This window comes from Notolabrus celidotus, chromosome 7 (genome assembly GCF_009762535.1).
Source record: "Notolabrus celidotus isolate fNotCel1 chromosome 7, fNotCel1.pri, whole genome shotgun sequence".
Taxonomy (NCBI): domain Eukaryota; kingdom Metazoa; phylum Chordata; class Actinopteri; order Labriformes; family Labridae; genus Notolabrus; species Notolabrus celidotus.
The window spans coordinates 1,140,446-1,260,788 of NC_048278.1; the positions used below are offsets into that span (position 1 = coordinate 1,140,446).

The 120,343-nt window shown below is 40.2% G+C and overlaps 3 protein-coding genes and 1 long non-coding RNA gene across 4 annotated transcripts; 3 read left to right on the top strand and 1 right to left on the bottom strand.

The window, feature by feature from the left end:
* Positions 1-9,574: 9,574 nt before the first annotated feature.
* On the bottom strand, positions 9,575-15,245 carry LOC117816655. Its single transcript, XR_004631986.1, has 2 exons — positions 14,262-15,245; positions 9,575-10,355 (listed from the first exon to the last, which is right to left on the bottom strand). It is a non-coding gene; the product is annotated as an uncharacterized LOC117816655 (long non-coding RNA).
* Positions 9,959-15,053, top strand: dusp5 (dual specificity phosphatase 5). The gene is made up of 4 exons (XM_034689022.1): positions 9,959-10,437; positions 11,258-11,397; positions 12,024-12,243; positions 14,305-15,053. The coding sequence occupies exons 1-4, from the start codon at positions 10,074-10,076 to the stop codon at positions 14,712-14,714; spliced, it is 1,134 nt and encodes a 377-aa protein (XP_034544913.1). The 5' UTR covers positions 9,959-10,073; the 3' UTR covers positions 14,715-15,053.
* A 1,495-nt stretch (positions 15,246-16,740) lies between the features above and the next one.
* smc3 (structural maintenance of chromosomes 3) lies at positions 16,741-49,267 on the top strand. Its single transcript, XM_034687040.1, has 29 exons — positions 16,741-16,926; positions 18,600-18,675; positions 20,848-20,886; positions 20,985-21,052; positions 21,221-21,292; positions 22,394-22,473; positions 22,557-22,635; positions 22,829-22,946; positions 24,913-25,088; positions 25,223-25,303; positions 25,609-25,773; positions 28,747-28,868; positions 29,248-29,461; positions 29,550-29,653; positions 31,558-31,657; positions 32,404-32,564; positions 34,358-34,499; positions 34,641-34,791; positions 34,885-35,037; positions 37,098-37,249; positions 37,390-37,548; positions 39,224-39,331; positions 39,496-39,604; positions 40,404-40,651; positions 43,250-43,462; positions 44,083-44,274; positions 45,382-45,559; positions 45,711-45,817; positions 48,129-49,267. The coding sequence occupies exons 1-29, from the start codon at positions 16,912-16,914 to the stop codon at positions 48,198-48,200; spliced, it is 3,654 nt and encodes a 1,217-aa protein (XP_034542931.1). The 5' UTR covers positions 16,741-16,911; the 3' UTR covers positions 48,201-49,267.
* On the top strand, positions 48,860-118,852 carry rbm20 (RNA binding motif protein 20). The gene is made up of 15 exons (XM_034687244.1): positions 48,860-48,898; positions 49,599-49,690; positions 98,237-99,275; positions 99,687-99,751; positions 100,062-100,171; positions 101,175-101,272; positions 110,177-110,323; positions 110,922-111,053; positions 111,134-111,213; positions 112,386-113,082; positions 113,164-113,250; positions 113,380-113,941; positions 114,069-114,134; positions 115,939-116,060; positions 117,942-118,852. Exons 1-15 carry the CDS (start codon positions 48,860-48,862, stop codon positions 118,008-118,010), a joined length of 3,405 nt encoding a protein of 1,134 aa, XP_034543135.1. The 3' UTR covers positions 118,011-118,852.
* The last annotated feature ends 1,491 nt before the right edge of the window (positions 118,853-120,343 follow it).

Here is a 120,343-nt window from a genome sequence, read left to right on the forward strand (position 1 = left end):
TGTCTTCAGATCCTCCACTTCCTGTTCTTCTGTGTTTTCCCATCCCTCCCTCATCAATCCATCAATCAATCTTAATTTATGTAGCATCAAATCACAACAAACATTATCTCACAACGCTTTTACAAACAAAACAGGTGTAGACTGTACTCCATATTAAAATGTTAAAGACCCAACATCAAGACAGGATCAGATCCAGTCCCATCTTCCAGACAGGACTCAGTCTCACCTTAATCCACCATGAACAGAGCACTTTGCAGCATTTAGCAAGTTACAGTGGCAAGGACAAACTTCCTTTAACAGGCAGAAACCTCCAGCAGGACCAGACTCATGTTAGACACACATCTGCTGAGACCGAGTTGGAGAGAGGGATAGAGGGAGATGAAGAGAGAGAGAGAGAAAGAGAGAGATGATAGTGATGAGACGGATACCTCATGTGTTTCACTTGTGTCTGATTATCTCCGCTCACCTGGAGGCCTCATTCTAATGTCGTGTTCACATCAGACTCAAATGAAGTCATTTGCTCACTTTATTTGCTTGTATTTGAACACCAGTTTTGTGTGTACTCACTTAAATTTGTGTGACTAACTCACTCCATTTGCGTGTAGTGAGTGCCGAAAGACGAGAGGCCGGTGTTGCTAATTGAGGCAGTGATAACTTGCTCGTACAACCGATAGCTGGAATCAAGTGACAGACAGTTCACATCTTACCAGATAATCCGACCTTCTCACACACTTTCCTCCAAGTGAGCTCTTTTTTATTCCTGTTTCGAATAAAAATAAAAACGTGGTGTCGTAAAGTTCAGAGGAGCCGTGCTCAGACACTATCAATTTATCATCCATTTCTTGATGAATGAACCTCCACTGGTCTGTTCTTCACGTCATATGTCACTGGAGGATCTTCATGCTGCTTGTCCATGTGGAGCGAATGATTTGCTGGAAACTCGATTTCTTAACTCTCGTGAAGAAGATCATTTTCAAGTATAACTAGCTCCATTCATGCCAGGAAATTTGTGTTATTTGAATCTTGTGACAAGAACTTGCATCCTTACATTTAATCTACATCTAATTGACTCGCAGGAATGATTTTATTCACGTTTGGTGTGAACGCAACTTTTGGTTTGGAAGGTTCCTGACTGGGTGAAGTGTTGTAAAGTCAGCCATGATAAGAGCTGTTTGAATCCTCCACCTGGTGAGGAAAGGAGCTTCATTGCTTTCTTTATTCTCTCGTCTAGCATAGGATACTCTGGATGATCCTTTATGAAAGGAGAGAAGAAATGACGGCTCATAATTCTTTGCGCCAAAGCAGCACCAAGAAAGTACTGAGTGTATAAATGAAAATACTCTTTGACGTGTTTGTGTTCTTTGGGTTGTAAATCCTCTTGGGATTAATCTTTGGAAATACTTAAATAATATTAGACACTGAAGTTCTGACTTTCATGAAAAGGCTTGAACTATTTCACTTCACATATAAGGACTGTAGACTTTCTGAAAGTGTATCTTTTAAGTTATGTTTTGGGGCATTTTGACTTTATTGGATAGAACAGCTGGAGAGAGACAGGAAATGTAGGGAGTAGAGAGCGAGGGAAGACACGCAGAGAAAAGTCAAGTCCGCAATGGGGACTATAGGCCAGCAGCACCCCTAGAATTTAATTTCAAGAAATAACCTTTTTAGGATAGTCTACTTTGTAAAGATGCTGCTGTATTTTTCCAAAGACGTTTATTGACAGTAGACATAAACTTTAGTTATTTTATTTTATTCATATCTTTTTATTTAAATACTCTAATAACAGACTATGGTATCTGTAAACCTACATGTTCCCTATAAGGCCGACCAGACAGTTTTAAATGGAGCGTTTGCCAAACTGGACAGACATTCTTTCTTTGGTCACATTACTGTAAGTGATGCAAAGCTGGTTTCTGTGTTAACACAGTTCACACACTGTTTATCGTGGCTTTATTTTTAACTCTCTGTGTGGGACATTACCAGAAATGACTGCAGCTTTTACAACAAATGTGCTACAAACTGTACTTCTACCCTTATTTGAGTCACTTTTGGTACCAAGTGAAATTCCAGCCCCCTGTACTCAGTGGTCAGCTGGGGGAGATGAGTAATGTGGGCTTTCGTAGGAAACAGCTTCATCATCTGCAGCAGGCTCTGTCAGCGAACCAGGAAGCACCTGCGCTGCTGGAGGAGGGGGGTAACGTGCCTGTGAGGGCAAGCTATTGTGTTTTGGTGCTTTTTATAAGTTGCATGGAAAAAGGGAGATTTTGGACAGGAAGTGACCTGACGCACTTGCACACTGCAGCGGTTCAGTCTGAACAGTGACTGTCAGGTGTTAATGGAAGGTGTTGTGACGGGAGTTCAAAAACAGACACATACAGACAACTACAGTCTGATTTCTATCATTTAATACATGAAACAAAAAATTGTGTTCCTACTTTTTTGAGTGATTTAATAACAAACACAAACTGACATTTGAATCTCACATCTTTTCATCATTCCTCATTTTTACAATCAGCCTGTGTGGCCTGATATCAAAACAGAATAAAGTTTGATTGCATGAAATGTTTAGAGTCTGTGAAAAGTAGAAAATTAAAATAGGCCCTACAGCTAGATGAATCCCCAAGAGAAAGAAAAGTGTTCCTCAGAGGGTTAGGTCTGCCATTTTGGATCTGTTTTTCAGCAGTGAAACAGCAGGAAATCAATAAAGACGAGGCAGTGAGAGATTCTGTTATTTTCACCATGAGAAGTCTAAATATAACAGAAAGCAGTGCCACTGTAAGGTTCTGTTTTGTGGTGAAAAACGGGCAGAAGAGCTCACGAGCGGCTCTTTTAGATTTTAAGTAAACTGAAAGCTGGTAATGAACAAATTAAGATGCCACATAAAGCTCTCTGGCAGCAGTGAGCAGCATATATTGTTGAAGTAATGCAGAAGAATTAGCTCTTTATCCCCCTGAGTGGAAATTCCCAGCCTGCTGACACTGTTTTCCCCTCGGCGAGTAAAAACACTCATACCATGTTACGTTGCTGAGGACTGAGGCTGTGTAGGAAAAACTGTACAGTAGATCAAACATTCAAGAAAAAATCCTACAAATGAGGTTGGGTTCAAATACGTAACACATTAGCTCTGGATGTAAACTTCATCTTGATTTTTAGATACTACATTTGACGCATGATGCACAGATGTACCAGCCAACAATGTTCCATACACAGATGTCTGCAGCCGATGTTTATCTGTATCACGTCAATTTGGCAATAAACCAAACTGCTGACTGAGAGAGGAAGTTTTTTTATTGAGCAGAATAAGTCACTCTGATTCATTGTCAAGGTCAAACATGAAAGAAAAAGTTGACAGTCTGGGAGCATTATATCTTCTCTGAGACAGATATGAGTCGTTCAGTTTGTAAGACAGAGAAAAGAGAGGGGATTACAAGTAACAATTTGAATGCAAATAGTTTATACCAGCCTTGATTATCACAAATGGTACATCCCTAATGTGTACTTATATTTAAAAATTCTTTAAATACTAACAAGAGAAATGTTTTAATTCAAGGATTAACAATCCAAAAACAAAAACTACAATAAAAGGATGTAAACGATTCTGGAAGTACTGTTTTAGAATTTAATAAGCAACATTGTGAACTTTAAGCTGTCTGTGCATCACTGTTTTTTATTTATTTATTTTTTTTATTATTGTTATTGTTGTTGTTATTGTTGTTGTTGTTGTTGTTGTTATTATTATTATTATCGTAACTAGTTTTTAAATTTTTTTTTTATTCTTAATATCATTATTACGTATTATTGTTATTATTGCTGTAGTTTTTTTTTATTCCTATTATTCTTATTATTATTCTGTTTTTTAATTTTTATTATTATTATCATTATAATATATTTGTTTTATTATTATTATTATTATTATTATTATTATTATTATTATTATTATTATTATTATTATTATTTTCATTATTATGTATACATTTATTTTTATATATATATTTTTTCTTATTGTAACATGTTAACTGTAGTTTTGATGTGGTCTTTGCTGTCCGGGGTGCCACTGCTTGTCTTTGCTTTTCACTGTGAAAATAACAATAAACTATTAATCATAAAAAAAAAGAAAAACAACAACGAACATGGCATTCTGTAAAATTTGCTGAACAAAATTTTTTCCCAGGGTCAGTACTGTTTCCTAAAACATCCACCGCTGCTTTGGTAAAGTATTTTTCATGTGCTGTGTTTGATGATAAAGGAACAGACACATGACATTACAAATCCTTTACGGATTAATCAGTTGAACCTTGCACTCGTGACCCCGCGACACAAACACACACACGCCACACACAGTGAAAACACCATGTTAGACACAGTCACGGTCAACGCAGCAGAACCATAATAACCCACCAGCTGCATGACAGCAGGATTCTGAGCAGACTCTTTGTGTGATCATGGCTGGCTTAAAAAAATTACCCGCCTTCGCTCTGCATTAATTAGCTCCATTACAAAGCTACTGATATGCTGTGGCAAGCCTGTAAGAGAGATATGCATGAAGATGAAGGAGGAGGAGGAGAGGGAGGGGAGAGACCTGTGGAGAGATAGGAGAGGAAGAATAGGATGAAAACCAAAATAAGAGACCACAGTGTAAGGCGGTGGAAAGCACATCTTGTTTGTCTGGCTTGTTTGAGTCCTTTGTTGTTATTTACAGCTGACACTAGCAGACTCTATCTTGAAATGAGGGCTCGGGAGCGGATGGCGGGCCTCCCCCTCACCAGTCATGATGTCACAAGCCCGGATTAGACTGGACCATATGGCATGCTGCCTGCTGTCCCTCTAATCCCCAGCCACCATGCAGCATGTCTCCACCCAGCCCCGACCGAAACCCATTCATCTTTACTGTCTCTCTTTATCTCCGTCTCTCTCCCTCACTCCGCCTCTTTATCTATTTATCCATCCATCTTCCTACCACTCATTCATCTCTCCATTCAGCTGCACCTTTCTATCCAGCCAATCAGAGACAGGCTTCATGCAGAGTCCTTTCTCCACTAGTGAATGAATGAGACTGTTTTCTATCATTTTATTTTCATCCACTGTGTGTTTGACTGTCGACAGAGCTGTTGCTGCATCTGTCTCACTGTCTAGCCATTTGTCACATTTCTGTTCTCTCTCTCTCTCTCTCTCTCTCTCTCTCTCTCTCTCTCTCTCTCTCTCTCTCTCTCTCTCTCTCTCTCTCTCTGTTTTCCTCCGGTTATCATTCCCACGCATTCAAGCAGCAGACACAACATGATGTAACACATGTTTGTTGGATTCATTTCATGAAAGAGGCTTTCAGGGCCTCTTGTTTACACTCTGTAGCGGCTGCATATTTCACGTTGCTTTGACTTTAAACCTCAAACTCTTAGACCTTCTGGACGAACAACTCCGAAAGGAGTATTATAAATGTTTAGCCAAAGACAGAGATGATCCAGGAAAACCTGTATCAGCTGCTTGACCTGAGTGCGAGAGGTCACTCCGTAGTCATTATTTACACTTCAACATTTTGGCTACTATACCTACTTGCTGAGAGTTATCTAAAATTTCGACAGGAACTATAACCTTGAACTGAAAACAGCTAGAGTAGTTTAACTGATTCTGCTTCCCTGCACCTTTAAAGCTCTGTAGTCTTATCATTTTGAATACAAGAACAGTAAAAGCAGAGAGCTCTGTGTTTATCTAAATTGCACCAGTTCTTGACTGGTAGTCTGTCAACTGCTACAAACCAAAACCTACTTTAATACCAAATCCTGTAGAATTGCCAACAGATGTTATGCCTCATTAAACTAGCAAGATATGAAGTGTTGGTATGGGATGTTGTTATGTTTGTATCAAGCAGCAACCTCCAGTCTGAAAATATGAAGCCTATGTGGAAGTGTTATAAACTGCAGTTCATCTAGTGTCCACTTGAGGCTGGCTGCAGAAACACCAGAAACCACATACACACCCATTCAAAGAAGACGATCTTCACAGCAGAAATAAACATGTTTACAGCCTGGTACAAAAAAATGTTAAGGTCTACATAGCTCATTTCTCTATCGGCACACACTGTACGGGGTGTGAATTTTTTTTATAACAAGATGGTTCAGAAGATATTAAGGTTACGAGTTTTGCCGAAATAAGGACATGACTGACTTGACTGACAGGCAGGAACACATAGCTGTTGGCTAGGAGGCTCAAACCCCGCCTCTTTACCTCACACTTTGACTTGTTGAGTTCCGTATTTCCAATATGGCTGCCTCTGACGATTGGCTTCAAAACAGCGCTCAGGAACAGATGGGGGGGCGTCACGGATACTATTTCCATTAGTATGGTTTATATATAGCCAGGCGAGCTGTTACCCCCTTTTCTTGTCCTCCTAAGTTTCATTATTATCCTTAACTTAAATTCAAGGCTGTAAGCATCTGAAGGGAATATGTTGCTTTGCTAAATTGCATGCAATTTTGTCCTTTTTGGCACGCCGTAGTCAAGCCACCACAGTGGAAAATACAGACCTCATTGCGCTTTTCAAAAACTCCCAGGTAGCTAAGTTGCACATTGAGTCAGACTGAATTAAAATATCACCAAAGTACTTTGAGTTTGAGCTTCCACATATGAGCTAAGCATGCAGGTGCAACCAGTCAGACTAATGTCAGCGAGCCGAGCATCATATACGTAAGCTGGCAGTTTTATTTCCGAACTGTCATTGACCTTTAGATGAACCACTTTAAAGCTGTCTCCTACCTTTTGAGTCATGGTTTCAGATCACAATGAAGCAACAGTGTAGTATTTATTTGAATATTAAATCTAAAAGTCAAGATGTAAAGTACGTTTCGCTTCATTCATTTGATTCCCAAATCAAGACACTGATAAGAAAAGCTTTACTTTGTTATTATGGACTTAAGAACCGGCTTCGAATGCAAAATACTGGAAGTTTTAACATGGGGTTCAAATTGCAACTCTTGTTTTAACTCAAAACAAACTGTTCTAATTGTAGAACAGGTACAATCAAAGATAGGTGCGTCCAGGAATTGATCGGTTGAATGATTTGACCTAGAAAACTGCTTTTTGTTGCCGTCCATTTCCCAGTTTCAGCTGAATTATGAGCTCAAGGTACATGAATGAATCCAAACTGGCACAAACAAAAACCCAAACACAGTCCATGCAGTGTGAGGTTTAACTCTGTTAATTCATCGGAGGGATTAGGCTTATGTGCTGGAGGATATGAGGCAGGTTCCGCGGGCTATACATGGGACAGAGCGGAAGTCAGAGGTGGCTTTGGTCAAGCTACTTGTTGTTGTTCAGCCTCAGAGCTCTCTCTGAAATTCTTGACATTACTTGGATAGGAGATTATTCATAAGTAACTTCAGCTTAAAAATCAACAACAGTAGATGTGGTACTCATTAAGAAGAGAATAAGATATCAAATCAGTCACTTTAATTCTCTGATATTCTAAATGTTTTTTTAATCTAATAAGGAGACAAAATTGCCAAGCATTCTCTAGTTAACGTTGTCCTAAATTGAAGAGTTTACTGCTTTTGTTTCTCTTTTAAAACCATTAAAGTTTGTAGTCCAATAAAATAAACCCATCTTCATATCCCAATTATTCAGGAAGTAGACAGGCTGTGTCCTTTTGGACTACTTTGTGGATTCATGACGACTGTATGTGGGTTGAATTTTGATAAACACGTACAAGTTTAAATCGCCTTAAGGTTTAAAGTTACGATAATCAAGGGCATGGACACATGGAAGGACAGGTGAGTCCAGGTAGCTGTCCTGCTAAATGTCTCCTCGACTGATTCGCTCACCTAACGTTACCTGGTCGTGTCAGTGACGCTGCTGCTTTTGAAGAATTTGCTTGTATTGGACATACACGACCTCTCCAGGAAGTCCATGTTAAAGCCTTTTTGGTGGATGAAGTGTTAATATTTTAGAATAACAAGCAAGTAGTGTTGTCTGAACTCACCTTACCTGGCTTGTTAGCGTTTTCAGTGTTTCCCATCTTCTTTTGCAGACGACCTTTGAAATGGAGTCGTAGCTGTGGTTTGCTTTTTCACCAGAGATGTGGACAAGCTCCCCATGACCCACAAGTACCTCTTAGCTTTTTCAGTCTAATAAACAAAACACAAGTGAGGTCAGACACCAAACAGAACCCTGAGATCTCACTCTGTAGGAAACATAGATCTGACTGTCTAATTGGCCAGCTAAGGACTTAAATGTACAGTGAGTGAGATTTAGCTGCATTTAGCTTAACAGACTGGGCAGAAGTGGAACATTATATAAATACGTTTTTACATTAGTGCACGATCACCTAAATATATATATTTTTGTTTTGTTTGTGAATTCAGCATGAGCCCTCCATGAAGGCCGCCATCTTGCATCACCATGTTTCTTCAGTGGCACAGAACAAACAAACTGGTATCTTACAGTATGTGTTTTTGTAATTAGCGAGTTGCCATGTTAAATTCACTGATGGGAAGAGAAAGAAGAGAATTGTTGTGTGCAAAATAATTTGTACTTACAGATATTCTTCATGGTAAAAACTTGAGGAATAGAGGATCATATTTATCCCGAATCACAGGAGCTTAATGTCCTTACAGGCCACTGTCGTTTTACTGACAGGAGTGGGCAGGGGAGCATTTCAATCTAGAATCTGACTGCTTTTTATTGCTAAATATTCAGATGTCTACACACTGTACCTTTAACTTTAAACATGGTCTGTTTGTTCAAAACGCTGCTGCCAGAGTTTTAACACTGAAAGAGAAATCAGATCACATCACCCCTCTTTTAAAAACTCAGCACTGACTCCCTGTTTCTTTTAGAATTGATTTTATAGTCCTTTAACTTGTTTTTAAAGCTCTTAACAGCCTTGCTCCTCCATACATCACTGATCTCCTGTCTTTTTATGTTCCAACTCTATCACTTAGGTTCTCCATTCTTCCTTTTTAAATGTTCCTCATGTGTCTCACACACAGAGAGAGAGCTTTCTGTTTATATGCCCCTAAGCTGTGGAACTCTCTGCCTCTGGACATCGAAACAGCAAGCTCTCTGAGTGTTTTTAAAATTAAACTTAAGACTTACCTTTTTAATCTAGCTTTTAATTTGGAGTCATTTATTTTTAGCCCTGAAATGTATTATTATTATTCTAATCATTGCTTTAACATTTATTTATGTTATTTAATTATTTATTTATCCATGTATTTCTTATATTCATCTGATCTTGTTAACTCTACCTTATTTTTAGCTTCTCTTTCCACTCTTACTTATGTTATTACTTCTGTTGATTTTATTTTATTTTATCTTTAAGTATTTTATTTATAATAATGCCTTTTTTAATTTTAACATTGCTGTTGTATTCTGTCTCTCTGTTATTCTGTGAAGCACTTTGGGCTGCATGTTTATATATATATGATAGATGCTATACAAATAAAGTTGAGTTTGACTGTATAGCTCGTAAAATAAGTGCCACCTTAGCAGCATTGTCTCATCAGATTATGGTACATTTATGGCTCCAAAAAACCAAGATGGTGACGACCATAATGCCAAATTGAAGGCTTCAAAACACCAGTCTAGTCATGTCCATTTATTTTATACAGACATATTATTATTCCGACATTACTAAATGTTGTTATTAAAAAGATTATAGTTTTGTTGGGATAAATCAAAATCAATGCCTCTGATGACTCATCATAATCAATAGACTTTGCTTCTCCCTGATCAAATCGACCTGGTTTAAAGTCCACACATATTCATCCTGCTGTAACGTGACACACACAGTGAGTAATTCTTGAATCAAACACTGCAGCACTGGAGCTTCTTATTTACCAGAGCCGAGGGTGGAGTCTCAACTCAGTCACAGAAGTGGGAGGGTGTTCTTGCGACGTTTACACATCGCCGGTGTCCATATATGGTCCGTGACGTCATGCGCCGGAGGTTCCATTCACATAAAACTCATCAGCCGGAATCCCCTTGGAGGACATGTAGACACAGACGCGTGCGGGACCCCTTCATTCAGGAGTTATCCTTCAATTCTTCAGGCAATAATCAAAAACTACAGGACTGTCACCATGAAAGTTTCCAGCATCGACTGCCGGCGTCTGAGGAAGATCATCAGAAAGGAGAGTGGGAGCTGCCTTATTGTGGATTGTCGACCTTACTTCTCATTCACGAACTCAAACATCAGAGGCTCTGTCAATGTGAACCTCAACTCAGTGGTGGTCCGGAGGTCCCGAGGAGGGCCGGTGCCTCTGCAGTTTGTCATCCCGGATGAGAGATCCCTGTTACGGCTCCGGGAGGGAAGCATATCGGCCATCGTGGCTCTGGATGACCGGACGTCCCATTGGCAAAAGCTGAAGAAGGACAGTGTAGCACAAATAGTAATAAACACCCTCTCACATCTAACGAGCGGGGCGAACATCTGTTTCCTTAAAGGTGAGATCTTTGTGATATTAACCTGTTTTAATGCAGAAGGTCAAAGTAAAGATAGTGCGCGTCAGTGTGCCTGATGGACCAGAAATAGACCGTCTAGTCTTGAAAACTGGCATTAACTTAGACTATCTGTTTCACATTTATCAACAACTCTTTATTTAACCTTTAATAACACATTCCTGGTGTGGGATCAAACTTCAGCTGCGTCTTTGTCTCGTGCGTAATTTCACAATATGGGCTATTTTACGGGAAGTGTTGTTCTCCTTGGCCCCAATTTCAGAGTACTGAAAAAAAATGTTCTTAACATTTTATTAATAGCCTTTTAAATGAATCCGGATGAAGAATTTAGACCAAGTCTTCCTCAAAAGCTTCCCAAATTGGTTCTCACTTCTTGAGGAGATAAATGTCCTTTGTGCGTCAACGGAGCAGATGAGTCAGTGTTCAGGCGCACATATTAGTGTTGCAATGATTTTTATTGATAAAACAAAAACAGGGAAATGGATTCCCCTCGGACTGATTCTGTAAACTAATGAATACACCAGGGTTGTGATGTGTTAAAACGAATCCATTTCCGTCTGTCACCTCAGCGTCCTCAGGATGTAGCCCTAAAGGGATTACCGGTCCTTCATGCGCCAGCTCCTGTAATTAATTACAGGCTCATAATCAGGTTATAAAGGTCATAATCCTGAGTTAAGACTGTTTCATAAACGAGGCGATTTCTCAAGAAAATTGTCGTGCGTGTCAGGGGGGAAGAGGGAGAAATATTCTAAGCTTATTCATGTGTTCATGCCTCCCCCTCCCCTTCTCTCTCTCTCTCTCTCAGGAGGATACGAGAACTTCCACTCTCAATACCCTGAACTTTGTACTGAGGAGAAAACCATCGACCAGAGCGGAACTGAAACTGAGAAACGAGTCAGCAGTCACAGCGAGAAGCTTTGTCACCCCAAACCAGATTATGATCAGGTATGGAAACACCCTTCTCAAAGCATCACTTCCCTCTCTCACACACACACAGGGCCCTCAGGGGTTTTATTTTTAACCTTATCCTTAAACAGGGAAGAAGAAAACACACCCCAAGCCTTTGAGATTTATATTTGGCATCAAAACATTTTCTCATCATTCATATGATATTCTCTGACCTTCACCGCCCCTCAGTCCTTTCATATGTGGTTAAAACAGGCAGAGTGACACCCAGCTGACATCAGGACCCCTCATAGACTAAACACTTTGATCTCTGACCTTACTTCACGGCAAAAACCCAAAGCACGAGGCTGGTTCAAGTCTTAAACAACCCTCAATTGTGTCTTTGTGGAAATGTTATGGCTAAAATGACACAAAGCTTTATAAAATACAGGGAATCCGTTCCTCCAGCTGCATCTGTCAAGGTTTTCTCTGTGAATGAACATAATGTTCAGCCTGAAGCCCTTTGGTCTGACAGGTGTTGGATGTTGAGGCTTAAGAGGGTTGAAATGCATCAAAGCATGGAGTCCATTTTGTTTTTTATCCATTCACACGGCTGTGAAATCAAACTGTGTGTTTCAGTCTGTATCGTGATTAACCTTGCTTCTCTTTTTCTCTCTCCCTCTCAGGGTAAACCCGTCGAGATCCTGCCTTTCCTCTACCTCGGTAGTGCCTACCATGCCTCCAGACAGGACTATCTCAGCGACCTTCACATCACGGCCTTGCTCAACGTGTCTCGCAGAGACATGCGGCCGGCAAAGGGCCACTTTGAGTACAAGTGGATCCCAGTGGAGGACAGCCACATGGCTGACATCAGCTCCCACTTCCAGGAGGCAATAGATTTTATTGGTGAGTCAAAAAGGAAACTTTACTTATGGTTGACAGGGTTTGTTTCTAATCCTGCATTTTAAAATGTCACAGTAGGATTTACTTGTTATTTAGAGAGGAGCCAACTCATGCCAACTAGGAAGGGAAATCATGTTTGTCCCAATCAAGCCAGAGTCTTTTCCTGAGAGGGCATCATCTTCAGTGTCTGTATATATCTGGTGCAACATCATCCCAAGCTTCTTAAATTGACCCAAGCTGAGGTAGCAGGTTATCTATCAATAGATTGGTTTATTTTTACGGCTTCAAAATAAGCCCCTTATTCACTGCCTCTCACCGGCTACCATTCATAAATAGAGGGCTAAAGAAACCTCACAGTAATCAGTTTAACTTGATCGCCTGCTTTAAATCCCCTACAAACATATCCAGTCAGTCTGCTTTCATTCAGGATTTGCTCACTTCCCCCGTTCCCTTCCGACCTCGCTCCATCCCTCCTCCTCGTCCCCCACAACATCTTAACTTGAAAAAGACGCTCCCATGCCGTCATCGGCTCCCAGGCCTAATCTCTGTGGCTTACTGTGCCGGGTGTGGCCAGTCAGTGTGACAACTGGGTGAGCTGTCCGTGTTTAGCAATGGCCGGGGGCGGAGGAAAAAGAGGAGGATGATGGGGGCTGACTGACAAATTCAAAAACACTCAATCATAGCTGTTTAAGGCCGAGGATGAAAGAGAGACATAATGTTGTTGGTAGCTGGCAGGTGAGAATCATTGAGGTCAGCGGGTGAGTGGATGAAACACAGAGGAGCGTGTGGGAGAGGAGAGAGGTGCAGGATAACAGCAGCAGCAGCAGAAGATGTACACAATGTGCTGGTGGCTATTTTTAGCCAGGCATAACCAAGGACAAAGCTCACCCACCAGCAGCCGGCCTGACCGGTGTGTGGTGGCTTTTTTGTTGGTACTGTAAACAGTTTAGGGATGCAGCCTACTTTTTAAGGGGGTCTTTGTATAAGCCTGTTTAATATTACATAAGGCCAGAAACTGTTCCAGGGGGCAGGTTTAGCCTACATCTAATGAAGGCCTAAATTTCAACCACCATGCCAAGTGATTAGAAATATGGGGCACATAAATCCTCTGAGCTGCAGCTGGTCCCCCAACAAAAATCAATCCCCAATCAGTTAGCATCCTGAACCCGGTGAGTGATGTCCGCCAGGGGAGGAGATGATAAATATTATTGACTTCCTTGATGAAAACAGCTGCCGAAACGTGTCATGGTATCCCCAGCCAATGAGGGCGCATCACCAGAGGATGGTCATTAAAACACCCACTGCTGCTGTCACTCCTTCCTCCTTTTTTGCCCCTCTTCTCTCTCTTGTGCATCCTTCACTCCAGATGGGGAGTCCATGAATCATTTATGCCCTTTATGGTTGATCAGAGCTGTCAGAAATCAACCTCCTGCACCGACTGTCGTGCCCGAGTGGCTTTCAGTTATTAGCAGAAACAAAGACATATGTGAAGGTGGTGAGAAGAAGCTTTAAGTCAAACTTAAAGGTAACAGAATTTTTAAGTTCAGCAAAATGTCTCATGAGCGACGCATATACAGATAACAGAAGTAGATTTTGTGTAGGCATGAGAAAATACAGATAAGTGTGTAGGAGTGCTCTGAATTAGAACACACATCTCTGTGCCACAGTGAACTGTGCAGCAGCACCCACTGCAGCGTAGGAGAAATCAAGTCTTGAGTACAGCTGCACTTGATGACTCAGACAAGCTTCACAAGTCTGTGTGCACACTGAAACTGGTACAGAAAGTGTGTACATTTCTGTGTCCCTGCAAACGCAGTGTGCTGCAGAGGTTGATGTTCCTGTTTGTCCACAATAATCTGCTACTGCTGCTGCTGTGTTTGAGTGTGAGGGAGACAGAAACTATAGCAGAGCTGTTTGCATAGATAAGTGAGTGGGAGTGAGATGTAGGCAATGATTAGACTGTTAAAAGGTGATTTTTCATATATCATGTCCTGTTTTATAACAATGTGCTTAAAACTCACCACAGATGATTAATGTCTGCTTGTCCCCTTCTTGTCCTTCCAGATCAAGTGAAACAATCAGGTGGAAAGGTCCTGGTCCACTGCGAGGCAGGCATCTCACGCTCACCCACCATCTGCATGGCCTACATCATGAAGACGCAGCAGCTGCGGCTAGATGCGACCTTTGACATCATAAAGCAGCGCAGAGCAGTCATCTCACCCAACTTCAGTTTCATGGGTCAGCTGCTGCAGTTTGAGTCAGAGGTCCTGTCCATGGCCCCCGCTCACGCCACCACACCTGAACCGTCCACACCCTGCTGCGCCCCAGAGTCCGCCTCTTTTTTTGCCAATGACTTCTCCGCCACCTTCAGCACCAAAAACTATGAGCCACCTGTGTTCACCCTCCCTACCTCTTGCCTGCAGTCCCCGGTCCACCACCAGTTCAACCTGAGCCCAATAACTGCACTGCCTTAAAATGAACTGACTGCTTGTAGTCTTACTTGAAAAGAATAACATAAATAAAAGCTCTCTGTTTGCCTGTTGTTGAAACCAGCAGAGCAGAAAGACTGGCAGACAGACATGCTGTTTCCTGTCTTCTAAACTTCTGTGATAAAAACAGCACAGCACAGCACATTGGTAAACTGCAATATACATGCCTTAGGTTGATATTGTGATTTTTTGCCTATTCACAAATACAGTCAGGCATTCAAACCTAATTTATTTGAAAAGTACAGTATGTCAGATTTTTTCAATAATGTGGATGTTGTGTTTAATAAATGTTTTCACCACAAAAATAAAGTGGCTGCCATGTGATCATTGTTGCATTTTGGTTGTAGTTGTTGTTCATAAGCCTAATGTGATTTCAAGTGGACAAGTACTGCATGCGAATCAGCAAGACAGAGGAATCATCATAAGCTACTTTTAGATCTTGAATTTACGGATTAGTCTGACAGGGACAGGATATACTCAAGCAGCAGGAGGGACAACAGTGACACCTGCAGTGACTGAGTTGGCCTTTCTATAAAGACTTAGTCAAAAGTATTGCATACAACTAGCTTTCTTGAGATGGCTGTTTAGAGTTCATAAAGTTAGTGCAACCCACTTAAGCATGCTGTTAAATAAAACGACTATGCTGCATTCAAAATATAAGTTGTAGGCTACAAAATTAAGCCAAATTCCTATGAGAAAAATAATGAATCTGTGTTGTCTAGCTGAGAATACAGCTCACAGTGTATATTACAGAATTTCGTGAGGTAGAATAGAATAGAATAGAATAGAATAGAATAGAATGTACTTTACTAATCCCTGAAGGGAAGTTCAGGTGTCTGGCAGATAAAATTATCACATAAAACAAGTAGTGCAGGTGTCTGTCAGCTCATCTCCGATTGGCTAGAGAGTTCTGAAGCCTAATGGCAGCAGGGATTAATGATTTTCTATATCTCTCAGTCCTGCAGCGCAGAGAGATGAGCCATCCACTGCCGCTGTTTCTCTGGTCCACAAAGAAGTTGTGAAGTGGATGATCTATTTAATTTAGAATGGCCTCTAGCTTCTTCTGTGTGCATTTCTCCACCACAGACCCCAGTGAGTCCAACTTGGTTCCAATCACAGTGCCAGTATATTTCAGAATTCCGTAAGGTATTTAAAAAAAAATTACAATAAATATAAATTTAAATATACATATTACGGAAGCAGAATAAGGGGCCACTGAAAAAAAACGTGGAGAAAAAAGAAGCTAGAATTCTGAGATTAAAGTCATTAATCAGTGGAAACAGTGATTCTTTTAAAAGAATTTCACTTTGAAAATATCCAAAATCATCAATAATATGCTTCATTTCCAATGGCTTTTATTTTGAAATTCCAAATCAGGTGTTGCTGTAATTGGCAGTAACACATTTGGAGGTTTTCTCCTTTCAGTCTGTATCAAAACATATGAGTGAAACCTGAGATTAATTCTAATGCCAAATATATGTTTACCAGGCACATTTTTATTTTTCAGACGGCTTTTATTTTGAAAGTCCACCAGAATTCTAACTTTAATATGAAAATTCTGACTATAATATCAGAATTCTGACTTGAATTTCTCAGAATAATAATAATAAATAATACTTTTGATCTTAATGTATTTATATTTTTCAGTGGCCATAATCCTCCTATAAATATGTATAAAAATATACATTTAAATATAAAAGTCGTCATGGGTTCAATAGATTTCTGCTTCACACACCAAGACGCATGCACTGTTATCAACCCTTTTCGGTCTTTGGCGCCTAGAAAGAGGGCCGTCGGACTGTACCAACTGTGTAAATAGGGACGTAAATAAAGAGTAAACGGGTCAAAAGATATATTTACGCATAAACACATGAGATAAAAGATGCTATAGACTCTAGATATACTATCTTATTTTGTGTTGTTTTCATATTCCAGCTGCTTTAGTCACTTTCAAACAGAATTGTGTTTCTGTGTTTTGTAAACCCCTGTTTTCACATAATGGTATGATTCAATGTATCCCGCCCCCGCCGCCATCTTCCATGTTTTCCTCCTGTACCAAATAGAGTAATTCCAATATTGAATGCATCATTTTCTAACACTTTAATACATTAAATCACTGGCTTCTCCAGCTGAGTGGAGGGAGGGAGCTCACCTGAAGTTTCTGCGACCTGTTTAGCCCACCATGTACATCAAACAGGTAAGCGAGCGGCTCCAGGACTGTTCATGCCGCCGAGCATCAATGGCCTGACGTTTGCACCGCTCTCCTAACGTTACTATACTGAGAGATGTGTTCTTAATATCATTACTTTCTCACGATGTAATTCAAATTAGACATCATAGCTAATCAAAAATCACTTATAAGGGTTTAAATAGTCACCATGTGACTCATAGTGACGGCTAACTGTAATAGTATGAAAGCTCATCCTCCTCCTCAGGAAGCTAAGCTAATGCTACAATGCTAACGCTAGCTTTGTCCTTTGGTAGATTTTACACACGTTGCAAAAGTTTCATCAAATGAAAAGGCGAGATTTATATTATGTGCCGTCTCTACCCTTTTTAAAACGTGTTAGCACGATCATAATGAATGAAACCGCTCCATGAAGCAGCCGGTGTGAAAGGCCTGTTAGCATCAGTGCTCGGCTTCTTATACAGTAGATGCTGCGGTAAGCTAGCAGGTATTCAGTTTTAACCAACTTTATTATACAGGGCATTGAGGAGTGATACATGTGCATGTAAAATAGTCCCTGTCTTGTTATTAAAGCAGCTTTAAAATACATACACAAAGTACAAAATGCGGTTATTTTGTTCTCTAGGGAGGAAGTTATAATAATAACATTAACCCTCCTGTTACCCTCAAATTTCTTAACATCTTTTATCCTTGGGGTCAATTTGACCCCAGCAATTTAAACCTCCAGAAACTGATTGTTACCCAGGCTTATGTGTCAAGTACTTTATGTTTCTTTGTTGACTACCTAAATAGCCATTAAATAAAATATGTTTCAAGCAGAAACACAATTTAAAGCATCTAGAACAGGAGCGTCAAACTCATTTCAGTTCAGGGGCTACATACAGCCTAAGTTGATCTGAAGTGGACCGGACCAGTAAAATCAGAACATAATAACAACAACTCTAAATGTCTCCCTTTGTTTTAGTGCAAAAATGTTCACATTTAATGAACTATCTTTGAACAAATACAGCTGTTGTATTTTTTGCCATGATGAGTCTCACAGTGGGCAGAATATTTTACTCTTTAAGGACTGAAACCTGCTGTGAACACACCAAACACACAGGTTACCCATTCACCTGACACAGAGTGTGTAATGTTAACAGCAAAAGAACAGATTATAATAATGAAATAGCAGTTACTTTTATTGAAAAAATGCAGTTAATGTCTTCTCTGTAATTTTTCCACTTTGCAAAGTCGTTCAGCGGGCCGGATTGGAACCTCTGGTGGGCTGGTATTGGCCGCATGTTTGACTCCCTTTTTTGAAGGACTTTATTTGTACAACAGTGGTGGCTGGACAGATTATACAGTTTGACAGTGACCTCAATATCATCAAAAACAACCAAAACAAACGTGTGTAAAATGTTGATAGTTCTTATGTTAAAATACAGCTAAAACAGCTGGGGGTCAAATTGACCCCAAGGAACATCAATGCATACATTGTTTTTTTCTTTTACAGGAAATTGGAACGTTTCAATATTTTGATTTTACGTTTTCACAGTTGTCCCCAATAAATTAGGAAAAGTCATGAAATATGATGTTAGTCATTAGTTTAGAGATGTTAAACATTGAATGGGGTCCAAATGACCCCAAGGATAATAGGAGGGTAAATGTGTGTTCATGGTGGTCTCGGTGCTCTTGTGCAGGTCATCATCCAGGGGTTCCGGAGTTACAGGGACCAGACTGTGGTAGACCCTTTCAGTCCAAAGCACAATGTCATCGGTAAGTATCTTCTCCTGAAGGTGAAAGTAGCTTTGAAATGGTCACAGGTCATGTTGTTATTGTCATTGACTTTTCATGGCCAGTTTAATCAGTAGAAGAAATAACTCACAATTTCAACCGTCACCCATGACGTTCTTCTGTCTTAGGCATCTACATTCAACTTAAACCCTCAAAACCTTGTTGATTGGCTTAAGTCATTTCTCTAGAGTAGAAAGCAGTGTTTTGAAGTTGACTGGGAAAATTCAGGATTCAAGGTTTTTTATTGTCACACCAGCACAAGCTGTCGCGAGAGGTGGAGTGAAATTTTGTTTCTCAAGTCCTGTTTAAAAGCCACAATAACAAGACACTCACAAAGAAGTAAGCAAGAGCATTTACAGGGTTCCCACGCGTCCTGGAAAACCTGGAAAACAGTTGACCAGTTTTCCAGTACTGGAAAACACCTGGAAAATGGGAGAAAAAGTCAAATGTCCTGGAAAATTATTCCAACATGACTGCGTGCGACCTGACAAGGTTAAAAAAACACATCCCCATTCAACATTTGTGGCCATTTTTGTCATTCGGTTCTATTTAGGTCAATTTATGCACTGATCCTCTGATTATTATTAGTATTTATTTATTTCAGTAAGGCAGCTTCTAGAGTCCTTTGATGGCTCTTTTGTTTTTTACGTAGCTAATTTTATATTTTTTGAGAAAAGAGAAAGCTGAGATGAGAGTTGCCCATCATTAAAGTGCTGTACATCTGTGGTTGCATTGTTCTATTATTAATTTGCCATACTTTTTAAGCATGTAGGAGATGATTTCATGGATAGCCATAGACTGCACATCTTTCAATGTAGACTTCCACTGAGAGGAACATATAGACTATTTAGGAACTAAATTAGGAACTCAATTTAGACGGTCATACCAGCTTGATCACTGAAAATGTCCTTAAAATGTCCTGGAAAATGATCTCTGGAAAAGAGTGGGAAACCTTATTTAGACTGCAAGGAGCAGCATAAATAAACAATAATAAATAAATAAAAATATAGATACTGTGTGTGTTTTATTTATATATATATATACATATATATATATATATATATATATATATATATATATATATATATATATATATATATATATATATATATGAGGCATATAAAAAGACTGATTTATCCCTTTAAACAACAGAAAGATATTCCCCAGGGGTCGGTACCTGGCCTTCTTATTTTTAGTCCGATCATTAGTGACTTGCCTCCAACTTGCCCTGAGGCAGGTTCCCAGATTTATGCAGGTGATGCAGTCACAGAGTCACCAAACAAGGCCGCTGAGATCCGAACTGCATACCTCAGTGAAGTATATCAGCGGCTCAAACACAATTATCTTGTTCTGAACTTGGAGAAGTAGATTTTAGTTTAAATTATAGACTCTAAATAAAGAATGAAGAGAGAGCGGGTGAATGAGTTGACGTTCTTGGGAGTAGTTTTAGATCTACAGCTCAAATTTTATAAACCTGTCATTCAAATTTCAAAAACGTTTTATATTTTGAATTATTTAGGCCTTATATGCTAACTCAAGCAGCACATGTTTACACACATGCTGATTATCTCCCATCTCTCATATTGCGCTGTGGGCTCCAGTTCAGCCTTTACATTTAGAAATCAGTCATCATTATATAACTGGACGATGTTCTTTTAATGCCGTACCAGTGTTATGTTTATGTATTGATTTGTTTGTATAATGGGGTACTTATCAAAGGCGAGACTAAAAGGGTCAATGTGTTTGATGCAATAAACGAAACATCATACTGTATTATTTATTATTTAATAATGTATTCAGTTACAAAAGATGAACAGCCACATTCATCCACAAAAGACTGACCATAAAAGACGTGTGTCAGCCTTTGTGCTGGTGTCATATGTGTGATATGAATCCACAGAGATGGAAACTGAACACGTGTACCTTTTAATTTAGTTCGTTTTGTAAACACACAACTCAGCTTCAGTTATCATCTTTCAGTAGAGCCTCACTTTCTTCTCATCTCAACTTTTTATGCTCTTTTGAACTCTGAAAACAATTTGAATATGAGTGTAAGAGAAGCGCCTGAAAGATTCAGAAGTTTTCATAACAAAGGTAATTCTTCTTTCGGGTTGATATAAAACCATGCCTCTCTTGTGTTTCTTTCTCTTACAGTTGGCAGAAATGGGTCGGGGAAAAGTAACTTTTTCTACGGTAAGGGAGCCTCAATTAATGTCTCCAAACATCGCTCAAGCTCTTCCTCATCTGTGTTGTTTGTTGATTTAACACTCTGACTCCTCTCTGTTTTATAGCCATCCAGTTTGTGCTCAGTGATGAGTTCAGTCACTTGCGACCTGAGCAGCGTCTGGCCCTGCTTCATGTATGTACAGACAGATATTAGTAGTTGTGTATAAAGTCCTTTTTAAACATGTTGACGCTGAAGTGATTGTGTAACTTCTTAATGCCTGACATGTTGTTAAAGTCTTCAGAGGATAAATGCAAACAAGTCATTGTTGTGTTTCATGTTGTTCCTCTCTGGTCTCTGTAGGAGGGAACCGGTCCCCGTGTCATCTCAGCTTTCGTTGAGATTATATTTGACAACTCTGACAACCGACTGCCGGTAGGAACAACAAACATTTAGTATTGATCCTATTACTGCAATCACATGCAGGCTGATTCATTCATGACCACTCGTTACCTTCAAAGCTCACATCATACCTCTTAAGGAATACTTACACCTCTTCATGTTTCTGACGGCCAAATTCCACCAGATCCGTGTCCGGTCCGTCTCCGATCTGTCACAGCACCAGATCTGATAGGTTTCTATTCTAGTCAGTGTGTTAACTTCCACTGGATCCGCTCCATTGCGTTCCGGCTGCGTCTCTGATCCGGCAGGTTGGAGCTCTCCGGTTAATATTCAGAATAAAACACTCTGTGTTATCACCAGATCGTATTTCACTGAACTACAACAACAAACCGTCATGATGAGTGGAGCCAGGCCTGGAGTCAACAGGTCAGAGGTTTTCAGAGGACCAGAAAGACAACATGGGTGAGGAGAGGAGGAGGAGAATCCTTGATTCAGTGATTACCGCAGGAAAACCTCGGTCACATGACTCTGGCTGTCCGGCGGTCCTGCTCCGTGCTGCGTTCTGAAAATGCAACTGGTGGGTGTTGATGGAAGAGAGAGCACGGAGCCGGATTTAGCGGATCGGAGAAGGACCGGACACGGATCTGGTGGAAGGCCCGTGTGATAAATACTTTCTTTTACTTGTTTTTGGTCATTAAAACCATTAGAGGGCAACGCCATGGGTTAGATTTATATGCATTAAGTTGAACTTCCTGTTTCATTTGGACGTCCAGTTTTCAGTTTCATCATTCGTCTGATGGTTCTCTTTGCTCTTTTGTTTGATAACCTTTTTTAACAAAACTTTTCTGAACATTGTGAGCCCTTCCCACGTTGAAAGAGTTACATTATCACTCTATTATGTTGTCCCATTCATATTGAACCAGCTCCCTAAATTGCTGTAACTGCTGTGCCCACAGTGTTTATTGTTCTGATGATGAGCAGCGTATGTTTGCACCACTTTAGAGATTGAAAGATTACCCCTCTGTGTGAAACTGTCATCACGCTGCCCGGTAAACCTGTGACATAACCGGACAATTCCCCTGTTGTGTGTGTGTGATTCTCATCATGACGGGCGATTAACATCTCCCCCTCCAGATTGACAAAGAGGAAGTCTCTCTCCGACGTGTCATTGGCGCCAAAAAGGACCAGTATTTCTTAGACAAGAAGATGGTGACGTAAGTATTGCTGCAATCCCAGGAAATAACAACTCTGTGATTCCGTGTAATCTCTTGTCTGATGGCGTCTGTGATTGTTGCAGTAAAAATGATGTCATGAACCTTCTGGAGAGTGCCGGCTTCTCCCGCAGTAACCCCTACTACATCGTCAAGCAGGGAAAGGTGAGAAAGGACACAGAGCTGTTTGTTTTTCAGTGTGAGAGCTCAGTGCAGCGTTTAAGCACAGATGTCTCAGCTTTTAATGTAACCTGTAATAATCCGGGAGGTCTAACACTAACGAAAGCGATTTGGGTTGTTTCTTAATTAAACTGAACAGCAGGTTATTCATCATGTTTTCTTTTTTCGTGTCACACAGATCAACCAAATGGCCACAGCCCCCGACTCTCAGCGCCTGAAGCTGCTGAGGGAAGTGGCGGGAACTCGTGTGTATGATGAACGCAAAGAGGAGAGTATCTCTCTCATGAAGGAGACAGGTAAACAGATGTCAACAGATCTGTTTTATAGACTTCTATGGATTATGTTTGCTATTATTCTCATTCAAAGAAGCAGTTATACCCCATTACATCATACCTTGTATATTTTTACAACGGAGTATCAGTGCCACGTTACAGAGGAACAACTTTGAGATAGAAAGGAATAAAGTTGTACATTTGTGAGAATAGTTAGAGAGAATAAAGTCAGAAATTTACGAGGATTCAGTTGTAAATGTATAAGAAAGAAGTTGTACTTTTAGATATGGCACCTACGTGTTATTTTAAAGGAGAAGATCAGAAGAGGGGCCAGTTTCCTGTGCTGAAGAGAGGAATAAGGAGCATCTTGTGTTCTCAATCTTTTAGCATACAAGTGTCATAAGTATCAGACTTCCTAATAGATTGCACAAAAAACACAGTCTGTTATGAAGAGGGACAGACAGAATAAGCAGCCTCTGCATGCTTCTGCAACTGCTGTCTGTCCTCAGGTGATCAGTATACCTCTATAGTGTAACATCACAAGAGGATCCACGTTCCCCATTTCAGTGCAGACGACTGGCTTTACTTCTGATGTTGCTTTATATGTAAATATACTAACTAGGGATGACCACAATCAGTCGATTATCGATTAATTGATTGTTAAGAAGTTACTCGAAACACACATTTTTGTTATCAATTTTCCGTCCCGTGGAACAAACATCATGTGGTCTCATATTACACTCATCTATCAGGGAGGTGTTTGAAGTTTAAAGCATGTTTGGATGTGAATCAGCTGTTAAAGGTGTTGCGCACAGCGGAGACGCTCAGCTGGCGGCTGCGCCTGTGCGTCAGGTCTCCACGTGCGCTTTTTAAAAGAGGATCAATACAAAACTGCTGCCAACAACAACACGGACACAAAGGTTCACAACTTTAAACAGGATATTTCCCACCTTTAGATACAAAGGCAACAGACAGGTGGGAAATTCTGGTACGCTACGTTTACAGACCAGCAACATCAGAGCCGTCTGAGCTTTTCTCCAGCGGGACTGATTATGACCCGGTTGCGCTCTTGGCTGACACCTGACTGAATACACATGTTTATTTTTCTCAATAAGAACAAGTAGACAGAAAACTGGACACTGTGAGTCTGAAGTACTTTTCTGTTAGTATTATGAGCCTTCACTTTATAAGACTATGTCCGCTGAGAATATTTTAATGAGCCTGATCGTTGATATTCTGCGTGTCAAACGTGTGCCCATATTCAATCCCGTCAGTTATTTGCATTTTGTTGCTGTAGAAAATATAATTTAGGGGGAAAACAACATATTTGGCATTGTTTTTGATGTTAGAATAATAATGTTTTTTTTTTATCAATTAATCGATAATTGATCGTTAACATTTCCAAAAATCGATCACGGAAAATACTTAAAATGTACATCCCTAATATTAACCATAGTTTGTAATTGGAACTTGAATCTAATCAAATTGCAGCTTTATTCCCATAAAAGTATGACTTTGTTCTTGTGAGTTTATTACTCTAATCTAGTTAATTTATGATTTTGTTCTTGTACATGTACGACTTTTTTCTTATAATTTTACAAGCTCTTTTTAAAATTCATGTCTCTTTTGCTTTAACAACTTCGTCCTCGTAATATTGCGACATTGTTTTTTTAAAAACATTTTTATGACCAATTTTTTAGTCATTTTTAACCGACTTTGCACGTGTACATCATCCAATAAATTCTATAAATGTATAAAGCCATGTCATTGTGATTATGACGATGCAAAAACAAAAACAAAATGACTACATAAACCTACAAATGTTCAGTTTTTACAACGACTCAATTTAGATTCCCTCTTATTGTGGCCATTATCCATAGGTGTCCATTTAAAAGAGTCAACTCAGAAAGCTAATTGTGCAGTTCTAGCTTCTTCTTCTTCTCTTCGCTGACATTTCATTAAAAAACACCCTGATGTGTGTCTTATTCAGAGGGGAAGCGAGAGAAGATCAATGAGCTGCTGAAATACATCGAGGAGCGTCTGCACACCCTGGAAGACGAGAAGGAGGAGCTGGCTCAGTATCAGAAGTGGGACAAGATGAGAAGAGCCCTGGAGTACACCATCTACAACCAGGAGCTGAATGAAACCCGGGCTAAGCTGGACGAGGTAGCCAACCCGAGAAGTTAACTACCACAAACATGACTCCACAAGTGAAAGCAAGAGATGACAACCGTGGCTTCCTGACAGAAATGTATTCTTCGTTGTTGCACACAGCTGAAGTTTGTGTTGTTTTTCTCCAGCTGTCATCCAAGAGAGAAACCTGTGGAGACAAATCCAGACAGCTGCGCGATGCTCAGCAAGACGCTCGTGACAAAGTAGAGGTAAATAATTCCAACTGTGAAAAGATGTCACGACATTTACCGAGAAGTTTTAAATGTTTGCTTTTGTTTTTAATGAGTTCATGAAGAAAAGAAATGATGTGCATGAGAGGTAATAGAAAAACAAACATAATTATTAAACACACAGCAGTTTGAGTGAGTTAAATGGTGCACCCTTCCTGATAAATTATGGCTTTGCTTAGTAAAGGTTGTCACTTAATCGATGAACAGGAGGCAAGTTGTCCCATTAACTCCCTATGAATTGAATCTCACAGCCAGCATCTTTGTTTTGGCTCTGTTTTCTCTAGGAGACGGAGCGTGTTGTGCGTGAGCTGAAGTCCAAGATATCCGCCATGAGGGAGGAGAGGGAGCAGCTATCGGCCGAGCGCCAGGAGCAGATCAAGCAGAGGACCAAGCTCGAGCTGAAGGCCAAGGACCTGCAGGACGAGCTGGCAGGCAACAGCGAACAGAGGGTACGGAAGCCTCCTATCTGCGTCACTTTGCACACGTGATGCTGCTGCATCAACAACACCACCACCCCTCCTCCTTTTCTGCACCACCAGTCTGTGTAGAGAAGGATGTACGAGGAGAGAGGATTTGTTTACAATTTCTGGATTTGTATAAATGTCCTGAATAAGCTAGAAAGGCACAGACCCAGTCAACGTCCAGTCCCTAATGAGTGCAAACATGCCGACACAATCATAACATATGTCTGAATGTAGGGTAAGCCTCATGCTTCTGTTATTGACTTAAAAACTGACAGAGCATAAAACAATTTCATCATTTATTATTTATAATTATAAAATATTTATTATGCAGGGCTGTGATCCTTTAATATTTATCCCGTGGTGACTCCATGTCGTCGACAGAAGGAGCGTTAATACTTTCTCTTAAGTATCTACGCCAAAATTTGAGTCCAGCTTGAGTCAATCTTTATTTATAAAGCGCCAAATCCCAACAAATGTCATCCTCAGACTCTTTCCAAACAGAGCAGGTCTAGACCGTACTCTATGTTCTATTATTAACAGAGACTCAACATCAAGACAGGATCAGATCCAGTCCCATCTTCCAGACAGGACTCAGTCTGATCTCATCTTAATCCACCATGAGCAGAGCACTTTGCAGCATTTAGCAAGTTACAGTGGCAAGGACAAACTTCCTTTAACAGGCAGAAACCTCCAGCAGGACCAGACTCATGTTAGACACACATCTGCTGAGACCGTGTTGGAGAGAGGGAGATGAAGAGAGAGAGAGATGATAGTAAGAAGGACATGCGCTAAACTCAAGATTTGACATGCTAGCTTTTTGCTCCAGGGAACAATGCCGTGGATTTGATATCCTTTTTTGTTTTAGTCAGCAATTTGTTTCCACTTGTCTTCATAATGAGATTGTGCCAAGCTTTGATATCCAGAGCTTGGTAACTTTAAAAAAAAAAGCACTATTTAGCTGTAAAATAATGATGTAGTGACTTTTTGCAAGTGATGGATCACTTTTTGCAACCCTCCTTTTATCCAAATCAAGATTCTGTTTGAAAAGCAAAAAATATGGTGCTTCCTGCTTCTTTGTCCTAAGCCAATCACATGCCTAACTATTAGTTGCACGCAACAATGCAGGAGCAACAGCTTGGCAGGCTTTGGCTAAACTTTGTAAATAAACAAAACAAACATTAGCTGAAAGGAAGGGAGTGAGAGTAAACAAAGGGCAGGCTTACAGGAGGCAGCGTGACAGTCTGTTGGGTGTTCTCTGCTCCAGTGATGGGAGTCAGTGACGTTGCCTTGATGCAATGGGATTTTACAACTGGACACGCTTTTATTTTGATCTTCTTACAACACCAATGAGGAATTCAAACATGGGTCACAGGTAGAACTTAGTTCTCTAATTACATGATATGGGAGTGTGGTGCTGAAGTGAATGAAAAGGAGCAAAGTTGGGAGCCTATGACGGTCTACTATCAATAACATTGATCATAGATTAATCTTGTCAGCTGATCCCACCCTTGAAAACGCATCGACCCAACAGCACTTTGTTCCTGTGTCGTATGTCTGCTCAAACAGGAAGTTGGTCTCACGTTGAAGCCCGGTCTCTGCAGTAGGGAGCTGACAGTTTGAGTGCGTATCCCTCCAGCGAAACGTTTGCAGGTCCAATAGTGGGACGAATTAAACAAAACAGAGAAAGCAACAGCCTTGTACAGTGGAGCTGATGGCAGAGCGTCTCATACATCATTTCTGGCACAAGCATTTGTGTACAAAGCTGGCACTGATAGCTCTCCATATGGCCGTGTGTTCAGTGTGTGTGTGTGTGTGCACTTGCGAGTGCGCAGACTGTAATCATACATAACGGCTTTATTGGCTCAGTCTGCGTGTGAATCGAGATGGGTCCAAGGCAGCATGCTGGCTGTTGGATGGATTAAGCCCACCTGGCTCCAACTGGCAGCGAATCAGCCCAAAGTTGTTGGAGCAAAATGAAAACGCAAAGGGAGCAGAACTGCGTCACTAGATGCTGATGGTTCTGATTTGAGATGGCCTTGAGAGGACGAGGAGGAGGAGATTAAGTTTTCATTCCTACGCGATGACCATCACCTCACGCATGAACAGCTCTCAGAGTCGGCTGATGTGATGTCTTGTGTTTGGGCGATACAAAGACCAAGATTACGAATTAAATCTTGACACAAGCAAACACAGTTGAAGCCACATGTATGAAAATGTAAAAATACTATTCAGCAGTCACTTGTATCCTCGATAATGAACCCCCTTAAGGCTATCTCTCCGGAATCCATCCCTCTGACAGGACAGGAAAAGTAGAGGCAACACTTTAATGGTGCTCTGCAGGTGAAGACAGTAAAAGGAAGCACTCCACCGGACACCCGTCCAATTAACAGTTTGCTTCTGTGGCTGCAGCGTCAGCCAGCACCAGCAGGGCAGGGTGCTGCTGATAGCGGGAATACACAGGGCATAATTGAGTGTCAGCCTCAGGCTTCATGCAGGTGTTAGTGTGTGGCAGCAGTGTGGTGTGCATGCTAATATTCTATAATTTTGCAGACTGTGCATGAACGTTTTTTGCATTTTTATCCAGTCCTGCATCCTGCAACTGTCACTGATGTTTTAAAGTGTATAAGTAAACATTATGCTTTCTTCAATTTAAATCTATCCTACACTTCAGATCTAGTGAGTTGTTTTAGATTTTCTCTTCAGCTTTTGATTTAGATTCAGATCTTTTGCAACGTGGCATCTGATCAGCAGACGATATTTATGTTGAAATGCTTCCAACACACTTTTGTAAAGGCTGAAAATAATCTCTGCAGATAGGACATACAAAAAGTAATTTATACCCTTTCGAAAATAATCCCTCCTCCATCCCTTTTCTCGTCCATGCTCCCGCAGTCACGTTTGTGTTCTGTTCTTTCCTTCCCTGTCTCTAAATAAAGATGTCTGATCTTACTCCTCCAGAAACGCCTGCTGAAAGAGCGTCAGAAGCTATTGGAGAAAATTGAGGAGAAGCAAAAAGAGCTGCAGGAGACGGAACCCAAATTCAATATGGTGAAGGAGAAAGAGGAGCGCGGCATTTCTAGGTATGGATGACTCATTCTCAGCCACGGTCCCTCGAGCAGCAGGCATAGCTCGATGAGTCAGTCATCACACTTTGAATACATTTCGATAGCAGTAGATCAAGAGGTGGATACGCATGAGAGACTTATGGATTCTCTCGTAGTCGTTTGTGCAGACTGTGCAAACGTTTGGAATCCTTAACAACCTGGGGGTGACCTTCAGGAACGGATTCACTCATTTTCTTAATGTTTGTTAAAATATCTTAAACAGATCAAACCTCTTTTCAGTCTCAAGCACATTATGAGCTATCGATACAACAGGGCTGTGAAGGTAAACTCCTGCAGAAGCTTTGAATTCAATTTAAAAATGTCTAACTCCCTCTGTGGTTCCCGATCCTTCCAGACTGGCTCAGGCAACACAGGAGAGGACAGACCTGTACGCCAAGCAGGGCAGAGGCAGCCAGTTCACCTCCAAGGAAGAGAGAGACAAATGGATCAAGAAGGAGCTAAAGTCTCTGGATCAGGCCATCAATGATAAAAAGAGGCAGATCGCGGCCATCCACAAAGATCTGGAGGACACCGAAACCAACAAGGAGAAGAACCTTGAGCAGTACAATGTACGATTGCTCTTCTTCTGCTGCACCAGTTCACCGTGAAGATGTGTAGATCAATGCAGATACTGACGCTCTGTGAACTCTCTTTCAGAAACTTGATCAAGATCTAAACGAGGTCAAGACCCGCGTTGAGGAGCTTGACAAGAAGTACTATGAAGTGAAGAACAGGAAAGATGAGTTGCAGAGTGAACGAAAGTAAGAACCTTTTTATACCTCTGACCTTCTATTTGACCTTCCAATTTAATTTAAAGCTGATGCTTTATTTTTGCACACAAGAGTCTAGATCACTTGACTTAAATTAGTCTGAAACCAACCAAGCCTGTGTACATTTTCACCCCTTTTTATGACGATAACCTGTTTTCGCTTGGCAATTTTTAGTCACACACCAGAGCACTGTGTTACATGTGCTCTGTCCACCTGAACAATAAACTTTATTTATATAGCAGAGGACGATGACTCAGGCAACCTGCTGCCATACACCCTGCAGTTTCTAGAAGGTTCTTTACAATGGATTATTCGTGTTTTGGATGACTCATGAAACACGAAGGTGCTTTTTGACCAGAAGTACCAGGAACTTTGAGTACCAGGACTTTGAGTTCCAGGATCTTTGAGTTTCAGGCACCTCTCTTTATGGGACAAAGTGGTTCTTAGGACCTATTGTTGTCTGCGTTTCTACTGCGGCCTGAAGTCCTGCGAGGATTATGCAAATCAGGCCACAATTGCACCACACCCCCAGACCAGTAGAGGGCAGTAAGACAAAGACAAAGGCCATACAACAAAGATGATCCCATAGAAGGCAACAGGCCGCCATCATCATGTGCGACATAACAGTTAGCCTGTTAGCTTGGAGGAGATTCCTCTTGTGCTGTTTTTGATCGTGCTTTATTGCAGAGCAAATTGATTTATTGAATTGACTCTCGAGTAGCTAAGCCCCTTCAACACGACTTGAGATGGACTGGTGTTCCAGTTTAAAGAGCGACCCTGTTAACTGGAGACTTTTAGCCGGATGCATAAACGTCTTTAGACGATCATTAAATATCTGATGAGGATATTTAGACATTTGAATAAAAACTGGACTAGGATTCTTTACTGAGGACTCCTTCTGTGTTTCAACAGCTGTTGTAAACTCCACAAACACTGACACATTCAGCTGAAGGTCTCCAGTTTACAGGGTCACTCTTCAGACTGTAACACCAGGAGCTGACAGAGAGGCATTTACCCTATCAGGCTCAGAGAAGACCAATGTTCAGGAGTTATTAAACCAAGTGCGCGACGTTATTGTGGACGGATGGTGAAATGAAAACACTGCGGGTATTCTACCAATCAGCAGGGACTTTTCAAGGGGAAATTGACTACCCCAGAACTAAACTTAGACCCTGGTTCCTGCTGTTGAAGCGTTTCTCAAAAGGTCCCTAGTTCCTGAGAAAAGTTACTGCTGTCAAAAAGCACCTTAAGTCGGGACAGCTGTTCCCTATTTTTTCCTAAGATGACAAAATGTGCATCACTAAAAGACGATGTCATTATGTTCATGTGTGGCTGATTTTGAATCCATCATGCCCTCCAGTTTACTGTGATCCATTGTTTGGGCCCAGTGGGTGAAAAGGCAGCATAATGACAGCTCTGTCAGAAAGAAGAGAACATGCAGACCACACAGCTGCAAGCTTTTAAGACTGTGTGATGTAAAAATATTAATATCTCAAGATGAATGGAAACAAGAGGGGAACTGTTTCTGCAGTGTTTTAATTATACAAATTATATTATTCAACATTAATTAAGCAGACTGTGTGCCACTTCAGGATCATCATGAATGTTCCCAATCTGAGACAAATAAAATGTAAATGAGATAAAACAACGTGATAATGAAGGACGTACTTCTTTTGTGAGTTGTTTTAAAATGTTGTCATCCATATTATTAAATTAAAATCAAGTTTTTTTTTCTTCTTTTGTTTTTGCATGATTTATTTTATAAACAAACTATTTAATAGTGTGTCCTAATGTTTGCATGTTTCTTTTAACAACTGCCTGGTTTTCTGAGAGACTTGGCTGCAGTCTGTTTTGGTTTCCTGTAAGTGTAACGTTGTGTGATTGTGTCTGTCCAGCTACCTGTGGCGTGAGGAGAATGCAGAGCAGCAGGCTCTCGCGGCCAAACGAGAGGACCTGGAGAAAAAGCAGCAGCTCCTCCGAGCGGCCACCGGCAAGGTCTGTGTCACCGAGCATGACTGCGTAATTGTTGTCTCACATTATGCAAGTAGAGGCCACATAATGTCTGGACGGAACTGGAAGATTCATCTAATCCTCTTACTCGCACATGGACTCTTCCTTTCTTTCTTTCTATTTTTCTCTGCATGATATGTAACCCAGAGGTAAATCTGCTTTTGCACACATCCGTAAAAGCTTCACACACACACTTCTATCTAGTGAGCACTGTGAGGGGGAAAAATGGGCAAGCAAAGATGAATCAAACCCCAAGTGAAAAAGTGCCTCTCTCTTCAAATGAGCCCACCTCAACACTGCGAAAGACTGACTTTGTGACTCAGCCAGTTGTCAGCACAGGTATATCAAATGGAATCATTCATCTACCTCGATGCTGGCACCTTATCGCAGCGTGCTAAATTTACATATGACTCACTCGTCTCCGCCTGGTCTGCTACTGCCAGTCGTTTCTCCTGGGCAGAAACATCAATCAAATATCACTCTTGAATTCTGTGCTGAGATTAAAGGAGGCTTCACAGGAAAATGTTCTGCATGTATTTTTTCTCTGATCGGTCTCGGCTGACTCATCCTGTCACAGACTCTGCCTGTCCTCTCTCACATTAACGCTTGCAGCGTGCAGTTCATTATTTCTGAGTTTAAGCATTGAATTAACACAACTTCCTTTTTTTATTCATCATATCTTGTGTTTCCGATGATACATGTGTCATTGTCCCTCTCATGTTGCCCTGCAGGCTATTTTGAACGGCATTGACAGCATCAACAAAGTCCTTGAGCATTTCCGTCGAAAGGGCATCAACCAGCATGTCATCAACGGCTACCACGGCATCGTCATGAATAACTTTGAGTGTGAGCCCGCCTTTTACACCTGCGTGGAGGTGACAGCTGGTACCAGGTGAGGGCTGCATTGTCTGTTTCACTCTCAGCTGTTAAAGTATTTCCTGTGAGCCAATGAAACGTGTCCTGTGGCCTTGAGGAGCGAGATGTGTGATGTTAATATTCAGCTTTTCAAATATAGTGCAGCGTTAAGTTGTTCCTTCATTAGTTATTTTTAGCATCCTCGTAATGATCTGATCTAAGTTTTTATAACTAATAAAAAGCATTCAAGCTCCATTTCTACTTCTAATAGCACCAGATGTTACATGCTCATCAACACTTTCATAGGTGTTTGTTTACAGTGCTGCGGTGGACTCAATCATGCCATTAGCATCTCTGAATAACATCATACATAATACCATCCCGGGTCTGTTTGTTAGATTTAGCTGATAATTCCACCATTTCTAAATACAGGTTGACAGAGTAATGACAGACAAAACTTTATTAGTTGTTTTTGTTTCAAAGGTCTTGTGATTAAGTTCTTCGTCTCCCAGCAAACTTACCTGCTGCAGGAAACCTGATTCAAAGAAGGGTTGCCCTGCATTTCCACATCTTTTAAGCTCTCTGTGACATCATCCAGGTGGTTAAAGCTGCTACCGTGAATGTGGGGGAAGCTGCAGACAATTTTTTTTAAGTTATATTTTTCAGGCATTTTCACTTTTAATGGACAGGACAGTTTGAGAGACAGGAAATGTGGGGAGTAGAGAGTTGGGGAAGACATCCAGCAAATGGTCGAGGCTGGAATCAGACCTGCGACCTCTGTGACGAGGGCTATGGCCTCTGTGTATGAGGCACGCGCTTAGACTGCTAGGCCAACAGAGCCCTGCTGCAGACAATATTAAAGTACATTTATTTTATGTAGACATAAATAGGGCATGTTGTGATGCATTTAAGAACAGTGGGAAGTTTGCTTATCTATCGATTACGTTGTTTATGTGTTTGTTTCATAAGGCTTTTAATGATTAGGGTGCTCAACCCTATGGGGGAGGATGGTTGAGGCAGCAGGATCTATTCTGTTCATTTTTGTTATTTTTGCTCACATTGTTTTGAATTCATCCTGGTAGGGATGGAACAAGATTTTCGAATGCTTGAATATTCGTTCACTTATTAAAAATAAAGAGTTAATTTGAATATTTTCTCATTTTAGAAGTATATCTTTCATCGTTTTCACCGGTGCCTGGGTGTAATACGGTGTTCCCTCCTGACGGTGGCTAAAGAGCGTCCTGCAGCAGTTTGCTAACCACATTAAGTAACAGGAGAGGTGGAATGCTAACTGCATTAAATAGCAAAAGAAGAAGAAAACATTAGAGACAGTTGCTGGAAATACATGTGTGGTGGTGTAAGATTTGGAAATGGAGACAATCGTAGAGACTGAGCATTGCTGTAAAATGTAAACAAACACGCCACGCTGCTGTGTCACAGAAACACCGACATAAAGATTGAGACAGACTCTACTAGAAACACCTTGACCCAGACCGTTTACGGGACAGGTTTGTTGTGGAGTGTTTGCTTTCACTGTCTACACCTGTAGCACAACGTAACGTTTCAATCCTGCTGCCAGAGAGCTCGATTACAAATAATCGACAAATAAATGCCAGAGATTATCCAACAGTATTTTGGCTTGAAGTGCCCGTCCCTACTTCCTGGTTGCACTTGTAAATGAATGTCCACTGATGGAACCTTCAATTAAATCCTCTTAGTCTGCCTCCTACTTCACCATAAACCCTTTGGCTAAACTATCTCACAGTGACTGTGGTAACTCCATCCACTCATGTTTCAATGTTTCTGTGTTTCATTATCCTTCTTTGTCAGGTTGTTCTACCACATCGTGGAGACTGATGAAGTCAGCACCAAAATCCTGATGGAGTTCAACAAAATGAACCTTCCCGGAGAAGTCACATTCCTGCCTCTGACCAAGCTGGATGTCAGGGACACTGCATACCCGGAAACCAATGTAAGACACATGCATAGATCTCATGTAGTGAAATGAGGCTCCGTCTTTTAGTAACACTGAACATATATCACTTTTTACCCCTTCAGTGACATTTTTCATGATTACGAGGTGTGTGTTTCTTCACTGTTTGTTCTCTCTCAGGATGCCATCCCCATGATAAGCAAGCTGCGCTACAGCACCAACTTTGACAAAGCCTTCAAGCACGTATTTGGAAAGACCCTGATCTGTCGCAGCATGGAGGTGTCCACTCAGTTAGCCAGAGCCTTCACCATGGACTGTATCACTCTGGAGGGTAAGCTGTTTATTGGCCAGTTTCTGCAACACTGCTCTCACCCGGTCTACCTAAAGATTTTGTAATGGTTTGTTATTGGCTTTTATCTTCCAGGTGACCAGGTGAGCCACCGTGGAGCTCTGACCGGAGGCTATTACGATACCAGGAAGTCTCGTCTGGAGCTGCAAAAGGACATGAGGAGGGCCGAGGAGGAGCTGAGTGAGCTGGAGGCCAAGCTCAATGAGAACCTGCGCAGGAACATTGAACATATCCTTTCTCTTAAAACATGTAATGAGTCAGTTCAATCAGGTTATGCAACTCCACTAATTATTCAGAGCACTTCGTTACAAGGATTTCCAGTGTTTCATTTGTCTGAGAATTTTCTGCAGATATCTCTGCAGCATGACTGACAATGAGAGCCTGTGGGTTAGAGAGGTCTTACTCATTCTCCGTCTGTTGCTGAGTTTGGAGACAAGTTGTTTACTCAGTAGTGACTCATGCAGCGTCTTTAAAAGCTTCATCAGAGGAACAGTGTTTTTCCCAGCGTTGAGATATATAGATTAGAATAAAATAGGTTGAGTCATGGATAAATACCAACAGTTATACGTCCTTGTTCTTCCCTGGCGGTTTACAGAAAGGATTAAATTACATGTTTGTTCATTTTATTATTGATTTATACGCTTTTATTCAGACTTTACCGTCTCATTCTTTATAAATGTTTGTTTGATTGGGTGAAAATGATCTTTTTAAGCATCTTTAAAACAGAAAGTGTTTACATTTCCAGAGAAAAGTCTGCTTTGAAATCATTTTGTTGTATTCCTTGTTTTCACAAAAACACAATTTGTAATATATTTGATAAGAACAGTAGGCGTTACAAAACAAGCTCTTGTGTGCTGCTGTCTGGATGACACAGCAGTAAAACAGCAGGTGTGATAAACTGACAGCTCTTATGATTTTGGCAGCCTGTGTGAAAACAGAGGGTGATGCATCGCAGTTAATGTTTTGTAACCAAGTGTTTTGGAAACTGAAGACACTCTAGGATTTCTGTCCCCCTGATTCCAGCCCTCGCTCAGTAACGCTGGGATTTCAATGACAGCTGCACCTGTATTCAAAATGTGGATTAAATCCATTTGGGTTATGTAGCTCCCTCAGCCAGCAGGAAGCTGATTTGGATGCAATGAGAGTGTCTAAGCAGGTCAGGAAGGATTAGTGTGTGTTAGGTCATATCAGCCAGAGCCATGACTCACTGCTGGACGGCCCTCGAGGGCAAAGCGGGCAGACTAGAGAGGATTACTTTTTACCTGTACAATATGTTGATGGAAATGGTCACTTCCGCTCAGGTATGATTATCCATGTGTTTGCACACCTGTTCTGAAGCGTGTCATTTTTTCACGCCCGTTTTGTGTATGTAGGCACACGGCGATTGCGTATACGTGTGAGTAGGCGATGACTGAGCCGATGACATGGCTCTTGTCCTTCACTCCTGCAGCGGTGAGTCACAGAGCAGATCAATTATTTAAAGCCTCTTGTTGTTCACCGTCCACCTTTCCTGTTGATAAGCATGACTTTAGATGCACCTCGCCCACCCCCTTTCATTCTCTGCTGCTTTCATCATTCAGGCGACGCGTTGAGGTCATTCCGTGATGAGCCTCCATTAGAAATGCTGCAGCTCTTACTGACTTCTTTGTATGAAATGATTCATACTTCATTTGCAAGTAGTCATCACAATGGTTAATGCATTTTGTAATCAAGAGAGTTGGTGGCCAGATTTCAGCTTCTCCAATTCAAGATTATTTTACATCTGTGTGCTGAGGAGAGCAGCAGACAAGCCCCTGACTTTCAGTTACTCTTTTAAAGCAATTCATTGATTGACTTCAGTGTTTATTGAGTCCAGTGAACCTCAAAGAGCGAGAGGAGCTTTAAATCCCTGGAAGATCGATCGGCCTGTCTGTTAAATAGCTTAATAATGAGTCTGAGGTCCAGAGGATTAAGGAGGGCTGCACAAAGAGAGGGCCGTGTCATCTTTGATATCAATCTCTCATTTGAAACTCTCTGACTTACACTAAAGAGCATGCATGCTGTCCTGTGACCTTTCTCTTTGCTAATGAGAACACCCGATGTTCCTGCTTTTTTTAATTCACTAGTGTGGAATGTGTTATTTTGTCCTCCTCACTCTGAAGTGTAAGACAGTGTGCAGTTTCAGTACTGCTTCTCTTTTCTAAGGTGAACACATAGTGTGAGCAGCACTCAGAGTAAACGTGGACAGCTTGAGCCTATAGATACCCCCTGTGAACATCGGCGTATACTTCCTTAACCGCTTCCTCCACGTATCAACAACGAGATCGACCAGCTGATGAACCAGATGCAGCAGATAGAGACACAGCAGAGGAAGTTTAAAGCCTCCAGAGACAGCATCCTGTCAGAGATGAAGATGCTGAAGGAGAAGAGGCAGCAGTCGGAGAAGACCTTCATGCCTAAGGTACCACTAGTGATGTCACAACATCGTAATATGAATTCATAAGCTCAGAGGTGGTGGGCGCTAAGAACTTAAAGCAAAGAAAATTCTTTCACTTTTTAATTCCGCTTGTTTCTCTTTCACTCTGTCTTCGTCCATTCAAGCAACGCAGTCTCCAAAGTCTGGAGGCCAGCCTGCACGCCATGGAGTCCACCAGGGAGTCACTGAAGGCCGAGCTGGGAACAGATCTGCTCTCTCAGCTCAGCCTGGAGGACCAGAGGCGTGTTGATGATCTCAATGATGAGATCCGACAACTCCAGCAGGTCAGCAGGATCACCGAACACAGACGCACTATCTGAGTCTGTTTTTATATTCACAGAGTCGGAGGAATCATTTATCAGAATCATTTGCGTGTTTGTGCTGGATTATTTTATTCTCAGAAGTTTCAAAGCTTATTTAAAGAAGACAAATCTACAGTCAGACTTTGCACTTGACGCTTAAACCTTGGAGAAAGAGAGGGGGGAGAGCGAGCAGGGTTGATTGATTTACATGGAGATAGAGTAAAGACAGATTGCGCTGGTAAACAAATTAAAAGGTCAAATTAAAAATTACGACCTTATTTTCTATTTGATGAAGAACGCACAAACATATCCAGGAAGGTGTCAGATTCTGTTTATTTTCTGATGAGGTTTCTCCATTTCCTGTCTGATGTGTGCGTCTCTGCTCCCCCGTCCATCAGCGTGCATGCACCTCTAACTCCTCATTTACTAGTTTGCAAATATTGAAGCTTTGTCAAGTCCCTGTAGCATCTCACATACCCCCCTCCCACAAGTCAGTTCCAGGGTTAGTTTGTAGTGAAGAAGTTGGGTGAAAGTAAAAGAAATCAGGTACTTCTGGCGCTGTCTTGAACATATGTTGGCTTCTGAAATAGTAGACACCGAATATAAGATGATCCCCTGTTTTCAGGTGTATTTTAATAACAAAAACCTCTTTATTCAGACCAATATGTCTATTTGTGTCTGTAAACAATGCATGTGAGATCCTGACACATTAGTGAAAGTTCCAAAACAGTTCAGTGACACTATACGCTCTCTTAAAATACATAAACAGTTATGAAGATTGTGCAAAAGTTGAAACTTTCCAAGATTAGTAATTAGAAATGAGCAAAGTCTGAAAATGCAGTGACACCAAACACACAGTTTGAGAAGTTTTTCATCCCTTTGCAGGATGGTTTGTCTATTTTCTCTCCAAAAGATGGGATGAGCAACGTTTTGTTTCGCCAAACTAGTAAAAGCACTCACATCCCTCCACCGGTTTATATTTAGTCCAGAGGACTCGGCGCTTACCTACATTGTGTTTTCACTTTGTTTCCCCGCCCTCTCACCCTCCTGCTCCCGTACTCAAACCTGACTGAGGTGAGAGCAGCAGCAGCAGCTGGGTGTGGGATGCTCTGTGATCCGGCGTTGTCTCTTTTTTCTCTGTTGCACTACCAGCTGCTCCGAGCTCTCTCATCTCAATGAACTCTCAGCCATTCCTGCAACCATTGTGCAACAGCTCCGCCCCCGCAACACGGAGCCTTTCATGTACGGTTCCTGTGGTGGTGGTGGTTGGTAATTTTACCGCTCGCTACAGAACACAAGGTTTTGAATTATTGTGCATACAACGTTTGTCAGGACAGAAGTGTTTGTGCACATAAATAATTATAAAGAATGACTCCTTTATATTAAAATGCTGTTTCAGGCGCAGGATGAGAAACTGGGGATGATGATGTGTTCGTGTTTTCTTAGTCGGATGCCTGAGGCAGATTTCTGATCAGATTTAGCTCAGAGGAATGTTATTACTATCATCGCTCACATTGCTACCACAGTTGTCAAATTAAGGGAAAGATTTCCTCCATTAAAAACAGAGCAAGAGGGAAGTGTCTTAAGCATCCTGTCTGTAGATATTGTGAGTGTACTGATACCATGTTTGTTTGTTGACTCCTCTCTCCACCTACAGGACAACAGGCAGCTGTTGAATGAGAGGATCAAGCTCGAGGGCATCATGACCAGAGTGGAAACGTACCTCAACGAGAACTTACGGAAGCGTCTCGACCAAGTGGAGCAGGTACGCAGAGCGTTTAGACTCCCTACATCCCTGCAGGATAATTCGAGCCATGCTGAATGGAGAGAGTCTTGAATCCTGTGATTTAATTCATACGAGACAGAAGAGCGTTCCTTTGATTAGCGTGAACCTGTTTTTTTCATGTGGGCGTCTTTGCATTTATGCAGGAGCTGAATGAGCTGCGAGAGACGGAGGGAGGCACAGTGCTCACAGCCACAACATCCGAGCTGGACGGCATCAACAAGCGTGTGAAAGACACTCTGTCACGATCAGAAGGTACGCGCTGTGCTAAAGACACGACACTAGAGAGGCTGCTAACCAGAAGCTGAACTGATGACAAAGAGCTTTACTATTTCAGTGTTATATATTTGCAACCAGTTTAAAATCTACATTTGGACACTGTTGACTCTCCTCTGTTGATTCAGACCACCAGCAAATTGCTGTGACGCATTTGACTCTCCGTTCAGTAAATGTAATGTTTCATTGCTGCACAGTTTCATAGATGCTGTAGTGGCTCCGTGACTCAGACGAGGTTGATAGAAAACACTTTAACTTTCTTTGCTTCACATTTAATTTACCTTGTTATTCTGAGCATGCCTTTTTAAAATAGGCATTTTATTCAGTCCTTTGTTCTTGAGTCCTTCATGTCAAATTTGCATTTATGATTCACCGGACAAACTGTTCTTTAGTCTTTCTCCTTTAAACAAAGAGAGAGACAAAGCTTCCACATTAGAAGGTTTTAATGAAGGCTCTAAAGCTAAAAGGAGATGTGATGAGTGCTCAATGTTTCCCACACATAGACAACACCTGGACGGATCACACAAGTATATTTTTCGGCTGCTCGAGTAAAATCGCCAACCAGATTTACTTTTCTTTGCCTTATGAATGAGTTAGAAGATCTCTTGACACTCTGCCTCTTCTGTCCACTCACCTGTAGCGTCTGACACAAGGTGTGCAGGTGATCAGAGAGTGAGAGGAGAGGTCCTTCAGTTCATCCTTCCTGTTAATGCAGTCATTCAGGAGCAACTTCTCATGTTCAATATGCCCTCACTGTCTCCTCCGATGTCTCCTCTAGATCTGGATACTCTCATTGACAAGAATGAGGGGGAGATAAAGGACCACATAAAGAGCATGGACCGCTGGAAGAACATTGAGAAGGAGCAGAACGACGCCATCAACCACGACACCAAGGAGCTGGAGAAGATGACCAACAGGCAGGGCATGCTGCTTAAGAAAAAAGAGGAGTGCATGAAGAAGATCAGAGAGCTGGGCTCGCTGCCTCAGGAGGCCTTTGAGAAGTACCAGACCCTCACACTGAAACAGGTACACACACAGACCTCTTCCTGATTCCTCACGGTTACAAATTCATGCGTATGAGTCTACAGCAATCGTTCCGGGGTCTTTTAGCCCCCAGAACTACTTTCCCCTGAACTAAAAGGTTCCTGTGGCCCCATTGTTGTCTGCGTTTCAACCACAGGCTGAAGTCCCGGGTAGATTGTGTAAATCAGGCCAGTGACGTATGGAGAAAAAAAAAGTAAATGCACTACACCACCAGACCAGTAGAGGGCAGTAAAACAAAGAGGAATGCCATTCATCACAGATGACACCATAGAAGCAGACGGACAGGCAGGTATCATTATGAGCAACACAACTGTTAGCCTGTTAGCACGAAGAGACCCAGCTGGTGCTGTTTTAGATGGTGCTATATTTCATCACAGATGGATTCACTGAATCAACACGTGAGAGGAGATAAGCGCGAGTAGCAAAGACGTTTCAACACGCCTTTAAAATCCTTTTGAACTCAAAAAGCCGTGGAAGAGATCGGCCGGTGTTTTGGTTTAAACAGCGACCCTGTTAACTGGAGACTCTCAGCCGGATGCATCCCTCATAAACGTCTTTAGACCATCATTAAATATCTGATGAGGATATTTTGAAATCTTAATAAAAACTAAACTAGTTTGCATTCCCAGGAACTCCCTCTGTGTTTCAACAGCTGTGTAAACTCCACAAACACTGACACTTTCAGCTGAAGGTCTCCAGTTTACAGGGTCACTTTGAAAACCGGAACACCGGGAGAGACGCATTCATGGTGGGCTGAGAGAAGACTACTGTTACAAGCTGCTAAATCAAGAGAATCACAGCTTCTTCTTTTGAAAAGTACACACACATACAAAAAAGATAGAACAAATAAAAACGAATGAAAGAAAGAGAAATCAAGTGAATCACAGATGTGTGTGATGTTATTGTGGACGGCGGGAGGAATAAAAACACTGAGGTTAATCTACCAATCAGACACGTTCAGCATTGCAGGCCCCGCCCCCCGAAAGACCCGGGACCTTTGAAAAGTACTACCCCCCTAGCAGGGGCTTTTTAGGGTGGAGATTATCTACCTCTCAACTATATTTAGACCCTGGTTCCTCCCGTCGAAACACACGTAGTTCCGGGGTAAAGTTCCTCCGGTCGAAAAACACCTTAAGAAACCTTCTTTTAGTACGAGTTTACATTGAAAATACTTCCAAAGTAGAGGATGAACTGTGCTCACCTGCTCACAACTCTCCTCCTGTCTACGTCTCTGTGTTTCACAGGCATTGTGATTTGTGTATTTTGGTGGCAAAATCAGGTTTGCAAAAGTAAACAACGACTTAGAAGTTCACAGAAACACTCCTGAGAGCTGAGGGCGCTGCAGCAGGGCGATAATACTCTGGGGGATTGTCACTACTAGCTTTTACATCACACATTACAAACAGTCACTCCAGGAATTGAGCAAAAGATAATGCAGCTTTGAGCCTTTTGAGGTGTTAAGCACTATGAAGGAGATTGTTACGGTGTTAAAGGTCAGAAAGGCATCTCCTGGACTTCACAGGGGTGAGATCGTACATTTCCTAAAGCCCCCCGACGATCATTTGTTACCACAGCGACAAAGACACTGAAGACATAACAGCAGCAGTTATCTAACAATAACTCAGGAGGTCTACTGAAGGTCACATCTTTTGTGCATCCCATCTTACTACTCAAGTCAAACTTACACACACACACACACACACACACACACACACACACACACACACACACACACACACACACACACACACACACACACACACACACACGGATAGACTGCGGGTCCGCGAGGCCTGAGGCCGTCACATCCCTCCCACTCAGCAGTGACTCACACACTAGTTAGTGCTCTCTCTGATTTTTCTTCCCAGCCAGCTCCCTCTGGGTGCAGACTGTGAGCTGTGGGGACTTGGTTTCATAAGTGTCTGAGCATGTACTTTGTGTGTGTGTGTGTGTGGGCGTATGTGTGTGAGTGTGTGTGTGTGTCATCTCCCCTCCTTGACAGTGCTGAAAATAGCCCTCACGCTTTCTCATAAACACTCCACGTAGTTAATCTTTCTCCGCGGGACACTGCTCGGGGGCAAGACAGAGCCAGTGATTGCAGAAGTGGATGAGAGGGTCGTGTCATAACGGCACTTGCTCATGTTTCCTCGGCCATTAGAGATCCAGATGGATGAATTTAGAGTTGGAGAGTGGTTGTCGTTTCTGAGCCAGGCTAAGCTGGTTCTCAATCAGGTCATGCCATCTTCAGGCATTAATAGACTCTGAAGTACTCTGAGACACTTGTTCTGAAATATATAATGGAGCAGAATTTATCTCCCGGAGAAGCAGTTTAAATGCACGCTCTGATTTGGTAGGAGTGCAGCTTTCTCTCTGTCACGATAATGATGCCGGTGTCACAGCAGGATTTAATCATGGTTAATGGTGCCATTGAAGATAATCTGTCACTGTGTCCTTTACTTTCAAACAACAGGAAACAAAGAATGACAAGTCTTTTGGATTGCAAAACAAAACAACTCTATTTTTAGAGTTCACGCCAAACTAAAGGTCTTTCCCTTCTTTCTTTTCTTTCTCTTCCTACAGTTGTTCAGAAAACTGGAGCAGTGTAACACAGAGCTGAAGAAGTACAGTCACGTCAACAAGAAAGCTCTGGACCAGTTTGTCAACTTCTCCGAGCAGAAGGAAAAGCTGATCAAGCGTCAGGACGAGTTGGACCGTGGATACAAATCCATCATGGAGCTCATGAACGTCCTGGAGCTGCGCAAGTACGAGGCCATCCAGCTCACCTTCAAACAGGTACGTGTCTCCTCAGGCGCTGGATACTCGCAGAGCCACGTCCTCTTGTATCTGATTGATCTACATTCCTAAATGTACCTTTTGAGATGATTTCTTAGAAACTGAGATTAAAACACCTGCATGTCTGAGGCATGTGAACTCCAGGTCAGCCTTTGTATAAAATAGAAGTCAGTACAGTGATTTATCTTGCAAAATAAGACACTGCAGCACATGTTTGTACAGATTTGAAGTGGACATCAGTTGGGTAATTTGAGACGAGTGCAAAACAAATTAAGACGACATCTTATGAGGGAGCTTTCAATAAGTAAGTGATGCAAAAAAACTTCACCACACCTCCTGTATGAATGCAGAAATTTTGCATCATACAAGCTGTTTGCATTTCCTTAACTCAGGAGCTGAAAACAGTTACTGATCATTTGAGACGTCAAAGCAGTAACAGTAATACCCACATGGGAAGAAAACTGAATATCAGATTAGATTTTATACAAGTATTATTTTTCTTTATTCTCCTGCTACACTTTTTAAAATCAAGAATATTTCTCTTCAGCTTCACTTTAAAAGCACATTCACTACTCTTATGTTCGTCATATTCACGTTGGGTCTTCTTCTCTCCTCCTCAGGTGTCGAAGAACTTCAGCGAGGTCTTCCAGAAGTTGGTGCCAGGGGGCAAAGCTACGCTGGTGATGAAGAAGGGTGACGCCGAAGGCAGCCAGTCGCAGGATGAGGGCGAGGGCGGCGCTGACAGCGAGAGAGGCTCCGGATCTCAGAGCAGCGTTCCATCAGTGGACCAGTTCACCGGAGTCGGCATCCGGGTAAGAGTCTGTCTAGTAGATGATTATTCTTAAGGCCAAATTCCACCCAATCCGTGTCCAATCCGTCACAGCACCAGATCTGATAGGTTTCTATTCTAGTCAATGTGTTAACTTCCACTGGATCCACTCCGTTGCGTTCCGGCTGCATCTCTGATCCGGCAGGTCGGAGTCCTCCGGATCAGATACACAAGACTTCTATTTTTGCCGGATGCCGGAGCATGACATCTCAACAGAGCAGATGGAGCAGGACAGGAAGTCAGGTTTCACCAAAACAAAATGAAAACATCCGGTTAATTTTCAGAATAAAACACTCTGTGTTATCACCAGATCGTATTTCACTTAACTACAACAACAAACCAAAGTCATGATGAGCGGAGCCAGGCCTGGAGTCAACAGGTCAGAGGTTTTCAGAGGACCAGAAAGACAACATGGATGAGGAGAGGAGGAGGAGGAGAATCCTTGATTCAGTAATTACCGTGGGAAAACCTCGGTCACATGACTCCAGCTGTCCAGCGGTCCTGCTCCGTGCTGCGTTCCAAAAACGCAACTGGTTGGTGTTGACGGACGAGAGAAAATGGAGGTGGATCGGAGACTGACAGGACACGGATCTGGTGGAAGTCCCGTGTTAGGTCTAACTCTGATTTGATTTTATGTGATGCAGACTAAAAGTTGTTTAAATGACAAACTATGGAGATAAATAGTGTTCAAAAAACGTCCTGTCTTTAAAGTGGTTGTCTCTCAGCTGAAAAAAACCTGCAGTAATTAAGTGTCTCTGTGTTCACCCGCTGTATAAAAATGTTCCTGAGTTTTGTCTAGAAGCAATTAGACGTGTGCTGCAGGAGAACATGATTGTGAAACATCCCCACAGAGCAGAGTGAAGGCAAAGTTAGTCATGCAATGAGTAATAACCCAGTTTCTCATCACACTAAATATATCTGTATCATAATCAAAGCTGTCATAACAGCCTTCAGAAGCATTCAGGTCATCTGTTGGATCGTCTCTCCCCAGAACAGAGAATCTAATAATAATGAAACCATTAAGCGTGTGCGCGTGTGTGCGTGTGTTTCTGCAGGGAGTTTAATAACACAGCCTCCCTCTCCTGTGTAGGTGTCGTTCACGGGGAAGCAGGGCGAGATGAGAGAAATGCAGCAGCTGTCTGGAGGCCAGAAGTCTCTGGTGGCTCTGGCTCTGATCTTTGCCATCCAGAAGTGTGACCCCGCTCCTTTCTACCTGTTTGATGAGATCGACCAGGCGCTCGATGCCCAGCACAGAAAGGCTGTCTCAGGTACGACGCAAAAGGAGCTCATATTAATTGATTCCACGGAGAAGCAAGAAAATCTGTCTGTTTTTATTCTTTGTGAGGAACTCTGACTCATCCGTCAACCTGATCAGATCTAAGGCAGCTGTCGTCACCGTCTGTGTCTTGTTTGTTTCAGACATGATCGTGGAGCTGGCGGGTCACGCCCAGTTCATCACTACAACCTTCAGGCCTGAGCTGCTCGAGTCCGCAGACAAGTTCTACGGAGTCAAATTCAGAAACAAGGTGAGACCGGCAGAGAGGGATCTGAGATGTCTGCTGAGATCGTGTCTGTGGGATAGAAGAGAAAACGGAAAGAGAGACGGCAACAGCTCGCACAGATTTAATGTCACAGTTCCAATAATTACAGTAAAATTGGGAGAAATATTGCAAAGTTCTCATAATAGTCAAATCTTCATATCCATAACAGCTAAAAGTCAACAGGTTTAATAATAGCATGTATGATTATGATGTTGATAATAGGAGTTGGACTGATTATAACTATTAAAGCAGCTGGAGTCGAGCAGCTCTGAGATTAACTTAAACGTTACAGCTGTGATCATAAAGGAAAGAGTGATTTCTGCTCCACTGTTGATAAATGTCAAACTACTTTGATGCAATTAGTGACATGATGAGTTCAATATTTATTTACATGACACATCTCAGTTCTTAAAGATGAGTCTCGTCCTCATAATTCAGCATCAACCCAAACATTTAGGATGTCTCAGTTCAGGTGTGCGTAGAGATGTTTGCAACACTCGACATGACTGCAAAACTTACAAACGCACCAGAACCTCACATTGAAGAAGAGAAAGTCATTGTGTCTGCACCATGTGGTCCTTTTAGAGCAGGAGTTCCCAAACTTTTGAGCCTGTGACCCCCAAAATGTAGGTGCCAAAGACTCGCAACCCCCACTGTCCCTCAAAGTGATTTAATGTGTCTTCATTTAGCTGGTCTGCAGAAAATGACCCTACCTATATGAGCATGTGTCTGTGTTTCCTGTGCTGTTATGAATGAACCTGCTGCTACTGATGCTTTTGATAATTAACTGATCACTAAAGACTGATTTATACGTCTGCGTCTCCCATACGCAGCATGAGCTGACGGGGACCTGAGCTCCACATACTTGTGCGTCGATGTGTCCGTGTCGCGCAGCAATTCTCCTCCGAAACACTTAAGGGCAGTGTGGTCTCTCTGATAGCCTGTCACCTGCTTCCGGTCCCACTACGATCTCTGTTTCCTTTTCCACAGAGATTCAGAGCGTGTTCTGTTAATCTACAGCTGATACATGTTGCTGTTTATCATACAGACATGATTACATGAAGAATAGAGGAGGAGATGAAATACACGGACGATGAGCGGCTGATGACAGGGTTCCTGGAAGTCCTCTAAATGCTGGAAACACAATGCCGCTGAACGGACCAATCACAGAGCTTGCAGCCCGTGTCGATTCTACACCTAGTTACATTTTGGAGGAGGTGCACGTCAGCTACATGCGTAGGCCTCTGTGTAGGTACTGGAGCTATGCGGACCCCCTGCGTAGGCTTCGCCGTCGATCCGACGCAGAAGTATAAATCAGGCTTAACCCTAAACTTAGGAGTCATCTGGAAACAAAGATCACATCACATTTTCTATTTTCAAGGTTTTATTTCAAGTTTAGCTGCTATTTTTGTTGATATTTTTACTAGAATGTGTAAAATGTACTATTTTTTAGATAACTTAAAAAAAAAAACATTTTGGAAGACATCACACGACCCCCCATTTGTGTCTCACGACCCCCCAGGGTGTCCCAACCCACACTTTGGGAACCCCTGCTTTAGAGCCTTCATGTTGACTCTGTCTTAATAAATAGATAACAGTTGTCCCATCAATGTCATCGATGAATAACTGAACCCAGCATCCTCACAGGTACCCCTTTTCGACCAACTCGAACCTGGTTCTAGCTCCGGGCTGGTGCTCGCACTGGTTCGGAGCTGGTCCAACTTGCGCACCAACTTGGTACCAGTTTGTTTTTCCACCCGCTTGAGCCCGTGGAAGACCCACGTCATGACGTTACTTCTACGTGACCGCTTTTCCCAGCAGTGCTAGTGCAAACTTTCCCTCACAATAACAACGATGGCGGACAACACAGCATGCTTGCTGGTGTTGCTCCTGGCTTTTCATAATCACATGAGGTCCCTAAGAGAACTTCTCCAACTTTATCAACACTTCTGGGCTTCTCGTCGTGCTTTGCATGGACCTCGCCCCGGACTGGTTCCAGGTTCTAGACCAGCAAAGAGTTGGTGCTGCCCTGGAACCTGTTTTCCTGGCTGGGAGCCGGTTCTCTCGCAGTCGAAAGACACAGAAATGGTTCTTCATTTAGCAACGGCTCCAAACCAGCCCTGAAACCGCCTCAGTGGAAAAGGCGTAAAGGAGATCATAGTTCCTCCTGTAACCAGAGCTGATTATAGCTTCAGTTAAATAACATCTTCTGGATTCTCTGAGGTTTCATAACAGAAATGATAACAGACTGGAGCCGCTCATCGCTCATTAACTGTGTGTGTTTGTCTCTTTTTAGGTGAGTCATATCGATGTGATCACAGCGGAGCAGGCCAAAGACTTTGTGGAGGACGACACCACCCATGGTTAATGGTCTTCAGCTTCTCCCCCTCCTCCATCTCCTCTTCCTCCTCCACCTCTCCAGTGCACTGAGCCTGAAGCCTTCCACAACAAGGTCCAGAGACAGAAAATCCCAATCTATCCACCAGCCTTTTGTTAAAGCAGATTAAAAACGCAGCATCTCTGTCCACATCTGAAGATCTGGATTCATTTAGCTCAATCTAAAAACACTCAAATGACTCAGAGTGCGTGATATTTACAGTATTTAGTCTTCATCCCCGGCTTATCAAACACCAAATTTGAGGAAAACGTGTTAACGTTGAGAATCTGCGATCAGGGGAATTTGGTTTCCTGCTCGTCCCCATACACTGAAATAAATCTCTCATTCTGCGTAAAGACATCCTGAAAGAGCTCTCGGTACCTTTTTGTTACTGTGTTGAATTTTCCTGACCAACGTTTTTTTATATATATATAATTTGTAAACTGGGAAATGCCAGAGACGCTCTTAAGATTGCAAACCTTTAGGATCTTTCCAGACGCAAATTATTCTGTGTACAGTTCAGACCGTTTCCACGACTCTGACGTGGAGTATCTGCAGACATAGAGGGACTTAAGCTAACCTTGATTTGTGTTTTTGTTGGCGCCCTTAGAAAGCGTTCTGTAATGTATACTCTTTGTACTCATGAAACGATGCTTACTCGTATCCCTGATAACCAGCTCCATGGCTCGGTATGTTCAAAGGTTGTGGTTCCTTTCTATGGTTGTTACTTTCATGTGTATTCTCCTGTTTTTAGGTCAGTTCGATATATATGAACGGTTTGATTCCAGGCATCCAGTTTGGACACTCGAAAAAGCTCCCTGAGAAACTGAGTAAATGTTAAATACAGAAATCAATAACTCACTTTTATTTGGACCTGAAACGACTCGTTCCTCCAGTCGTAAGCCAACTTTCCCCTTTTTTAATCTCCATACTGGATGATTGTTTGGGATGAATCTGATCATATGTTGACTTAGCGTCAGACCTGCATTTTTAAATGTTTTGACTTCTTTTTATGTAATTAGAAAAGTTACAAAAATAATAAAAGTTTCTAAAATACACTTCATGGGCTTGTTTTAGTAATTACACAGACTGACCACTAGGGGGAGCTATGACACTTCTACATTTAGCCTCACACATGAAAAACTATTACAGTTAATGCTCCAAAGTAAAAACAATAAACCTCAGAACAACAGGAACATCTTAAACTAAGAGATGAATCAGTAACTTTTCACATTATGTATTTTATTACCTTCATGAAAGATGAGAGAATCTGGTGAGAACATTTAGGATTCCTTTAAAGTTCATGTTTGATAATGTTGTTGTTGTTGTTTTTGTTGTTGTTGTTTGACATGAAGTTCCAGTACCTCTTCCCTTTTGTATCCATTAAAGCTGATCTTTAAAAACCCAGAGCAGGAAACCCCGTCCAGCTTCGGACTGGGCACAGAGGCGACGTGGGGACGAGGTCGCCTCCAGACATCAAGGTTAGAGCCTGGCACTCATCACACAGACACAACACCTGTGTTGGATCTTGTTTTTGATATCGATGCTCCTGTTGAGTTACAGTGTGCCGGGGGAGCTCCCACATGTCACACATAGGTGCCTGTAATCCTAGTGTAACATCACCACGCACTAGCAGCGAATCTGAAAGGTCCTGACCTCCTGCGATGGATTCAGAGGCCCCTGTTGTAATACCACAGACCTCCAGAGCATGTGGTCTGCTGCGTCTGCCAAGACTCCCATGGCACCTGACGTCAGAGATTTTAACCTTTGAAAGAAGAGTACCCCCAAACTGTATTTTGACCGTACTTTACAGTACGACACAGTTCCTATTGTTACCTCAAGAAGACATGCTTCTTTTTACCTGGTGAGTCACCTGGGACTGTCTCCTGCTTTACAACCCAGTTTCTACATCACATTGAATCCACACACCGGAGCTGACAAATAGAAACAACAAACCTCACTTTGACGCCGCTCTGATACAGAAAGGACATTCATTCACATTACTACACAATAATGTTAAAGAACATTCAGTTACAGCTCTGTTTGTCCTCCTTCGTGTTTGATTAAAAAAAATAAATCAGAAAAGATCCGGTGATTTTTTCTTTTTTTGTATTTTCATATTTAGGGCCCGAGCCCCGCTGGTGGTGAAGGCCCTATTGTAACCCTAACGATTGTTCTTTCTTCCGCCACTTAAAACGCATTTTTGGACCCCTGAACGTGAATGAAAGCGCGGATATTTTTGCACACTCATCGGGTCTGGTGAAATTGCAAGTTATTATAGGTCTCGCAAAAAAAATTCAGCAGCGCCCCCTAGAGGTAAAAATAACAAGCTACGCAGAGAGTTTTTTTGAGCTACATGCATGAAAAGTCCTACACATATTCATGGCATCAGGACGCACAAAAAAACCTCTTGCCCCCATATCCCAAACTCAACAGGAAGAGCGCCACCTAGCTTTGAACATGAAAAACGGGGCCAAGATAAGGGTGCATACTTTGCTATTAACTTCTAGAGCTTTTCTCCGATTCAGTCCAAACCAAGGGCAACCTATAGAAGACACCTTGACGAGAAAAAATTATCAGAACAAATTTTGATCAGACAAAAAATGTGGGCGTGGCAGGCGTTGAGGCGGGGCATCAAACGGCGGCCGCGGGTGTGTGAGGGCCCGTTCATCGCCGCTTGCGGCTTTAATTACTTTTATTTTTGTATTTTACATTTTGCATTTTATTTTTATTTGGGTTTTTTATATATATATATATATCTTTTGTTTTTTGTATTTTGTATTTCTATTTTTTAAGCTATATTTTTGGCTTTTTTGCCTTCTTTTAGATAGGACAGCTGAAGAGAGACAATACTAGAGACTATAGCCTCTTCATGTGGGGTGCTTAGACCGCTAGGCCACCAGTGCCCAATTTTTTTGCAGAGAAACAGAATTACAATAATAATTTTATTTATAAAGCAATTTCATTTCACGCAAGCTCAATGTGCTTTGCATGGAGAATTAAAAACAGAAAAACATTTTAAAAAACATAGAAAAACAAGAGATACATCAAACATACAGCAATCACACCAACAGCAAGTGATTCTGCCGCCAGTAACATCACTCTGTATCATTCATATGATTTAATAAAAATAAATATGTTTTGAGGTTTTGTTTTTAAAGTGGAGACATAGTGATGGACCTGAGGTCAGCAGGCAGTTTGTTCCAGAGAGGACCACAGTAGCTGAAGGCCCCTTCACCAGACTTTGATTTGACTCTGGGCACATTTAATAGTCTTCCACTTGCTGACCTAAGGATCCGGGTCGGGTTATACACTGTGAGAAAGTCAGAGATGTACTGGGGAGCTGAACCATTGAATGTTTTATAGACTAGTGATATGATTTTGAATATGACTCTGTCTTGAACGGGGAGCTGATGAAGTGTTTTGAGAACCGGGGTGACATGATCAAATGTTCTTGTGTGTGTCAGGTTTCTGGCTGCTTTGTTCTGAATGAGTTGGAGCCGTCCTATGGATTGTTTGGATAGACCTGCGTACAGTGCGTTACAATAATCTAACCGGGTTGAAATTGATCCAGGGAGAGAAAATAAAATGTATTTAATCATATCCTTTTAGGGCTTCCGTAGAAAGACACTGATGTTCAAGTCCGCAGGTTTAAAAAAGACGTGTGCCATGCCCAGTGCCAGGGAGCAGGGTGCAACAGTGACAGACGAGACACCTCATCCCTCTGTGTCTGGCCCATAGTGAACTCAGTCTGCCAGCAGAGACCGCTTCTGTCGCTCTGGGTCGCAGATATTCCCAACCATGAGTCAGAATTAAAAGAGCTACGCTTCAAATCTGCCTCATCACACAACTAAAAACTCCTGCAGGTTTAAATTTCCCTTTATTCCTCTTTCTCAAACTGCCCGTCCTTTTGACTGGGAGGAAGATGTGCATGAAACTGAGGGCTCATCTTTACCACGAGAGAATTCAGTAACAGTTTTGTGCACCACAACTTGTCCCTGCAAATCAAGTGTGGCCTAGCCCCCGGTTTATTTTGATCCACTGTAATCACTGGAGCTACTTTTCATGTCCCCGTGATCTCACAGAGCTTATTCACAGCATTGTGACTCGGTGGAGTGAGGTAGGTACGAGCAGCGAGAGTCGTGTACCAATCATTACAGCAAGGCCTCTAAGTGAAGCATGAGCTGGAATCAGACGTCTTATTTTTTATTCACACCTCTGCTTGTCCTGCTGTTACATTTCTAATGTCTCCTTGCTTTTTAAAGATTATTTAGAGACCACTTTGCCACTTTTTAGCAATGTAGGAGTACACACTGTAGCTTAAATTAAACAGATAGCAAGCCAGCTACCTGCTTTCTGAGGCTCTGATCATCTAAGTCGATGTTTTTGTCCTATTTGCAGCTGAATGCATTTTTAATGACCTGGTAGTAACATATAATGACTTACGAATACAATATTGATTAAGCACAAATCGTTTCATATTCTCAAGTTCATATGAAGGAGCTTTCAGGGCAGCCTTGAATGTTTCCATAATTGGATTGTTATTTGTAAATGTATCCATGATCCCAAATATCTGTTAATGTCGTGGATTTGTAAGTGTGTTTTTCCTAATGATGACACTTTGTCTTCTCTTCTCTTCTCACCCGTATTGTATTTCCTCTAATCCATCCCTCCCTGCTTGGAGTCCACTCTTCCCTCCACTCTCAGACAATAAACACCATGTCTTTTTTTTCAACTGCCCGCCCGCCTCTCTGCCCCCTGATCTCAAAATGTGAAGGACACTAATGAACAGATAATTTCAGGTCCCATAATCAAGCTCCTTGTCATAAAAACAGACATAAAGCTGTCCTGGTTTTTACAGCCAACAAGTTAATTTGTTGTCTAACAGGTGCTTATTTATTGCTGTGGAGAGAGGGAGGAGGAGACGGAGGAGGAGGAGGAGGAGGAGGAGGAGGAGAAGGAGGAGGAGGGCGTGCGCTGAGAACAGATTGGTTCTGTCCGTGCACTTACATGGTGGTCCGTCTGCCACGCAGGCTGGACAGGCTAACTATCGCTCACTGCTGGTCCGAAGGCATCTTCGTACCCGTCTGATTTATCTGCCTGTCAAATGATACGTCCGTCATCTGTCTCTTTGTCTCTCTGCTTGTCACACACATGTCACTGTGCTCTGTGTTAAGTTATGATGTCCAGAGTTCAGAGGTCAAAGGGGGAATGTGGGTAAAATTATAATGATTTTTGAAGCATTACTCTTTTAAACCACATTGTCTGAGTTTGTATGAAAGTTGTATTAACTCCTGGCTGTGTTATTATAATTAAATAGAATTCAATAGCGAGTTAGCCTTCATGTTACCTCTGAAAAAAGGTTCATGTCATGATGCCGATGAGCTGTGGCAGTTTTTGACAACAAATGTAGGTCAGGTAAATCCATCAAGCACTATTGATCCACACTCTGGAAGGAAACCTCTTGATTATATACGCAGAGTAACCTCAGCAGAGTGTATTCTAAGACATTTGCATCTTCTATTCTAGGAACTAACTGCGAAATTTAAGCATCATCATGAATCTGTTGCGTGAACTTATCTTGATTCACTGATAAAGTTAATAGAACTTGTCCATTATAATTTTAACACCACTTAAAGGTGACTTAATAATAATACTAATACTACTACTACTACTACTACTACTACTACTACTAATGATAATAATAATAATAATAATGATAATAATAATAACAATAATAATAATAACACCTTTATTTGTAAGCACTCCTCAATACAAGTAACAAGGAGCTTCACAAAAACAATAAAAACACAATTAAAGCAAAGAAGCAATAAAAGCAAACAGAGAATAAAAGCAGAGGTAAAATGTTAAAAATTTGAATGAATTCACAGAATAAAAGCTTTATTATAAAGCTGTGTCGTGAGTAGTGAAATAAAATGAGGGACTGACTCTGCGTGTCTGATTTCCTCTGGCAGGCCGTTCCACAGTCGGGGGGGGCTCTGAAAGCAAAGGCCCTGTCCCCTTTAGTTTTTAGTCTAGACCGTAGAACAGCAACACAGCACTGCCAGAGAATCTCAGACTGTGTCCTGGTTCATGGGGGATAAAAGCTCAGAAATGTATTGAGGGCAACTATGGCATTGCCCAGAGATCCAAAGGTTCTGGATTGATGTTAAAGATTTTTTGTGCAAAATATTTGATGTCAATATATCATTATGTCCTACAGTGGCCCTACTGGGAAACAAGATAGATGGAATAACATCCAGAGAATTACAACACTTGATCACGTTAGCATTTCTATCTGTAAAACGGACAATTTTAATGAATTGGAAGGTAAGAAAGGCAAAATGTTTTGATATAGACAGCTGGCTTAAAGATTATTTAGAACTGATATCTATGGAGCAAGCAGCATCAGCACTTGTAGATCCAGGCAGTGGCCACAGAGGCTCTTTGAATTTTATTTTATCAGTGATGGATAAAAGACCTTGATGGCTCCTATTGATACTTGACCTGAGTTTTAAACCCCATGAATTCTTGAATGAACATGAATGTATAGATTTTATTTATTTATTTATTTTTCAATTTTCTTTATCTATACACTGAACAATATTTACGCTCCACCCCTTGCTCCCATGTCTTGTCCTGTTGTAGGTTATCAAGTTTATTTGTTTGTATGTATATTTGTTTGTTTGTTTGTTTAGACCTTGTCCAGTCAGAGTTGTGTTGTTGTATTATAATTTTGTGTAATAAAAAAAAAAAAAAAAAAAAGAAATGTATTGAGGGGCGAGTCCATGTAGTGCTTTAACTGTAATTAAAAGTATCTTAAAATCGATCCTAAAAACAACAGGGAGCCAGTGTAGGGATGCTAAAATTGGGGTGATGTAGGATTTTTTTTTTTGTTGTAGTTAAAAGCCGGGCTGCTGCTTTTGAATTAGACTGATATCACCACCCAATGCAGGATTCCTTGATGATAACAGGTTCTTTGTATTTACGCCATCTTTATTGTTTTTATTAGTTGACAGAATTGGCAAAGTTTGGTACATAACGGTAGCTTTCTTGCATCATAAACTATGGCTAACATGCTAAAGGTCAAGTTAAAGCTACACAAATTGAAGTGAATGCGTCATGTAGTTTAACCGCCTAAATGTTTGCTTACAATTCAGTTTTTAATTACTACACTGGTCTTTTGAACCAGACTGTAAACATGTTTATTTCTGCTGTGAAGATCCTCTTCTTTGAATGGGTGTGTATGTGGTTTCTGGTACTTCCAGAGCCAGCCTCAAGTGGATGCTCAATGAATTGCAGTTTTTAACACTTCTGCATTGGCTTCAATACTCACGGCCTGAGGTTGCTGCTTGCTGCAAACGCATCATCATAAATCTGTCAGGTGCACTTACCTTGATTGACCGTTGAGAAACGTTAGCTGAACTTGTCCGTTATAATTTTAAAACCACTCAAAGGTGAATTAGACTGATATCACCACCCAATGCAGGACTCCTTGATGATAACAGGTACTTTATATTTACACCATCTCTAATTGTATTATTAGTTGACCTAACTGGTGAAGTTTGGTGGGTAACAGGAGCTTTCTTGCATCACAAACTATCGCTAACACGCTAAAGATTAAGCTAACGCTACTCAATTTGAAGTACACGACCTGTCAAAAGTTTGGAAACACCTTCTCATTCAAGGGTTTGTATTTATTGTAATGATTGTAAACACTGTAGATTAATACTGAAGACATCAAAACTATGAAAGAACATATATGGAATTATTGAATGAACTAAAAGTGTTAAACAAAGCAGAATCTGTTTTATATTTTAGATTCTGTAAAGTAGCCCCCTTTTTCCTTCATGACAGCTTTGCACACTCTTGGTATTCTCTCAGTCTGCTTCATGAAGTGGTCTCCTGGAATTTTAAATACATTTTAAAAACAGTCTTATTTTTGCCTTGTGAGTCTTTCTGCAGTAATGTTTATTTAACTAACACCAATCTGCATGACAGGCAGACAGACATTAACCCCTGTTGGAGCTGCTGGAGCCCGGCAGGAGGCCCCTGGCTTAGACTCCACGGAACTGAAGGTCAACAACAATATGGTCCCTGATTTCTGAAGTTACTGACTGTCCAAGAAGTCACAGGAACATTTTTCCAGGTAAGGTTTTCCATTGAAACGTTTCATAAACAGGGAATTTATTATGTCATAAAATACAGATTATGTTCTTTAACTCACTTATTTGACCAAGCAGAAAAGCTGGAGAGGGATAATTAGTGTCCTCTAGTTGTAGAAAATTAAATATATTTTTGCTTTTGATGCTTTTCCTGTGCTATCCCTGAGAAGGTTTATAATTATTTCATATATAGAGCAGATCTAAAACTGGAGAGCATTGCATGATGATGATTTTAACTCACCCAGTGTAGTGAAGTATCTTAAAGACGCCTCAAACAGGAACACCGTTTATAATACTTTCATTTGCTTTCCTCTCTTAAAGGGACCTTCACAAGTCTTCACTCCATCTTGCCCTTACCTAGTTGAGATCATGTTTTCAAGGTAAGTGTTATTTATTCAATTCAGGGTTTGATTTGAAGTCAGAAGTCTACTCTTCTAGTTACACGAATACCTGTGTCTTTTTACGAGATTTGACACATAGTTAATTCCGAGGTGTGAGTGGGCTGTTCAAGTCTATAAAATGTGAATGTGTTAACAAACTCACCAAATCTGAGCCGTTTGAAGCGTCGGAGGTGTGGGACTCTTTGACACAGGATGTGACTCAGGGTCTATTGTTGGTGTTGGTGTCATCCTCGTCTTTGAAATCTCTACGGCCGTAAAAACCTTGACTAAAACTGGCTTTTTAAATTTGTCGATTTAACGGTGGGGCGAGCCATGTTTGGACGGCAGGGATTCTGAATACTATGTCACAGAGTAATTTTAGATCGCCAATAAAAAAATGCAACTGCTGTCATGAACAATGGAATTTACAAGCTGTTGTTGTCGGTGATGGCTGGGGCCTCATTCCTTTTTTAAGCTCATTTTATGAGGTCATATGTTCTCTGGATGGTTGGCCAAATGCTAATGGCAGGTCATAACTCCTCTGAAGTCTGGGTTAGGCACAAGGACACTGGTTTCCATGCAGCAAATGATATTCCCATTGATTTATTAAGGAGTGATTTAGCAAAAAAAAAAAAAGGGAGGTTTTCTGGTTGTGTCTCTTCATGCTGGAGAGACCAATAAGTTGATCAGGCAGCCTGTGATGTAAAAGAAATGGAGCTATGTTTTCTGTCAAGTAGCTTCAGGTCTGAAATCTGCATGCTGCTTAGTTGATTGATGAAACATACAATACATCCTATTCTATCAATCTTTATTTGTATACCGCCAAATCACAACAAAGTTATCTCAAGACCAAGTGGCAACCTCCGGTCTAATAATATTAGACCAATGCCGAAGTGCGAAGTGGATCCGCTTGAGGCTGGCTCCGGAAGTACCAGAAACCATATACATACATACACACCAATTCAAAGAAGCCGATCTTTACAGCAGAAATAAACATGTTTACAGGCTGGTTCAAAAGACCAGTGTAGTCTGGATAGCTCATTCCTCGATCGGCACACACTGTACGGCAGCACTTTCGAAGATATTAAGATTACTAGTCTTCCAATGAGAGGCACAGCTGACTTGACTGACAGGCGGGAACACTGTAGCTGTTGGCTAGGAGGCTCAAAGCCCGCCTCTTTACGTCACAATGGACAGCACTAATATGGCTGCCGACGATGATTGGCCTCAGAACAGCGCTTCAGAAACAGATGGGTGACGTCACGGATTCTACGTCCATATTTATACAGTCTATGTTCAAGATGCTTTTACAAACAGAGCAGGTCTAGACCGTACTCCCTTATATTATTAACAAAGACCGGGTAAGACTCAGTCTGATCTCATCTTAATCCACCATGAGCAGAGCACTTTGCAGCATTTAGCAAGTTACAGTGGCAAAGACAAACTTCCTTTAACAGGCAGAAACCTCCAGCAGGACCAGACTCATGTTAGACACACATCTGCTGAGACCGTGTTGGGTTTTTTTTTCTTTCTGTCAAGTAGCTTCAGGTCTAAAATCTGCATGCTGCTTAGTTTATTCATGAAACATACAATACATCCTATTCAATCAATCTTTATTTGTATATCACAAATCACAACAAATGTTATCTCAAGACGCTTTTACAAACAGAGCAGGTCTAGACCGTACTCTGTTATATTATTAACAAAGACCCAACATCAAGACAGGATAAGATCCAGTCCCATCTCATCTTAATCCACCATGAGCATTGCACCTTGTAGTATTTAGCTAGTTACAGTGGAGAGGAAAAACTTCCTTTAACAGGCAGAAACCTCGAGCAGAACCAGACTCATGTTAGACACACATCTGCTGAGACTGTGTTGGGTTGGATTCACATTGAATTAAAGCAAGTATAATTATTTGGGATTGGCTTTTAATGTCTGGTAAAGCGCACAACTCTGGGACAAACTTAAAATCATTAATTTGATCATTTTTAAAATAAAAGATAAAAGGATATGATTATTATCTAATGTAGTCTGAGGTAATTCAACCACAAACTACTGTATACGTTTGCCTTTTGTGCAACTGGTGTGCCTGCTCAAGTGTGCACACATTAAAAGGGGCCTGCTGAAATAGATACCATCTTCTCATGCGATGGCCTTAACCACATTTGACCTTCAGTGTGTCTGTGTGTGTGTGCATGGAAGTGAGTCACATGTGTTCATGAACGAATATGTGAGCTTGGGCTTGTCACATACTATCGCCTCTATAGTTCTCAACATAGAGGTCTCACTCTAATGAGGCTAAAGGTAGAATATTAGAATGGTTGTAATTAACAGACTAAGCCTGCTTAATGACTTCACACATGTCAGCTTAAATCCTCTGCAAAACAAACATTCTCCGCTTCATGGGAATGCTCCGCTCCAGACGAGCATTCTCAGCTGCAGCGGGAGCGTTTCTGGAAAACTGATTGCATGGAAAGGGAGTTGGTTCTGACTTAGTGCGGTCTTACTTTGGCATTTGGCAAATGGTATGGATTATTATGGTTGTCTATGTTTCAAAGAATTATGGTGTCACAAAATATAATGGGGATACCAGGATGGAGACATTTTACATTTTTCATCCGTTGAGATTAGTGTGAGAAAACGACCGTCTCCCTGTTTCATTTATCCCTGTAAAACTAGAGACTCATAATGAAACGTACTCTCCTTTTAATGACTGCATGCATGTTACTCTAACATACACATACATGATCATACACCCACCATCCTGCAAGTTCAGCTACTAAGGCTGTCCATTTCTATTTCATTACCTAAAAGCTGTGCAAGAGAGGTTGCATACACAAATATTCTGCAGCCAAAAACTTCCAAGTGATCTACAGCTTATTTCAATATTAGGTTTATTTTATTGTTAGTTCCCATCCTTAATGCGGCCATGATTCTGCTTCGACACGTGAAATATCAAGCACATGAAGCTGTTTGAGTTTACATGAAACCAAAGACAACCACTCCATTGCTTCAGATAAATCGCTTCGCAGCAGATATTTGCACACACGTGAAATCTGTCTTTTTCTGTGAGCTGAGAAGTTGTGACTCCAACACTTTGTCATCGGTTAGTTCTTTGCAAGGCCTCTTGTTAGCACTCTAAATCATTGAAAAAAATACTTTTCATCACTCAGCTTTTCAACCACAGCTGTTTACACTGAATATGACTGATCACTTCTCTGCGTGCTCTCAGTTCACATGACTGAGCTAATGTTAGCCGGTGGGACTGAATCATGGGAAATGTTGTTTAGTGGCTCTCTTTCAAGCTGTGAAAAGTCTTTACTGATGTCCTAATTGACAACTCTGTTGTGTTGACTATCAGATGGACACATGATCAGAGACTAAGACATACTATCCTTTGGGATCGGTGCCATTGTAAGTCTTGAATCAGATTAAGATCTGGTGTGTAGGTTTTTTGTTTTCTAAATTACACATTTCAATGCATCACAATCTACCATTACCTCTGTACCATGCATTACCTTTTCAACTCTAGTATTTTTTAATACAAGCAAGGACTGCTAGTGGTCCTAAACTTATGCAAATCACCGTATTTTCCAAGCACAGAGGTAGTTTTCAGCTGACTTTTTATTTCTACTCCTTACATTTTCATGCAGTTATCTGTACCTTCTACTCCTTACATTTTAAAAATAGCCTTGTTACTCATATTTCACTTCAGCTTGTTTTCATTTCGGCTTGTCATCGTTCAAAAAAAACACACAAAAAACAAAAATCTATCCTGATAAATGGCGCCATCCAGATAGAGTGAATTTGATTGTGGTTGGATGAGAAGTATAAAAGTTTTACATTAACATATTAATATAACATTATAGTCATTATGGCCTTTAGAAACATGTTTTTATTAGGGAGGTGGGGTCGTGCACTATAGGCCCCTGTGGTGCAGCCTAAGTTTTTGTCCTTAAAGGCATTTTGTTCCCCTTACATTACTTTTACTTTGATACTTGAAGTAGTTTGGAAACTAGTTCTTTCAAACCTTTACTTGAGTAAAAAGCTTGAGTTGATACTTCAACTTCTGCAGAAGTCTTTTTAAACCCTAGTATCTATACTTCTACTTGAGTAATGAATGTGAATACTTTTGACACGTCTGTTTATCACGAGCGTATCAGCGTTTCTATAAACTGGGTCTTATTCACACAGGTTTCTGTTTCATCTGTGCTTCGTTTTGCCTCTGGTGTTGTCATGAATCAAAGTTTTAAAGGTAGTTGGGGATCAAACTCAGGAGTGACCGGTTTAGTTTTGTGTTTTGTTGTGTGAGGGAGATACTGTGACACCCTCATCCTGCATCTCTGTTTTATTCCGTCACTTGCACAAAAGACAAACAGACCTCCATGTAAAATGCAGCCGGCTGCAGCTCCTATACAAACAAAATCCCAGCATCAGATCCCGTGCATGTAACTGAGCACAGCCTGCCGTGCACATTAGCTAGCTCTTAAAACATTTCAAGAAATTAAAAGTCCGTACATGACATTAGAATCAACTCAGGTTACCTACAGACAGTAAAACACAAAATGAAATATTTGGGAACATAAGTACACACAAAACAATTCAATAATTAATAAGATAGATTACGATAATAACTTAGGCTAAACAATGGACACCCACCTCTCCCACGGGGAAACCATGCAAAGGAAGAAGGAAGGCGGCAAAACAAATATAAAGAAATAACCACAGAAGAAGAAATTCACAAGAAGGATGGGCTACACATCAACAAAGTCGGAGGTCATACAATTAATTTAAGGTCAGGTATTTATTGTGTCATTATAAAAATAAAGGAACTGAAATATTCAGGGACATGACTGAACTTACTAAAGGGCATGGAGACTTTTTGCAGAAATATCAAATCAATCAGAAAAGTCAAGTCGATGATGGTAAAACAAATGTGGCATGATATCATATCTCTGGGTAATAATGTAAGCTAGGTATAGTTAAAGTAGTAGGTTGGTAGTCACAGAAAATTAACCCCTCCCCCCCTCCCCTCTGAGCTCCTCCAAAACGACGCCCCCGCTCACATGCACGAGCGCCGCTGGGTCACGACCATATGATGGTGATTGATTGAAAACTGGTCCTCAGCACATGGTTTGTGTTTTGCACTACAGCAACTCATGTCTCACTCAGCGGTAAGAAAACACCAAAACATTCTCATAGTGAAAGTTAAAAACACAAACAGGAAATGTACGCCAGGGTTCCCACTCTTTTCCAGAGATCATTTTCCAGGACATTTTAAGGACATTTTCAGTGATGATCAAGCTGGTATGACAGTCTAAATTGAGTTCCTAATTTAGTTCCTAAATAGTCTAATATGTTCCTCTCAGTAGAAGTCTACATTGAAAGACGTGCAGTCTATGGCTATTCATGAAATCATCTCTTACATACTTAGAAGTGATGGCAAATTGATTATAGAATAATGCAACCACAGATGTAAAGCACTTTATTAGTGCAACCAAGTAACAATGATGGGCAACTCTTATCTCAGCTTTCTCTTTTCTCAATAAATATAAAATGAGCTAAGTAAAAAATAAAAGAGCCAGCAAAGGCCTCTGGAAGCTGCCTTACTGAAATAAATAAATACTACTAATAATCAGAGGATCAGTGCATACATGGACCTAAATAGAACTGAATGACAAAAATGGCCACAAATGTTGAATGGGGATGTGTTTTTTTAACCTTGTCAGGTCGCACGCAGTCATGTTAGAATAATTTTCCAGGACATTTTACTTTTTCTCTCATTTTCCAGGTGTTTTCCAGTACTGGAAAACTGGTCAACTGTTTTCCAGGTTTTCCAGGTTTTCCAGGACGCATGGGAACCCTGATGTACGCTCTGCAGGAGGCGGGCAGAAAGGCAGGACGGGATTTGATTGGTTTCATCATTTGGCTCCTGATGGCAGGGATTGGTTGGTGTTTTCCCAGGTTTACTCCGGCTGTAGATAGCAGCTTTTTTTAACCTCTTTTTAAGAACACATTATGTATTGATTACCATCAGGACAGAAAGATCATTTTAACCAGTATAACAAAAAGTGGATCTAAATCTGACTACCAACCACAGCTTTAATTATAGACCCTAATTCTTCAGTGAAAATGAGCTACTTGACACACAAGCTTCATGACATGGTGCGCCCTTCTTGGGCACCCTTGAAATTCAATCTGTTTGGCAGCATTTTTGAGCAGTAGTCATTGTAGTAACTTCCAGTCATAAGAAACATCCGTTCAGGTCAGGTTTGTTCTATTTTATTCTGAGTTTGATGCTTTTACAGATTGCATGAGATTCACAGAACAAACAGTTAAGTTGTATTTCACTCTGTCACTGCCATACTCAACACCGAGTCATCAAGGCATGCACCATTATAGAAACCACTTCATGCTACAGTGGTATCTGCTTTCTCACAGAGCCAAAAATAAGTATGTGTGTGTGTGTGTGTGGGGGGGGGGGATTGTTATGTAGAGTTGTCACATGAATATATGCACGTGTTGCTCACATGGAATTTGTAAGGAAAGTTTTGGTGGAATTTGGAAGCAAAGAATCTCTTGAGGAATTCTGTGAATTGTGCCGTTCATCACTGAAGCAGACAAAGTGCAGAGAGAGAGAATGCCCGGTCTGCTGGACGTATTATTTGGATCCTTGCTGACAAACAACGCAGCTAAGTCTGCATGAAGCTGGAAGTCCATTTGATGAGCACTGTTGCTAGATACAAGATGGTAACACTAAAATACACAAAGCAAATGTATGCCGAGTCCTATGTGCTTGACCTTCACTGCTGACCTGTTTGTGCAGCAACAGCTGAAAGTTTACAAGTTATGCACAAAATGTGTGTACAGTGAGTCTGGGTATACTTCTACGTTTCCTCAGAGCTCACAGGAACTCCAGTACTTTCTCATTTCTTTAAGAGTCTCTGTATATAAACATGTTTCTTGATTTCTGATTAATCTGAAAGAAGAGGAAATTCAATCTGAGATACCCTAATTTAATATTTAGAAGCAGTAAATGTTCATGCAATTGTCAAATGACTATTTCCTGTCTTGCAAATAATGACAGATAATTCAAACCCGACACAGCGTCTCTCTTCAAGAGGTCCCGTTGCGTCCCTTTGTAGTTTGATGTACCCTTGGAGGACTGCTGATGTGCTCCCCGTCAGTACTATTCTTTCCTTAATCGTGACCTGATACCGCACACACCTTACCTTTTGGCTCACAGATGTGAAACCTCAAACTGTCAGACTATTACAAAATGTGAATAATCTGACACTGTGTTCCCAGGGCTGGATACTGGACCCTTCCAATGATTCAGCAGCTAAATTGATCCAGACACATACTGAGTGACTGATGGCATTCCCAGAACCCCAGTGCAGCCCTTCATTGGCCAGACTATGTGAGCGTGCGTGTGTGTGTGGGTGTGTGTTTGTGTGGCACTGTAGAGGTGATAATCAGCAGTGGCAGGAGGGACTTTCTTGTCCCTGTTGTTGTGCCGTGTGGAGCTGTCCCGGTCGGGACTCCCAGTTGGTCTCTTTTAACTCACCCCCCTTCTGCTTTCCCCTGAGCCCACCTCTTCTGTTATTCTCTCTTAAACTTCACTCAGTCAACCTCCTGTTTCCCTTTGAGGAGGCTCTGCTTGGTTTTCCTTTTCTTTTGACACCACAGAGGAGAGCGGAAGTAAAGGACAGTCTCGGGAGGGATACGGTGTAGATTAAAGGGAAAGGGGGTAGAGGAGTAGAGGCTTTGCTGCTGTTGGACAGGAGTAGTTGAAAGAGAGAGCCCCTGTTCAAGCACTCAGCAGCCGGTCTTTTCCCGCCTTCTGGCCTGTCATCTATCCATGTAACAGAGAGAGGAAAACAGCCGACTAAACGAAGCTGACCCACCAGGATTGGCTGTCTTTGGACTGTTGTAGTTATTCTTGAGGGGTGTGTTTAGGGAGGTTAGGGGTGTTAAAGCTGCAGGTGGTGCTAGGGAGTTTGCTTTGCCATGCAGTACGCTTGGGATCGGACAAGTGGGACTGAGAGTGTGAAAAAAGGCAATACAAAAATGCTGGGAAAAGGACAAAGTAGTGGATACCCCCCTGAGACAACATCTGAACTCTTACAAAGGTAGGGCGAAATCATTTCTGAAGTATTTACAGACACGAGCTTGGTGCTCACGTGGCTGTATGATAAATCAATATGTAACATGGGGATTAGAGTAACAGCGGTCATGATTACACTAACTTCTGTAAAAACTGTGATGATGCGTGTTTCTGAAAGATGAAATAAGTGTGTCAACAAAACTCTTATGTGGAGTCTTTATGAAAAAATACACATATTTCAATGAAAAGTGATGTTAGAAGTATTGACTTCTTTATAAACCATTCTCTATTCTTACTTTGAGAGTAAATATGAAGAACACTGACCACAATTGTTTTGATTTTAATTTGGTGTTGATTTATCGAAGAGCATATTCAAGAACTTTTTTAAAGAACAAATAAATAAAAGGAGAAAAATGATTGAAGCGCAGTTCTTAACCTCATTTTCTTTGCATGATAACTTTACTGTAATGAACTGTATTCACTTAAAAGTAGTGATCTTATAATTCTTTATTTTAAAAAATAAAGAAAAACTGATGTTTCAGACGTGACAATCTGAAATTGTGAGATTGTTCACGGGTGTAGTTTGAACTTGCCTTAACATCCCTCTTCTAGGTCAGGAGTAGATTTGGGACGCTAGATTCAAAATGTTTTTAAAAAGTATTTTTTATAATAGACTTATATAGACAAACAAGTTCCACATTTGTTATCTTAGAATATGTTAAAATGTACGTTTAAATGCTGAAATTGTTACTAGCTTTAAATGCAGACGATGAAACGTAGTTGTAAATTCAAATTTAAATTCAAATCAAATCATCTCTCTCTTGATTCAATCAGCTGCTGAATAAAATAGAGAATTATATTGGAGTGGGTTTGAATTCAAACTTTGCATTTTTACAATCAGCACACTAATTTGTTCCTTCTGGGAGAATTAAATATAATTACACTGACTTTCTTAAAAATATATTTCTCATATAAACATGAAATTAAAATAAAAAGATGATCATTATATACATTTTTTTATGCTTTCTTATGTTTGTTTTCAATTAACAAATTTAACCGTTTGACATAAGTTTGTCTAAGTCCAACAATGCTTATTTAACCCTCTTCTAATTCTTAAAAATAAGGAAACCAATGAAAAAGTTTATTAATACAGATCTGTCCTTTAAAGTAACATTTAAACATGTATTAGAAACATTTTTCACTTTGCTTTGTGTTAAAAAAATCTTCCATTTTTCACTTTGCTTTGTGTTTAAAAAATCTTCCATTTTCACGTTGATCAAACTAAACCTTCACTTAAAGACACTTCACATGTGTCTGATTAGAAATAGGAAATGAAAACTTGAAGTCTGAATTAATCCATCTGTTAAACTCGTCTCAGTCCGGCCTTTGCTGTGAGAACACATGGCCTGACTTCAGCCTGCCAGTCTGTTATATAGAAGTGTTTCATCAGCGGTTGAGTTTAGTAGAGACACTAAACTGAAATCACTGCTTTTCAGCGTCTGGTATTCATTGGCTTAATAGTTTGTATTTATCAGTGATTGTTGTGTTTCATGCTAACAAACAACAACAGGGAGAAACGTGTGATTTTTCCCACAGATTGAATTGAGAATATCGTCACTGTTAAAAAAACAGAAGTGGTTTACTGTGCACTTGGAAGCTAGTGTGGAAGCAGGCTGCATTTACAGCCAATAACCTTTACAACCAAGTGATAAAATATAAAATAAGCTGTGAGTGTGAATTTTAAATGAAGGTATTTAAAGACACATTAAACCGTATGAGAGGGTTCCAGCAGTCCGGCATGTCATCGGAGGAAGGATGTGCTGCTCTACTGCGATCACCTGATGTACTTCAGGTTTTTGAGGCAATTTGTGTTTTTAGTTGAAACTTTTTTAAAATAATTGATTCATTTACTTTATGAAGCTTATAGAAATGTGTGTAAACTGGGTTATAATGTTACTGATATATCACTGTTGAGCTTAAGTAGTAAAATACTCCAATGAATTTATGAATTGAAAAAGTTTAATCATTGATACGACCCAACAGGATCACAACTCTACTTCAAGGGGCTCTTTGAGATACAGGATAAAGACATTAAAAACCAACAACAGGTCAAATTAAAATATAGATTCATCCAAATATATATGCAATATGGCAAAATGTTTGCTTTGTTTTGTAGAATAGGTATACTCAAGCTTGGATGCTGGTTGATTTTCTTATAGCTGAGACATTGTAGGCTTCAGCACAAACATTTGTATGCAACATTATCATCAGACAGTGCACCTCTGATGCACAAAGATGTCTTTATATGGGATGGCATCACGCACTGATCTGTTTCAAGTATTTATGAGAGTACAGCAGAAATGTTTGCTACACCTATAATAAGAAATACTGAATTACTCCTTTTAAGTCAGGTAAGTCAGTGAAATTATAAAAAGGACTTTCCAGTAATTGAAGTTTGTTTTGCTTTAAATCGCCGTGGCTGGGCATTAAGGTACATCTCAAGTATCCAGGAAGACCCTGTACTGTATCTAACTCGGCTTACCCTGTGAAACCCCTTTGACATTCAGGGACACTACCAGTCCCTGATATTTTCGCACATTCGCACATGCACCTCAAAGTGCTCTGACATGCTCTCACAGCTACATATACTTCATTTGGTATAAGGCGGGCGGGTGCAGCACATGCAGAAGGAGGAGGCGTCCATAATGGTGACTGTATCTATGTTTAAATCACTACATCATATATAAGGGCTTCCCTGCAATACAAGGACAGGATTAGATTAATCAGGACACACCTCAGCCTGCTGCTTGTGGGGACATTTTCAGACTTACACCTGTGTTCTCACATCCCAAAGCCCAGACTCCTGGTAGAAGTTTTATTGGAGGTTGGCTGGAAAAAGTTGAGATAAGTCGAGATTAAAAAAGTCTGTTTTTTTTCATAAACACACAGCCCACCTCGATTAATTCAGGACACTTCAGGAGTTTAGTCAGTGTGTGTAGGAAGGCGTAAGGTTCAGGATGCATTGAGTGTTGCTTTCTCTGACTGTGGAGGTAGTTAAACCTTGTAACAGGTTTCCTCGTTACCAAAGATCCAAAGAACTTGTCAGAGACAGTTGTTACGAAGGATAATGATGTTATCAGAGGTTTGTCTTGTTGTTCTTCTGCTTTGGTCATGAGCACTAAGTGTTTAAGCACGAGTATTCACCCCATCCTTCTTCTCCTATTTGACACCCCTCTTCTTACCGCTGTTTGCCACCTGCTGGCTCTATATCACTCTAATGACACGTAAAAGAAGGGAAAGTTTTTTCACAAAGTTTTCCCTGCAGCACACCCCTTTAGCTCTTTAGCAGTTCACTGACGTGTGAAAATGCCACAGGAAAAGCACTAAATCTTACTGAAGGCGCCAAATGTTGTTTTATTGCTCTCCTGACACTCTTTACTGGAAACAAGGAAAACAATCTTTTGAGATGTTTGTTTCCTTTTCATGTTATTGCTGCTTATTTCATTTCCCTGTGAGTCTTATTTCCACAGCAGAGTATATTCAGCGATAGTCGAGTAGTGTAACAAGAGTAGAGCTGAAGCTACTCATAAAGTTCTATGTCTTCTAAGTCCTCTTCTTTTATCCTTTCCTAACCTCATTTTACTTCATGGCACCAGATGACTGAAAAACAAACACTGTTTGGTCCCTTTATTCAACATAAGATGTAATACATGGTTTTCATTTCCAACCTTCAGAAAAGTTGTTCTATGATCTGGGTTGAATAAAAGAAAATGAAATATCTGATTAACAGTCAGTGTTTCTAATATTTTTTATTCAGAAAACTGATTTTTTTTTCTCCTAATTCTGAGATATATAATTCATTAATTCAGAAAAACAGAGCAGATTATTTTTTTCTCATGTGAATGCAATACGCTTCTGTACCATGCACCCATAAAGTGTATGTTAAAAAATAAAACATATATAGCCTGTATCATAGAAACAACACTCAAATGCTAATTTATCTTTATGAAAACGTCTTGGATACAACAAAAAAGAACAATAAAAGTTCATTCAACTCTTCTATTTCAAATGTTGTTTGTTGTACCTAGTTTGCATTCGTATACACACATTTTAAATATTTCAAAGTAAATGTAATATTTGTCGATGTGCTCTCCTTGTTCTTTTAAAGGATATTATCTAACCAAATTGTTCAGACTGAATCACAACACCTATCATCAAACACTCCCCAGTAAGGAAGGTTTGATGGATACTCTTATTTCTAACATTAATACACTAATATCTTTCTTTATGCTACATTTGATCTCATCTCTCCTGTGACTGTAACGATGGAAGCAGATGATTAGTTATCTCCTCTCATTAGTGGCTGGAAAGATTTCTTTCTTCTTACTAGATTGTATATTTATTGTGTCACCTCCTCGAGTCCACCACCAACTTAAGCAGGTGTTCATTGCTGTGTTGACATTTGGCAGCAACTGTGGTTAGGCTTGATGTTAAATGGCTGACAGTTGCGTTGCACCCGGCAGAGGTTTCTGAGTCTTCAGAGTTGTACTGGCCACGTTGGTGTATCTTTAATGGTTTGAATCCTGCACCATAAAAGAAATGAGAACTAATTGAGAGCTTGGTGACATAAGAAGAAAGTTCTGAAACATTACAAACTAGCTTGTATGTCCAGAAGAAAATCTGCTGCTACATAAAACATGAAGTTGCGACGCTCTAACGGGCCTGATTGTAACTCACGCAAAGAGAGCACAAAAGCAACAGTTAAGCTACCATGAATTAAACCATCATATGTAGTAAAGCTCTACATTTGGAGGGGCAGTGTTTTTCATAATCACATTTTACTTAACAATACATTTCGTTCTACACTATGCTATGGAAGCGTATTGCATTCACGTGACCAAAAATATTCTGCTCTGTTTTTCTGAATGAACAAGTTATCGGGAGGCCTACCTGAAAATCAACACCTGCAGAGTCCTCATGTGCCTGTGCAGTGTTGGCAAACTAATAACAAAACTATCTTTGTTACTTAGAGACGCTAGTATCTCCCAATGTTTTAAACCCAAAGCAAATAAAACTGGATTAAACTGAAAAACAACAGGGACATGTTTACCTCTTTGTGTGGCCTTTTACGTGCTAATGGGATTTTAGTAGAGTAGTATGTCAATAATTCAGAAAAACAGCACAGATTTATTTTTATTTACAAAAACTTATCCTGGAATTCTGAGAGAAATAACTCATTCATTCAGAAAAACAGAGCAGAATTTCTTTTTTTATTGTCAATATTTTTTTTAATATATTATCATTATTATGATTATTTTTAATTATTATTTAGAAAAACAAAGCAGAATTTTTTTTTATTATTACTATTATAATTTAATTATTATTCAGAAAAACAGAACACTTTTCTCGTAATTCCAAAATAAATAACTCGTTATTTTAAGAAAAACAGAGTAGATTTTTTTATTATTATTTTTTATTATTTTTATAATCATTATCTTAAAATTATTATTCAGAAAAACAGAGTAGATTTTTTTATTATTATTTTTTATTATTTTTATAATCATTATTTTAAAATTATTATTCAGAAAAACAGAGTAGATTTTTTTTTATTGTTGTTTTTATTTTTTATTCAGAAAACGTATTTTTTTCTCCTAATTCTGAGATATATAATTCATTAATTCAGAAAAACAGATCAGATTATTTTTTTCTCATGTGAATGCAATACGCTTCTGTACCATGCACCCATAAAGTGTATGTTAAAAAATAAAACATGTATAGCCTGTATCATAGAAACAACTCTCAAATGCTAATTTATCTTTATGAAAACGTCTTGGATACAACAAAAAAGAACAATAAAAGTTCATTCAACTCTTCTATTTCAAATGTTTGTTGTACCTAGTTTGCATTCGTATACACACATTTCAAATATTTCAAATTAAATGTAATATTTGTCAGTGTGCTCTCCTTGTTCTTTTAAATGATATTATCTAACCAAAGTGTTCAGACTGAATCACAACACCTATCATCAAACACTCCCCAGTAAGGAAGGTTTGATGGATACTCTGGATCTCATCGTTGAGCATTAAGCATTGCGTCCTTGTGGAGAGCGGTTTACAGGTGTTGAGTTGGTAGTCTTAACAGGTCTAACAATCTGGAACAATGGCAGTGGGCAGAGTTAAAGAGGCCTTAAAGTCTTTATGCACTGTATCACAATTGAAATATAGCAATGAGAAAAGAGTGTTGTGAAATATTTCCATCTGTTTATATTTACAGATGAGATTTGCACATAACTTGAGACGGGCTTTAGAGAGATACGCCAGTTAATCCTGAAATCATCACAGTTTCAGGTTTTGTTCTGGGCACGCTATAAATGAAGCTGTAATGTGACTCAAGTGGTGGTCTCCTAATGCGATGGAGAACAAATGTTGAGAAGAGAAGCTGTGATATTAATTTCAGGGCTTAATTGCAGTTGCCTGGAAGTCATGGGTGGCTGCACTACATGCATATACAAGTAAATCACAGTGGGTCAGCTGTGTGTTAATGCTATAGCACTGTTAAGAAAGCATGTTCTCATATTCTGTTATCCGTGCATTAGTGTGTTTCCTGTATTTCACAGGAACGAAGAAAAAGTGTTGGATAAGAAGGATTAAGGGAAACAGTGACTTCATTTACATCTCTATAGTCGATAGCTTTAATACATTTCACAGTGAGTTCTACTGTAACATGTTGTCTTTCTGTTTACTGTTGTATCTATTCATTATAAATGAATATGTGAAGCAAGAACTAACTCGCCCACGCAGACATTTTCACCTGCAACAACAGACGATCAAGTCTTAACTTTTCATCATCACCTTCCTCAAAGATTTAACATTTGATGTGGTAAAGTTAAAGATCTTGGTGCATCTATCTAAATTTAAAAGGTGCTTCATATGATACTAATTAAATGCAAATTCCCCAGAGTAATAAAAAGTGCAGGCAGCAGGAACACTGTTGCAACAAGACACATATGTTAGGACCTTGTGTGCACGAATTTAAGAAAAACCACAGGACTGTTTGTGAACAAAGTGCCTTCCATTAAATGTTCATCTTTTCCTTGTTGTGCAGTTTTGTTGTACAAACTACAAGTACTACAGGAAGGGTTGGGTGAACACTACAATACTTTGCTATCTTCTTTTGAAAACTCTTGTTTGAACTATTATCATAGTTGTTCAAAAACACTGAACCAAAGTGATTTGATTTATTTATGGTTTATTTGTTAGGGACAGATACAGTCTACAGAGACAGACTGTGAACAGCCATCCCATGCAAGTATCATAGTGTTTGCAGGGGATGCTAATTTGCAACACCCATCCCTAGAAGGACTTTTAAGGGAGAACAATTATGAAACAGTAATTTGAAATAAAAAAGAAAAGGTATTATAAGTACAGCAACAACAGAACATGCAGAAAATGAGACATCAGGTTTGTTGCTGGATTTGGTGACTCTCTTAAACCTGGTGACGTCTGAGTTTCAAGTGATCAGGAAGATAGTTCCAGGCTTTGACCACTTTCACAGAGAGAGCTGTTTCAGCAAATGATGTTTAGCAGAATAATAATGATTTTATTTATAGGCGCCTCTCTGGACACTCAAGGTCACCTTACAACATACCAATATTAAAAAACAACACTTAACAGTAAATAAATAAATACAACAGAATAACAATGCAACGCTAGAAAAATGAAAGTGAAGTCATGATGAAGGCGAAGGTGAAGTCATTCCAGTCCCATAGAGACAGATTAAAGCGAGTAGGCTTGGCGGTAAAGGTGAGTTTTGAGGCAGGATTTGAAGGTGGGGGGGGGGGGGGGGCGAGCGACTGAAGGCACTCGACCCCATGGTGGTCAAGCGAGCAGGGAGGGTGAGTTGGATGGAAGAGGAGGACCTGAGACTACGGGTGGGTGTTTTGGTATGGAGGAGCTCAGTGAGGTCCTGAGGAGCAAGGTTGTTGATGGCCTTAATGAGACTTTACAGTCGCCACTTAAAGCTGCTCAGCTGGATCTGCTGCAGCTCTGTAGTCTCTTCATGTGTTTGCAGAAAGGTTGAGGGGCGAGACCGTTTAAATATTCGAAAGAGGGCAGATTAAATGCTGCGAATACTCCGTCACTTTGAAGTGAACACTGTCTGCCTCTTGGGCTGATCTTTTCTGTTTGCTTCAGTTTCATTGGCTTCTCTCACCACATTTTTTTAAGCATTTGTTAGTGTGGTCACAAATGTTTGGGGCCCTCAGGAGTTGCACTGCCAGGTGTGTCATCCTGATGTACAAGAACAAGATGGCTTTCAATGATTGAGTTTGTGGAGTTGGACCTGAAACAAGACAATGTGGGGAAACACTATATGGTTAAAAACATCACATACCAGTGTTCAGAATCAAAATGCATCATAATATGGCTTCCATTGTCTGTATAAATAGAAATATTCACTGATCAGCACATATCAATCAGTGGCTGGGATTTAATAGGCAGCAAGTAAACATTATGTGCATGAAGTGAATGTTGGTGTAAGCAGGAAAAGTGGGCAAATGCTAGGATGTGAGCAACTTTGACCAGAACCAAATTATGGTGGTTAGATGACTGGGTCAGACTTACCAGTCTTGTACTTTACCAGAAGTGGCCAAAGCAAAGGAAAGTGGTGAAGTAGCAAGGCTTACTGATGTACATGAAGAGTGAAGGTTGGCCCATGTGGTCCAATAGAAAGGGGGCAGAGCACAGTTTAATGCATTTTGTTGTGCATGAGGCTGTTCAGCCACAAAGAGTTCAGGGTGCCTGTGCTGACCCCTGTCCATCGCTAAACATGCCTACAGTGGGCACCTATGCATCAGAACTGGATCCTGGAGCAGGGGGTAATGAAAAATGTTGGCCAAGTTTCCCATCTTACTTCACACTCAGCATCTGTGGGATGTTCTGAACAACCAAGTCCATGGAGACTCTACCTCTCCACTTGCAGGACTTAAATGATCTGCTGCTAATGCCTTGGTACCAGATACCACAGCACACCTTCAGAGGTTTAGAGGAGTCTATGTCTCATCAGGTACGGGCTGTTGTGGTCCTGTCCTTACACATTATCAGGCAGGTGGTCATTATGGTATGGCTGATCCGTGTGGGCCTTTGTATTGACATCATCACACATTTCAGCTACACCCACCGTTGGCACAAGGTCACACATAATGTGGCTCTGAATGTGTAGAATTCCCTGAAAGCATGCTGCCTTCAGGGTTTAACGTGGGGAAAGCAGGGCTGTCCAAGGGACCCAGAAACTGACCCGCTGTTTTAAGTCCCACACAGCCACTCTGCTCTTCTCTGTAAGGCCGATGCCAACAGCTGAAGCCTGGGGAGATTGTAGCATGTGTGCTCACCCCAAAGGCATTTTGCTTTGCCCGTTGGTGAAGAGAGCCAGAATACTGGCAAAAAACATTTCTGTACCAGGTGTGGCTCACACAGATAGGAGGACTTTAGACTTTAAAGTGCAGTTATTGTATTAGGGACTGATTTTTTTTTTATAATAAGTGAGATTTGTTTCCATCCTTGTAAACTCTGTATGAATTCATCTTCATACAGTCCACCACAGTAAGTGATTAACAGCCTTTGTAGTCCTGCTTATAACACTTTCTGGATAAAGTTTCCAAATGATCTCAACTCAACTTTATTTATAAAGCACATCTCATACATATAAACATGCAGCCTCAAGTGCTTCACAAAAGAACAGAGACAGAAAACAACAGCAATGGTGAAATTAGAAATGGCATGATTCTAAATAAAATACTTAAAAATCTAATCAAATCAATACAGCAAAATTCATAAAATAAGTAAGAGTGGAAAGAAAAGTTAAAAATAAGATAGTGTTAATTAACAAGATTAGATTAATACAAGAAATAAATAATTAGGTAAGGTAAATAAATGTTAAAGCAATGATTCAAATAATAATGCAGTCCAGGTCTAAAAATAAATTACTCCAAATTGAAAGCCGGATTAAAAAGGTAAGTCTTAAGTTTAATTTTAAAAACACCCAGAGAGCTCGCTGTTTTAATGTCCAGAGGCAGAGAGTTCAGAGCTTAGGGGTATAAAAACAGAAAGATGATGTATGGAGGAGCAAGGCTGTTAAGAGCTTTATAAAAATAAATAAAGGAACTTTAAAATCGATTCTAAAAGAAACAGGGAGCCAGTGCAGAGTTTTTAAAAGAGGAGTGATGTGATCTGATTTCTTTCTCCTTGTTAAAACTCTGGCAGCAGTGTTCTGAACAAGCTGCAGTTTTCTGAGAGATTTTTTGGGCAGGCCTGTAAAAAGGGAGTTGCAGTAATCAATGCAGCTTGTAATAAAAGCATGAATTAAAATTTCAGCATCGTTCTACGATAAAAAAGGTTGGACTCTTGCAATATTTCTAAGATGATAAAATGAAGCACTAACGACCTTGTTAAAATGAGCATTAAAATTAAAATCTGAATCTAAAACCACTCCCAGGTTTGTGACCTTTGAGTTCATTTGTTAAAATCTCTCAGAGAAGTTTGGAGTTATTCTCGGGCTGCTTTGGGTCCTATTAAAAGAACTTCAGTTTTATCTTCATTCAGTTTGAAAAAGTTCTTGCTCATCCAGACATTGATGTCAGAAAGGCAGGCGGTGAGGGAGTGAAGAGCGTTTGGGTCATGTGGTGAGACAGAGATGTACAGTTGGGTGTCGTCTGTGTAGAAATGGTAATTGATATGATGGCTGGAGATAATGTGTCCGAGTTAACACAGAAATGAAGTGTTTACTTAAATAGATTAAACACTAAATGAGTTGTTCCAGTGGTGTAAAGTGATTTAACTCTTAATTCAGACAAAGGACTTATCTTTTCATTGTTGCCTGACTATCACAAATGTACGTGGCAGGTTTATCCTCCTGTTCAAGCCGAGCTGCTGAGGTTTGTCATAATTGTTTCTTGTCTTCTTTGGGGGTTTTGTTTTTGTATGCCTGTTGGTTCTGTGGTTATAGAAGCAACACACTGAGCATGAAGTATTGGTCATTGAGCAGTGTTTATGTATTGATACCAGAGACCTCTAACCTCCGTTGGTTTTAAAGGCCCAAAGTTATATGTCCTGTCATGGAACACACTCTTGTGTGTGTTTTTGTTGCACATGGAAATCCCCACTGAAAACACTCCACCAGTCACTGATAGCTGTCTTTTTATGTAATTCAGGCATGTCCAAAGTACGACCCGGGGGCCACTTGTGGCCCAAGGTCCATTTATTTATGGCACCAAGCTTCCATCTTAAATTGTGTTATGTATAACAAAGAAATTAATCACCTTCTGAATCATCTGAACATTGGCAGTTTCTTTCAAGCGCTGAATCAAAACTAAAGTCAATCCAGAAATGTCTCAAAAAACTTCATGTGGACTACTTGAACAAAGCCAAAGCACAGGGGATTCTGCAAGACAGCAATAAAGAAGAAACACAAGAACTCTTAAAGCTGACAGGTTTTCATATTAATGTTTTTATCATGATGTGAAATCTGATAAATGTTCTTGATAAACTCTAAAAGTTCAGAAGACACAAAAGAGGACACAAGACAAGATCAAAATTATGAAATTGTGCAGAAAAGGCAAAATTTGGTGCATCAAACATTTTCAGAACTCAGAAAAATAATTATTTTGTTCTCAAAATGTCGTCTGCTGGTCAGAAAGGTCTTAAAAACAACATGAAAAAGAAGTGTGATGAAATGCATATCGTGATCCTGCCATAGGAAAATAATGATGCAATATTTTTCCCATATTGCCCGACCCTAATGAAAAACATTTTCCTCCAGAAGAAGATAAAGTTTGCTAATGTTTACATGGCTTGTGGAGAACTGAGGATTACCTAGTTACTGATTTATTGAGAAAACAATTTAAATATTGTTATTAAATAGATATTTCATTTGTAACTTTTAGGATTCCTAAGTCTCAGTAGGAGTCACTGACCCTGAGGTATTCTGACAACAACATATGTGGCCCTCTTTGAAAAAAGTTTGGACACCACTGATGGAATTGTTACGACATCATACAAAGTAAATGCAGTAATTTTGTTTGTTATGTTGACTTGTTGCTTGTCTTGTAAAGCAACACGTGTAGTTCCTAAAATAAGCTTGCATGTTTGCCTCACAGTTCCAGATTTATATGTCTGGGGTCAGAAGTGTCTTTCAGGGAAACAGATGTTGTTTAGATGAAAAGTGGCCAACATCAGCCTCGCTCAACATTAAAATGAATAGTATTACACTTTATGTGTCAGACTCACTCTTCTATATGTTTTTAACCATAACTGGAATCAAGTAGAAGCTCGGTGATTCAGATCGGTCTGAAGTTAGACTTGTAATCAAGCAGGCTCATATCGTTTTCAAGCCCATTCGTATTCGTTTCCTCATTTCTGATCTGGAGGAAAACAGAGCTGAGGCAGTAGTTGGTAGTTTGCTCTTAGTCAGCACATTCAGAACATAAGATATGCAGAGGGTACCACGTGGGCCGTGTAGAAATTATCACACATGCCATGTTCTACGCCCACCTGCCAGCTTCCCAACCTTTTTTTACCAGCAGGTGTATACGGTATACTGTGTGGGGAGGACGAATGATCTACATCGATGGTAATTGATAGAAATGTTTGACTTCTTCTGTCAACAAAGTAAGTAGATCTACAAGGCTGATGACAGGCTGTGTTGTTGACAGTTCTGTAGCCTTGCGTCCTGTTTCAAAAAAAGGAAAGAGAGAATGACTGATGCAAGATAGCAGGAAAAGTAAAAGCTACTTCATCCCTCTTTTAATATCATACTTGTGCCACAGATTTAACGCTGTGATCTTTAAAACAGATTTACATCCAGGGATTATATTCAAATGTGTTGAACAGTAAGAGTGACTCTCATGAGACCACATTTACACCAGTGAGAAACAGTAAATCTGTCACTAAGCCTATTGCGTTATCTTTCTTGTAATCAAAAACCTTAGCACTTCGCAAGTCCCTGCACTATAATAGTAAACAAGGTTATAGCAGACATCTACTGATGTCATTTGATCACTGAATGATCTGCAGCGTAGCTTAGAGTCTTTAAGTAACTGATGGAGCAGTCGTTTTCTGCATCCTCAAAGTAGCAACATGCAGAGCTGGGAACACATCTGTTAATCTGTTAATCTGCAATGATCTAAACTACTTTGATTTTATCAACTTTTAATGTGAACTTCTGTTAATTTTGAACAGAATAAATAGATTAGCATCATTGGTAACAGATTAACAGTTGGCAGAGTTACAGTTTTGATCAACTATGCCCAGCTCTGGCTATGTGCCACACATCATTTTAAGACCGGCACACTCATGGGCACCAATGTGGCCACGTTCATTTGCTATTTACACAACTTAAAACAAGACTCCAGCTGATACGGACGTGCTGGACCCCAGCGGCAACAGCTACTACTACTCGTCTCATCACTATCACCGCTCCCTCTCTCTCTTGTTCTCCTCTATCCCTCTTTCAAGACCCAACTCGATCGTGGCAGATGTGTGTCTAACATGAGTCTGGTTCTGCTCGAGGTTTCTGCCTGTTAAAGGAAGTTTTTCCCCCTCGCTGTAACTAGCTATATACTATGTGGTGCAATGCTCATGGTGGATTAAGGTGGGGTCAGACCTTGAAATAAAACCTTGAAAATAGAAAATGTAATGAGTTTTCTGCCTTTCTTTTCTCCAGATGACTCCTAAAGGCTGATTTATACTTCTGCGTCGCCCCTACGCAGCAGGGGCTGACGCGGACATGAGCCCCACATACTTGTGCGTCGATGTGTCCGTGTCGCGCAGCAATTCTCCTCCGAAACGCCTGAGGGCAGTGTGGTCTCTCTGATAGCTGGTCGCCTGCTTCCGGTCCCGCTACGATCTCTGTTTCCTTTTCCACAGAGATTCAGAGCGTGTTCTGTTAATCTACAGCTGATACATGTTGCTGTTTATCATACAGACTTGATTACATGAAGAATAGAGAGGAGGAGATGAAATACACGGACGATGTGCGGGATCCCAGAAGTGCTGTGAATGCGGGAAAGACCAAGCCGTCGAGCGGACCAATCACAGAGCTTGCGGTCCGCGTCGGCTCTACGCGTAGTTACATTTTGGAGGAGGTGCACGTCAGCTACGTGCGTAGGCCTCTGCGTAGGTACGGGAGCTACACGGACCTACGGCGTAGGCTACGCCGTCGATTCGACGCAGAAGTATAAATCAGCCTTAAGTTTAGGGTTAGTGAACAGTTCATTATCTAAAGCATCAGTAGCAGCAGGTTCATTCATAACAGCACAGGAAACACAGACACATGCTCATATAGGTAGGGTCATTTTCTGCAGACCAGCTAAATGAAGCCACATTGAATCACTCTGAGGGACAGTGGGGGTCACAAGTGTTTGGCTCCTTTATTTTGGGCATCACTGGCTGAAGAATTTGGGAACCCCTGGTCTAGACCACTATGTTTGTAAAAGCGTCTTGAGATAACGTTTGTTTTGATTCAACACTATGTAAATAAAGATTGATTGATTGACTGATAATACTTGCACTGCACACCACATTTTGCCAGGTTTTAGATAAGGTCCTATGTTTTTAAAACCCTCAATGAAGACCTCAAGTCAGACAATGGTAGATGGACTGTGCTGCTAAAGAGCGCCCAGACTGTTACATTCATCTATTAACACTGCATTCAAACACATTCATGTTGGCTATGCTAGGAAGCAATTTGGGATTCAGTTTATTGCCCAAGGCTGGAATTTAACCTCCAACCTTCCAATTGAAAGGTGACAGACTTTACAACTGAGCAACCCCACAGTGACAAATCTATACATTAGACTTTGGGTTAATTTTCATTCCTTCCTGATTGTAGAGATCACAATCCAATATTTTCAGATTTAACATCTCTAGTCTTCATACCAACCAAGACAGGAGTCCAATTATTAAAGTAGATGCATGCACAAAACAGCTGACTCAAAGAGGTGCAGGCCAGCTACCATAAATTAAGATTTCTGGAACCACACATCTGGTGAATTAACACACATTTCAATTATTTTCAATGGGCATCTGGTTTAGTAGATGTACTTAATCAACTAATAAGACATCTCAAAACCCAAATAAAACTGAAAATATAAACTGTTATGCATTCCACCGCCTGCTGAGTGCAGAGGCAAGGGCCAGACACTCACAGTCGATTGTGGAGCACACTGCAGCTGTTAGGATGCTAGGGTGGTGCCAATGTGGCAGGTGGCAGAAGTTAGTTAAATGTGATTATGTTTCTCTCGTATTCTGCATGAATACACTCAGTCATCGAGGCAAACTGATGAAGTACTCAAAGAGCAGTGAAGAGTTGCAGATCAGAACACCAGTAGTTTCATAAAATCACACATTATTCGGCGTATATTTCAAAAAGCAGGTTTTTGCTTCTATTGAGATTTTTGTGAGTCCACTCGGTGCCGTGAAGTCAAGCAGACTTGAGACCCTGCACTGGCTGCCACACAGACTCTCTCTCTCTCCCTTCCTGTCATCTAACCCGTCACATCTTCTCCGCTTGCTTAGTACCACAGTCTGGAATTACCGTCAGTAACAGATCCTGCTAATTTGAAACAACTGTTAACCCCTGACTTGTTACCAGCTCACATGATAGTGTGAAAGAAGTTTTACAAAAAAGAGCACACGTAGTGGTCATTTAGGATTCCATTGGTGTGTCGTTTCAGTCTGCATCCTTCCAACTGGACTAAGTTCTGATCTTGTGACTGGAAGGTTTCATATCATATCATAAAAAGTATTTCCTAGTGTTTCATAGGGCTTCAATGTAGTGATTAATTCAGCCATAGTTTTGAGAATAACCTTCATAACACAATCGTGTATTTCCTAAATAGAAACCACTTTGTTTTAGATCATGATAAAAATGTTCTGATGCAGTTTATTAATACATAACTGGAAAGGAAAGCTCATGAGAGCTACGGGGGGTGGAGTTGTGTGATTTGCACCAGGATGGAGGTTCTTTTGAGCTTCCAATTTTCATTTTTGGATTTGGCTGTGGCTTCGTGCTCACATAATCATTCTGCTTGCAGGAGGTATGCACATTACAAAACTCTTTTTTAAATTATTCAGATTGTATCAAGAATCTGATAAAACTCATGATGTCAAATAAACACTGTGATCGCTGGCTTAGGAAACCATTGACTTGGGAAACCAGTAGAGGACCTACAGTTCACCACTGTCATCCTCTCTTCTGGTGGCCTTATCCTAAAAGCTTACCCTCCTTTGGGCAAAGTTTGACTAAATTGTAATTTAGTTTATTTGAGGTGGACAATGCACCATGGCAGGATTTATGCATGAGCCTTGTCGCTCCAAACACCTACCGGAAATAAGGAAGTTGATACAGATGTATTTATGATCATGTCTTGTGGAGTTTGAAAAGGTGCTGTGAGACCAAAAACATCCTGTGGTTCTCTGTGAAAACCTCAATCTGACCAGATTTGGAGTCAAAGGGTTTTAAAGCCAAACCGTCATCAATGAGACGATAGCTGATAAATAACTCCCCTGCCTTCCTGTTGTGCGTTGATTTGCTGCTGCACCTTCCTGATGATGATGAACTGTAGCTGACAAAACTGCCTTGCTAGCTGGAAGTCCTGGCTTACTTTGGTCCCCCTGTTGCATCCAGAGCAATCATCCACTCTTGAGTTACAGTTTTGATCAACTATGCCCAGCTCTGGCTATGTGCCACACATCATTTTAAACCGGCACACTCATGGGCGCCAATGTGGCCACGTTCATTTGCTATTTACACAACTTAAAACAAGACTCCAGCTGATATGGACGTGCTGGACCCCAGCGGCAACAGCTACTACTACTCATCTCATCACTATCACCGCTCCCTCTCTCTCTTATTCTCCTCTATCCCTCTTTCCAGACCCAACTCGGTCGAGTCAGATGGTTGTCTAACATGAGTCTGGTTCTGCTCGAGGTTTCTGCCTGTTAAAGGAAGTTTTTCCTCTCCGCTGTATCTAGCTAAATACTGTGTGGTGCAATGCTCATGGTGGATTAAGGTGGGGTCAGACCTTGAAATAAAACCTTGAAAATATAAAGGAGTCGTAGGGTTTTAAAGCCAAACCGTCATCAATGAGACGATAGCTGATAAATAACTCCCCTGCCTTCCGGTTGTGCGTTGATTTGCTGCTGCACCTTCCTGATGATGATGAACTGTAGCTGACAAAACTGCCTTGCTAGCTGGAAGTCCTGGCTTAGTTTTGTGTCCCTGTTGCATCCAGAGCAATCATCCACTCTTGAGCCATTACATGATGCAAAAACAAAAACAACTTTATTCTGGTGTTCCTTTAGTGTCACAAAACCAAAAATTCAGCAGGTGATGCTTGATTCCATTGTAATAAACAATATACCAGACAGACAGGGTAAAAAAAACGTGCGACCAAACCAGTCTAGCTTCCACTGACTCCTCCCCCTGTCTGTGCCACACACAATCCTATATTAAAGAGACAGTGGCTGTTTTCAGAAACCTCCTAGCAGTACATACGGATTTGGCCAAAATTCAGTATGTAGTAAGTAGTATGTGAACAAGAGCAAAATCTGCAGTATGCCAAAACTCCCCGGATGTCTACTTTTTTTTTTTTTTTTTTTTCTTGTTTATGTTTATCTTTATTCATTTGCACAATTAAAAGAAAACACACACAAAATAAGAGCAAAGATGAATAATATACTGTGCAGGAAGAGGCAGAAAACTCAGAGAGCTTATTTGAAGCCTCCACCCAAATAGTGTTCTTTTTTTTTTTCTTTTTCTTTTTTTCCCCGGATGTCTACTGATTCTGGAAAATTTCTCAGTATCCATCGGACCAGTCTGCCTCGCTTACTGTTTCCCACAATGCACAGCGCTCGTTGCGCTTTTTATTTTATTTTCTTCTTTTTTGTTTAGGGGAACTCAGTTTTTCTGTGCTGTGAAAATTATTAAATTCCATATAAACCACTTCCTAACTTTTTAAATCATAAGTGATGCTAAAGAAGCAGTTTCTCTATCAGCTTGATCGTTGTTTACTTCCGCTTTCCGAAACCAGAAATTCAGTGACGTCTGGTCCGGCGTACTGCAACACAGATCCAACAGAACAGACAGACTGCAGACTAAATTCAAACACAGTCTGTAGTAGGCAGTACTTACTGCCTACTACATTCATAGGTATATGTAGCAGGCCGTTTCAAAAACAGGCTGTGTCTTCTCATAAAAAAAAGGAAGTAATATAGTATATAAAACAATTATAATTTTTACATGCTTTACCACTAAAATGTCTCAACTATACTAACACTAAATAAATCTATAAACAGTCATTAATAACCTGAAACGTTACTTTGACTCATACATGAACTAACAATGAAGATTCTCAGATTACTTTCAGAAAAATGTAGACATTAATACTGAACTAACAATGAAGATTCTCAGATTACTTTCAGAAAAATGTAGACATTAATACTGAGAGCACTTTTGGAACAAATGAGTGTGATCCCAGCGTGTAATAGTTCCTCAGTTTGATATGCTTGCTCCTTATCCTAGCAGCCCACATGGTGCAATAAAACGCTTCTTGATTTCCAGTTTACCCTATAAAAATATATGTGCAAACAACTAAATCAAGGTCTTAATAATGCAAAGCCTTAGCCATAACATCATAAAAGCACAAAGTGAGGAGTCTTATTTCATGAGTGCCCATTATTCCTAAACTGAGATCCACAGAGAAATCCCTGGATGGTCATTGCTCCAGGGCATAGCCAACCCATTCTGTCCACTGGCTTTCAGGGGGATTTCTCACTTACACTCTTTCTTTTCTTTTTTCTGTAAAAGTTTCTCTTTGCCTTTTCCTCGCGCACTGTTTACTTGTCATTGTGGGGGTTCTGCAAAGCAGCTGTTGGAAAAGTTGCTGAGTCCACTTGCTTCCATTGTTTGTGTAATTTGGACTAATGGCTATTTGAGCAGCCTGTGACATCAGCAGCTTCCTGCGGGCGTGAGACATGTTGAGCCATATGGCAGCAGTGCCCTCCCTGCCACTGTCAGGTCTTAATTGTGTTTGCTCTGCATTTACTGTGTGTGTGTGTGTGTGTGTGTGTGTGTGTGTGTGTGTGTGTGTGTGTGTGTGTGTGTGTGTGTGTGTGTGTGTGTGTGTGTGTGTGTGTGTGTGTGTGTGTGTGTGTATCTCAAGACTGGTTGATTCCTAGATGTTTTCACCTATCCAGTGTCTAATCACAGGATAACCGGTTTCTTTGTGGTCATCATGTCAACTCAACCACGAGCCTGATTATGTGTCGGCTCCTCTATCTCTGTAATCTTTTTAAATAATCATTTATTCTTGAAAGATAAACTTCCCTTCTTGATTCTGATTTTGTGCCAGCAACAACATGTCGGGCGGTGGCGAGGAACGCGTGCCTTGGTTTGCTATCATTTTCAATCACATGCTTGATGTAAAAAGAGAATTGCTAGGGAGGAGAAATCAATGCCACCCCTTCATACCACAGGACTGGCACTATGGGCCAGGCACATGGATTAGCTGTAATGTAATTTCCCATGTTAGAGGAGTTACCATGCAGAAGTTCACAGATTCTGTATCCGGATTATTCGATGTATGATTTCCTTCGAGCATATTTGGTGTATATTACGCTGGGTGGATGGGAACGTTTACATTTATTGCTGTTGAACTGATTTTATGTGAGATCTTTCTTTTCGCTGAATATTCTCTGAATCATTAGGGCTTTATATGGTCGACATTAACGACCACCTGTCGCAAAATGTCCTGATAAACAAAGAGGGAAAAATCAAAGCTAGGGATGAAAATATATATCGCCTGAAACGTGACTCCTGGGAATAAAAGTTAACTGGAAAAATTATGTTCTGCATTTAGTTTTTGATAAGATTTGATATTTTGAGTTGTTTTTCAGCTGCTTTCCTAACATATTAATTAGTTTACCAGGTATGAAACCTTTTAAATCTGAAAGCATGTGCACATATTTTGGAGAAAAGTTATAGAAACATGAAACTTCAGTTTTAAAAGAGACGATTTATAAGTTTTGAATAGTTTTAAATTTGTGCTCCTACAGCAGACTTGTAGAGAAGAGTTTTTAGTGGTGGGACTCGTTATTTTCTCAGACCATCTGTTGTGGAGTCCAAGAAAACCAGACAAGAGATGCGAGAACACATCACCAGAAATGAAGAGACTCCCATGCCCACCACTGTGAGGACTGACCTCTGAAAAGGGGCTGATGAACACTCAGCTCTGAGAAAACAGTGGACAAGTCCATCTACACTGCAAAAAAGGGGAGCTTAAATATAGGGTAAAAAAAACTTAATTCAAGGTGAAGATTTTGTAAAACTAGTGAAATGATGTGTCCGTGCAGCGAGTTAATTTTACTTGATAAGAAATCTTAAAATGAGAGTTAAATCTAGAAATAAGCAGGCTCTGAAAAGTATTAAAAGGGTTGAAATAAGTAGAATATGATGATTTTTAGCTCAAACTACTTAAAGCTGCTGTGAGGAACTTTTGTTTTGTATCAATTCCAGTGCCCCTTGTGGACAAAGTGATACCTCTTATCTCTTGTCCTATAAATGCAAAAAGTAGTGTTTTCAACAAAAACCTCATGCTGTTGTCTTTTAACAGTCAACTTCATCAGGCAATGTGATTATTTTCCATGAAAACAGTCAAATAAAGGCTGTTTCTGAAGCGAGATGTCCATCATCTGGTCTGACACCTATCCCCTCAGGGTGGTTTCAGGCGTTAAAAATGACAATAGAAAAGGTCTCAGTGTTGCTGCTGATGATCTTTTTTGCTATTGAAGGTCATAAAGAGGCATCGGTATCATTTTCAGTCTGTTTCTCAGCCAGTTCAAAACTCCTCACAGGGCCTTTAAAAACAAACTTCCTACAGCACAGTTAGAAGTGAAATATACTGAATATAAGCAAGAACAATCTCATTTATTTATTTTGTATACTTAATTTGAGCAAATTAAAGCCTGGGACAAGAAAAACACCAATTGAAGTAAAAAAAATGACTCACTATTAGAAAACTATGATTACACTGTTTCTTGATATAAGCTGGCTCATCCTAAAATAAACCATAATCCATCTTCAAACTAAAACTAAAATCTTTAAACCAGGTCTTATTCTTAGAATATACCTCTGAAATGTTTCTACAGGAACCACAGCAGCAAGCTAGATTACTGTCAACATTTAATACATTAACAACATATAACGTCAAGAACACTTTAATAGTGGCTCAGGGTTGATGCATACTTCATTTCAAACAGTCTTTAGAGCCAAACCAAAACAGATATATCACCATACAGCAGAACTATGAGCATCAATAAAATACAAGCTGAACTGTGTCTTGAAGAGATGCCTCATGTGTTATTCTTAAATCAACTTGAAGTTGTTACTCAATCTTGAAACAAGTTTTATTTGATGAGACTTTAGGTGAGACAACCAATGTAGCTTATTTTAACAATAATTCACTCAATTTAAGATTCCCAGACTAACTGAGATAAAAAGACATGTTCATAATAAAGATTCAACCATACATACAAAGATTAAAAACAAGTAAAGAACTCTAAAAACAAGGTCCTTCATCTAACATGTCTCAATCTAAGAATTAAAATCTTGGCAAGTTCCGAATTATTTTTCAGTCTAAAAATGAGGATTTGCCTCTCAGAAACTCTAATTTCTACATTTTAAACTTCTTTCTTGAACACATGGGCTCCAGTTTTCAAAACATTAACTCTCTGTCAAATCTGGAAATAAAACAACTCACAAAGATAATGCACAATTTGAAATTTGGAGTTTTTCAGCAGCAAAGTATGACACATTAAGCGCGGTAAGAAAGCAGGCGTACTGCCAATGGCTGGAAAGTCAGAGGGTGGGAAGAAGCCAAGAGGCTTGATTGGTACTTGTCAGCGCGATAGTGGTGACAGATGGTAAAATGCTTCGGACAGAGATGGAGGAGAGTTGGAGTGAGGTAAGACTGTAGGAAATGGGGTTACTGAGAGGAAGGAGGGAAGGGAGGAAGGAGGGAGAGAAGGATGGCAGGAGGGGTTGTGGGAATCATTGCTACGTCACCTTGTACACCAATATAGCTCTGATGTTGCTGACCGCTGCTGGGGAAGAGACCAGTTAGGTTCTCCGCTCTGTGCTCTGCTACTAATCACAAATAGAACCAACAGGTTGAAACTGTTGTCCGTATTACGTCTGTTGAGACAACTTCAGAGTTTCAGAGGGTATATTTTGTTCTGATATGTTATTGGACGACGCAGTGGCAGCCAATGAAACTGAAATTTACTGTCTACACGAGGGCAGCAGCTATAAATAACTTTTTTTCGGAGCAGCAGGAAAAATGGCTGGTGAGGCTTAGTTGTCAAAGCCAACTCAATCGCCCCACTCACTCCTCATTTCACTTCACCTCTGAGTCTTGTGACGTTTACTTTCACTAATCCAACATACCACTTCCAGAAAAAGTGCCTTTAAATGTGTTTATCTCGTACTTAATCCTTAAATGTAGTTTCCTCTTCTTCTGGTTTCGTTTTTTTTGGTAGTTTGACGGTTTTAAGGACTTTCTGTTGGCAAACTCATGACGACTGTAATAGAAGCTGTAGCCGGTGAAAGTTTAGACTTTCCCCTCGGCCTGTGTGGCCCCCATCCTTCTTTTGGCGAACGCACTTTGACAAGCCAGATGACCCTCTGATGTCACTCTGTCCAAAGTCCAAGAAAGCTGTTCAGAGACTCAGTCACCTGGACCACAGCTCTCAGCACCTTGTTTGACACTCAATGTCAGCGGATTCCAGGTAACTGGAGGGCGTTTCTTAGCTCTTGTCGGCACTCAAACCAAAACTAACATAGTAACACCTGATAGGCAAGAAAAGAGGGCAAGTGTTGATAATCTGTCAGAAAAATTACAGTGTTAGAATTTATGGTTTACGTTGGAACGCTGTGCTTGTTTACTTTCTAAACTGTGTGCATTTTTAGTGAAGGCAAGCAACTTACACATGTCATGTTTTATACAGTAACAGTCTTCTTTCCTTTTCAACATGCTTTAATTGATGTCTTATTTCTTTGCAAATACCCAAAGCAGGTGTCCCTCCAAAGTCCTCAAGTATGCACATGTCAGCAGATCTCTGAGGAGTATTTGCAGTTTTCCAACCCATGCACATAGTTGTTGGTGTGCTCTGAAAAGTTCCAGTTGGTTGGCAGCTGACAAGTGAGAATAGTACATTGACCTGTATGCTTCTCTTTGACCCCATTATCCCGTGTTACTCCGTCCTAATGGTTGAAACAAGATCATGTTCAGCTATGAAAGAAGTAGAGAAAAATGTTCCTGAAGAAAGGGCTTCTCAGGGTTAAGTTGCATGACTCTAGCTGTAACATGTGTTTGTGTGTGATGGGGTTAGTAACCAAATGTCAGGCATGTGAACTTAGACTTATGGATCTGACAGTTATAGGCTCTGGTCGGGTACATGAGATTCTAGTTACCTCAATATTGTTATTTGCCTTTTGATATCTCTGCATAAAACCCCCACAGCTGATCCCAGCATAAATCCAACCATTTTACAAGCATCATCACTGAAACTTGGTATGAATCAAAGTGATGCTTTACTGCGGACATGCCAGCCTTATGGTAGTCGTGAGGGGGCCAGACCCCACGTCTCAGTGGCCAAGACATTTCACCTATTGCTGGAGCACCATAAATCAAGAACCATCCCCTTTTGCAGCAGTGCCAAATGTGGAGCAAAGCAAGCTGACCCTGCTTCCTCACCCACACCTCACCCCCTGAGACCGTCTCTCATGGCATGATGGTGGCTATATGTTGACTGTGCAGGCCGGGGGTACGTGTCTGATTTGTTGAAAAGTTAAATTAAGGCTCAGGAATGTTGGTATCTCTCTGTGCCATTTGGGAATAGAGTGAGAGGTGCATGACTTCTCTGAAGTAGAGTCTTGAGCCACATATTCTGATGCACATATGTCTGTTTGCATCAGACACTTTATGGTTTGCCTACTTTTCTTTGCCTGTATTCAGTCCATGTGGTTCTACACTTGCAGCAACATTTGTGAAAATGCATCAATGAGGAGTTAGGAAACTCGCTGTACGTAGTTGCTAATAAGCACTGTCATCCTTTTCCAATGGAGACTCACTGATGTGATTTTAAGTCATGGGCCAAAGTATGTTACACTCTGCTTAAACTTGATCAAAGTGAATGCAGTGCCCTCATATAGCAGGCTAACGCACCCTGGTCAAACCTCCTGGGACCAGTGGAAAAATATGGCACCCTCTAGTGGGTCACAGGAAAAGTACTGTGCTGTGTATGAGTGTGTGTGCCCTCTCCGCCCCCCTTTCCTGATCCTCAGCACTGCTCAGACAGACCTTGAAGACAGCAGATCTGCAAAAAAAAAAAAAAATACAAAAGTTCATGATAATGAAAAAGTGCAAATTCTAAAGCGTCATTAGTGAAGTGAAACCAGCAGAAAAACCAATGGTCCAGTCACTTCCCTGAGTCCAAGAATCCCAGGCTCCAAAGCTCTGTTACAAGGTGCCGCTTCAGATCAAAATCCCAAACCACAGCTAACAACAATTACAGTCTTAAATGTAGCATCCTGCGTCTTCAGACGTTTAAACAGTTCTCTGGTGACACAAATGAGTTAAGCTCTGTAATAAATACAAAAACAGTTCCTCTCATTTTAAAGGAACAGATCATTTTATTTATTTTAAGTTGTATCTCAGCACTAGTAAATGATCTTAGCCCTCTTAGTTATAGGACTTTAGAATAATACATAACTGAATTCTTCAGTTTTTGTAAACTTACAGTCATCAGAGTAAAAAAGTTTTACTTCTTTTTTGTGTGTTTTGGACGGACCATTTCAGAGCTGGGAGCCCACGTGATATAACTAATCTAACAACTAAAACTCTATTCATTGATGTAGCACTACTCCTCATTACACTTTAGATAATTCAACATAACATGTAAAGAATAGAAATATAATTAACAATAATATACTGAGGTAATAGCTGTGTTTGTTGATCTTAAAGAAGAGTAAAAACAGTTTTATTCCTCCTCTCGTTGCCGTCGGGGTGCGATGCTAACACATGGAGTGACTATAAATCTGTTAGGTGATACCTCTCTGCTGGTTGAATGATTGTGCGCTTAGGCAAAGCACTGATTTGAGACCGTGCAAATCTACAGATAGAGCTCCGCAGAAAAGCAGAAGCAAAGAAAAACAACGACATGCTGCTTGTTGAAACATCATTTTTATGGAGTATTCTTTTTACTTTTCATTGAGAATTCTTTTTAACAAGATTGTCTTTAATATTAGTGTAAAAAGATCACACAATCATTGAAAGAATGACATTAAAAAAAAATGAAAAAATTAAATTGCTTTCCATAAAGAAAGAATATTGTAGCATTAAAAAAAAAACATCAAATAGGTTGTTTTTTAAATACAGAAAGAACTACAATTTACAAATGATTGATTCTGCAAACACATGAAATATTAGTAGAAATAGAAACAAAACAAAACATGATTAATATTGAAACTCTCATTCATGTTAGTGGATTAATGTGTTGTGATGTGGTATTACACAAAGATTAGAGGTGTCATTTCTTGATCATTTTTTACAGCTGATTATTATCTGTACCATTATAGTGTACTTTTGACTATTCTCCTTATCTTCATACAGTCATGTTATATACACATATTTATGTAACACTTGTATATATTTTAAATTTGTATTGTATCTATCTTTTTTTATCTATTTCTATTTTTACTTATTTTAATTTACTAATTGAAACTTATTCTCAATTGTACTTATGTCTGGGTCGCTGCAGCAACTGATTCAGTAAAGTAATATCTCATCTCATCTCATCTTATCTCATCTTATCTTATCTTATCTTATCTTATCTCATCTCATCTTATTTTATCTTATCTTATCTTATCTTGTCTCATCTTATCTTTTCTTATCTTATCTTATCTTATCTTATCTTATCTTATCTTATCTTATCTTATCTTATCTTATCTTATCTTATCTTATCTTATCTTATCCTTTCTCTACTTATACATTTTTCAGTCAGTGTCTGTTTGCATCGTGTGCCTAATCCTTAACACGGACAGCTGGAAATGATATCCCTTTTGAAAGCTCGTCTTCCCGTGGCCTGACTTACAATCAATCAAAATTCCTTAGAATTAAAGGAGATTGAGACAAAAATGTGTTAAAATAATAAGCATAATACATTTTATTTATAGGCACCTTTCAGGACACACAAGGTCACCCTACAAATGTAACAATAATAAAAACACACGTAACATAAAAAACATAAATAAGCACTCTATAAAACAAACAATATACAATATACAATATGAAAAGAAAACACAATGAATGGAAAGATATAAATGCAATAATAAAGGTGTTCACAGAGAATGTGCAGATCTAAAAAGTCAGGTTTTGAGGCAGGATTTGAAACTTGGAAGTGTGTTGATTTACTGTAAATTTGAATTAATATTATGCTTGAAAATGATTCTTTATTTGATCTGAACTGTTGTAGTTAAGAGTTATTTTCATGGATTTTAATTTGTTTATTTTCTAAATCTCCAAACAGCCAAAAGAAGGACAAAGTTTTAACATTTTATCATCACTTTAACTAGAAAGTTAAGGGTTAAAACTATTGTTTTAATTATTGTTTTTTAGATAAATATTTATTGCAGTTAACTTAAAGAAAGGTGAATATCATTATGTGAATATATCTTCAAATAAGTCATCAAAATAAATCCATAAACTTTTCTGCTGTTTTAAAATTAGAAAAATCTTTAGACCTTTTTTCTGATTTACACAACAAAACACTCGTACAAACAAACAACATAAAGTGGTTATTTAATCCTGTGTGTCTATAAGATAAAAAACAGTGCCCTTAAAACTTCCATAAAAAACATTTTGTCTTGCAAACTAAAACAACTGTGAGTCAAGTATCGTTTGGTGTTTCTTTTACAGCATGTGATTCCCCATGCAGTAAGCTGAATGCTGAGACGGTTTAATCTATGTGTTTTGACAAAAGGCTGTTTCTGTTTAAGGTCATCAGACATTTTGATTTTTCACACTTTGAACCCCACTCCTGACTTCCTTTCAAACCTCTTGTGGGTCACCCTGCTGCCACTGAAACAACAGCTTTACTCTCTTTCCTCCCTATGCGTTGATCTACCCCCGTCCTCACACACACACACATGCTGACCACTTGTGACTTCTCATCACACGTGTCTCCTCTACTTGTCCAGTGGTCACTGACACAGGGAAGCAGCGTCCCTCACAGAGGGTAAAGACCAGGAGCAGTGATGTTATGCTAATGAACATGTGCTAGCATTAGTCGTCATACTAGAGGGTCGAGACATACGTCAGTGTCAGCTGCTGGGCAGAGTTCAGGCTATAGGGAAGCAGTGCAGAGTTTAGTATCAGAGGTGTTAGTTCGACCTCCGCAGCCTGTCTTTTCAAGGTTAGTGTGTTTCTAAAATACCTCCAGGTGTGCTTGTTGGTATGAGCTTGTTGTAGAGTATGTATCTGTAAGTCTTGACAGCTGTACGCTGTTGTGGATCTGCACAGAGCCTGGGTTTATATCTGTCTGTGGTGCAGCTGCAGTGTTTGGACGTTGTGGGATATTTTGCTGGACGTTTCATTGGAATCAATGGAAGTCTGTTCTGTAGCTCGACTGACTTCAAATCCTTCCTCTAATTTGTTACTTCCCCCAATGAGGGTCTGTGGACTGATTGGGCCCATGTGGTTTTTTGTTTTGACTACGGAGCTGCCTTGGAGCTTTTGAGCGTGTGTGTGTGTGTGTGTGTGTGTGTGTGTGGGTGGGTGTGTGTGTGTGGGTGTGTGTGTCTGTATGTTTGCTGTGACATTGTGCTTTAGGGCCCATGGGCATACATTAGTGTAGACGTAAACTGTGATTAAATGATGTGAAGCCATTAAGCCGTCATGTCTGGTGACATTCATTTGATCTTTTTATCATTTCTGTAATTCAATCATTTTAACATTTAACTAAATGTTAATGCAGGGAACTCTACTCGTCTGTGATTATAGACATCTGTTGCCACTAAGTGTTCCTGTTTGGAAGTCGCCTGTAGTCTTTGGAGCATTGTTGAGTTTTAAGAAACTTAACTTGTGCAGGTTGTTTTTCATTATTTATTAATCAAATATAAACTTTTTCAAAATGAAGCAGTCTACTGTTTTTATAAAAAGTGGAATTTCAAAATGAGTGTGTCTGAATTTAATATTATGCTTGAGAGTGTTTTGGTGAACAGGTAGAAAAAACATGTGTGTAGTGACGAACACATTGAGCTTTGAAGCTGCAGCCAGACAACCAGTTAAAAGGAATAACACCATTTCAAGCCTTTTCTCTTCTTGCATAAAATACACGTACAATTAAATACTTTCTTCACAGGTGTTTAAAAGTCACCTCTTGGAAGGGAAAGCTGACACTCAGTGTTGTAAAAGTTTATGAAAACTTAAAATAAAGAAGAAGCTCGCAGCTAATAAATTCACATTGCTGAACCAGAGTGGGTGGAAAAATATTGGACCAGTATTTGTATGTTTGCATGGAGTCTCTGCTTTGAGACGGATGGGATCTCTAAAAGCTCTTTTTTTTCTGTATTTGCGATGAGGACAAAGGCAAACAGGAAAGCAACACGTGAAAAACAGTCTGCTGTAATATTTGAAAGGCTTACAAGAGCGGCAGATCAATTAAAACACAGCCATGATAAAATAAAAACCTCTATATATTATATTCTGATTTCAAACATGTCATTCAATTTGTAAGAATCTTGAATACACGTTTTTAAAGGATTTGAAATGAATACAATACAAAGTTCACACTTAAATAGATGTTGATACTAGCTGGATAGTTAGTGTTTTTGATAATAGTTCATAAAGACATCAGATTTCTGTGTGCATGAGTGGGATAAATGCTCCGTGCTGAAGAAGCTCTGAGATTAGTTTGTTTCCTTCCTCATAAAAACCTGTATGAATAATCCACATCACTCTATTCTTCATAGATCATCTTCTTCTGCAGCAGGACACCTTATAGCAGCCTGATTATCTGCATTTAATTAAAAGCAAATACTTGTTAAAGTTAACTGAATAGTAGTGTCAGTGACAGAGTTTGATAAAAGCCATTTGTATTAGTTAATATAAAAAGTACATGAAGCCAGTTATCCTGACATGGCAGAGCTTTTCTCTGCTTTAAAAAGTTGTATTGCCCTGATGTGTAAATAAATCAGTTTATAAAAGATTTCATTGAAAGTTTTTAGGTGTACAGGATAATTGAAGCTTATTAATTTTGTATTACTTATTACATTTGCACTGTTAAATATCAAGCTACTCTCTCTGGTTCTCTCTGATGGTTAACATAAAGCCACAAAAACACATTTTAACTTACATTTTTCCATTGAATTGTTAATTTAAACTACAGACCAAAAGGTGAAAATGTTCTCTCAACATTAAAGTCTCTGCTGTTGTTGGTCTGAAGTGTCACACTGGTGCATTTATGAAGAGGGGGGACTATTTAAAAACACCATCAATGAAACGAGATGTCTTTGGTTTCAGTTTATTCAAACTTTAATTTCTCTCTGTGTAACTCTTAATCACTCTCCCCCCCTGCATTAGCAGTATCCGTTTCTTTGACACCTATATTCACTATCTTCATCATAAGATTGGTCCAAAGTGTTTAGCGCTTCGTGCCAGCTGCCTGAGAGTCCATATTAGTCTATCAAGGACACAGTGTGTCGGGATGGCAGAGGGCAGCTCTAGTATTTATAGCTTTGAGTCATAAGTTGGAACAGAGTAAGTGTATCACTCCATCAACAAGCTTGCTCACTTAAGTGTGTGTATAATAGGATGTGAACCTAGGGACAGTCAATTGTCCAAAGTCATTCAGCTGCAATGACTGCAGCCTTTGTGTTGTAACCACTGAGACATCAATACTTGATTGTTTTCTATAGATCTGTTTGATTTATTTTGTTAGTTGCAAAATAAGAGAATGATGCACAAATACCTGTGTGTCCTGAAATAAACACACTCACACTTTTTGCAGTGATTTGTTTTGCTCTGGTAAGATACAATTTTGCAAGAGTCCTGATTTTGATGATGGCTAACTAATGAACTAACTAACTAACTAACTGTCTAATGATCTAAATACAGTATAACATCATAAAAACATAATGTTAAAACAGACAGAAACACACCAAACAGACAACAAGCATTCAAGGATCAGGGGCTAAAATGAATGGTAGTTGTTGGTCTGCAACAACATTTTTGGGGGCATTTTAAATCTTTTGAACACTAATAGATTTGCACAGTGTAGAGGTTACAAAGTGTTGTGGAAGTTTTTCCTGTTCCTGGTGAATAATGAAATAGGGACTTCTGCCGGCCGACAAGGTTTTATTATCTTTGCAAAGAAAAGGTCAATCAACACCGGAGTGGTCAGAATGAAGAAAGACCCCAAGCACCGGGAGAGCTAAACATTTATACCTGAGGAACGCCCCTTAAGTTATGCTTCACACCCTTTGTCTGCTGCAGGTATCTGCACAGGGACAGGGTTGTGTATTCAGGCGGGAGGTTTAAGAGGTCTAACCATCCCAATTAAAACAACAAAACAACAAAAGGAAGCAAAATTACCATTAAAAAAGTAATATGTCAGTAAATCATATTTTGATATTTAATCTTTCATAATTACAACATAGAGATGTGTACTTTGACATAAAGACAGAGATCAAACCTTTTTACACAATAACACAAGTTACAAAGCACTTTACTCTCACTTTAGTACGTATAAAAAGCCAGAAGGCAGCAACTGATGAATAATGATAAAATATTAAAAACCCAATAAAAGTAGTGAAACAAACATCAAAACAATAAACAGAAAATCAGTAAAAAGCTAATCTTAAATAGTTTTCAGAAGTGAGATCAAGACCTCTTTTACAAGGGTGACCTGTCCAAGAGGTCAGCAGCACACGTCAAAATAAATAGTACATAGAATGGAGCATATATACAGACAGTATGTTAAAATAAAAATCAAAAAAGTCTTCTTTATTGTCAAAAACTGCAGTATGCACCAGACATACTGAGGATTTGATATTACGTTTCTCTCTCAGAACCTAGCAACAACAACGACAGATACACATAAGAAAGCTAGAAGAAGATAAGAAGTAAGCTAATAAAAATAATAACATACAGTTTAAAACAGTGCAAAACAATCTGCTATAGTGCAATTTAAAATCAAAGTGAGTGTGTGCGTTTCAGTCCTGAGGATGACAGACCTCAGCTTTGAAAACAATCAATAATTTAAAAGGTGCAACTATTTTTCAAATAAAGTGCAATTAGTGATCACAAACAGATTTTTTTTAAACCCAGGCACTGTTCAGTGTTGGAGCCAAAGGCTTCAAGTGAAATTTAAAAAAATGACAGTGTGTTAGCTTCCTTTATCTCCTCCAGGAGGTCATCCCACAACATAGGAGCTGAACAGAACAGGGCTGAAGCACTTTTAGTTTAAAGGTTTGATCGAGAAAGTCTTAGTAAAGACCTACTGCAAGATCTAAGGTTACATAATAGACCATACAGTGTTTTCAAAACAGATAGAGATCCATGCATAAAAGGTATATCACCAAAGGTTTTTAAAGGCATTGCTCTACTTTATAAATAGTAACTTTAAGTCTCCTGCCAGTCACAGCAACAACCTCTTTCTCTTTACATGGCTGGCTTCTCCTTCCTTTTCACATCCCGGGGCCTTAACATTGGGCCCTCGGTTTATAGGTGGACAGTTCACAGCTCAGCAGGAGTATGAGTAATGGTTGTGATATGATGAGTTTATGATGTGACAGTGTAATCGTGAGACCATATCACAACTGCACAAGCCCCTGGAAGACAGACCAGGAGGTGATAATCCTTCACGAGATTCAGTTGCACAAAACGTGTTTGAAAATGTAAATACTAAATCAAAGTTGTTCCAATTTAAGGAAAACCACAACCTGATGTATAATCCATCTCTCTACATGTGCAGGATTGCTAAGAAAGATCTCTGTAGACACAAATAATTAGGATTCCAGTTTGTTACTGCCTACAAAATGTAAAGTCTGACACATCCTTCTGCAGAACAATGAGGGAATTCAACACGTCTAATCTGATTGGTCTGCTACCTTTCAGCAGGGCTGGTAGGACCAGTGTGTGGGCTGTGTCAGGTGCTTAACATAGATGATGTGATACATAGTTGAGTAGCCTAAGTTTAGACAGCATGTGAGGACATCTATCAGAAATTGAAAGGACAGACCAGTCAAACAGGGTCACAGCAGGAGTGTGTATGGTGGCTCTAATTGGTTCAGTCCCAGTGAAGGACTCTGGTTCAACACTTTACACTTTTATTTATATTTTACTTACACATCCTGGTAGAGCATTCGTTATCTTGCAAAGCAGATGTGTTCAATGTATGTGGCAGAGTTTATGAATAACACAAGTGGTTTATTTTTAACATTGAACCACCTTTTCTCAGATCTATCGGTTCCTGCTGGCATCGTCCCTTTAGCTTAAAAGAAAATGATTCTTGTGCTACACTAACTTGTTTGAGGGAGAATGGTACCTTCTTGTTTTCCATCTCTGTGCCTGAAGCAGTTTTTCTTCTACCAATTAACTTGAATAAAAACCATGTAATGCTTTGTGGCAGCAAACCTTCAAATTTGCAATTTTATCTTCATTCTTTTTCTGAACTTTCCAAATTGGACTCCCACGCCACTTCAGCCATCTTGCCAATGATCCTTTATTCATACCCTACATCCTCTGCAAATAGAGCTTTTGCTGTTTAGTCCAAATCCATCTGCACAGTCTCTCCTCTTCTCTTACATAAACTAAATCTGGGAATTGTTTGAAAATACTTACAATATTGCACATTTATACGGTCTGGTTCTGTCTCCTGTGAAGCACCTTTTCCCTTTATATTAATTAATTCAAGCTTATGTAGCCACTAACCTTTGATTACATATTCTCAGAACACCATCGCAAAGACAGAGAGACTGAGGAGAATGTTGAAGGAAGAAGTTAAGGATGAGAAAAGAACATATGATCTAGAAAGAGGTCAGACAGAGAGTAAATAACAGACTGGCTTTAGTTGTTTGCAAGAGACTGAACTGCCAACCTGAAACATTTTGAATAAAATCCCATGTCTGAATCTAACTCCCAGAGCAAAGTGTTGTGATCAAAGACTCAAACATGAATGGTTCCCCTCTCAGCTGTAGTCTGACTGCAACAAGCTGAACATATTTGCGATTCCTGAACTGCTTTTCATTTTTGTTCCACAGCATCGGAGTGGTCCAAGTGGACAACACTGATAAGAAGGGCCTCCAGGCACGGGGTCAGCTCCCGGCCAGTGGGGAAACCGGGCCTCAGCAGCAGAACCAGCAGCTTTTCCTGACCCCCGCCAGCCTCCAACTTGCTCAGCTGCAGGCCCAGCTCACACTCCATCGCCTTAAACTAGCTCAGGGAGGCAATACAGCCACTGCTGCCTCCGCTCTTAATCAGGTTCTTTCTAATGTCGCCATGTCCCATCCCTTGTTCAATCAGCTACGGACTTCAACTTTAGTTGGGAACCCTCAGGGTGTGCTTCCTACAGGGATGCTTGGTTTCCCATCATCAAATTCAACCTTAGGGGCCTTGGTGGGAGGGGGGTTGAATCAAAACCCTGCAAATTTGAGACTAAACCACCCTGGTGGAGGGGTCCAGCAGGATGTGGAGTATGGTAAAAAACCAGTGTCAGCTTATCCCTCTGATACTGACAGACGTCTTCAGTTCAGTGTAGCTGGAGGTACATCCACAGCACCAGCTCCTGCCAGTGATGGACAGTACTCCATGATTAACACTCTGGCAAACAACATGAATAATGTTGGCTTTCAGAGGGATATGTACGGGCATGATATGCTGGGGCAACAAGCTGGGTTTAGTGTCGGTGAGCACAACACTAATCTTTATAACCCCACTGGGCGTAAGGAGCAGTGGAAAGGCCCCACTCACCTGAGTCACAGCGGGAAGGTGGACATGGTTTCTAACGCTGGCAGTGTGTGGACGCCAGCTGGGCAGTCAATGCCGTCCAGAACAGAACTGTACAACCCAGAGGAGCCAACCCCGGACCCCAAGTTCAATCCCACCAGTGGGGTGTCCTCTTTGGGCTCCAGTAGCACCCAAGGGTTCGGAGGCTACCAGCCAATGCATGGCAGTGAGGAAACGCTATCTTCGGGAACGAGGACACTTCAACCTTACCAAGTCAATGATTACCACGCAGTTACACCCACTCAGCTTCCACATCAGTGCAGCATCTGTGACAAGAAGGTCTATAACCTCAAGGTGAGTGAACACATGAGTCTGAATGTTAATGCTGTTGGGGAATCTGAAGCTGAAAGAATAATTCACCTGCAAATACACCTAAAGGAAAATAAGAGAGTAGAGAACTGAACTGGAGGGATATCTGCTCCCTGAGTGAGGTCAGCTATCTTTATGAGACAGGATGTCCTGTAAGCCTCGACTGTTTTTAAAGCTTAATGTCGGACTTAGTGGTGGGGAAGTATCCATTTCAGCCTGATAATAACGGTTACATCGGAGCAACTGTGAAGGCTTTCTTTGATTCTAATCCAAGATATGACTTAATTCGCTCCCAGACATGAGCGCACACAAGAGCTACCATGAGACAGAGAAAACGTGCATACCTTGTGTCCCCTTCTGAACCGATGTTTGGGTGGTGTGTGTGTTTGTTTCTAGGACTGGGACCAGCACGTGAAGGGAAAACTACACCTGCAGAATCGAACATTGTACACAAACGAAAGGTGAGATTGTAACTTGATTGGAGAGAGTTTATTCTGGGATACATTTGTTAGTTTTTAAAGAGTTATGATTATCCTTGACTCAGCTTTTGAAATTCAGCCCTGTGTTTTTTGTGTGCATGTTTTTGCTTCAGGTTTATCTCGATCAGTACGCGTAAACACTTTATCTCTATTGAGTCGCTGATTTTATTTTTCATTTCCCGGCTCTATATCCAGCTGTCTTAATGTTTCCATGAATATGAGCTCTGTCACAAGATATGAGTGAGCAAGCAGGGGAGAGGCAGCTATAATCAGCCTTCTATGATTGTTGCAGCTCTGCAGTTGTATCCGCTGGAGCTGTTCACTACTCTCTTGGCAGGCCTTTGGATGGCGGTGTAAGCACCAGAGGCACAAACTCCATGGTATACTCCGGTACGAGTCAAGGTAGGCGAACCCCTTCGTGAGAAGAAGTGTCTGTGTTTGTGAGCAGTGTTGTCTGATTGTGGGAATATGTGAGTAATGATGGGGGTGAGGCAGTATTTTTAGAGTTGCGTGAGGGTATGAGGCACTTGTTTTTATAACTTGACACAATGTATTTTGGTACATCGAGCATGCTGCTAGTTAAGCACTTCAAAATCCAAAATGTAGTGCGCCGAAACACAAAACAAACGCTGTGTTTTTACTTGGTGAGGGTTTATGACATTTCAACAACAAAACACAGAAACTCATGATACGTGCTGCTTTTCAAGCTCTTAAATATACGGACCAAGTGTTCTCTGAGGTCAAAATGACCCTCCAGGTTTCACTTGTTTATTTACTTTACAACAAAGATCACGTAAAGGGTTGTCGGCAGCATCATACAGGCTTATTGTTTACATCTGGTTTATGAGATTAGTCTTTGAGCAGCCTTGAGTTCTACAGATCAGATTAACTTAGAGAATCACAACCATGTATTCTCTCTTATCACTTTATCTACCAAGGAGTATCAAGGAGCAAGTGTTGTTGCTAAGAAACTTTCATTGTAATGCTTACAACACATTCAACTTTTGTAAACTTTGACAATCTTGTTAGACTTCTTATACATCTTATCATTGTGATGCATAAAATGGAGTCACCCCATGACAGTTTGAAACCTATTTTGTGATAATCCTTCGATTTCTGCTCAAGAAGAGTTTTTAAACTGTTGTAAACATCAGCTCTCTGCAACTTCAATCACTCACCTCCTTATTAATTAGCTCTCATGCATGTCTGGGCCCCACAACTACAACTTAGTGTTTTCAGAATTCACAGAAAAAGTAAGAAAATTGAAAAATGTTAAATTTTCACAAAACTGAGGAGAATTGAAATTTAACACAGAGCCATGAAGTCAGCAAATGCAACCCTTTCCCACACTCGGTCTGTTATACATGGACAATTTTGGATACAAATTTGTAAATTGTTTTCACAGATGTATCAGGAGCTAATTCATCATTCTTGCCAGCTGCAGCCATGAAGACCTATCCCATGACAGACCCAGGATTTGCCTCGCAGCAGCCAGAGTCAAAGGTTAGACAAATGTATGAGTTTCTCTCAGATGCTCCCTGCGTTTAACAAATTTTGCGACGGGCTGGAAGGAATGCTGGTGATGAAATAACAGCTGTCATCCTATGTCTAATTTATGATTAATGTCAAATATTTGATCGAGACGTAGGCTTTCAGCGCTCTGACCCGTTTTCACATTGGAGGTATTTTGTGCAGAACAAGAGGGTGAAGTGATTCATTATTTTCCTTTTTTGAGGTAAAACTCTGCCTTCTTCTTTTTACCACAATCTCATCGGGTGTTTTTGATGCTCTGCAGCAGGAAACAAGTTTATCACTTGGGAAATGAATGTGCCCCAAATGTATTTCCTTTAATAAATGGAGTTAAATCCCCTAGTTTACAGCTGTTGGGCCCATGCAGGGAGCTTGATCTCGGCTTGACAGCTAGATTTCTGTCTAGATGCAAATACATCATTGCAGCCGTATTTACCCTCATTCAAAATTTTACTTTTGCTCTTCTTATAAAAAAAAATTGTAAATTGTGTCCAAAGCAGCTGGAAAAACATTTGAATAGTTTCAAATTAAACATGAAAAAATGCTATGAAAAGCATCCGCTCCATTATACATCCTACTGTTAACATGTCTATTTACTGGACACAGCTCAGCAGCGTCTTACATTTTATCCTTTCAGAGCAGAAACAGTCTCACATTTCAAAAAAATACAAGCTGTTCACACACTGCTGTATACAGACTCATGCTCCAACCACATCACAAACATGATGTCAAGCAGAGTCGGTGACATCTTTTAAATCTCTTCTTAAGAACCATTTTTACAGACTTAATTTTATGTGACCTCATCCTTTGAAACGTTTTATTTATTTATGTTTTATTATTTTACTCTAAGTTTTTATCCAACTAATTACTTAATTAATTGTTTTAAATATTATTTGATTATTTTATTTGATTACTTATTGTTATTTTATGTTTATTTCATTTATTATTTTAATCCTCCAAACTTTTGCTTCTCAATTTTCTATTTTCTCTGATGTGATGTTGTCTTCTTCTTATTCCAAAAAGCTCTTTATTGTCCTTTAATGCTTTTATTTACTTATACATTTTTATTTACTTATTTATTTGTTCATTTGTTAGTTTATTTATTTATTTTTTAAAACCTTTTAAGAATGATTTATAGGTCTATTGTCTCACCACTTTATTCTGTTTAACTTTTTACATTTATTCTTTTTAATTTCCTGCGTTTTTAAAATTCCTACACTCCTCTATGTCCGTCAAAAGCTTTTCTTTGCTATCCAAATGAATATATTATTATTATTATTATTATTATTATTATTATTATTATTATTATTATTATTATTATTATTGTTGTTATTATTATGTAAATGTCCATAGGGACCATAAATATAATTTTTACTCTACTTACACTCTGAACCAAATCATCCCACATTGAGTGTCCATGACTTTATCTCTTGTGGACACTCGTGGGAGATGGAGTCGTCGGCTGAAGGGCTGCTGCAGTGAAGCTTGCGTAATATGACGTGCACTGAAAAATAAGGTGACAAAGTAGTGCTAAATGAACACATTACACATAGCAAGGAAAGGAACTTATTCAGCTGTACATTGGTTGTAAGTCAGATGTACCACGTGGGTCTACAGTGGAGGGAGATGGTCTTGACTGAGGCTCAAAAACAGCACCTGTTGATAGGCATCAGTCATGAAAGCAAGTCCTCTTGAAAAGCTCGGTTCATATCATGACTGACGAGAAAATTAGCCCCACTAAATCTGAGGAAGGCCTTCTCTGGTGCCCGGCACTGAGGTTTCAGCAGTCGGCTGGCATTACACGCACAGGATGAAGGGGTGTATACCTGTGCAGAGACACGATGTGGACTTTTTTTTTTGCTGAATTTGTTTTAAATTATTGAAACTCTTTACGATAATTTAAAGGCATGCAGAAAAATGTACATAACCTACATTTGATCTGTTTTTCCTTGGGACAGAATTACATTCAGTTCACAACACCATATTATCAAAATAAAGTTTGCAAAATCCTGAAATGCTTTTAATTAAATGTGTAAACATTACAGAAATTACAGGAACAATGAAACAAGAAAGAAAAAAGAAGAAACAAGGTTAATGTGGAAGAGTAAAGGGTTGTCTTGATATGAGTAAAATTAAAATACATGACACACTCTGGGCCTTAAAACAGATCAGATTGAAATGATGTCAGACTATGCTTGTTCCAGATTCTGTGGTCGTGGTTTTCAAATCCTTTACATTGTAAAACCATGTCTTCAATTCTAACAAACGTCCATGAAACTGATTTTTCGTACCCGCCATTTAATCCCGTCTTTGTCGTCTTGGAGCCTTTTTAACAGAGGCCCCAGTCAGTGAAGTTTAAGTCCTACTCTTTAAGATGGTTATTGACAAAGGGCGTTCTTATATCGGTGGGAACATATTTATAGGCTGTGCTACATGAGCTAATGTTAGTTGCTATAAACACACACCTGTCTTAGTACAACAGGTGGACTTTTATGCTTTGAGGGCCCTGAGTGGAACAGAGAGCACTCACACAAATGTAGAAGCAAAACCATGTGACGTTTTATTTTTTAACGTCTGAAAATTAAAACCTGTGACATCAACATGAGTTAAACATGAAGTAAAAACCTTTTGATATTCATTCACTTACTTTGTGATCATATTTGATAAATAAAACTGCACGTATGAAGAGGCTCACTCGCATAAAAGCACACACATGCAGCAGTCTTTAGTCCTATGTTACACAGTAGCTCCTTATGATAACAGACCTCAACCAGATAAACACAGGATTACAGCTAACTGCTGTTAGGAACATGCACCCTAAGACCCAGATGTCACACCCCCGGCTGCAGTGTAGAGTTTCAGACTGTGAGAGTCTGGTAAAGTGATCATAGGGATCGGCAAGTGAGCACTCCGTGTAGGAACGTGGGGAGAAACTGTGAAACCACACTGATCATCTACCCTGGATCCTCCAACACGGTTCCAGCCCTGAACAAATAAATAGACATGTCCTTAGGAGAGATTCCAGCTCGTGTCAGTCAGCATGATGTTAGAGTAAACAGAGAGCACTGTGTGAACTGATTGTTGTCCTTTGCAGCATTTGGCCCCTAGTTCTGTAGGTCATAGTGTTGGGGTGTGAAGGTTTCCCCGGGAGAGCAAATGGCAGAACAAACATACTGTGGCACGAGAAGCCGTCACCTCTGCTGACCGCTGTCTGCGGCAAAGTGTCAAACTTCATGGGACAGTATGAAACAGAGAATATCTTTAAGGTTTTAATTCAAAATGATAAATACAGAGTGAAAGAGTGTTGGAAATATGACAAAGGACATCTAAAGGGATCGTTTGTAATGACTTTAATTCACTTTCACTTTGATCAACTCTTTCATATCTGACAGTTTTGTTGAGCAATGCAGGGCAGGTAAGGTTTCACTACACCAGAGCCGTCCAAATAAAAGTGTAACAAGCTAAACAACAACAAACCTACAGTGTGTGACTCTCCATCACTGCACACATGATACAGTATTGCTCTTCCTTAAAGTTTGCTTTATTTGAAAAAAACCTTACTTAAAAAACATTCCTGCTGGTTCACCTCCCCTGATCCAAGTTTTAACATTTTAACTGTCTTCTTATTTCCTTGGAGATGTTTTGCAGCTTGCTGTTGACAAGTTTAGTGTTTCTTTAGGGATGGTAAACTTAACAGGGGTCAGTCATGTGTTACCTTGTTTTGGGATCACCTGCATGTGTTTTCCCTCGTTAACTGACATTCTAAGCTTCCACTCAAGGTGGAGACATCTGCCCTGTAAACATTGCATGTCTGCAATGTAAGTCCGCTTGTACTTTACAGTATGAAGCATAATGTTAGTGACCCATTTCATTGCATTATGGCTTTGTGGATGCAGGAGCAGGGAGACATGAACACACGCACACACAACACTGTTCCCTGCTTCTCTAAGAGCTAACTTCCACCAGATCTGAGTTCGGTTGGTCGGTCCACCGTGTCACTGGAGCTGATGTGTGTGCTTCTGATGGCTCTGCTATATTGCATTTCTGCTCTGTCTCTGCCTCTGCATATACACTACCAGTCAAAAGTTTGGAAACAACTTCTCATGCAATGGGTTTTATTTAATTAGATTTATTATCAACATTGTAGATTAATACTGAAAACATCAAAACTATGAAATAATCTGGTTTTACCATAATCTGGATTACAACAGTAGTCAAATAGGACTATCCATTGTGTACTAACCCTACCTCTGAACAACACAACTGATGGTCTCAAACACATTAAGAAGGCAAGTCATTCTACAAATGAACTCTTGACAAGGCTCATGTTCCTTAGAAACCATTCCAGGAGACCACTTCATGAAGCAGACTGAGAGAATACCAAGAGTGAGCAAAGCTGTCATGAAGGAAAAAGGGGGCTACTTTACAGAATCTAAAATATAAAACAGATTCTGCTTTGTTTAACACTTTTAGTTCATTCAATAATTCCATATATGTTCTTTCATAGTTTTGATGTCTTTGGTATTAATCTACAGTGTTTACAATCATTACAGTAAATACAAACCCTTGAATGAGAAGGTGTTTCCAAACTTTGGACTGGTAGTGTAGATACGCAAGACTTCTACTTTATGCTGGATGCTGTAGCCCAACGCATCAGATCAAGCGAACAGGAAGTCAGGCCTCCGAAACAAAGTTAAAACATTGGGTTGTTTTTCAGAATAAAATTCTCTGTGTTGGCACCACATTGTAGTTCACTTTAACAACAACAAACTGTCATAACGAGTGAAGCCAGGCCTGGAGTCAACAGGTTAGAGGTTAGAGGACGATAAAGACAACATGGAGTTAGAGAAACATTGATTCTGTAATTACCAAGGAAAATCATGCAACAAAAGCTAGCTTCACCTGTCTTTAGGCTATTTTAAACCTAAAACTGTGATTTTGTTTTTGCAGTGATGCTTCCAGTGTCCAAACCTCCCCCTTAATGGAAGTCCACGTAAAAAAATCATAGTGTGCCGCTGATTTAAATAATTGTTTTTCTTATTTTTGTTGTGTGGCATGGACCCCAGGAAGACCAGCAACCACACACTGTGGAAGCTAATGTGGATCCTATTAAAGAATAAAGAAAGAATAAAGAACAGTGCTTAAGAAGGCTCTGGTGTGTGGAGCCTCCTTGTGAGTAGGCAACGACACGTCATAACTCTGCACCCTAATTTGCGGTTAACAGAACCAGCTACTGTTCGAGACCTGAGCCAACCCTGACAGGGATATCAATGCTGTGGTCAACTGTTCTGAGCTCACAGACACAGACAACATTTTTGCAGATCAGACATAAGTGACTGAAGCGAGCAAGACACTTGTTCTCTCTAATATCCCAAGGACATAAACAGCCTATTCTAGGATCTGTTTATGGCGAGCAACCTGCATTGACCTTATGTAGTCCGATCGGTGGCACTGGCATGGAGCAGTTAATAAAATTATCACTCTTACATCTGAAGCTGTTGATATCAGTTAGCTGGCCAGGAAGCATCAAGTTGTGTCATAGATATTAAGCTATAAGGCTCATCCAGATCATGGTTAGACTTAAGTCAGGGCGTGTTCTGGATTACCTGATTAGTATAAATCATCCAAAAGTATCTTTAAAGCGAAGGTATGTCCACTGCTTCCCGTTTTGTTCTTACGTTATAAACTATTTTTAGAGAAATATAATCACTCGTTATTTACGAGCTGCGCTGGATTAGAGGTTCATGTATGTTTTGAATAATGATACACTCGGCTCTGATTCTGTTTCCACATGCATTGTAAAGTGACTTAGAGATTGTAAAAGCGCTTTCATCCTCTTTATTCCTTCGACACCCCGTGTGAAGTGTGAAGTGTAAGTTAGCGTGAGGCTTTCCCTGAGAACATTCCCTGTAAAAACAGAGACCCCCCGCTGCTGGTCCGAGTTGAAATTACAAGACAGTCTGTCCTGCACATGGGACTGTCCGTCAGGTCGTTGAGCCAGAGATCCAGGAAGAGGAGGAGGGGCGGTCTAAAATGTGCAGTTGCAGCACAATGGTAGCCGAAATACGACTCTGTGATGTGACAAGCTGAATTTACAACTGCTCTCTGCAGTGATGTAAAAAGGAACCTGAGGTGTTAAACGATGTCCACTGGCGAGCTGGATGATGAATTGGGTAGACTAACTGCTTTTGCATTTACAAAGATGCAACAAAATGTTTGGTGAAAATAAAGTAAAAGGGTAAAAAGGTCACTAAGTGGAGTTAAGATGGTGCGTGATGGCTGCTAGTCTCCTTCTGCAGGCCTCCGAACTACAACATCCAGAGTCCTAGCTCTTAAGATGTTCTGCGTTTGCTTCCCGTTATGTTTGTAATAGTTTTCTTACTCTGCTTTGGACAGAGGTAGACGTTGAAAATATGGTGGGTGTGAGTCAAATGAAAATACAAACAAGTGAGACAGAAAGGATCCTAAAACCATTTAAACACCTACGCTAATTTAACTTATTAATGTCTTTAAAATGACTTCTATACTTTTCTTTGTACAGATAGTATTTTTATTTTTATTTAGAATTTTTAGATCAGATTTCAGGTTCCTACAGTACATTTCTTGTCCTTACTGTCTTGTTTTCAAGTATCAATGTTCCAATCACCACGTCAAATTCCTTGTGTGTGCGAGCTCACTTGGCAATGAAGCTTTCTTGATTCTTGAATAAATATTTAGTTGCAAAATTGGAATAAAATTGAAACTTAACTGTGTGAAAACAAAATGAGATTAAATATCTTTCATCTTCCCTTGTTGGTAACACTTTACAATAAGGGTCCCTTAATTAGCGTTAGTTAATGCATTATTAAGCATTAATTAACAGTTTAATAATAGTTTAATAATCGTTATAATGTATTACCTAACATTAACTAACACATTAATTAATGCATTAATAAGCAGTTAATTAATGTCCACTGCTCAGAGTTAATTAATACATTATTAAGCATTAATAAAAGTTACAAAACTTAATTAGTTAACCATTAGTGAATGCACATGCATCACTTAGGTAACACATACACTGAAGCAAAATGAGTTGAAATGTAGTTGAAGCAACACATATAAAGAATTTAACACATTTTATTTAGAATAAAACAGATAATCACAGATAACATCTCAACTGGCACAGAGAAGTACGGTGGCCCTGAGAGCTCACAGCACTGCAACTTAAGAAAACACATGTAAAAAGACAAAACACAAGCAAATTAAGAAAACATCTTCATCAATTTGACAACACATGCGCAGCATTTAGAAAACGCGATGCAAAGACCACAACACAATGCATTAGAAAAAGCGCTGCAAATAGACAGCAACACAACAGAAGTGTTTCCAGAGGACACTTAAAAGTGATGCACACGCTTATGCTGATGCTTATGAGGCAGTTTAGCATTTATAATGTGTTACTTAAGTGATGCATGTGTTACACTTTACAATAAGGGTCCAGAAAGCATTCACTAATGGTTAACTAATTAAGTTTTGTAACTTTTATTAATGCTTCATAATGTATTAATTAACTCTGAGCAGTGGACATTAATTAACTGCTTATTAATGCACTAACTAATGTGTTAGTTAATGTTAGGTAATACATTATAACGATTATTAAACTATTATTAAACTGTTAATTAATGCTTAATAATGCATTAACTAAGGCTAATTAAGGGACCCTTATTGTAAAGTGTTACCCACTCACTCTGTAGCTTTTTGCATTTCACCATTAAGTAGTATTTACCACTTCATACCCGATCATTCTGGTATAAAGGGAGAAGACAAAGGCGGGATGAGAAAAGAAGGTTGTGGTACTTGGCAGCTTTGAGGGATCTGTGTGAAATGTGTGACACGTCTGAGGCTAGTCAGCTGACAAGTCTCTAAATCCAAACAAGAAAACTTTCATTATCACTGCTGCTCCACTGCCAAGAAGCTATAAATAGATGCTCAGAGGAAGACTGCATCAAGAAGGGAACACAACATGATGTGATATAGTGATGAAAAGTGAATTGGTAAACATTTGGTTTAGAGTTTACTGCAGGTTTCATATTAGAAACCTCATTTAGTTGTTGACACCGATACCCAAGCTTCTAGCACCAGGGTTGGAGTGGAGGACTGAGGTGGACCTGGGCAGACAGCTCCACTTTCCAGGAGAAATCTGCAGCACCACCCATTGGCCAGACCTGGTTCTATGGTCCTCGGCAGGAAGTTCTGCCCTCCTTGTGGAGCTCACAGTGCCATGGGAGGAGGGGTTGGAGGCTGCCCACGAGAAAGAGAGGGCAAAATATGCAGATTTGGTGGCAGAATGCAGGAGGATGGAGCATGAAGCTCTACCCAGGGGAAGTGGGGACTAGAGGCTTTGTTGGAGCTTCAACAACACAGCGACTCAAAGACTTGGGGTGACAGGAAGCTAGGCCGCACAAGGCAACCAGGGAGCTCTCAGAGGAGGCCAAAAGGGCAAGCTTCTGGCTATGGCTGAGAAGAAGGATTAAAATATGGGGAGCGAGCAGCTCCTGAAGAAGGTTAGCTGCAGGGAGTGTCAGGGAGACGTCCCTGTTCACTACCCCGCCACCAGGAGATGTTCTGGGCTAAGGGGCGAAACACCTATGAGCGGCGGTCCCCAGCTGATGACCCTGCAGCTATCTAAAACAAGCACCGGTGGAGGTGTGGCAGGCCGAGGGTCATGCAGGAAGAACATCTACCTGACAGTTTTGCATCAGATGACTTGCACGGGTCATAGAAGTCATGGTGTCATTTTTATATACTGGTTTGGTGTAAGTCTGAATGTTTAAGAACTGAAACATTCATGTGAAGTAGTTTTTTCTCTAAAACAGGTTTTTATTTTTTACTCTGCAGCCGTTTCCACCCAGAAAGGCCACACCAGGTCGAGTCATTCACATCTGCAACCTCCCGGAAGGTAGCTGCACTGAAAATGATGTCATCAACCTGGGACTACCTTTTGGCAAAGTCACCAACTACATCCTCATGCGCTCGACCCATCAGGTACAGTAATTTACTGTATATAAGCACCAAATAGAGTTCCAGAGTGACAGCATATTTATTTTCTTGGCATTTATGCACGAGTTATGAAAGTATCTCCGTCTCTAGATGTTTACTCCTCGAGTTCAAACCTAAAATGTCTTGCTCGCCGAGTGTTTACGAAGAAGGTGTCAAGTCAAATATTTTAATATCTCTCTGCATTCTTATGGACAGCTGTTTTCTGCTGCAGCTGTCGTATGATATCATGTACTTCATCACAACTTTGTGTCTGCTCAAGTACTACTACATGACAGCTTACTCAGGTACCTAGGTGTCAATTATCAGAACTGATCTGCAGCATGAATATCACCACTATCAGCTTCAAAGCATTCTAAGAACGCGGTGTCAGTTACACGGCCTGAAGTGACTGTTCCCGTGATTTATGACAGTCATTTAACCTGACACCTGATGATGATGATTTTTCAAGCTTCACTTGCATCCAGGCTGACACCTGAGATTTAAAAACCTGTGTTTTGTTTTTTGTTTTTGCAGATGTGCTTCAAGAAAGACTGTGTAACTTTCAGATGGGGATAACTGTTAATAAGTTTCTGTTCCCCATCAGGCATTTCTAGAGATGGCGTATGTTGAAGCAGCTCAGGCCATGGTTCAATACTACCAACTTACTCCAGCTACGATTAACAATCAGAAACTTCTTATACGAATGTCTAAGAGGTACAAGGAGCTGCAGCTCAAGGTAAGACTGTAGATCAAATTAAAGAAGATGTGATGGCTCTTTTCAAATTTCATTCTAAGCTTACATTTATTTTTGTGTAGAAACCGGGTAAGGATGTTCAGTCGATCATCCTGGATATCAGCACTCAGCGAGACAGAGATGAGATGCAAGAACTTGAACAGTAAGGGAACTTTAAACTCTCCTGTTTTTCTTAGAGAAGCCCAGTTCCTTCAATGTTTTGGATGTCAATTCAGATTGTGGGTAAAGTTTCAAACTGTGAGGCAAACATGTGTTGAAGTAATTCCAGGATGAGACGACAGGCTGTTCAAAAAGTCACAAAAGAATTAAGAGACAGGGACACAAGACCTGCCGATTGGGGAATCTCCTTAAGGATCAGCACCTTCAAGTCTGAGGCCATGGTGCTCAGTCGGAAAAGGGTGGCTCGGCCAATCTGGGTCGGAAGAGAGTCCTTACCCCAAGTATCTCGGGGGCTTGTTCACGAGTGAACATGAGATTGACAGACGAATCGGGGTGGCGCCTGCAGTGATGCGGACGCTGTACCGGTCTGTTGTGGTGAAGAGAGAGCTGTGCCAGAAGGCAAAGCTCTTGATTTTCCAGTCAATCTGCGTTCCAACCCTCACCTGGTCATGTTCATGAGCTGTGGGTAATGATCGAAAGAACAAGATCGCAAATACAAGTGGCCGAAATGAGCTTTCTCTGCAGGGTGTCTTGGCTCAGCCTTAGAGAGAGGGTCAGGAGCTCAGACATTCAGGAGAGACTCAAAGTAGAGCCGCTGCTCCTCCAGATCCAGAGGAGAAGGATGAAGTGGTTCGGGCATCTGGTCAGGATGCCTCCCGGACGTCTCCCTGAGGAGGTGTTTCGGGCATGTTCGTCTGGGAGGAGGCCATGGGGAAGACAATGGACACACTGGAGATTATATCTCTCAGCTGGCCTGGGAACGCCTCGGTATCCTCCTAGAGGAGCTGGTGGAAGTGGCTGGGGAGAGGAGTGTCTGGGCTGCTGCCCCAGCAACCAGGACCCGGATAAGCGGAGAAAGCTGGATAGATGGAATCTCCTTAAAACTTACTACATACAACAGTAGAGGAGGCTTCCAGAGAGCTGGACAATTGGAAGAAAGTAGGCTCGTGAGGGGAATCTTAAAGAGACAGCTATCTAAGATGAAGTGAAGACACCAACCTGAGATAGATTTTGGGCTGTAAGCATGTAAAACTACTACAGCGGCACCACATAGAGCCTAAAAATGAGCTTCATTATGTTTGTATGGACAAAACTCAAGGTAATCATTTGCAGGTCCATCTCTTTGTAATTCACCATGCAATCATTTTCTTGCAGGTACATGCCAGAGAGGGCTCGCTCTCGCAGCCCTATCAGCCGATCCCTCAGCCCTCACTCCCACAGCCCCAGTTTTACTTCATGCAGCTCAGCTCATAGCCCCCAGGCGGCACAATGCCGGGGTCCAGAGAGGGGCAGCAACGGCTTGGGTCCCCGCAGAGGCTCTTGGGATTGGTCATCACAGTTAAGAAGGGCTGAGGATGAAAGGGAGAGAGACGACCCATGGAGGAATGGAGGCAACATGGATGATGATCGGTCTAATGGACGGGCAGCCGAGCGTTGGAAGGCTTACCAGAAACCTGTCGATCACATGAGCTCGAGATTGACGGATGAGCGTGGGGGAGCGGAAGGAATGAGGGGCAACAGGGACAGACACCCCAGAGGAAGCCCTCAAGGCATGGCTTTCAACTCTTACAGGAACATGGAGGATGACTTCTACGTGAAGGAGCAAATGTACAAATCAGACAAGCTGCCCAGACCGCTGTATCAAAAGCACGATCCAAAGCCAAAGAGAAGGGACGGGAACGACTACCACAGCAGATCGAGGCACTCTGAGTTTGAGATGACTGAGGAGCCGCTTCGTAGGACGCAGGATGACAAGAGGCCGAGTTCACCGGGCAGGGGCAGGAGCAAGAAGTCAAGCAGGAGGATCACCTCTGCAGATAGATATGAGAAAGAAAATGTAACTGACAACACTGTGAGTAACTTTGTAATGCACATTTCTGCTGTATGCAGGATTTATGTTGCTCATTAATGTAACAACATTTCTTTTTCTCAGGATCGCCAGTCAAAAAGAAAATCTATCTCGCCTCTGAAGAGCAACGATGCAAAAGAGGCTGCCGACTGTAGTAAAGATCCAGATACTGTAAGTTAGTATTTTGATCTTTGTTGATTTTATTCCTTAGTCAACTATGCTTTCTGCATCCATTTTGAACTTAAGGTCACTAAAGTTTAAGTACAGACTAACAGCTCTTTTTTTGACCCATTTTTTAAGGTGAAGGAGTGTGAAAGTGAAGATGACGCTGATGAAGAATGTTGGTATCCCAACAACATGGAGGAGCTGGTCACTGTAGATGAAGTGGGAGGAGAAGATGACTCCATTGTTGAGCCAGACCTTCCTGAGTTGGAGAAGTTTGGGTCCTCCCTCAAGGAGTCTAGAGAGGATGAAGCAGTGGTGGAGCATGTATTAACACCGACCTCCTCCCCCCTGGAGGTCCAGGAGACGTCTACCGAGGAACAGTCCCGTACAGAAGCTGGAGGCCCGACAGAAACAAACTCAGGGAATATTTTAACCGCGAGCAGTCCTGAAGACCCAAAACTCAGTCCTGTGACTCCTGAGCCAACAAAAAATAATCTTAGTGACTTTCCCAGTGAGGAGTTCAAGGCTGCTTTGGAGGAGACGTGTTTAGAGGATCACGACACTAAAAGTTTGTCACCAGAAGAGCAGATGGAGAATCGTATTCATATAACAAAGGACAGCAGCGTGGCGGAAATAGGACAGGAAGCTGAAACAGTCATTAATGACGTGCAACAGAGAGATGAGAGTCTTAAAAAAGGTACAGAGATTGTTATATGTTCGTGTGTGAAGTGACAAAAGCATAAAACATTCATTTATAGAAGTCATAAAGTAAATCAAAAATATGTGCATTAACCTACTGTACCTCTTATATGTGCCTTTTACAGAGGTTGAAGCCCTTTCACCTTCTCAAGAGCAAGACAAAGCTGTCAGTGAACACAGCATCCCTTTGGGTAAGCGTAACAAGTTTTATTATCATACAATGCTTTGATTTTTTATGTGTACACTACCAGTCAAAAGTTTGGAAACACCTTCTCATTCAAGGGTTTGTATTTATTGTAATGATTGTAAACACTGTAGATTAATACTGAAGACATCCAAACTATGAAAGAACATATATGGAATTATTGAATGAACAAAAAAGTGTTAAACAAAGCAGAATCTGTTTTAGATTTTAGATTCTGTAAAGTAGCCCTCTTTTTCCTTCATGACAGCTTTGCACACTCTTGGTATTCTCTCAGTCTGCTTCATGAAGTGGTCTCCTGGAATGGTTTCTAATGAACATGAGCCTTGTCAAGAGTTCATTTGTAGAATGACTTGCCTTCTTAATGTGTTTTTTTGTTTATTAAACCTTTATTTAACCAGATAAAACCCATTGAGATCAGGATCTCTTTTACAAGGGTGACCTGGCCAAGAGCCAGCAGCACATCATAAAAACAGTTACATGAAAATGACAATACTAGTTAAAACATACAATTTATAGATGCATAGTGTTTTACAATAGGAATAAGAAGTGCAGAGGCTGTAACAAAACAACAAACAGTAATTTAAGGTTTAAAACACAGGCACTGTTCGGTGCTCTCACACTGTCTGTCCCTCAGGACAGAACGGAAGGCTCCAAGTGTCATAAGTTCAGAGAGTTTCAATTTAGTCTGTAGAGCATTCCATGCCATCGGGGCAGCAAAGCTGAAAGCTCTTTTTCCAAACTCAGTCCTTACCCAAGGAACAGATAAAATAAGAGTAGTGCAAGACCGCATGGTATAGGAACCGATTTTTCTCTGCAATAAAGTGTAAAGTGTTTGAGACCATCAGTTGTGTTGATCAGAGGTAGGGTTAGTACACAATGGATAGCTCTATTTGACTACTGTTGTAATCCAGATTATGGCAAAACCAGATTATTTCATAGTTTTGAACCCTTCGGTATTAATCTACAATGTTGAAAATAATTAAAATAAATAAAAAACATTGAATGAGAAGGTGTGTCCAAACTTTTGACTTGTAGTGTATGTGCAGATCAACTCATAAAGGATCCAAATATCTAATGTTGATAAAAACTCTGCCTGTATCAAAAGCAGTCTTGCGGCACTTGAACTGATCTTTATTTAAACCCAGATACTTCTTGGAGTCTTCAGTCTGTGGTCTGAGTCCTAAAGATAAAGTTGTGTCATGCACACCATTAATAAGAGCACTGACAACCTGTTGCATTAGCACTCTAATTGGCTGGAATTGCTTGGCCACTTGCTGACCTATTTCTGTGAGAAGGTTGTGAAACGCACCCCTGAGGGAAGAGTATTTATATTATCATTAGAGCTAGAATGACACGGCAGGCAGAGCACATGGGCCTGCCGCTGGAAGTCTTGCATAAGCCTGGGTGCATCATAACAACAATGGAGCTCTGTACAGACACCAGAGGGAGGCTATTTCTGTCGTATGAGGCCCTGTCCATTGATAGCATGGCTGAGACTGATTTAACACTGATGACTCATGTGGTTGGTGTTGAAATTTTCAAAAATGTCAGATTTATCTGGTTTGGGAATCTTAATAACAGATATGTGTTGGATAGATTTAATTACCCAAACTTCAACACTGTGAATATTTGATTTCATAATTTAATTTCATCAAGGTGTCACTGTTTAATCACCTCTGTTCACCCTGTTAGTCGTGCTGTTGGTTGTGACTTTGTTTTATTTTGTTGAAGCTTAATTGCATAGAAAGAAGTTTAAAGCATTAAAAGTATTGTGCTCTGTTGTCCAACAGGAGTGGAGTTTATCGTGCCGAGGACAGGCTTCTTCTGTAAACTTTGTGGATTTTTCTACACCAGTGAAGAGACTGCAAAGAGCAACCACTGCCGCAGTACTGTACACTACAGAAACCTACAGGTACACACTGCACAGCAACACACAGTCCCATTTGTTTGTTTTATTTTATGTGTTTGTTTATTTGGATCCCCATTAGTTTCTACCAAGGTAGCAACTACTCTTCCTTGGGTCCACTCATGCAAATATATACAATCCACATACAATTACATTGAAAAGATCCAAGTCAAAAATAAAACAAAACAGCAACAAAAGAAAACAGTATCACAACAATAACATACAATACAATGAAAAACAATACTTGACTAAGCTTAAAAGTAAAATACTTTTTAATAAAATGTCACACTAGTTCATACTCTGACCAAAACAATTAATACTACCATTACTACTGATAATATCAATAATACCAACATAACAATAGCCTGCCATTGACCTCGACAACGATGGTGACTCAAAGAATATCAGAATTTAGTCACTCTTTCCTCACGACTGAGATGAGCATGCCAGTCTTTGCTGGGGTGTCAATTTGTACTGCATGTGTTCACACAACATTTCCCTGTGCCCTCGCTTTCACTCCTTTCAAATCCAACTTTGTATTAAACGTCTGTATTTCTACATGCCGACTGTACTCAGGACTCAGCTCGGGTGGGTGGTCCACATACAGCGATAGTTTTTACACCACCTGTTTCTGGGTTGGTGATTAATGTCTTCACACTTGTACATTCAGCACATTAATCTTATGTTCATGTTCTTGACCTTCCAATAATAGACGTCTTGTTTTCATAAGTCTCATTTTCTCATTTTAAGATATCAAAAATGAATTTTGAAGACTAAATGGCAGAAGTCGGTCAGTAATAGACTGCACTGTAACAATTACACTCCTTTTTATGCACAAAGGATTTTGAATATTTGCATCCAACTTTTTTTCTAAATGCAAATTGTTATTTGCAAAACTCACAATTTCTTAAAACACAAATGTATTAATTAATCCATAATTATTAAAGTTTTGTATCATTATTTCATAATTTATTAACTGTGATTTTTAAGGATTTTTTCACTGCAATTAACTTTTTTTTTTCAACTGAGATTTCCTCGTGTTTTGTTGCTGTTTGTTTAAGAAGAACAGATCCCAATTGGCTCCTGGAACCTAGTATGACACTTTTAAAAACATATATTTTATAAACTCTGGTTAATGATCAACATGTGATTCAAAATCAAACGATACAAACTCAGGCCGGTGGATTAAAAACAAAAGCAGTGATATATACCAGCAGATCAGAGTACATCCAAAGACTGAAAATGAATGAACATACACATCGCATGTCAACTTGCAAAGTGTATTAGGTTTCCAAATATTGGCCATTCAGCAGCGAGCAGACTTGCATTTGTCTGGTCCTCAGCAGCGCAGCTGAGGCACGCTTGGGAAGAAGTGGTTCCTTAACATTTGATGGATTACATTACAAGGGGGAAAACTGTTCAAAACATTTGTGCTGTCCATCAAAACGCTGCATGTGTGAGTATTTTAGATTCACTTTAGATGATTTTCCTACATGATAATTTATAGGTCACTGAGGAAAAGGACTTCATCGTTTCAGTTTAGTTTACAGATTTTGTGACACTTCTTAATCTAAATTAGGAAATTCCAAATATTTGTCATGATTGTGTCCTACAATATCGACCACTGGACTCAAAAACTACTAATAAAATATTGAAGCGGTCATTTGTTTTGAAATTACACAATTATTTTCAACATGTAGTTTGTGAAAAAGACAGGTCAGATGTTTGACTTCTATCAAAATGTTTCTTTCTCTCTTTCAGGTTTTTATTTATATATTCTAGAGAACTCAAAAATGACTTTGTGTTAGCATAAAAGACTGTTCAAAAATGTCATCATTTTAAAATCTGTTTTCAATAGGTTCCTCTCTTTCCTCCACTTTTCCACAGAAATACTTGTCGCAGCTCGCAGAAGTAAGCCTGGCAGGCGCACTCCCTGACCCCTCAGCCGCTCAGTGACATCCGCCTGACGTCTCAAACCTCGTACGGCAGAGAGCAGCGGGGGGGCACGAATGTGTGCTATGAATGCAAGACTGTTGTCAACTTCAGCAAAGATAATGTGACACATGGAGGCTGGGGAATGTGGAAAGTTGCACTGGGTTTAATAATTGGGCTGCTCGGATGAGTCCATGTCCGTGCTGTTGATGCTCTCTATATTGTACATAACAAAAGTGTACTGTTTAGTGAGGCAACTATATTTAAGTACAGCTTTTTCTTACATTTGATTTTAATCTATAGTGTGTAATAAAGTGTATTTGTTGTTCTTGGAATTAATTGTATTGTGATGAAGTCTCATAACTAACAGGAAACAGCTTTACAGTGTAGACATGTGTCCATTTTTGAGTTTAAATCAAAGACACTCATCCCAGCAAGTGATACATTATTAATTTACAATTGTAAAATGACTTGAACTATGTGCCAAGGAATGTTTTACTCAGTGAAAGAGCTGAGACAGACTCAGGTAAGATGTATTTGTTGAAGAGATTTTAATGTTTAGCTCATTAAAAAACATTTACATTGTTATTTATATCTGTATAGGCTCCTGCTGCACAATATCTGTCCGGTAAAATGCAAATAATCTGGATCGATAACACAAATGTGCAAAAATATTTGTCAGTAAGCTCTGATTTGATCTCAGTCCATAACTTATAATGCCTTAAGTATTGAAAACCTTTATCTGGACCATGTATTTAAGTAATCAGAGTTAACCAGGTATCAGTGATTTATTCAGAACCATTGTCCACCCTGACTGTTTTTGTATACTGTGAATTGAATACTGCGGCATCAGTGATATTGTTTTATGTGACAAACTTTTCATATGATTTTTGATTTAAGAAAAAAACTTGAATAAACAATTTAACCTTTTCTCAATACCTTATTTTTGTCTTTCTGTCAATGAAGTGATATATGTTGTGAGTTGTGTGCGCTATGCAGTGTTGAGATAGAGTCATGAATTTTCCCTCAGCAATGGAAGACCTTTTCTGTCAGCAAAAATAAAATGGAATAAAAATAAAACTTGAAAAAAATAATATTGGTATATCATAATAATGACTAAGTATCTCATTATTATGACTTACTATCTAATAATTATAAGACACTTGTAAAGGTCTTGCCAATAAAGACTACACTGTAAATGGTAATGGTTTTAATGGTAAGAGATAAAACAGTATTTTGGTGGTTTTGTATAACACAAAAAAGGCTTCTCTCAAACAAAAGGGAACGTCTTTGTGCCTTCAAATCTCCAAAAAACCATTCACCTCCCCCTGTGTCCGCCCCTCCTATCTTAGCCGCCCATCTTTACACTCATCACCCGGTGCAAAACTATCAACCTATAAGTGAGTATCGATATATATTAATAACACCTAAGGCATCAAACTTAATCCTATGATTACCTTAAATGAAATGAAATAAATGAATCGATTAAAGTAAAAATAATCAAATATACGAAACAATGTAAATAACTCCAACAATGGTAATATGTCACTTTCTCACAAACAAAAAAATGAAAAACACATATACAGTCCGTGATTGTTTTTTTTTCAATTAAAAAAAATGACAATGCTTTAGATTTTGTGTTTAACTGGATACGTCTAGCTTAAGATTTTCCTAGACAAGATAGTTGCTTTATGTGACTAACTCTGACATTGTATAATAAACGAACTGTCCCTTTAACAGCATGAACATTATTAGATGCTTAACAGCATGACTTTGCTTAATTTGGACATTTATTCATTCAGATAATATTATAATGGTCAATTTACCCTAGATGTCCTTTACAACATAATAAGAAGCATTAACAAATACAGGCCAAAATGTTCTTTTAACTTGACATAACAAATGCTTTACTCAAAAACAAACAAAAACATTGTTTTCATAGAAAAGATTCTTCACCTAAGAGTGACGACAAAAATAAAACATTACAAAAGTGAAAACATAAATCTGTGTCCTTCTTTCTGATACAAGGTAATAACAAGATTTACATCAGAACTGTGTGTTGCCAGCTTCAACACACGCTCCCAGGACTACCCACACATTAGACTCTCACATTAACACTCTGTTCATCTCGGCGCTGAATGCAGGTAGGCTGTCATAATGGACTGACAGGTCAAGTACGCAGTCACACGTATGGGCCACAGTTCTTTGAAAACCTTCAATCTGGGTAAAGTTATTAATGATGATGTTCTTTCCTAGGAACAGATCCAACCCTGTGCAGAATCTGAGGAACCAACAAAGATGCTGTGTCAGCTAGTCAAGAACTTTGAATGGCCTTCTGTTGAACACTTAATTATGGA

What these genes read in the sequence shown, in the direction of transcription:
- dusp5 (XM_034689022.1), top strand. Translation starts at nt 10,074, where the DNA reads ATGAAAGTTTCCAGCATCGACTGCCGGCGTCTGAGGAAGATCATCAGA. An exon ending in GAACATCTGTTTCCTTAAAG is followed by an intron (nt 10,438 to 11,257) that starts GTGAGATCTTTG and finishes TCTCTCTCTCAG; the next exon opens with GAGGATACGAGAACTTCCAC. An exon ending in GGAGGCAATAGATTTTATTG is followed by an intron (nt 12,244 to 14,304) that starts GTGAGTCAAAAA and finishes TTGTCCTTCCAG; the next exon opens with ATCAAGTGAAACAATCAGGT.
- smc3 (XM_034687040.1), top strand. An exon ending in ACTCTGACAACCGACTGCCG is followed by an intron (nt 21,293 to 22,393) that starts GTAGGAACAACA and finishes CTCCCCCTCCAG; the next exon opens with ATTGACAAAGAGGAAGTCTC. An exon ending in GAGTTGCAGAGTGAACGAAA is followed by an intron (nt 29,654 to 31,557) that starts GTAAGAACCTTT and finishes GTGTCTGTCCAG; the next exon opens with CTACCTGTGGCGTGAGGAGA.
- rbm20 (XM_034687244.1), top strand. Translation starts at nt 48,860, where the DNA reads ATGCTTACTCGTATCCCTGATAACCAGCTCCATGGCTCG. An exon ending in TGAACACAGCATCCCTTTGG is followed by an intron (nt 114,135 to 115,938) that starts GTAAGCGTAACA and finishes GTTGTCCAACAG; the next exon opens with GAGTGGAGTTTATCGTGCCG. An exon ending in TACACTACAGAAACCTACAG is followed by an intron (nt 116,061 to 117,941) that starts GTACACACTGCA and finishes ACTTTTCCACAG; the next exon opens with AAATACTTGTCGCAGCTCGC.